This window comes from Diadema antillarum, unplaced genomic scaffold (genome assembly GCF_040938485.1).
Source record: "Diadema antillarum isolate AM-2024a unplaced genomic scaffold, OU_Dant_1.0 seq00000633_RagTag, whole genome shotgun sequence".
NCBI classification, from domain to species: Eukaryota; Metazoa; Echinodermata; class Echinoidea; order Diadematoida; family Diadematidae; genus Diadema; species Diadema antillarum.
Window position 1 is genome coordinate 1,056,872 of NW_027271550.1, and position 144,179 is coordinate 1,201,050.

The 144,179-nt window shown below is 38.0% G+C and overlaps 3 protein-coding genes across 4 annotated transcripts; 2 read left to right on the plus strand and 1 right to left on the minus strand.

Annotated features, from left to right (window-relative positions):
• Positions 1–9,154: 9,154 nt before the first annotated feature.
• LOC139736217 (copper chaperone for superoxide dismutase-like) lies at positions 9,155–20,041 on the minus strand. The gene is made up of 8 exons (XM_071646951.1): positions 19,920–20,041; positions 18,411–18,483; positions 16,990–17,127; positions 16,145–16,325; positions 14,381–14,441; positions 11,456–11,533; positions 10,794–10,876; positions 9,155–9,701 (listed from the first exon to the last, which is right to left on the minus strand). The coding sequence occupies exons 1-8, from the start codon at positions 19,938–19,940 to the stop codon at positions 9,545–9,547; spliced, it is 792 nt and encodes a 263-aa protein (XP_071503052.1). The 5' UTR covers positions 19,941–20,041; the 3' UTR covers positions 9,155–9,544.
• A 9,076-nt stretch (positions 20,042–29,117) lies between these two features.
• Positions 29,118–99,881, plus strand: LOC139736166 (synaptotagmin-14-like). 2 transcript variants are annotated; one of them, XM_071646895.1, is made up of 9 exons: positions 29,118–29,185; positions 36,935–37,066; positions 45,320–45,481; positions 46,368–46,511; positions 86,980–87,098; positions 91,728–92,138; positions 95,294–95,492; positions 96,096–96,211; positions 98,922–99,881. In XM_071646895.1, the coding sequence occupies exons 2-9, from the start codon at positions 37,048–37,050 to the stop codon at positions 99,117–99,119; spliced, it is 1,368 nt and encodes a 455-aa protein (XP_071502996.1). In that variant the 5' UTR covers positions 29,118–29,185; positions 36,935–37,047; the 3' UTR covers positions 99,120–99,881. The 2 variants fall into 2 exon arrangements, with proteins under 2 accessions (XP_071502996.1, XP_071502997.1); XM_071646896.1 differs by having other exon boundaries at positions 29,143–29,179.
• A 9,388-nt stretch (positions 99,882–109,269) lies between these two features.
• Positions 109,270–125,075, plus strand: LOC139736192 (ribosome biogenesis protein NOP53-like). The gene is made up of 13 exons (XM_071646926.1): positions 109,270–109,409; positions 112,499–112,569; positions 113,367–113,448; positions 114,118–114,347; positions 114,873–114,931; positions 115,524–115,619; positions 116,252–116,356; positions 117,631–117,804; positions 119,855–120,030; positions 120,683–120,749; positions 122,470–122,546; positions 123,698–123,751; positions 124,915–125,075. Exons 1-13 carry the CDS (start codon positions 109,270–109,272, stop codon positions 124,919–124,921), a joined length of 1,338 nt encoding a protein of 445 aa, XP_071503027.1. The 3' UTR covers positions 124,922–125,075.
• The last annotated feature ends 19,104 nt before the right edge of the window (positions 125,076–144,179 follow it).

Here is a 144,179-nt window from a genome sequence, read left to right on the forward strand (position 1 = left end):
CTGATGGGGACAGGATTCTGGCAGAGGTTCCCACCCCACCCCGGTATGCAGACGCAGTGCGGTCCGATGAAATCGTCCGAGCAGTAGCCGTTCCCGCTGCACGAGTCCGTCCGCTCCATCATCAGCGCGCACGATTCTCGCTTGACGCGACGGACTGCAAAATGATTGAGAACTTCATCGATTTATTGATTAATCCATACTTGTTTACTTCGGGTTTAATAAGTCAATAAAATATACACGACATTCTTCAAATTCATCCCCACAATATACATGTATTGATACAACAGTGAATTAAACTCACAATAATTACGCACTGACCATTCTGACAGCTGAGAATATGTCAATGACAGTAACGCAATAATGCATACTACATTACTTTGCATTCCTTTTTCTGTTTTAAAAATTAATTGGAATATGAATCGGTTTCATATCCGCCACCAACCAATTCCGATTCGAGCAGTAGGCTAATGTTATTTATTCTCCTCGTATTATTGCTTTAAAATCATTTCCTTTCCTTTCATAACGATTCGTCTTTTCCTGTAAATGCCTATTTCTGGACTTCCATCTGTTGTTTGCGTGTTTTCTTTGTCTTATATAAATTTCGTTGTTATTAACTGCTCGTAGAAAAAAAAAATCTTAATCTAGAGATCTTACGGTGAAATCTTGCAAAGCTACGTTGTATACCCATACAACTTTGGGTTATAAAACATAGTTCTTTGACATTGATGTCCAAACCTATGCTCTAATCACCTGAATTCCACATCCGAAAATAATCTTTATTGTACAAGACCATCACAAAAGAAAAGTGGGATATGCCATTTATGATTGTTTCAAAATGGCAATTTCTTTGATTCAATTGAACGATTTTCTGTTTGTTAATTACATGTATTTCATTTCGTACGAAAGCGAAAATCAAAATGTATCATCGGTACATTTCACATTGAATTTTTCATTTATTGGACAGCAAGGAAAATCCTGACTTAATATAGTTCTCAATTTTTTCTTCTGTTTTGTAAGTTGAAAAGAGAAGCAGGTCAATGGCTGAGAATTACCTCTCTTTTGGTGAGGTGAAGGTGTAGTTGTTCACGATAGGAATGTGAAAGTCATTAAAGCCGAAATAGGTACCATAATACTCCTGCTTTCTAGAACATCATGAAAAAATATTAATGGGCAAAGTGCTTTTTTTTTGTCTTCTGAATGACCTCGTTAATAGAACGGCTTACTATCGACATGATCGATCTTACATATCGTCAACCTTCACAGCATTCGATTCTGTACATTAACTTGTCATCTAAAATCAATGTGAACGCCATATCGCTTAAAAACGAATAAACACCAAGGGGATTGAATACAAGACAGTAATCGCTCACAGCTTGGCGGAAAGACAAATTATTTTTGTAGCGCCATTGACCATGTAAAATCGATGGTCTTCATAAGCACAAAATTTTCAATAAATTTCCTTTTCATGATGAAGAGTTGTCAGAGAAACTCACCTACAGACTCAGCACTCACTGACAGCGAGCAGACAGCGATAGCTGCAATAACGATTCCAACTTTGACAGCCATCTTCGTTTTTATCCAGTGATGCGCTCACTAAACCAAACCGGGTGTCAGAGATGGGCAAAGTATCCTAGTTCATCGGAGAAGAAACAGTTGTCACCCTATAACCGCAGCTTTTCCAGATGAAATAATGTGAAGAGATGGTTTGGGCGGCGCTGGTTCGTCGCTGGAATTATCTCTTTGTCTGAATTAAGGACCCTCGAATCCTATCTCAGCCAATGGGATAAGCCAATATTTAGTGAGCACATTCGCACACTTTCACTCAGAGGCGAATCTTTTCATTCGCTTCAGTCGGGAGAAGGGCACTAAACAAAATTCCGAACACGATCATCAAATGGGTACGGATGGAGGTCTTCTTTTATTTGCCTACCCTCTTCTTAAGACGGTCCTCTGGTGCCACTGCACTCCTGTTTCGGGTGACCATTGTGAACTTCTGTTCCAATTTTTGGCCCTTTTCTTTAAGGAAAAGGATTCTTCCTATGCCTATGTTTCATGCTAGATGCTCTCGTCTTACTTTTCTTCCATCTGTTGATTCCTCATCTACACTGATGTGTGTGTGTGTGTGTGTGTGTGTGTGTGTGTGTGTGTGTGTGTGTGTGTGTGTGTGTGTGTGTGTATGTGTTGTTGCTTTATTTATGCGCATGTTGGTTTGTGTGCGTAAAGTAGATTGAAGCGCTTTTAACATTCAAAATTTGTAACCTATACTATTAATCTATTTTTTTAATGAAAATGACCAACAGGGATGTGGTTTCAACTTCATAGGCGGTAGTTTACAACTTCATAAGGAGATGAGAATCTCGAAAAAAAGACACGTCGTCTCTCTCTCTCTCTCTTCATGTAGATGTGTTGATGCTCATGAACATAACGTAAGCACGTTAAGATTTAATCTGGGTGTTGTCCACAGATTTGTTTGGTGCAGAAAAAATCAACCCCTTTATTTCAAGGAAACAGGTAAAACTCGAGAAACAAAAGTGATGTGTGTAATCCATCAAACTTCATGAATTGCCACTGATTCTCATAATCAATATTATGTTATCATTTCTCTCGTGTTCTTTCAACACTCTATAGCATGGATTGGCACAACCCACTGCTAATATTACGTAATTCTATGATTGTTATGGAAATGACTTGAATGCCTCCTAGGCAGTTTATGAATTGATTTTAGTGATATGTTTGAAAGAAGTAGATGATTACAATAATAACGTTTCTTTCCTGCATTTAGATGCAAAAAGAGGTGACGGTGATGAACCGAAAACTAATAGCGGACGATTACAAAGAATCGGGTGAAAGGACGCAGAATGTACGCTTTCACTCAGGTGAAAATAGAGTAAACCTGACAGATAGATAAAGGGATGAGATTTAGGTGGAAGGTGACTACATGATAACAACGACATGTAGGTATAAAGGTGAACATCCGAGAGGCGAATCTCGAGGTCACAATAACATGTCCACCGGTTCTTTGTGTTTCCCCGTACGTGCCGGGCGAATGATATCTATCTTGACACCTTGTCGTCTGTATTGTCATCGAGGGCTTCTGCCATTCAAAGGATCTTTCTTTTGTTTACTTCTTCCATTGGCTGAAAGTAATATTCCGATGTATTTTTTTCTTTCTTTCTTTCTTGCATGGTCGTCTAAACAGCATCTGATTCATTGCTATAACTGCCTACTTTTGTTCATGCAGGCAGGGATGTGGAGCAATTGCAAAAATTTAATCAAAAATCAACAAGTGAAAAAGGATCGAGAAAGGGAAAGAAAGGACGAGAGAAAGCGAAATAATATGCATACATCGCAGAGGCAGACTTACAGAGAGATAAACAGAAAGATAGGTAGATAGAAAGATAGAAAGAAAGAAAAAAGAATGAAAGAAAGAGAGAAGATATATAGAAAGATAGATACTCAAGTAGATAGTTGGATAGACTTTTCGTCACTTTGACATTCTCATCTAAAAGCAATATTTCTAATGCCTTTTGTGGAGGGAAGGTTTTTTTTCTGAACACTGGATATCATACTCAAGGCTAATTCAACAATCTTCAAGTTTTGCAGATGCACAGTCCAAATTGATACAACATAAAAAGATATGACCATTCTAGGGAAACCTTTTATTTTTTGTCTCTGTTTTAGGGAGAATAAAATCGTTTACTGTTCGGGCATGGACTCAAGATAGCTTATCGCACCAGCAGATTCGTGCTCAGGATCATTGATTGTGGCATATGTTGACATATCTCTCCACACCACCTCTTTCAACTACTTCACTTGACGTAAGCAGAGCGCACACGGACATATATTATACAGCGTATACTGCCTAATAGAAACAGAAATCCTCCCAGTAGGAATTGTTATCGAGCGAATGGACAATTATACTTGCAAAGTAGCACTTGGAGCACTGTGCGTTACCATCAATTCGGCGTTCGTCAACAGACTATTCTATTCACGGTGGCGCCAGATTGATTGAAAGAAAAACAAAAGAGAACAAATTGATTATCATCGTGTTTCTTTACAAAAATAAACAGGTCTTTATAAATCTCTGGGCAGACCCTCTGCAGTTTTGTTTGCAGTGTACACTACTTGCGAAAAATTGAGAGAAGCAAAATATACTCTTTTCAGCAATGTGAATAAGTGTGTACTGTATTATGATACATCAGGGCTTGACGCTTCCTTTTATCCACTGGTGGCCCATTTTAGTCCAACACCCCCCCCCCCCCCACACACACACAGAAAAAAAGAAGGAAAGACATGGAGAGGCCAGAAATAAAATGAAATAGAAACACTCTCGTGATGTTATATATATATATATATATATGTGTGTGTATTTGTTTATGCTCATTGTGTGAACGCTTTTATGAACACCATCTCGAAGGAAGAGTATCAAGCTGCATTGGTTTGCTTTGTTTTGTTTGTGTTGCTTTTTGTAATAAAGCACATTTGCCTGGTCATAGGATAGAAGACGTAAACGAATCTTTTTAAATTGAACTTTTCTCTATCTTGAGGAAAATTACTAGGATCGTAGATAAAATCAACAGGCGTTTCTGCCAGAGCTGTGACAGTGGGTCCTCCATTGAACCACTATCAACGTTAGCTGTGAATTTACGTTGGAAAAATTGACTTCATGTCTCCCTCTACGACCATCTCGACGTCAAATTTGTACGTTTACCATGATATCGTTTCTTTGGAGTTAAAACCAATCTGTAATCCCACACAGCAGTTTTTACTTCTTCCCTCAAGAGTAGGGCTGGTAAACTGAATAGAAAAAAGTCATGTACACTTAAGCAAAGGTAGATATTGAAGGTTAAGTGTACATGATTTTTTTCTTTTCAGTTTACTAGCCCTGCTCTTGTCAAACATTTTGCTGTCATGTTTGTTTTTAATGAAATGATATCGCCACGGATAAGCTAGATTACAGGATCAAAATCCCAACATAGATACTATGAATCATAAGTAAAGAACAAAAATATTAATCCATCCATTAATCAATCCGTCAACCTATCTAACCATTCCTCTATCCAACTTTCATCTATCTTCCATAACCTATCCATCTATGACCTACCTATCTCTCTACAGTGTATCTTCTATTCATCACTGTTTCTTTCAACAAACCATTGACATAATACAATCAAATAACCACACATTACTTCACCCAAAATCAGCTTACCCAAATTTAATGTGATTTTTCATAATCCATCAGTTCTAGACAATGGTGCAGGTTCTTGCAACACTGTATCACAATAACCATAGTACTGATTTGTTTTCATGCATTTTTGCAAAGATGATACTAATTACTCTAAAAGTGGAAATTGTCAGTGTGCAATTTTTTTTTTTTGCGCAACAAGTAGCTAGTGCAAAAATAAAAGCACACAAATATTTTTGCATGCCATATGTCCGTAAATAAGGACCTGATTCTGCTGAATTAAAAACATGCATAATTCATCTTATCCAGTCAAGCGCAAGAAAAAAAAAAAAATTACTCACTCAAAAAATATCCACTTTTACAGTATTAGACAATATAGCTGCTTTAAAACAGTTATAATCAAGAACAGAATACAAGCCAAATATTTGTCAAATCACATCTGTATTCAAAGTCATAATCCAAAGGGTTTGTGATCTGTATTAAGACAATGCCAATGAATAGCAGACATACATGTACAGAACACAACTTGATGCTACACATACTACATGTACCTCAATCACACTCTTAAGTGTGAACTGTACAGCTATCACATACAGCAGCTTTAGTGTAGTAAATTGTCACACAAATTTTCAATGTCAAGAACTGAAACAAAATGAAACTTCAGTAAGCCAATGCCTGATACATATACAATGTACATTGACATCTGCATTGATAAAGATTCAAAATGTTTTTACCACAGCATCTATTGGCTGAATACAAAAATGCTCTAATGGAATGAACTTCAGCATCTACAACTGAACTGTAAATGAAAGCCGTTGGTACACCTACTGGGGCCAGTTGTGGTTAATCAAGCACAGCCTACCACCTATGTGGGATGGCAACATCATTGGCTGAAGGTATGACTCTGAAATCTAATTGAATGCTAGATCATTGTAGGCCATCTCAATGCTTCCAACTGGTTTCCCATCATGGAAACATCGACTGTAGGTGCACTAAGAGGATACCTGTTATAGACATCATGTGATACATGTACAGTTGAACCTCTCGTATCCGGACAAGTCGGGACCAGGGCTCATCCGGATAAGGGATTTGGCCGGATACGGGAGACTCAATGCTTTATACAGTGGAAACTCGATATAACGAGATGGTCGGGACCGAGTCATTTTCCTCGTTATAGCCGATATCTCGTTATATCAGTAGGCATAAAAGAAAGCATAACATAAAGACATTAATTTGCACATGTGGGACTACCCATCATCTTTCAATCAATACTGATAACTTGATAATGTGTGTGAGGGAATTACTCACCTTTATGGGTAAGAAGATGTTTTTTCGCCAATGAAATCCAATATCAAGAATGTGTTTCTTATTAATAGATGTTTGAATCTGTAAATTATATAGCTTGCGATTGTGTCAAGATCGTCTGTGGATTAGTATGTGGTTATGGTATGGGTGTGTGGAATATATGGTCTGCGCAATGCTGTGTGTGTATGTGACACATTCTGTATGTACATTATGACTGCGTGTGTGTGAAGATGGGGAATTCCCTACGTAGAAAGCCAATCACAGCATCAGATTGCCTCACACATGCTAATCGTCATGATGATGTCATGTATACATATGGACGCGTCCCACCACATTTTCTGCATGTATCAGGGTGTGCGCACACACACACATACACGTACAACATGCGGTGCTAGCTGGAGTGCACTGAAGAAAATATGTGTGTACAAGACAGTTTTTGGCGCATCGAGCTTTACAATCTCGGAAGGTGATACCACAGGCGAATAAAGCTTTAACCGAGGACATTTTGCTTTACCTCGCTATAACAGGTTTGATTGGCTATGTTTTTCTTTGTTTGGAAGTCACAAAATTTATCTCGTTATAGCAGTTATTTCGTTATAGCCGATCTCGCTATAAGAGTAGCATTTTACATAGACTTGTGTGGAAGGAAATTTGGGACCGGGAAAATTTCCTCGTAATAACCGATATCTCGTTATATCAGTGTTCGTTATACCGAGTTTCCCCTGTACATGTACATATACATACACATGTACTGATGTAGCCCATTGATTGTAGTACCACATGTAGTAATGTGTATACAGTGTACTGCAACCTTTTCATTGTTACACTCAGTAACAGACCCCAAAATAGAGGTTTGTGTTTGCAAGAATGAAATCATTTTCTTTCATAAAATTCTTGGGATGATTTACCTAAATAATTATTAAGAAATGTATCAAGTATTATGTAATTCATGTGTGTTTGTGTAGGAGTTCTCATGGAGTTGGGAATCCCCCTTTCCTCCCGTAATTATATAAAAAAAAAATCACGGCGAGATTGCGTCCGTATAATAGAGAGATCCGGATAAAGGGAGGCCGGATAATAGAGGTTCAACTGTATATCTGGGTCCCCAATCATATAGTAAGAGTTTTATATGTCACCCATCACATTGTATTCAATGTGACATCCTATTGACACAACTGACAATGAGGTCATCAATCTAAAATTGTCATTATCCTTTAACATGGGCTGAAAAAAGACCATGCCAACATATGAAAGTGGTAAATGAGACTGCTGAAACTCACAAGATTTCATAATCTCATCTAACTTACGTTAACTGTATGTAAAACGCCTATATAACGGAGCAAAATGTGGAACCACAATATGCACAGGCTATGATTCAGAGTCCAAGCACGACTCCAAGTGCATTTGAATGATAAATTGTATTACTGAAATGACACAATAATTGTAGGAAGAGACAGACAATGGGGTTATATCATTGCTAGAAATGTGTTCATGCCATAGAATTGGTTTGGAATGTTTACGACCTAAACAAATTTGCACAACTTACTTACTAGAAGCACATTTCTTCTTCTTCTTCTTCTTCTTCTTCTTCTTCTTCTTCTTCTTCCGCTTCTTCTTCTTCTTCTTCTTCTTTTTGCTGCACTACATCTCTACAGAAGAAAAACAAAGCATGTCTTAGTGACAACAGAATATGAATTTACACACACCATGTTGATGGTTTTATGAAGCATGGTAAAGTTTTGAAATAATGAACTATATCGCATCTTTATTCTACTGACATTGTCACATTATCTTACCTCACAACATGGAAGACTAGGATTCACAAGAGGAATTTGGGAAATTTCTATCTAGCCCCTTTTAAAATGCACTGAGCCAAAGTCAAAGCTGGTGAAACATTCTATATGAACAATCAGTCAAAGATAAAGTTTTTTTCATATCATCACGGCATGTATGGTAAAACACAATATTTTCACGAATTGGAGCCGACGGCCTTTTTCATGGCATGAAATTTTCGCAAATTGCCTCTAACATTCAATACATACAGTGTAGATGAGAACCTTCTCATGCATTTTTATTTCGCGAATCTTGGCTCTCGCGAAATTAAAATGCACGCTTAAATTCCTCATTTTACAGTAAGCTCAGAAAAAATAACAAAGCATATCAGATTCTTCTTGTCTGTAAGACAGCAAATTTAAAGAGATAATAACTTCACCTGTACATCTATATTGAGTTGTTACTGGTTAGCATACACCGATTTTCCATTTTGAGGTTATTATCATTATTCTTTTTTTCTGATTTGTGCTGATCATTGAGAGTCAAAATGCATAACCATCAGCACATTCTAAAACTCAGAACAAGTTACAGATAGTCTTTATGGAAATATTGCCACACTGCCATAAGTATCTGACAGATGTTGAACTGAATCTCTACTTAACCTAAAAAAGTAATATAGAAACACAAAAAAATCAAGGTTATTCTATTAATATGGGAAATCATTATGTAGATTAACTTAAAAAAGGAATATAGAAACATAAGAAAACAAGGTTATTTCATTAACATGGAACATCACAATGTAAATTTTATCTACTAAGGATGCTATATGCATACAAATTAGATCATACTCTGAATTCTTGTTACCTTTTTTAAGCATAATTACTGATCCCCAACTCCTGTATGAGAATGTCATAGTAGATTTTAGGACATTTCTACATTTTTTAAAACATTCTTTTCCACAGGATGTTTTTACCTTCTACGGCATCATAGAAAGCCTCACTTGGATTGAAAAAAAAAAAATTATCTAAAGACAACTTACGGCAACATTTATAGTCTGTTATCATAATCGTTCCATTCCAAACAGAAAGAATTTTTACATATCTCACAATGATAGCTGCAAGCTGAATATCCATGATTACACTACTCCATTGCAAGTTGGGAATGAGTGTTACCAACAATATAAAAAAATATACATATGCATATCAATATACCATTACAAAATGGGCGTACACGTTTTAATAGTAATCGTTATTGCAATCAACCCCATTACCACAGAAGAGATCACAGTGCACTGGCCTTAGCCTTCACAAATTCACTACGTGCTTTCCCGGCTACTGGCACGTTCCGCTCATCCCACAGGGTTATCCCATCACAAGCGCAGATCTTTTTTGTGTTCTCAAACAGTCCTGCAGACCTGGCAATGATCCCACAGGCAATCCTAAAACAAACAAACAAACAAGACAAATAAAACTCTCAGGGATAATAAAAATAGTGTCTTTTTCCCAGAGCAAACTGAGAAAAAAAAAATTGTTTCAAAGGCAGGAAAGTGAATTCAGCAAATCCTCTCAAAATCTATCCAGAGAGTAGAAGCCTGTATTCAATGTGCATGTGCACAATTTTTGCTTATAAAATCACTAAAAAAGAAAATAAACTAAAAAGTCCTACTAATGGTTTACCCATGGTATGCAGAGGTTTCTTGCTATCTCAACATCTACTCACGAAAGAAGCAATAAATCTCACACTAATATTTCTGAATGACTTGCACAGTATGGGGTCTTTTTATTGGCCAGGTGCTTTTTAAGCCCCTCCTCATCTCTCACCAGTCAATACCTTCGATCCAGCTTTCTTCTTCTCCTAACTTCTCTCTATGACATGATCTTTTTCCCTTCCATCTACTTTTTCATCATAACTTGCAGAGGAAATGGGAGGGATGGGGAGGGGGACGAGAAGTTATACAGATATCTAGGAACTGAGGAAGTGTGCAACTAAGGTCTGGTAGGGTATTTTTAGACAGCTTAAGTGTGTGTGCAGGTGTGTGAGTGAGTGTATGCGGGTATTCATGTGTGTGTGAGCAGGGAGATGACTCCTCCCTGGTGCGAGTGTGCACATGTGTATGTGTAACTTCGTGCGGGAGTTTGTGTATATATTCTTTTATATAAATTACAGAGATTTTTATTGAAATCATTCAAGACACTGTCCGTTCAATGCTTTTGTTTGTCTGTTTGTATACCACTATTATAATACGTGCAATATATGTTGTCTGCTCCTTTTCCTTTGTTATGCCAGTGGAAGACGAATTTCTGTATTTTTAACAGACAATAAAGTTCCTTGTATCCTTGTATCCTTGTAGTAGGGTGATACAGGCGAAAAATGGACTGAGCTACAATTGTGCAGTAAACAAACATTCATCAAACACTCAACATTCAAAGCACACACACACACACACACATATCTTGTTGCTCTTTTATTCTGACTCATATTTTGGCTCCAAACACCATCACTTCAGGGTGTAGGTATGAGATTTACTCACCCTACTCCAAATTTGGCACTGATTTGGGATGTGGCATCTGGCAGATCTCCTACAACCAGGGAACGACCGATGATATCCCACACCTGCAGCATGGTGGAACTATGATTATTTTCTGCTAGTCATCAGAAGCTACAATGAGCCTTTTAATGCTTTACATTCCTGTTGTTATTAGCAGCAAAGGCTGCTGGCATTAACATAAAAAAACAACACACATTAAAACTGTGAAACATTTCGATGCACCCTTTTGTCAGGGAAAGCAATGATGAAGACGATGAAATGAAAATGGAGATGGTGATGATGATGATCATAATAATGATAATAATGATGATCATCAATGTCATCATCATCATCATAACACTGCCACTACTACTCTCATTACAAGTACTAATAATGATGATAACGATAACAACAGTGACAAAAGCATGAATGAAAGTCCTAAAGTGTGTGCTTTTCCCATCTGCTTGATCATATAAAATGTAGCCCACGGTGCATAGGGCAGAGTAAAGGACAAACATGATAATTTGCATCTTCATCAGTAAAAGCAAATCAACTTGCAAATCAATGTGACACCACAAGATATTGTTGTTAGAGTGTTATATCACCATCAAATTCAGTGTTTCCTATCTAAAGGCATCAACAGAAGTTGTCTACAACGTGCCCACCTTGACCCGAGAGTTCTCCATCCTGAACAATGAACGACCGTTGCTTTCTGCGGTTATGACACCAAGGTCTCCAGTCAACTAATATGCAAGATAACAGGCATGATGACCATCAACAAAGAGTAGGAAAGCATTCCCTCTTAAACCAGCCATTATCAAACAGGTAAGCAGAGCATTACACTGAAGGTCAGATTCAAAATTTGCTCAGACAATCTACTTTGGCATGACATTTGCCAAAAGTTCAAAGAGCATAGCCATTTGTTGCGTTGTTAAGACAGGGAAGAAATTGGCATGGAGCTGTAAAGTTTTGTCCGAGTTCACATATGTGAATGTGTTTCATATCTGAAGGAATACAGCTGACATTCAAAATGGGTAGACAAAGTCAAAATATAGGGCCAAACCAATAACAGGCTTTCAAGCGGGATAATGTAAACAAGGAAAAGTAGAAATTACGCGGTGCGTAATATATGTCCCCGCCGGAAGTAGCATTTTGTAACAAAATGTGCAATATAGGTAAAAAATCAAGGTCAAAGGTCAAAGAAGTCAAAGGTCAAAATTCTGTGTAGAAGTTTTGAAGCCCTCACCTAGTGCCATCACATAAAGCAAATGGAATCGAAATTGGGTTAGAAATGGCGAAGGAGTAGCATTTTGTAGCCAATGTACAATATAGGTAAAAAATCAAGGTCAAAGGTCAAAGAAGACAAAGGTCAAAATTCTGTGTACAAGTTTTGAAGCCCTCACCTAGTGCTATCACATAAAGCAAACGGAATCGAAATCGGGTTAGAAATGGCGAAGGAGTAGCATTTTGTAGCAAAATGCACAATATAGGTCAAAAATCAAGGTCAAAGGTCAAAGAAGTCAAAGGTCAAAATTCTGTGTAGAAGTTTTGAAGCCCTCAACTAGTGCCATTATATAAAGCAAACGGAATCGAAATCGGGTTAGAAATGGCGAAGGAGTAGCATTTTGTAGCAAAATGTACAATATAGGTCAAAAATCAAGGTCAAAGGTCAAAGAAGTCAAAGGTCAAAATTCTGTGTAGAAGTTTTGAAGCCCTCACCTAGTGCCATCACATAAAGCAAACGGAATCGAAATCGGGTTAGAAATGGCGAAGGAGTAGCATTTTGTAGCAAAATGTACAATATAGGTCAAAGGTCAAGGTCAAAGGTCACAACTGAAATTCTGTGTAGAAGTTTTAAAGCTCCCATGTAGTGCTATCATATAAAGCAAAGAGAATCAAAATTGGCTCATAAATGACAGAGAAGTAGCAAATTGAACATTTTGATCACACACGGACGCACACATGGACGGACGCACGGACGGACGCACGGACACACGGACACACGGACGCACAGACACACACACGTACGGAGCCCGTTTCATAGTCCCCTGCTCGAACTCGTTCGGCGGGGACAAAAAGTAGGAATAAAGTAGGAACAAAATCTCTAAAAAAGTAGGAAAAAGTAGGACATGAGAGGGAAAAAGTAGGGCATTAAAGAAAAAAAAGTAGGAATAAATCAGGACATGTGCTGGCTTTTTGGAGTAGTTTTCGTTGATACTCACTAGAACTCTTTGATGCTACATGTAAATCTTAATTTGTACTCACAACCCTGCTGCCTCAGCCTCACTTTTGCTCCTTTGGAGAGCCTGGTAATTTTGAGCAATGATGAGAGCTGGATGAGCACTGCTCCAAGTCCTAGGCTGCAATATCAGTGGGATCAATCATATCTGCACAGGAGCAAAAGCTGAGGCTGGCAGCAGTCTTGTGGTTGATTGGTTTGGGTTATCCCTCTTTCATGCTGAAGAGGCTCTCCCCACCAGTAAGAATCTGCAACTAGAGTCTACTCATCATTTCTGAATATCAACTATTCAAGTAGCCTTGCACATTTTTTTTTTTTTTTGCGGGGTTTTTCACCAAAAAAGTAGGAAAAAGTAGGAAAAAGTAGGATTTTGAGCAAAAAAGTAGGAAAAGTAGGGACAGCAGTAAAAAAGTAGGAAAAAGTAGGAAAAGTAGGGCCACTTGAAAGCCTGCAATAATACCATTTTTATGAAACGTGACGCAATGATATGAGAAGCATAAATAATATGTTATTCTGTATTCCACGGGAGAGATCAAATCGTTTTAGTCATGTGAAACATTAACAGGGAAAGTCACACACCTTTACCCGAGGGCAACAGAAGAGAAACAGCAAACCTGTCACAATTTCCACAAAGAAGAAATGAGTAACAAATATCATCTTTGATAAGATTTGATAGGAGTTCCAATGGGCACCTCAAGTCAAGCAGTAATAATTTCCAGTCACAGGCATACACTTCATTTTTGTGCCAGAAACATCACTTATTATACAATCCCTTTTAATGATGTCATATCAATAGAAAGTGATTAAGCACACGTTGATGAATAGAAATGCTAGACAAATTTGGTCTTGGTTGATGTCACTTCCTCATAGCAGACATTGCTAGAACAACCTTGTCAAAGGTCTTCACACAGCAATACAAAAAATTAAGCATAAATCATGCAACACCCAGTTGAACCTCATACATAAAAACACAATCATTTAAAGGAACTGTCATGTTCTTTTGTCAGCAATCTCAATTTCTATGCAAGTGTAATCTGCATATCTTCTGAACATTTTTGCATGTTCAAGTACTATTCAGTCTTCACAGGATGGAGAAGTGGTAAACTTCCAGGAATTATGTTGCCCTACAATGATAAATTCAATACATTCAACAAACCTCACCACAATAATTTTGTTCGGTATTCCTTGTTGCTATAAGTATTACAGATAAGGAATAACACCTGTATCAGGCAACCGGTATCCCATCGTCTTGAAGGCCCCCTGGTAGCTTGCTCTGGTATTCTCAGAAGTCAATGATTTCACCACCTTCCAGATGGTCTTTACAACCTTGAACAAGTATGTTAAAGCTCACCTTTTCAGATGATGCTGACTGTCCATGGAGAAATCCCCTTGCATCAAACACATTTCCACAGCTGAAGGAATAAGTGTTTGTGATGAAAAACCATCATGACAGTATTACAAATTACATTGCAACCATTTTTAGAAGTACAGGCTCTTTTTACATAAAAGAAGTAGTGTCTCAATTGTTCAGCATTTCTGGGGAAAGTGCATAAGGTTGCAGATAGCTCTGCAACTGTGAGCATCATTCTAACTCTGATGATAATTTGAGAATATTGAAGGTGCCTTAAACATACATTGCTTATCAAGAGAATTATAAATAAACTTCAATTTGTATTCCTGCAATAAAGTTCTCGCTGAAAAAAAGGGGCAAGAATCAAAAGCACACTAGACTATCATTTTTGTCACACTGCATCCCCCTGAGAATCAAATTTTTTGCTTCATATAAAGTTCATCAGGCACTTCAACTTACAGGATTGCATATGAATCTAATGAATACGGTGGACTCGCACTATAACAAGGTCCTCAGGAAAGGCAGTTTTCTTTGGTTACATCGAAATTTCATTTTAACCAAACATATAAACAACTAGATATATCGCTACGGCTACTGATATGTCTCCGCCATAATGCATGGTTCTCCTAATAGGTCTATAGTACAATGTCTTGACAATGTGTGACGACAGTTTCACACAATTGGCAAAATATTAAAATGACAGGTTTGACACAAATGTGCTGAATGTTCACTTTCCTAGAACTAGGTTCAATTGGATGAATGATTAAAATGTCAGAGTGCAGGTATTTGGGGAACTGATGATTTTTACTTGACTTTTGACCCTTTTATAAGTTTATGCATTGAGTAATTTTCAAGGTATTGAGAAAAAGTATAATTTCTGTATCAAATGGGAAAATAGCATTATCTAAACCTGGCCTTTGACCTTTGACCTCACAGTTCCAAAGAGAATCACTGTTAGGTTGAACATGCATAAACATGTAAGTTTCATGATGATACCTTGAGTTACTTTCGAGATATGGAGGAAAAAGTGCAATTTATCACTTTCACTTGACCTTTTACCTTTTGACCTTTTGGCAAGAAACTTCCCCCAAAATATATATTGGGTAATACATGCCATACATCAAGTTTTTCAAAAAAAAAACCTTCAGGCATATTGCATTTTAAGGAAAGTAGTGATATTTTGAGGAGTTGATCTTGACCTTTGACCCCCTGACCTTTGACCCATGACCCCCAACTTCCCTAGATAATCACTGCCCATCGGTACAAGCATATATACTAAGTTCCATGAAGATACCTTGAACCATTTGCGAGATATGGAGAAAAGCATGAAATTTCAATTTTTTTCACAAAATAACCTGTGACCTTTGACCTTTGACCCTGTGACCCTAAAATCCACACAAAGTATTATCCCCCAAGGATATACCCTCATACCAAGTTTGATGTAAAACCACCACACGGTTCTTGAGATATCGACAAAAACAAAACGGGACGGACGGACGTACGGACGGACGGACGGACGGACGACCCGAAAACATAATGCCTCCGGCCACTTCGTTGCGGAGGCATAATAAAAACATAGAGAGGATAATGTTACCGGGTGAATTTTTATTTCATTGTAACCAGAATTTTGTTATAACCTAGTTTGTTATAACAGGAGTGCACTGCACTATATTGAGACGATGAGGTTTGTCTAAAACGATAGAAACTTCTCAAAGCCTCTGCCTTAAAGATCTTTACTGGTATCCCACAGAGAGACAACAGTACCTGGAACAGCCATCTGAAATGTCTCCAAATTCGTGAATTCTCAGGGAATGGTTGCCAGGTGACAGACCGTCAATTGTGCCCTCTACGATGCAGTTGTCTTCTGCCACTTGTAGCAATCTCACCACACCCCTCACTGGGTCTCCAGTCTCGATCATACAAACAGCTGCACCAAGATGATTGCCTTCAATATAATGAAACACAAACAAAACAGAATGTCTAAAAAGAGCCTGTGAAATATATTACTAGAAGTAAAAAATAATAACATCATTCTATATAATGCACAATCAAGAAGGCACTGAATGAAAAAAAGAAATGAATATACAAAAAGATACAAAGTATGAAATATTTCATTATTCACCTTTACATCATCGTTCATAATGCAGTAAAAAACACAAATGAAACTAACTCTGAGTTCAAAGGAATAAATATATAGAAAAAATGTTTTTCCTCAATTTTAAAAATCAGTGGACATAGCAAGCCCATTGTGCAGAAGCTATTTTTCATCCCTGTTTATCTGTGATACAATGTGTGCTATCATACAGAATATTACATCATTCATGCCTGGCAGTATGTATTAATTGACCTTGCAGTGTAATTACTTTCATTCTTGTCCAATAAAATTCTTCATACACTGCTCTGCTGTGCTGATGCAGAACTGTGCACTTTCTTAGAAACAAATAAAAAATGATATCTTGTATTTGCTAACATATTCCCGTGCTATGGGACATGAAAGCACTAAGGAACCATGAAGCGTCACTCTGTTACAAACATTACTGTAAACGTTTACACTAACATCCAAGACTAATATCAATGTCTTTTCTAGATAGCAACTTCCGTGAGCATACCTGTTATGTTTGACCCCTGACCTTTGAAGACAGCCTTGCGTCCAGTGGACTCGAGGATTTCTTTTACCTCTGCTGAAGGCAGGACTGTGGTAATGACAACCTGCTCCTGGGATAGGTTGATGTCAACTTCGTGGATGCCTTGAAGTCCATCACAGATTACAAAACAAAATCACAAAATCACATGAGATTCTAAAGTGAACCTCTGCAAAAAAAAAAAAAAAACAAGCTCTACACACTACATGACAAAATTGTCATAGTGGGATTTCCAGCAATATTTGCTTCATTGTTCTTATCCTTCTATGATCAAGTCCAAGGAAAATAATTTTAGTCTTTTCTCTTATACGTCCCCCCAAGAAATGACTTCCCTGCAGTTGTACTGACAAAGGCGAACATTATGCTACATTATTTTAATTGCACATGCGAACCTGTGTTAACATGTGTATGATGCCTTTTGAAAGAGCATAAACATACAAGAAGCCTGACCAGACACCATGCTTTGCACGGCATCAGACAATCAGTCCTGGCATCAACAGCGCTACACCCTCAACAAAACTACAAAGCTGATGAAAATCAATATATTCTACCAAAAATTCTACATTATACTCAAATAAGATATAATGCTCTCACTATAGTATGGTAAATCAGTCCACATCAAGCCCTCGCGCCACATCCATGGAGCAAAAATCTGCATATTTCTAATCCCAATCCCTGACCATGAATTCCATCATTGCACAATTCAAAATACCAACTTTGAACAATACAAATTGTGCATTATGCTACAAACATTTTCCATGCGTGCGCCAAATCCAAATAGAGTTCCACGGCATGCGCTGCTTGAGTATACCGGCGCACGATCGACAGTTCTGTGGCACGCGCTGCTTGAGTGTACCGGCGCACAAGCGACAGCATGACCTTTGAAAGTGCATCACGATGACAGTCCGGCTCTAGCAGTGACTTACTGTGCGGAGAAATGTAATCTACAGTGTGCACACAATGCAATAAATCTTCACTTTTGGTAAGTTGTAAATTGTATGTAGATGTGAATATATCAATTACATTGATAGCATGGAAATGATGATTAATTGATGAAGATTTTCATGATGGGTGTGAGGTAACAAACATGATGTCATGAATCCAAAATCAACCTCATTGTTGTGAGTCAGTTTGTGTTTCGGATCCCAGTTGTACAGCCCAGACACGACTTCCATACGGCCACAGGGATGTGTTTCCAACATATAAAATGTTATCTACAGAATTTTATGCCATCCTCTTGCTCATTATCAGTTACCAGGAAACTCAATTCAATTTTGATAATAATTTTCAGACATGTTGAATAAATGTGATATTCTAGTCTTACTTACAGTAATCCCATTATAATATGACCTGACTAAATGCAGAATCAAACTTGAGCACACACTTACCTTCTATGCCACTCAAGGAATTCTTTATGGAGTTCACACAGCTCTGGCATGTCATCTGCACAGCAAACTCCATCTGGAAATTGAAAAATGAACACAAAACACATGTAGCATCACCACAGGTGGAAAAAATGCTGCAAAAATACTTCACTCACATGAATAAAAACAAAACAGACTAGAAAAAAAGGATCCTTGAGTTTGTATTCACCACAGGGGAACAAAAAAACTGAGAATATAATCTAAAAGCAAACCTGCCAAGTGCTAATAATAAGATCTAGAAAACCTGCACAAAGATTCCACCTCCCATGCCAAAAGTTGACAACACACTAACATTAGGTTAGAGGATACAGTAGGTGTACCTGGTACAGTGTAGTCAAATCTTAGATGGCATTATGGTTGAATTACAGGCAGCATGCTTTACTTATATTCTTTTTTTTTTTCAAAAAAGAGATCATGACTTACAATGTATGTATATCCCTGGCCAGCATGGCCGGGAGCAGGAGGGCACCAGTGCACTCCCATCCTAGATCAGGAAATTGTGTGGAGTCCATCACGCACATCCAGGCCAGGCTAGGCCACATCCAGGCCTCCTCGTCTAGCTCTCTACACAGAGCTAGGACAGAAAGATCCGTCTGTCCGGAGGAGTCGTTTTTTGTTTTGTTGTTTTGTTTGTTTGTTTGTTTGTTTGTTTGTTTGTTTTTTTACATTATCACTCTTCTTCGGAGGGGATCCATGAAGCCAGACACATGTCGCTAGGCACAGTCTCCACAGAACATATCCCAGACGACCAGATACAGACCGATCTTTCGGTCAACACACAGCTGTGTTTCCCATCGGCCATGGTGTCTGGTCATCAGGCTATTCAATTTTCATATGACAGCAACTCTTGCTAGAAATATAGAATAGCAACTTCCAAAAGCAAGAGCAAATCAGCAAGCTGGATTCCGGCCATTCCAGCAAGAGTTGCTAGTAGTCTTCTTGGTCTTAGGTAGGCACTAGAGAGGCCCTGTCAATATTAAAGTTTATTTTCGACTGAAAATCCGAAAGACCAGTTTCTATCTTGTCATCGGCATCGCCATCGGGAATTTGTTCCACGGAGACTGCGTCTGGCTTCACGGAACTGTGGTGAACGTACAAAAAAAAATGGTTAAAAAAACAAAAACAAAACACACAACAAAACTCCTCTGGCTGGACAGACGTGAGCGTGAGGCTACACACATTGCACACAACATCATGCATGTGCATAACTAGGTATACACAGCCCAGTCGCTGTACAGCGTACTTACAGCCGCCTGGTCGGGCTAGCATGTGCAGAGCCCCTGAGCAGAGGTCGCTGGTGGTGCATGTACGACGACGGTGCAGCGTAAGCTAACATAACAAACACCGCAATAAGCATGTGGGACTACTGATAACCATATCATGCCGAGTGGCCCTGAGCTTGTTTTCTTCTAATGAGGACGATGAACCACCAGAAATCTGATTTAAACTTACTAAGCACACACAAAAACTTACGCGTGAGGGTGTAGAATCCATTTTGGCACAGTTGAAAACTGAATTGCACGTATTTACAGATCAAATGTTAAACACTCAATAGTAGCTCGTAACAGTGCAGTGCTCATAAACACGGTACAGCGCTCGCGATCGTCGTTACAGCGTCGAGATCGCATTCGCTTGCCCGCGATTTGACGGGTGTACAACATGTACAAAATGAGTGGCTTGTGCCTGTGTAAAATCCTTTCCGATTGATGTTAGCGATTCGATTCCTATTCAATCCGACTCGATCTCCTTTGAGTGCTCTGATGCGACTGACTGCACCAAGTGGGCATGGCACTGTGCACAATGAAGTTCAGTCTCGACGCAACGATGACTTGCAATATTGGAATTATGATCTGATAATCAAATTTGTTTTGGTTTGTTTGTTTTGATCAGATTTAGTAAACGGGGAAAGATTCATACGTAACAGTCGTATTCAAACCATGGTATTTGTTTCCCTATGTTTCATGAAAATGTTACCGATACAGTATAGGTCATCGTCTATACAGCAGCCCGTATTTCGTCTTAGCCTTTTTGTCACTGTTTAAAAATGAGAGTGGTTATTTCATTTCACTTCATTTTATTGTTTATGTATGATACAATGTAATCAATTATGATAACTCTCAGTAATAAACATACATGGTTCATAATAATTCATGGCTGATTTTGCACTTGACAGGTAAGCAAATCATTGTGACAAAGAACGGAGACATAATAATAAAAATAATAAATAAATAAAATCTAGGTACCATACAGGAGGATCCCCAGTAAGCCGGGCTTAACTTGGGCCTCATGAACAAAGAAGTAAACAGTTTCAGCCAACTATTGACTTACTTAACTACAACAAAAACAAACTATTTCACACAACAAAACATACACTGTCATGTACACAGGTGATGCTACGAAAGAAAAACAAAGAAATATATTACTGTTATAATTGACACGACCGTCATGAAAACTCAAAGAGAAGTTACAGTTACTGTAACTTCTCTTTGTTGTATTTCCTTAAAATGCGTGACTGTCGCATAACGGGCAACAAGTTGTATGATAAAAGTAGGCCTAATTGTATATAAATTATGCTTATCGTTGTTTGGATGTTGTTTATTCTTTGTCGCATACTACTAGCTATCGTTGTCACCGTTCCCATTGTCACCCATGATCATCGTTAATACAGTGGCGGATCCAGAGGGGGCGTATACCGGGCGCGCCCCTCTCTTTATTTGTTGTTAAAACAAAAGACATAGAGGGAAAAAAAATGAGATGAAACCCGGAAGTAGCACCGGAAATACTGTTTGCGCTCCCCGCCCCCCCCCCCCTCACCTTTACAGAACTCCTGGATCCGCCCCTGGTTAATATAATATCAGTGTTCTATCATTAGGAATAATATCCCATGGGTATAGCAAAAACAAAAACAAAAACAGAAACAGTATAGATAAGATAGACACAATATGGCCATACCCCATTTACAACGTTTACCTTCCAAATCTATCAAACTCTCCTCCTTCAAGGCCTACCTTAAATACCACTGTGTGTTGCAACCTTTTCCTGTAGGTCCTATGTATCCTATCATATTTCGTTTTGTATTTCATGTTCCTAACAATAATGTGTAGGCCTACATGATTATGTTTCACATTGGATATTCTCTCTTTCTTGGAGGGGGTGACCCAATGTTTGAGTTGCATTTTAATTGAATTGGAACACAGTCTGAGTGAGGTTCGGCCACTTCGCATTAAAATCTTTTTCTTTTCTTTTCTTTTTTTTTTGGGGGGGGGGGAAGTTTCGTAAACGCTTTAATCATAACTCCACTTCGTTTGTATCAAAATGTGTAGAAGGGCCTCTAATGTCAAAGAGCAGTTCAACTATGCGCATGAGCAGAAAAAAATGTCATTCGTATCACTAACGGGCATTTTGGTTTATAAATCCACTGGGATATATCTGTGATGTGATTATTCATGTCATCCTTATAAATGCTTCTTGCTAGCACATCCACCTGACAGCAAAAGTGATATTTGGAAATATCAATGGAAAAAATTGTTAATACCTTCAATGCAAAATAATGAAACGGATGTTTTTCCAAGTTTAATTGACGGATCATTCTGGCCACGTGGTATATACGCGAGTTCATTATCATTGTATTTGTTTGGACAGAATCCCATAACTTAAATCTTATGCGTTATGTCGCTCTGGAAACGAGTGATGTTTCCCCAAAAATACAGCTGAGAAGATTGAGTAACTGGTACCAAATGTGCCCATGAGTTAGCACCGAACTGGCTTGTAGATACCCTATTGAACTGCACTAAGTCAATTAATACGGGGGGGGGGTGGGGGAGACTGAGCAGGGGAAGAGGGTAGGAGGGGGTATTTTGCTCCCATGTGAGGTAGCTATTATATTTTTGAAATTAAAATGAAAAGAAAATTATTTTGTGCACATTTTCTGATGAGATGTTCGGTAAATTGTCGATTAAAAAAGGGACTTATAGATTAGAGGAAGATCTACCTTTGAGGAGGGTTTGGGGGAAAGGATATCCATCCATCCACCCCCACCTTCCCCTCTCCCCACACACACACACGCGAGGGTGTTTTTTTTTTTAGAATTAAAATGCATTGATCGGTTGCACTCCTTGGGTGAAATATTTGGATGATTATCTATCAAAACTACACCTATCATACAACTCTTAAAAAAAGAATTAAACCAACTCCCGAAAACCGGGTGAAGGGTGAGAGAGAGATGATTGTATATAGGGCCGGCGCCGCGTTTTTAAAAGTGTGCGTATAAACATGTGTGTGTGTTTGGGGGGGGGGGGCAGTTTAGATTGCTGGTGCCACTTCCGGGTCTAATCGGCTGGCAAGCAAAACAGGTTTTCCCGGTCAATTTCATACTTTTGTCATTCCAATTCATAAATGTGCATTCAAATTCACACAGCGCACGCACGCGAAAATATTCGGGCATTCAAATTCAAAATCGGAGCTATCAAGTTAATTCATTTGAGTTCTATTTCGTTTTCGTCAAATCAAATTCATGCTTGGGCGTTAAATTTCCAAATGCGAGCATTGCATTTCCTACTCGTGCATTCAAATTCACGCAATCATGGCAATAGTCATGTGGTAGTCCCGATGAGCTCGTTTGGAGCGTTTAATTTCATTTTCAGGCTATCTAGTTCCTACTTCGTGCAATCAATTTAACGAGGAAAATGGAGTAGACTTTCTGAAGGGGCATACACAACCAATGAAGGCTTGCATAACTAAGTGTTCTCTGTTCATGTATATTTTTGTTTTTTTATCTCAACAAATTTCAAATTGTAAGGACCAATCAGCAGTGCATCCAAACAACACAATGACAATCTAATCATATTTCTTGATGATACTGTATGCTGACAACGCCCAAACACTAATCACATAATGACACTGCATCAATGTAATATTTTTTTTTAATTGACACACAACTTGATGATCTCACAATATGGTCACAAAAGTAAACCAATAAGATACAATAAACAACAAACAAGACGTATACAATGTTCATGTGATCAGTTTCAATGTATTCGATTTTTTTTTCCGAAGGTGTCAACCAACCTTCTGTATTATGCTCGTCTGTAGGCCTATACAGTGCCTAATGTTTGTTTGTTTGTTTCATTTCCCATATGAGAAGATGGCTGGATAGCCCGTATTCAGCTGCAATATAGCTGATCTTCCATGGGGTCCAGTTGGATGTATGGTGGGATCACTTCACCGGGTTAAACACCCTGCTCTTTGAGATGAATAAAAATGAAGTGGGATCTTTTACGTGCATGATCTGTGACTCTCACAAAATAATGGGGCCTCCATTTTATGTCCTATCCGAGGGACATTTCCTTTCCGTGAAGCCCGAGTTCAAATTTTTCAATGAACAGGTGGACCTTTGTGTGTGTGTGTGTGTGTGTGTGTGTGTGTGTGCGCGCGCGTGTGTGCGTGTATTCGTTCTATGTTTGATATGTGTTATTGTACAATCATTTTGTCTTCACTTCTCTCCCGAATTTTCTGCCTTTTCCCTAACAGTGTTCTGGACAAATGAGTTCTCATTCTTCCTCATTCATACTTACCTAATTCACAACATTTTGGTGTATGCCAATACACAATATGAATTTTGATCATAACATATGCGACCAAAATGTTGTAAATCATTCGAGTGATCATCATACAATAGAAGAATTCGATGGTACATTTATTTCTATTCTTTACATGATCAGAGATATTCAGATATTTCAAACGATGCAAATAAATGATTGTTCGAATTGTTTGAGTTTAATCCACATAAATGCGAGAAGTCTTAATAGAAATTTTAATTCTGTAGAGTTATTGCTGTCACCCGTAAAAAATTTATCTTTTTCAATGATAGGAATAACAGAAACCTGGCTTTACGCAAATTCACCTCCTTTATTTAGCATTCCACATTATCAGTGTTTACGTTTGGATCGCCGTCACGGAAAGGGGGGGGGGCGGTGTTGCTCTTTACGTTCATTCTCAGTATGATTTTGAATTAAGAACAGATTTACAGATAGAGAACGGTGAATCCTTATTTATTGAAATACTACAAAAACATAAAAAGAATATTGTTCTAGGAATGATATATAAACCACCTGGTAATTCTGCAGATAATTTTTGGATAAATTTGAATTATGTTTAGATAATATAACACGTGAAAATAGGTATCATTTGATGGGCGATTATTGATTTTTCTGAAAGTGGATGCAAATACCTCACAAAAATTTGTTGGCATCCTTAATTCGTATGCTCTTTATTCCCACATCTCCAGAGCAACTCGCATTTCGACAACATCACAAACTCTCCTTGACAATATTATCATTTTCAAATAATTATACCTCATGACACTTGTTCCAATGGAATTTGGTATTATGTCATTTCAGACCATTTACCGATATTCACTATCATTGACTAGCTACATTTTACGCCGCCTATACCCTAGCTTAAGAAAATGCATAGGAAAGAAACTCTCATGAATATTGAATTATTGATTTCTGATTTGACAAATGAAGACTGGTCAGAGGTGTTTCATGAGTCCAATACTGACAGGGCCTATGATATATTCATATCTAGGTTAACGGATTTATATGAGAGAAATATGCCGTTAGCCCTCACAAAAACAAACAGAAAAAATAGAAAACCTTGGGTAACCAAAGGTACCATACAATCCATAAAAACCCGTAATAAATTATATGAATTAGCATTGAAGGGTAAATCAGAATCTCAATATTCAAAATATCGCTTCTATAGAAATAGACTTACCTCAGTGATACGACATTCCAGAAAGCTTTATTACTCACGGAAAATTGAATCACATAAAATTGATATAAATGCGCTTTGGAATACAGTAAATGTTTTATTGGGGAAAAATCTCATAACGACAAATGTAATTCATATGTTGATGATGAGCTGGTAAACGATCCACTCAAAATCGGAGAAGAATTAAAGGGGAAGGCTAGTAACTGATCAGTGGGAATCAGTGGAAATGCTGGGAGATGATCGTTCCAATCCTTATGGGATTCATTCAAGAGTTCATTGTATATCTATTGTTGTGTGAAAATGATTTGCTTCAGAACGGTCTCATATTCAAGTAATGTGCAGATTAATGCTCCGTCACTGACCAGGGACGCTAACCTGGAAGCATTAAACTGTACATTACTTGAATATGAGACCATTCTGAAGCAAATCATTTTCACACAACAATAGATATACAATGAACTCTTGAATGAATCCCATAAGGATTGGAACAATCATCTCCCAGCATTTCCACTGATTCCCACTGATCAGTTACTAGCCTTCCCCTTTAAATGCGTATTATGTTGAGATGGGTCCCCGTCTTGCCTCTACCATAGATTCGGGAAATGCTCATTTTACTCAATACTTACCGTCATCTCCCCAAAAATTCTTTATTTCTTACGCCAACAAGTCGTTATGAAATCATTAAAACAGTCAAGGAGCTTAAGACTAGCCATCCTAAAGGCTATGATGGGTTTAGTATTAACCTTGTTTAGCAGATAATAAACCACATAGCCGACCCATTATCTCGTATTTTTAATTTATCGCTTTCTTCTGGTCAATTCCCAAACTCATCAAAAATAGGCAAGGTTATACCGATTTACAAGAAAGATGACTCATCTCAAATGAAGAATTGTCATCCAATTTCTTTGCTTCCTGCCCTATCAAAAGTTTTAGAAAAGATTGTACATAAAAGACTTTATGGGTTTCTGAATGATAATGCATTATTAGTTTCTAATCAATTTGGTTTTAGAAAAAAAAACATTATACAGATTATGCAAATATTAAATTACATGATCAAATTATTGAATCGTTTATGAGACAAGAACATGTTATCGGGATTTTCATGGATCTGAGCAAGGCATTCGATACCATAGGTCATAATATCTTATTGTATATAAAATGCAGAAATACGGTATCCGCGGCCAAGCTTTATATTGGTTTAAAGATTACATGTATTTGCACAACAGAAAGCAGTATGTGTTTTACTAATCGACTTAGTCCAATAAACAAAACTTTCCCTGGTGTCCCACAAGGATCGATTTTAGGACCTTTGTTGTTTTTGATATATATATAAATGATTTAATGCATTGATCTTCGTTATTTAATTCTATTTTGTTCGCAGATGACACGAGCATCCTCTTTTCTCATAAAAACCTACATACACTCACTACAGTTGTCAATTCAGAATTATCAAAGGTTTCAACGTGGTTTACGTGCAATAAATTATCATTGAATATTGGAAAAACGAATTATGTTTTCCTTAGAAATAGCCATGCACCAATGGATGATGTCGTGTTATATATTGATGGCAAGCAATTGGATCAAAAGTCCTGTGTAAAATTTTGTGGGGTAACTATCGATTCACACCTAACGTGGTCCGATCATATACACCGAGTTTATTCAACAATATCAAAAAATATCGGGATCCTCTGGAAAGTAAGAGAATATCTTACCAAACATACCCTTCAAATTCTTTATAATACTCTCATATTACTCCATATCACCTATATACTGTAATATTGTGTGGGGGAATTGCGGTGTTAACAAAATAAAGTCGATATTGTTATTACGAAAACCTGCTGTAAGACTTATTACCGGTTCGCACTATTTTAGTACACACTGAATCTTTGTTTTATGATTTAAAGACTCTTCTTTCTGATCTACATTCATGGCAAACAACAATATCTATGTATAAATATTTATCAACAATCAGCTCCCTGTATTGTTTAAAGGTATGTATATTTCAAATTATAGTATTCATTCATATCATGCCCGTCATGCAACAGATTATCATTTGGAAAACCCTAAATTCATTATAGCTCAAAATTCCATAAGACATCATGGTCCAGATGTATAGAACTCATTGAATGATGACCTTAAACGCAGTTCTTAGTTCTCTACAATGATTTAAATCATCATAAAAACGTTCTTCTCGCAATGTACCACTCGAATTAGAAATTACGCTTTTGTTATAGTTCCCAACTCCTGGACATCGTTTGTCATCGCTTTTCTTCTCTTCTCTCTTTCCTCTACTCTTCCTATTCGGGTACCTTATTCTCGGGTTTTGTTTTGTTTTGTTCTTCTTTCGTCTGTATACATTCCACCTTGTGTTGTCCTTTTTGGTCAAATGACATTTTAAATAGTTTAAACATTTAAATTATTTGTTCTACGTGTGTATAATTGTTCCGTTCCTTCCTTTAGTTAAATAAAAAAAAAAAAAATTGCTACAAGGCATATCATGTTCAGAGGCCGTTGTCCAAGTCAATCGTTTTGCTTATTGATAACGGTCGCCTCCATCTGTACACTTAAAGATCTGTAATGATATTTATGAATTATTTCACATGATTATATATTTGTAATGGGAAATTTCGTTTAAACTCTCATGACTTGTGAATAATATGTTCTATATTGTTATACTTATTTTCTGTTATGTGCAAGTGGAGAAAAAAAACCTACTAACACTTAAACTCAAACCTCTACTGCAAAATAAATAATCTTCATCATAAATCCCAATATATTCAAAGCTAAATGAATAAAAAAAACACACACATACACGGCCCCAAACTAACTAAATTCAGGACTTCTTTTAGATTGAATGCAGTTATTTGGAACATGGTTGCCTATTCACGAATTTGAATAACGGACGAGATTCCGTCGCCAGCATGGTATGAATTTGAATGCTCATTCCTGAAATTCGTGCTCCTCTCTTAAATTTGAATGCTCCGATAGTGAATTTAAATGCTCCGACAATGAATTTGAATGCTCCGATAGTGAATTCGAATGACCGGATTTTGAATTTGATTGCTGATTCAGTGCTGCGAGCGTGGAATGCATGAAATCGAATGCTCGGAATAGGAACTTGAATGACAAAAGTATGAAATCGACCGGGAAAACCTATAATAAGAAAAAAAAAGTGTTTACAGTTTTTTTTTCCTTTTTTTTCTGTGATTCCACTTCCGGGGTAAAAAAAAAGAAAAAGAAAAAAGGTGTGTGTGTGTGTGTGTGTGTGCGGGGGAGGAGGGGGCACGGTGGCTAGACCCTATGTGTTCCTATGTATTTTGCAAAAAAAAAAAAAAAAAGAGAGAGAAAAAAAATGGGCTCCGGCCTCTCCCCCCTCCCCCTCCTTCCCTATTGTGCCGGTTACAGTTCATTATTCCGAACTTTACGTTTTTACGAAGGTATATTATATAGTCCGAAAATGAAAATTGATTTTTAACAATTCCGTAAATAGGCCCTATGATACCTGTTTTACAATTGGAGAAAATTATTACATTACACATTTTATGGCCAACAAATACTTTGATACCATTTCCTAATTAGTAGAAACACGCCATCAATAAGCTTCACGGATTTCTCTTATAGACTTTTACCTTCGTAACGTCCTTTTGGTATAAATTTTATCATATGATATTTAATTCTGCAGAGTTTATCGGTGAGTGGGGAAAGGCGAGGTAAAAGAACCCCTTGAATCATACCCAGGGAGCTATATAATAGGGCCTACTCCCTACACCAAAACGCACTTACAGCTCCCCCTCCCCCTCCCCCATCAGGGGCAACTTTTGAATGGCAGGCGAACCATCGTTCCCTAAATCCGGGATAACAGGTGTCCGAAGTCTTTCACTTCAATGTGTGGTACTGTTTACGCTCATATTCACAGTGTATATGATAATCGCGTGATGTCCGCCGCGACATAACCAGAGGTAAGGGTAAGTAAAGTACCTTTTCACTTCTTGTGTGAATGCAAACCATCAATTTTTATCTGCACATTTTATTCTCAGTGATGTTAGTTTTGGTGTTTAGGATATGAGGGAAAAGAAACGTATGGACCAGGTGAAGTTTCGTGAGCTTTCCATTCACTATATACAGCCCATGGTTGTAGATTAGTACGTATGCTTATTGGTAGAGGCCCCGAGATAATCGCTTCCAGTGAACACACAATGCTCGGCTGCCTCAATACTCTCCCGTGTATTTTTGGCGTCAGTGGTGTGATGAATATTGGGAATTCACAGCTCTGTCATTTCGTATGCTGTGTGCACTGCACACAGTGACGCCATGTATCTGAATGCTGTTGATGCTGTTCTGTGGTAAACTGATTGTCTCACTATTGAAAAGTACCATAAACTGGTGTGGCATAATTATTTTGAGTTATGATAAACAGTGATGTGTACTCCGTTGTCCTCTTAGTCACCATCTAAAAAAAAATATTCCCAAACTTTAGTAGCTTTCAATTTACATACAATATTGGAAAGAAAGTCCAAAAGTTCTGGATTTTGTTTTGTTTCAGAAGTTAATCTGAATTTATGGCATCTTTTACCGCTAACACTCAACAGTACCAGATCAAAAACACATAAGTTTTACAGCATCTCTGTTTTGGTGTATTCACAAATTGTTTACACACTGTACACCTGAAGAGTTTATAAATGGAGTTGGCCCTTTTTTTTACTGCAGGTGTTGGCTACTGAAATTAAGTGTTTGATTCTACAATTGAGTCAAATCAAGTAACTGCATATATGTGTGTGAATGTTTAAATGGACAAAACGAACTATCGTTTATGAAGCATGAACTTTTTTGTGCAATTGGACCAGGGGTGGATCCAGGAATTCCGTATAGGGGGTGGGGGGGGGGGGGGGGGGGCACACAAAATATTTCTGGTGCCACTTCCATGTTTAATCAGGTGACAAGCAAAGAGAAAAAAAAAAGATGGGGGGGGGGAGGGGGGGAGGAGCTCCTGTGCCATTTCTCAGACCAAATATTTCCGAGTTCATCGGCTGACAAAAAAAAAAAAAAAAGGATTCAGTGTAATGTTCTGGTGCCACTTCAATAAGAAATTAAAGATTTAATTAAAAATTTTATTTAAACCCATTCATTTTCTTTTCTTTTGTTTTAAGAAAATTGTGGGGGGGGGGGCATGTGCCTGTTGCGCCCCCTGGATCTGCCACTTGGGACAATAGTAACATTTGTAATTTATGAATTTTGCCATCGTACGTGTTTGTTTTTCATGTGATTGATGGTTAACATGGGCAAACTTTGCAGTACAGTACTTAGTGTGAATATAACAAGCACTGTTTTCACGCAACTTCAAGAAGTGGAATGATTTGATGGTTTGCCTACAGTTGAGAGAATGAAAATATGTGACTGCCTTTTGACATCATATTAAAAAAATAGTAAATATGTGATAACAAAGGGAGTTCATAGGCCTGCTGATTGTATAGCTGTTATTATAGAATATGTAAGTAAAATGGCTGTAGGGAAGATACCAGAATTACTGAATATGTCATTGCTAAGAAAATTGTTTTAACTGCAGTGCTGCCATAGAGCACACATTTTATTCGTAAAATAATAGCTGTACTGTCTACACAAATGGTACTTTTCCCTTGGAAACTAAAGATCCATAAATTATAGTGAACAAAATGAGGATAACATACAATGTAACTATGCTGTTATTCCATAAATTATTATCATGTGTTACACAGCCAATGATGGCCTGATATTGATGTCTTTCAAAGTACGTAATTTATCCGCATACATGGAGCTGCTGCAAAAGGTAGGCCTACAACCTGTAAGGGTACATGATATTTGTGTGACTGTAGTGTGCCAATCAGGAGCAGCTGTGATAGGTAATAAAGTTAAGATCAGTTAGTAGCTCAAAAGTTTCCATAATGCCCTTTGACTAAGAAAAATTATCTCAGAGAGAGAGAGTATTATAACTTCTTTTCTTAACTTTTTGCAAGGAACCAGATTTAAGAAATAGTTTCTCTTTGTTGAGCACTGTAACTCACAGTTGCTATAATTACAGGCCTCTTTACATCACATCTGAATCTCTGAATAAGTCTGATACAGAGTACAATGTATGTCCAGGGCTCCGTTGCTAGAAACTTTGCGTTTAAACGCAACTTGCAACTGATTGTCACTGGCCAATCAAAATCATTGTTGCATGCATGTCTTCTTAATAGGGCAGACCCTGAGCCAATCAGAATGGTTGTTTCAAAATTAGCAATTATTTGCAATTGATTGCAACTTTCTTGCAACGGGGCCCTGTTCACACTTGAAGTAAAAAAAAAAAAAGTATGTTAATGTGTTATTTGAATTATATACATGCGGTATTTGCCTTATATACATGCGGTATTTGAATTCAGAATTATGAGGAGAAACATCACGTATATGTATAGACCTTTTAGTTTTGGGTACTGTTTTTAATGCTAATGTTTATTTCAGCTGTAACTTGGGGGCTTCAGTATGTTTGACAATCGTTAATTTATGCACAAACAAAGCAATGCATGACTCAGTGCATAACCAATTAAACTCCTTTCCCTCTTATTTTGGAAGCCCACCACCCCCCCCCCCCCCCCCCCCCATTATGACAGACATATGTTACGGTGTTTTAAAACCAAATATGTAATACTAAAAACAATCAGGGATTTACACAGTGGACAAGAAAGAGAGAGCAATGTGTGTGTGTGTGTGTGGGGGGGGGGGGATGGGGGTTTGTCAGAAAGAGAGAAAAAAAGATGTGCAAAGAGGTTGTAGCTGAACAAACAGACAAGAAAACAGTCAGAAATGTCTATTGCTCCAGAATCAAAATCTATTAAATGCAGCCTTGTGCACACCCTATGTATAAATTTCAGTTTGTGTCGATACCGTCCATACACATCATTTGTATGGTGTACCTTTTCACTATGGGGGAAAAACACTTTCTACCACCATTTCTCAAGGTAGTCTCATGCTACTGGATTAGTGATATGCCCTTCAAAACTGTGATTTGATATCGCACAGTTGCTGGTTATTTTCCTGTAATGCCTAGAGGAGCTCAGAGCTGAAGCACATCAAAGTTATAAGACTTGATGGCAGGGGCACTAAATATTGTATTCCAAGGTAGATTAAGAAGTCGTAAAAGAATAAATCATAAAAGGCATTTATGGACATTGATTAAAAAGCAAGGTGTGATTTACTGAAGATAGAGATGGTATTAAAGAGGAAGGTTGTTTTTGTTTTTGTTTGTAAACTTTTTACCTTGAAGATATGCCACAAATGCAATGGTGCTATAATCTTTTTGTTGTTGTTGTTGCAAAATTAGACAAAATATTAACCATGTGGTGACCTTAAGTACAGAAACTCAGTTCATTTTGTTTGATTTTGATTATAATCTTCTAGTCTAAATTGCCATTCAATAAATAGAAAATAATCTTTATAGAATAAGAAAAAAAATGTTCTCCTTTAGGCTGCATTCACATAGAAGTATACTGTATTCGCTATTCGCTATTCGCTATGCGCCGTCGAGTCGACCCAGTACACCATCACCCGCACCATCAACTCCATACTTCTTCCTCCTACACAATCATCCCAGCAATAACAATTTCTAAACTGCACCAGAATGTCAGTCTACATGCTTATTTTTGCTAAAGGCCAAATCCAGACCAAAATTTTCATCATTTCATAAACGAAGGATGGTATACGCTGCTCGAAAATCGAACAAGCGCGATTCCCACAATGCTATACTATTCGCAGCTATTCGGTATTTTCAAATAGTGCCCTCTTACATTGTATATGAACCGATGTTAGGAAATCCTATCGTTCGAATCAAGCTATTTGCGTGCCCTCAAAAACGAGCACCAAATATCCGAATAGTATACTTCTATGTGAACGCAGCCTTATGGGTGAAGGTTTGGATGCATAGTCACCTGAAAGAAAAGGACAGTAAAATATAAATTCATAATTTTGTGACCTATCAAGTACATCAGTGTTTAGAAATGTAATTATAAGGAAATCATAGCTATGTTGATTTGTTGAAGAGGTGTTTATGCTGTATTAAGTAAAAGTACTGCCATATAGCTTAACTGAAGAGTGACTGTCTGCCTGTCATGTTATGACATATTTCATAATTACATTTTGAATTGTATTCAGGTACATGTACATATTATGTACATGCATTCTCAGAGTTTTTATCGAGTTTGAGCTAGTACAACCTCTGGCCAAATTCTATTATTCTAAAAGTAAGGCAGTATTAAAAAAAAAGTAATGTAGTAGTTCAGAGGCCCACTTTCAGATAACAATACGATAAGACTTGCAAATGACAAAGAATGGAAGATGGAATACTTGTTAGCAATATTCAGTGAACTTAGCAAATCCAGCAATCTTGAAATGCGATGCTGAAAATTGAGACTAGTCTCCGCACCATATGTGCACAAAGTGGCACCATAACGAAATATAGAATGAAAAGCAGCGAGTGTACATGTACAAGAGCGATTCGGAAGCAGCAGGATGTGGCCGACATTAGCATGCTGATATGTGCATGTATTTGTTTTCAAGCAATATTTCATCACAGATAAATATTGACAATCTCTTTCATTTTATACCAGCATTTGTCAAAAAATGTGTCATTGCCTTACAGTGATATGATGTGTATGTATGCATGCACTTGGTGGTGTAATGTGTAGGATACACTACAATGCATGCAGTATTTGACCAAACTGTAGAAATAAATGACAGTGTAGCACAGAATATAAAACAAGCTGTTTCATGCATATGTCTGATTAACCCATTTAACAATCCAGAAATTGGTTCTTTTAGTATGAAGAGTTTGTTCACAAAATTTGCGATTAAAGGTCAAGAAAAATTAGAGAATAATAAGAAAATTTTTGCTTCTTTTGACCATAACTTCAAAAATGTACCTTTATATGTAATGACCAATATATCATTTAAAAGGTATTATTTTGTACTTTATGACAAAGACCGTACTTCAAAATCTTCAAAAATGGACTTATTGGTTTTTGCGAACAAACTCTTCATATTTAACCCTAACAAGGCCGGAGGTTGAATCAACCCCCCCCCTCGACATTTTTTCGCGACTTTTCCGTCGCGCGAAATTTTTTCACCTAATTGCCATTCACTTACTTTTTTCTTTCAAATCTCGCGCATCTTTTGACACCATTTTCGCGAAAATCGTGCATACTGTTACGACGCAGCACAACCTTTTATACATGCCTGTCAGGCCGAAAACAGCTCAAAAACGTGATTTTGTGTATAAAGTCTATGCAAATGGAGTTTTCTCACCTTATTCATAAAGATATGAATATTTTCACTTTCATAGGCTGAAATCAATTAATTTTAGCATAATTATGCTTGGAAAAGGTTCTGTCATAAATTTTGCGAAAAAAAATGACAAAACAAAAGGTCGAAAAACAAAAAATACATAAGAAATTAATTAAACAATAAAATACATAAGAAACTAAGTTTGATACCGGATTTTTTTTTCAAGTACATTGTTGGGAATGCTACAAAGAATGTTATCACCAAAAATTAGGATTCTAGGAGCTTTCTGATTTAGAGCAAAATGTATTATTTTATGCATATATTAGCATAATTAATGAGTGTAATGAAAATTTCCATTTCTTTTTGTGTAATGTGGTAGATTACGCCACAGGTAATGCATGTGCCAATTTTTGTGGCGATTGTGCAATCGACGGCCGAGATCTCGGGGGGGGGTGGCCCCCCCCCCCCCCCCCCGGCCACAGAACACCCCAAAAGCCCGGCCTGGTTAGGGTTAAGAGTGTATATGAACAGAATTCAGAATTCTCATGAAACACTTGTATTACAAGAAAGATAAAGCTCCTAAAATAATAATTAAAAAATCACACCTTTTCGATACTTGACGATATCTATACCTACTGTATACAGTGCACTCCCGTTATAACGAACACGGTTATAACGAAATTCCGGTTACAACGAAGTAAAAATTTAGGCCTCAACATCATCCATTCTATGTATCTTTATTGTTGACTGTTGACTTGACTGTGCAAAGTTCTGCAGAATCATGTGCATAGATATCTTAACTAAACCTGAAATAAAAAACTTTTTCACATGAAGAGCTGCTGCTGTACCTTGTCATGTTCAAGACTGCACAGACGTGTCCATGATGAATGACTGCAGCAGTTCTGCTTCAGTGTTGTTAAAATTGTGTGGAGTCTTTCAGATTGGTCATGACGTGAGTAAAAAAAAAAAAGGTTAGAGCTGATAGAATGAAATGTTTGGAAGCTCATAAACTCAGTCAAAAGACAAAATTATTGAATAATGAAACATTTGTAGTTTCATTGCATTAGAATATTGGTTGTATGCTACAGCTGCAATGTTAGAAACAATGGTAATATAGAATATAAATCTGGAATCAAAGTGTGTACGGACAAGAAAGGTTTCTTCGTTTCCTCAGACTAGGTGTTTCAAGTGAGATGTTTGTGATTACATTGTAAGTTGTCCTAGTTTGTTATTTAAATATGTTATGTATATAATACGACCAGTATGAACTTAGAGGAAATGATAAAATTGTGTATTTTAACTAGGTGTCTACACGTACATTAAACAAATGGTAACATGCTGAGATATATACCTATGCTTCTTATTTCTGATTCAGGCATACTGATATTTTTAGGCATTAATTTGCTCTTGAAATGCAGACACTGTTTTGCATTCCTCATTTAGCCCACTGGTTACTTCGTCAGAGATATTTGTTCTCCTCCAGTTGGTAAATGCATCCAACTTTATGGCTGATTGCTTGTCATGCTTGGTTTCTCTCCCGACCTGCTTCTTCCCCCCCCCCCAAAAAAAAGAAGATAGCAATGAAAACACATTTAGAATGCACTCAGTGCCACTCCAAGGTTAGAATCTAAGATATTACAGATCTATTCATCACCGATTGTGTGACACAGTTAGTTTATCCTGATGAATCGTAATTCTTGGCACAGTGATATCTATACACATAATTTGTGTCCTATCTGCCAGGTAGCAGTGCACGGGTGCTTTTATTGTTGATGGATTACGTGTATAATGCAGAGGTGAGCATCCATGATTGACTGGGTTCCATATGTTTGTGTGTTGCTGTGTTGAGCGGTGTGTACAGAGTGTTAAGAGAGGATTGGTGGGACGGTCCAGAATTACAATTTTAGAGGCCATTGAACAGCTACAGTGTATGCATACTGGTAATTTTTGCTGTAGCATATAACTATAAAAACTTAAACAGCAGCGGCACTATTTAATTTCCATAACAATGAGTCAACAATGCAGTGCCGGTGCACAATGCAAGCTGCGTATTTGATGATATATGAAAAGCACAGAGTACTATATCTATATCAAAACTACAATAGTTTTGAAAATTTTCGTAGTAGTACACTTTGTAACTGCAGCATGTCGGGAAAAGAAACCTCAACTGTTAGCTCTGAAAATGCATTTCCATGGCAGAAAGCGTTGTGATATGAGTGCTGCTGCTGATAACATTCACACTATCTTGGGTTGTTCATACTAAAAGTTAGTTATGACACAAGTAAACCATCTCAGGGGAGAGAAAGGAATAAAAAGATACTTTCAAATCTACACCTGATGAGGGACTTCCTTATGTACCTGTTCTTCATGTTGGTCTCATTTTTTTTTATTGTTGCTTATTGTTTTGTTTGTTTGTCAATCAACAGGATCCTTAGATCCAAACAGGAGTGGCTCTGATTTTCTGGACTTGGTCTAGTCTCCCTACTTCTAGAAAAAGAATCTTCTTTGTACTGGGCGTCTGTGGTGGAACTTTGCCACAATGGCAGGCATTGACGGTCGTGAGTATCATTATCAATATGCAGTTTAATCTTTTCTTCAAACATCACAAAATTTTGCATCATTGAAGAATAATGCCTCCTCGTTTAATCTGGCAGTAATACACCACAGAGTTTGTTCTTGAAAAGGTACAAAAAACTTACCCCATGTCACTCGGAAAATTGGTTCTCTTTTTGTACCAAGAATAACTTTTTTTGTGAAGGGGGGCAATCTAGATAAATTTACTGAAAATCAATGATATTGTTTCCCCTTTCATCATGATGAAAAACTCTGAAAAAACTCTGAATTACGTACCTCGACATGTATACCAGCATATGAAAGGAATCCCAATTTTCAGGTTGCAAAAAAGGCCACACAAACTTTAAAGGCATCATCTAACATTTAAAGATGATACAAAAACCAAGCTTTAGAGCTTCAAAATAGTTCTAAAATGTGAGTTAGGGATAGACACAACCAATGTAAAAAACGAATCTGTATATTCAATGTTAAGTATTGTTGAATATAAAAATGTGAAGAGTAATAAAATATTTTTTTTTCTAGAGTTAACTGTAGACAGTTTTGGTTTATTTAGAAAAATAGTGATTCCTCCTTTTACTTTTGTCTTCATTGCAAAATTTTTGTATGGTAGGATATTTTGTGATACAACTGACCTACATGTACACATATGCATCAAATGTGATAACTCGAACATACTGCTCCCAATGATAAACAGTACCTTTATGTCTCGATGATGCTGGTTCTGAAGTGTGCTTTCCTCACCGTACTTTGTCTGTCAGATTCAAACATGACATCTGGCTTACATATCAAGTAAATGATTAATACTTGCTATGCATATAAAATGCTACTTTGCAAGCATGTTAAAAAACGGATGCTAGCTGTGAATGATAGTAGTGCTTTTTTGTCTTGAAAATTCTGAGGATATGCAAAGACAGAAATCTGGCAAAACATGTTTCTTGATTATGCATTAGTACTCTTCCTACAAATGTGACACTGCACCTCAAAACAAACAAAAAGTCGCTAGACATAGATTTTTAGTTAAGACCATATTCTGAAAGAGCAGACTTTAAGCTTTAAAATGATGTATAACTCAAATCAAATGGACTCTCCTAACCTATCTAAATATTGGAAAGAAAGCACAAACTCAGGAAAAGTGTGAACTGAGAAAAGAGGCTCTGAAGTGCAGTGTCTATTCAAGCGCTTAATCTTTACCAAACTGTGCTGGCTGTGCGATGAATGGGACAAAAACAGGAAGTAAGCCACCAGAGTAACAACAATGAAGGGATTATCAGATTAAACTGAAATTAATCATGCCTCATTAACACATCCTGTCCATAATTAATGCCAACTTTCAAAGCAGTAGCACCATCCTTTCAAAAGTTATTAGAGTTGAAAATGAAGAGTGTGGACAAGGTTTTTCAGAAATGAAAAAGGGATTCTAAAGACACGCATAATCACACTATTCTACCAAAAATGTTTGAGATAAATTGCTAAAAAACACACTTTCCTGCCCGTTCTATGATACCAAATTTTAGTATAATGTAAAAGAAGACCCGCTCTTTCAGATAATATGAAAAAGTCAAGTTCGGCTAGGTTGACCTATTTCACTTATTTTCAGTCCTCACGCAAAACCAGTGTGTGCGACTTTATATTCGTTTTGAGGTGCACAGTCACAAATTATAAAAATATGCATGATAGTGCCCTCTGTCAGTCAGAAAAGTAGAAGAGTTGGGGATTCACATGTGTACAGCCTATACTGTTTAGTGAAGTAGGCAAAATGATAGAGCAGGTCAGCATAGGTGCAAAGATTTGAAAATGGGATTTTAATGTAACTTGCACATTTTTTTCCTTTAAGATTTCACTTTTTTTGCATTTGTATTAGAGTTGTTGTCCAACATCCATTTTTAGCTCACCTGAGCCAAAGGCTCAAGTGAGCTATTGCGATCGCCCTTCGTCCGGCGTCCGTCGTGCGTCGTGCGTCGTCCGTCGTCCGTCGTCCGTCGTCCGTCGTCCGTCGTCCGTCGTCCGTCGTGCGTCGTGCGTAAACTTTTTACATTTTCATCTTCTTCTTGAAAACCCCATGACCGATTTTCATCAAACTTGGCAGGTAGCATCCCTAGGGGGTTAGGAACTCAATTTGTTAAAATGGGCACCATGCCCCACCCAGGGGGCCCCCAGGGGGGCCCAAACCCCCCAAAATTAAGGAATCTGTAAAAATCTTCTTCTCTAGAACCAGAAGTGATAGAGCGAAGTTAATACTATGAGTTAGTACATTGATGACTGTAGTTTCAAGTTTGTTCATGGCAGAATCAGGGGTGCCCCCCTTGGGACCCAGGGGAGGGGGGTGGGGAAGGGTTCTAATGGGGCCTAAATTGTACATTTTCATCTTCTTCTTGAGAACTCCATGACCCATTTTCACCAAACTTGGCAGGTAGCATCCCTAGGGGGTTAGGAACTCCATTTGTTAAAATGGGCACCATGACCCACCCAGGGGGCCCCCAGGGGGCCCAAACCCCCCAAAATTAAGGAATCCGCAAAAACCTTCTTCTCTAGAACCAGAAGTGATAGAGCTAGGTTAATACTATGAGTTAGCACATTGATGACTGTAGTTTCAAGTTTGTTCATGGCAGAATCAGGGGTGCCCCCCTTGGGACCCAGGGGGGGGGGGGGGGGGTGGGGGTGAGGAGGGGTCCTAATGAGGCCTAAATTGTACATTTTTATCTTCTTCTTGAGAACCCCATGACCCATTTTCACCAAACTTGGCAGGTAGCATTCCTAGGGGGTTAGGATCTCAATTTGTTAAAATGGGCACCATGCCCCGCCCAGGGGGCCCCCAGGGGGCCCAAACCCCCCAAATGAAGGAATCTTTAAAAATCTTCTCTAGAATCAGAAGTTATAGAGCTGAGATAATACTATGAGTGAGTACATCCCTAACAAAAAAGTCCTGTGGTACTCCCTGTGGTACTTGTCGGTACCACACAATGTACCACACACTTGTAATGTTACCACAGGAACTGTGTGGTACTGTACCACAGGCTTGTAGGGTACTCCCTGTAGTACTTGTCAGTACCACACAATGTACCACATAAATAAATGTTACCACAGGAACTGTGTGGTACTGTTTTACAGGCTCATGTGGTACTCCCTGTGGTACTGGTTGGTACCATACAATGTACCACACAAATATATGTTAACATAGGAACTGTGTGGTACTGTGTCACAGGCTCGTGTGGTACTCTGGGATATACCACAGGGCAGTACCACAGGACATTACCACAGGAAAGTACCACAGGACATTACCACAAGACAGTATACACACAAATTGTCCTGTGGTATTTTGGGACGTACCATAGGAGAGTACAACAGGAAAGTACCACAGGATAGTACCACAGGACAGTACCACACGACTTGTTCTGCGGTATTTTGGGACGTACCACAGGACAGTACCACAGGAAAGTACCACAGGATAGTACCACAGGACAGTACCACACGAATTGTCCTGTGGTATTTTGGGACATACCACACGACAGTACCACAGGACAGTACCACAGGAATTGTCCTGTGGTATTTTGGGACGTACCACACGACAGTACCACAGGACAGTACCACAGGAATTGTCCTGTGGTATTTTGGGACGTACCACAGGACAGTACCACAGGACAGTACCACAGGATAGTACCACAGGACAGTACCTCACGACTTGTCCTGTGGTATTTTGGGACATACCACAGGACAGTACCACAGGTTAATACCACAGGACAGTACCACACGACTTGTCCTGTGGTATTTTTGGGACGTACCACACGACTTGTCCTGTGGTATTTTGGGACATACCACAGGACAGTACCACAGGAATTGTCCTGTGGTATTTTGGGACGTATCACAGGACAGTACCACAGGGCAGTACCACAGGACAGTACCACAGGATAGTACCACAGGACAGTACCACACGACTTGTCGTGTGGTATTTTGGGACGTACCACAGGACAATACCACAGGGCAGTACCACAGGACAGTACCACAGGAAAGTACCACAGGATAGTACCACAGGACAGTACCACACGACTTGTCCTGTGGTATTTTGGGACGTACCGCAGGACAGTACCACACGAATTGTCCTGTAGAATTTTGGGACGTACCACAGGACAGTACGACAGGAATTCCTGTGGTAATTTTCGATGTATACCACAGGAGATCGTACCACAGGAACTGTCCAAAATCCCACAGGAAGATCATAATATGGTGCTATTCCACCAAGAAGTACCACACAGCAAATTAAATGCGTAAATACCACAGAAAAATGCTACAGGATATTCTTTTTTTTAACATTTTATACCAGAGGACTATCACATCAGGAGAATATCAAACTGCAGTACCACACAGGAGTACCACACAGGAAAATTGTAAGGCAGAATCAACTGAAATTTATTTTAAAAAATATAAACAAAAAAGCACATATTAATATTCCTCGATTAATTGATAGATGAGTTATGTTGTGAATTATAGGAACTGATTTGCCATTACTTATCCTGTCCTATACTCCTACAGTATTAACTATTTAGTGAAAGTGCTGATGTAAAGCATGAGAAATTTCATAAGGACTTCTGTGGTACTCCTGTGGTACTCCTGTGGTACTCCTGTGGTACAAATTTTTACATAGCTCATGAATATTCATAAAAAGCACTCTAGATTTTAGAAGATACATATATGACTTTAAAAATCAAAGTATTAATGATGGGACTTACTTTGAACTTTATGAAAGATTGTCTAATTATGTTATGTTATTCCCAATATCATAGATATTGTTATGAAAGTGTAATTTCATATCTTGATAATAAAGTATAATCGAGTTAGTAACCATGCCTTAATGCTTTACGGATAGACGGCCATATATATATGTACTGATACAGTCGATGGCTACCTAGGAATAGAATATGACTAGGGTCTATATAGATCTATTATAGGACTAGAATGGCACTTGGCTATTAGATTCTCGTTTGAGGTTATATGTTAGGAGTAGGACAGGTTATTAAGTACGGCCATGTTTGTCCTGAAATCTATCACTCACCTATCAGGAATATTCCTTGATATGTGGCTAAAATTCTCCCATATTTTTTTTTTATCTATCCTGTGTGGTACTCTCCTGTGGTACCATGGAAATGCTGTGTGGTACTGCCCTGTGGTAATGCTGTGTGGTAATGATCGACCTGTGGTACTGTCCTGTGGTACTGTCCCAAAATACCACAGGACAGTTCCTGTGGTACTGTTCTGTGATACTAGTCCTGTGGTACAGCCCTGTGGTATATCCCAAAATACCACAGGAATTCCTGTGGTACTGTCCTGTGGTACTGCTCTGTGGTACCGGTCCTGTGGTACTTTCCTGTGGTACTGCCCTGTGGTACGTTCCAAAATACCACAGGAATTCCTGTGGTACTGTCCTGTGGTATGTCCCAAAATACCACAGGACAATTCCTGTGGTACTGTCCTGTGGTACTGTCCTGTGGTACCGTCCTGTGGTAATTACCACAGGAGTACCACAGGACTTTTTCGTAAGGGATTAATGACTGTAGTTTCAAGTTTGTTCATAGGAGATCCAGGGGTGCCCCTCTTGGGGTAGGGGGGAGGGGGGTGGTTGGAAGGGTCCAAATGGGGGCCTGAATTGTACATTTTCATCTTCTTCCTGAAAACCTCATGATGGATTTTTGTCAAACTTGGCAGGTAGCATCCCTAGGTGGTCAGGATCTCAATTTATCAAACTGGGCACCATGCCCCACCCAGAGGGCCCCAGGGGGCCCCAATTCCCCCAAATTAAGGAATCTTGAAAAAATTGGGCCCTTATTGTACATTTTCATCTTCCACTTGAGAATGCCTCGTCAAATTTTGGTAGAGCTGTGAATAATTTAGATTAGTGACTGCGTGAAAGGTGAACTTGCGATACTCAGGTGAGCGCTAGACCCGCGGGTCTCTTGTTTTTTAAAGCTTTGAGGTATCAGCTATCATCAGAAGATAAACCACATGGCAAATGAGATCAGTCACAACATTTTTTTCTAGAACACTTGGAGTAAAAAATTCCCAAGTTATTTGTGCAGGTGTTGAAATACGAAAACAAAAAATAACATGAAAATGTGATACATTTTCTGATATGTGAAGATAACAGTTTTTGTATTAAGTTTTTTTATCAATTGAAGAGAGGTTTGTCTATGACAGAGTGAGAAATAAAATGACTTAATTTTTATGTCATGTGTAATGTTGCCATCCTTAGTATCATTTATCAAGTATATGTCTGTCTCTTACTGTATCACATATTATGCTGTCGTACAGCTAGCAAACCCTACAGTAAGTATTGAAGCAAACCACTGCTGACATTTGCTGTGCAAACAGAGATCTTTGAGTCTTTGAGCTCAGGGGTCACCCTTCCTTCACAGAAATGAATTCACAAACGTCAGTCTCTCTTTCTCTGCACCATTGCACTTAGTTTCAAAGAATGCAGACAAAGATATTTATTTGCCATTTCAATGCATATTACTGTCTACCTGACTTTGAAGAGCACCAAAACACATTGCACTGGACTTGGCGTTCCTGCAAAGTTAGCTTGAGTAGGTGATGCATGATATCTGTAGTGTTGAACATGCCAAAAACAAATCCTACACATCAATCACTAACCTTTGTTTTTTTTCCCCCATGAAGAATGTCATTTCTTAGCCTGATTCCCAGGCTACATACATGTATACGTTTTACAAGAAGTCTAACAAATTAAGTCTTGCAAGTCTTTCAAGAAGTGTGATCTTTCACAAGTTATTAAAGAGATGTCTCATTTTTTTTTTTGGCTGTTCTAAGAGAGACACAGATTGAGAAATATTGTCATAATTGAAAGGTTGAAGTACATTGCAACAAACTGGCTAGTGTGCTCTGCCCAAAAATGCAGAGTATGCCACAAAAATAATAACAATATTGATTGATGTTTGTGTGATATAAATTTCATTTGACATCAGTCAGTGATTGGAAAGCATTGACAAGTACAGTTCACACCCAAGGAAGTAATGTGTGTAATCAGTTGGGTTGATAATTAATTTTTGTATGGCTATGATTTAATCAAATTAAGCAAATAAAATTAAAGCTATTAAGATTGATGTTTGAGTTGTAGTGCATACTGACAAAATTTATAGTTCTAGATTCATTCATTTTGCATGAGAGGCTGTTTAGCAAGCAGCAGAGTGTCTTGAAAGGATCTAATGGTAAAATGCAGTCTCTGTGGTTATACAACCATTTTAATACTGATTTTAGCTTCTAACAAAGTTTGCATGATTTGAATGTGAAGTATTGTTCTCATGTCATTGCATGTTTACCCATTACTAACAGTATTAATATCCCACATCCTGATTTTGCTGTTTTTGCTGTGATGAAGTATTTACACACACCTATCTTTTGTTCTGTTTTAAGATATTGAAAACTTGTTTCTTTATACTGAAAAGATACCTTTCATGAGATTCCTAATGAATGTGATGCATGATTATTTGAACTTTGCCACTTTGTTTGAGCTTGATTGTAACAGCTCTTTTTCATTTAATTGTAAGTACTGTATCAAATATCTCCCAATATTCAAGTAATGTGCAGTTAAATGTTTCCAGGTTAGCGTGCCTGGTCAGTGACGGGGCATTAATCTGCACATTACTTGAATATGAGACCGTTCTGAAGCAAATAATTTTCACACAACAGTAGATATATAATGTACTCTTAAATGAATCCCACAAGGATTGGAACAATCATCCCCCAGCATTCCCACTGATTCCTACTGATCAGTTACTAGCCAGCCCCTTTAAGCTACACTGTATATAATATTTCTAGTAAGGTCCTAACAAAACTTCTGCCTGTATTGTGTGAAAGGGAATTTTGCCTGTTGTTTGGTCTTCTGAGTTAGTTACCACAATACTTTTGATATGGCAGGATATGTATGGTTGCATGCATGGTTTCAATAACATTTGAGGGACAGACATTGTTGTTTTTTCAAACAGCAATGCTACCTCTCTTTGAGTAACAATTGTGTACGATATCGTCAGAAAAAAAAAATTATATAATATGTTTTTAAGTGTCCAACAGTAGATGAAGGCTTTCCCTGTCCATACTGGTGTTATGTTTGGCTTTGATAAACTTAGTGATGATAAGATAATACTTGGCCAATATATTTCTCTTTTTTGTTCATTTGGTGATATTTCCTTGATTGTAAAGTGGTATGTCTTCTTTTCCCCCCTTTGTGATAGTTCCCTTGGCGGCGCTGATCTTCCTCGGTGTCATCTTCATTTTTCTTACTTTCCTGGTCCTGATGTTCATGTACCTCAACAAGATGGCCTGCTTCGCCAACTGTGGTGGCTGCCCCTGTCTGGAAGAAAGGAAGGCGAAAAAGGATAAGCAAGCTATACTTGGTTAGTCAGACAAGTTTGTAACATTAAGATTTTAAAAAAAGTGCACTTGTCCCAGTAATTGGTATTCATGGTGGTAGAAGCTTCCAAAGGTCAAACAAGATATTGGTGATAACAGTAATGATGGCGGTAGTAATATAATTGATGACAAATACAACAGATATGACAATGATAGCAAGTATATTTTTTGTCAGTGAAGGGTAATTTGTCGATCAGTTGCACTTTAAAACAAAAACTCGATGCAAGGGATCGTTCATTTTGATTTAATTTACAGTGTTGGTTATGCAATGCAATACATATTCGCCTAGAGGGTCCTGCCTTCATATTACTTCATCAACATGACTTTTTGTACAAGAACCATGCACAGCAAGCACATTATTTATTTTAGTATCTACACTCTTTTTTTAATACACCTATATGGTTTAAACAGTCTTCAGCCATTATCATGTCCAGGTAAATGCAAGACCTAATGAATTTCATGTTTACATAAGACAGATGTTTACAGTTGTTTGAAAATAACATCATCATTAATATAACATAAAATTAGAGTATTATCTCCTGTTTTAGGAAGGTCAAAATAGTTTTCATTTACTTGATATCTGCCACCTCTTCATTTTTGTTTTCTTTACACATTTCTTTCTCCTCTTCCTCCTCTCATTCTGTTCGTTCTTCATTTTCTTCTATCATCTCTTATCCTGCTTTATTCTTTCCTTTTATTTCTCCTCCTCTGACTCTTTCTTCTTGTACCTCACTGCTTTTCTTTCTATCTTCATCACCAAATTCTCCTTCTTTGTACTTTTTTACAAATTCGTATTTGTGTCATCCTCTTCAGTATGATTGTCTTGCATCACAATGTACTGCTCTTCTTTCTCCCACCTTCTGTCTAAAGGAGACAGCTTTGGTTACAAGGATGAGGAGTCATCTTCGGACAGCGAAGATGAGACCATCCTCCGATACCAGCAGTCTCTCCTGCCCCCAAATGGCAAGGAGCCTGTCATCAACAAAGCTCTGAAGAAGAGGACTAATGTTGAAGGTAAATACAGAGTCAGGGATTTCTATTGAAAGGATATGCATGTAGTAGATACAGTATATAAATACTGGTGCATTCCCTCCCCCCTTTATTTTTTGTTAAAACAAAAGAAATAGAAAAAATGGAGGGGGTGTGTGCACCTCCCTTTATTTTTATACCTCCCCCCCCCCCCCCCTTTACATAATTCCTGGATCCACCCCTGGCTTTATCGCAATTTTAGAGGTATTAAGTCACTGGTATCATGTTGTAGAGCTAGATCTCATCTACGTCATGGTGTCAATATTAAGTTATTTCCATTTTCAGTCAAATATGTAAAATTGAAACCACAAAGGCACCATTTTACCATATATTTGGAATAATTCTTAGAACTCTACCCACTTTTGATTATTGAATAAAACTTTCTATTTCATGAGACTTGATTGTTTCATTTTTATCTACATTCAATCTTAGAATGTGATACTGCCTTCCTGATTCTAAACTGACAATATATATATATATATATATATATATATATATATTTAGGAGGTAGTAGCTTGTCCTTGTAAAAGGGACAACATAAATGACAAATATCACAGCCATACCCAAGTGTATTTGTCATTTTGCAGTTATGAAAGTGACAATGTTAAGACACTTTCTTGGTAAGGCATGGTGAGCCTAATGCAATTGTACTTGTCTGAATTTTCTGCACATTATATTAAAACACACGTTAAGGGGAAATGGTGCCCCTGCGAGTGTTGCATTAATTACGAAGCGATTAAATCAAAGCAGTTTAAATAGAACATGATGTTTGAACATGCTCCTCATATTGTCCCATGTAGTAAATCACACTGTGGCAATTAATACCAGGGTTTCAGTATGGGAACCCAGTTTTTGCTGACCTTGGGGAAACAACCATCACCTTTACAATGTTCGTGGGTTTGGGTTTTTATTTTTGTCATTGAAATATAAGGGTAAAGAGTCAGTGTCAATATTCTTTTTTTTTTTTTGTAAAGGTCTTTCTGACATTTTCCTGCTGTGGCAGTTCTAAATGTCACATTGAAATTTTAGGATTAGAGTATGTGTTTGATGATTGGCAACACGTAAATTTCTCCATGGACATGGAGTGTTCATTACATAGACTTGGGTGTAATATTTTGTCACCATTCAAAAGTGTTTGAGTAGCGCCAAACCCTCATGTCCGTGTGCAGCTTTGTTTAAGGGGAATGAAGTTACCAAATACCAAATACATATGGGTGAAATGAATGTGGCGATAGTAGTAGAACACATCAGTGAAGTTTGGGGAAATGGGACAATCTGTTGAAAAGTTTTGGATTTTCAAAGTTTCAGAGCCACCATCGCTGAAAATAAAGACTACTACAGTTTTTGATGTCACATGTGGACAATGATAAAAAGAAATTCTACAAAATTTCATTCTTTAAAGAAAAACCCACATTCCCTTGACTTGTTACTAACATATGTGAAGGGTAATATGATTCCCCTACTTTTTGAAAGATGTGAGTCAAGTGCTGTTTTATGCATGCTACAAAAGTAAGAATGTATTGAATTTTCTGTCTATTTTTTTTTTATGTGTATCATTGTCCATATGTGATGTCACAAAATGTAGTCTTTTCATCCAGCAATTGCAGCACTGAAACTTATAAAAATCCTAACTTTTCAACAGATTGTCAAATATTTCTCAAAATTTGTTGATGTGTTCTAATATTGCTGTATTCCCTCAATCTACACATATATTTGGGTTTCATTCTCCCTGTTAATGATGAGTGAACGTGAAAGATCTGTATCACCATATCTATGTGTGTTCCTATGTGTGTGCATTGTCCTTGGCAGACTTATACCAAGATGATATCGAAATCTGTCTGAGACAGTGCAGTTATTTGAATGTAAATGGATGAATGAATGAATGCACAAATGAACAGTATGTACTTGAAGAAATGAAAGGGGAGAATGATATGTTCATCTGGCCACATTGTAAATCATAAAATGTGTTTCATGTATTTTATGTATCATAGAGTTGACATATTAACAGAAAAGAAATTAGTTCACATCATGTCAAGCAAAGGAAAACTAGTGTCTGAATTCAGTGTATCTATGAAATCAGCAATGATGAACTAAAATAAAAACCAAAGATGATTATTTACAAAATATCTGATAAAAAGAATAACACTTTTTGTAGGAAATTTGACCATAAAAATCAGTGTTCGTTCCGTTCAGTTCTTCTTTAAAGTACATGTCATGAGAGGTGCAAAGCTACATATGGCAATCTGTATTCATTAGTCATTAATAATAGGCTGTGTTTCACTGTCATAGCACTTCGCACATAACAAATGCATACATTTTGAATACGAAGTGAATCTCTGTATCATCGGCCTGCTGCCGATTCGGCCATCTTGTGTGAAAATAGTGCCCTCTTGTGCTCCGTTTTTAAAATGCTTCCATGTGGAAAGCAGGCCAAGACCTGTTGTACATCCATGATGTGGAGATCCATGAGTCTCCATCGTCATTTGCAGGGCGTGACGCTGGTGAAGACTCCGAGGGTAATATCTCAGAAGATGGGGAAAATATACGCCTCTTAGGTTTGTCCCATGCGTGCGATGTGGTGAAGCACCTGTGAGGCACTGTGGTCTTAACACACTAATAACAGAGATGCCAACTTTAAATTTTTTTTTGCAGTATTTAGTACTATTTTTTTAACCCAAAATACTGAAGGCTTCATTGAAAGTGCTGTTGTTTCCAAATTTCATTTCCACATATATGATGTGTATTGCAGGAGAGGTAAATAAACTGTTTTTCCACCAAAAACATATATATATTTTTTCAGCCCATCAGAATTTGGCAATGCAGATTACAAGGTTGGCATCTCTGTAATACTGCTTTTGTTTTTTGATGAGTGTGTGTTTCTATGTTGGGGTTGCACCTGATGCATATGTAGTTGGTTGGTCACAGAGTTACTTGCTATTATAACACTTAACCATAGCATTCGAATCGCTGTTGAATATGTGTTTGCCACTCGTTGGAAGGTATAGACAACTAAGATCTGACATTTTTGTTGTTGTTGTTGTTGCTACATTATACCTCCAAGAGCAATTTTCACATCTGCTTTAGATGAAACTTGAAATACTGTTCTGCCCAGGTTCATCTCAAGTAATTATGTTGCTTCTCAATGTGAAAAGACACATTTGGAAAATCATAATAATTATCAACTTTTGTGGAATGACATGTGTGAACTCCACCCGTGACGTGCATTTAAATGAAGTGAATTATGATGATGAACTGAATATAATGATGATCAAAGTCATTAACAAAGTTGGATATGTGGGTTTGATTAAAGATACTAAAATGAAACATGAAATGAGGTACGTAGCGCATCCAGCCACACAGGTTAAAATTAACCAAGGAGCTTAAGGTAAGCCTCAACCCATTTTCATGTCACTATGGTTAGCCAGTAGGGGACACTAAAGGTGGTAAAACCCTGTTTTTAACAGCACCGTGCACATGTTCACTAAACCAGTGGGCTCGAGTGGGTCGGAGTAGGGGTGATGGTAACTTGTGACTGCATGAGGGCGTGAGGCATAGCTAATTATGTGCCAGACCAATCGAGAGCCCACTGAATCGTGGCAGTTGTTACTGACAAATTAAATGAGCCATGGCACTCTTGGTTTTATGAGATGGGGTACACTAAATCAGACTCTACCATCGCTTATTCCGGTGCATGAACCTAAATTACAGGCAGGGACAAACTAGTATAAACTACATGTCATGTGGATGTGTGTGTGTATAGAGATAGAATTAACAAAGGGACCACTGATCCAGAAATCCGTACAGACATATGTATACACACACAGATGCACATATACACATAGACACACATACATACACAGACACACAGATACACACACGAACACACATAACACAAGTGTAATCAGTTTTCAGAAGAGGACTACAGCCAATGCAGATAACTTTCTGTTATTGGCTAATGAGGAAAAAATGTATCAGTATAGACTCGTAATCCATCTGAAGATAAACTCTTGCACCTGCACACACTACATATGAGGTTCAAATATTACATTTTGCTATTAAACATGAAATAAGCTAATCTGCACATTGAATGTGAACTAGCTTTGCACTTTGAAGTTATTTTCTCTCTCACCTCAGAAACTGGAGTTAAGAGTTGTGGTTTGATAAAGAATAATTTGGTGACATTTTTAGTTAAAAAGTAAAGCATGAAATCAGTTCTAATCTTATTGCATCACGATATTTGCTTTTTTTAAATGTAAAGTATGTGTGTTATATACACATATACAAATTGTACATATTCAAATGATATCATTTCTTTGTGAGTTTATGTGTTTGCATTTGATTGTGTTTTTCTTTTACTCACTTTTGATATGGCTGTTCTCAAGCTTTGGTAATGCCCAAGCTTCTTGTGGTTTTGTGTAACAGGCAAAGGAAATCCTTCTGACTCTGCAGCTGTATAATCTTTTTTACAGCTCTGTGAAACAGTTTTTGAACGCATCAAAGAAACAAGGATTTGAAAGATTCTACACTTCTCTCACATTGTCCAATATTCACATGGAAGTATGACAGCACACACACCCATCATTCTGAGCCTCATGTTTGCCATACTCTAGTATGTCCTTTACCTCTTTACGTGCCACGTTCACGTGCCCGACTCAGACCCCATTTACAGTGCAAGGCGAGGCCGCGGCCGAGCCCGCCTTCATTTCAATGTAAACGCACAAAAGGCCAAATGCGGGGCCAAAATTGGCCACGCATTTGGCCACGCTCTTGAGGTGGTCTCGCCGAGCTTGGCCTTTTCTCAGTGTAAATGCAAACTGGGCCAAATGCGCGGCCAATTTTAGTCTGGCTTCCAAACCCTCTGCCTGTATTATTTCCTTATGCAGGATATTAACCCCCTCAGCGTCGAAAACTAGTATAGTTTAAGGTGGTTTTGTCCTGCAAAGGATTTTTCCTTCGGCAAAGGCCTTTGCCCGAACGGCAACGGAATCCAGTTGGCAAAGGGTCTAAAAACCAGACTATACCAAATTGCGTTTGTTTACAAGCAGAGCGCCACTACGACAAAATATTGAAAGGTTTGAAATAAAAGCGCGGCCAAGCCCGGCAGTGTAAGCGAACAAACTTGCGGGGTTCGGCCCGGCAATTGAGGTTGGGCTCGGCCGCGGCTTGGCCCGGCCCTGCACTGTAAACGGGGTCTACGTCGACGGCATGCCAGCTTCGCATATTCCGCTCAAACACACAAGCCCGCCCAAATCGATTGATAAATCGCCAAATGCCATGTTATTGGTACGTTGGTGTCTCAGAATAATATGGCACACATGCAAGGGGTTTCCACTATGGCACATAAAATGTTAATGAATAAAGTCAAAACCTCTCCATGTTTGAGCTGACTTTGATATTAAGTAAAGTTAAACATATATATACAGAAGAGTAAGGTTGCATTTAAAAGTGAACAAGCTAATAAACAATATGAAATTCACGTTTCTACAGTGTATCAGGACAATTAACGCCAGAGGACAATTAACTCTGGGCTAAATACCACTTATATAGTGATGGGGTTAGAGTAAAGATTAGGGTTAGAGTTTCATTTAGGGTTAGAATTTGGGTTATGGTTAGGATTAGGTTCTGTTTTTGTTCTTGTTTTTTGTTTTGTTTTTGTTTGAGAGTATTCCAAGTTGATTTTGTTCTCACCAACAATTTTTGCTGCAATGTTTCCTCATTTCTCCTTCGTCTGTTCAAAGTTCAGGGAAACCTCTCTGCCTGCCCCCACCCCCACTCCAATACTTGCTAATTATAGTTACACGCAATGTAATCACTGCTGAAGTATGTAGCTATCTTTTACCACAGATGGCAAGTATTTAAGCGTGGGCATTCAGCAATTGACATTCTTCTCTCTTTGTCTATTTTTACATTATCATCCTCATTTCAGGGTGTTTTCGTTTCACATGATCACCAACATTTGTGAAATACACACAGTCTGCCAGCATTAAAAAATTCACTTGAAGTCTTTGTGTGTACGTATCATATGCAAATAACTTGCCAATCGGTAGTAGCTGTATGTGCTTACAAATGCTTGGTATATGAAGTGAGACTTTGATAGTGTAAGGCAGAAATTTTCCACCACCTGCCATGAACACTGAGTGAGCTCTGTGTATTAAAAGCTTGTGACCAGTCAGGCGTGGTCCTTGCCAAAGTGGTGCCATGCTAAATAATGCTTTCGGTCTCACAACATACAAGGCGCCCTCTTGTGTCAATACCGTTACATCTTTCTTCCCTTCTTAACCCGTTGAGGATGGTTTGATTTTGCTACAACACGCATTTCCCATAGACGCTTGCCCGAGTATACTCGGGACTCGTCCTCAATGGGTTAAGGGTAATTCAGCCAATGAGACTTTCAATAACTATGAAGCTATAACACAAGACTTCTGGCCATACACTCTTTATAGTGTCAGCAGATCAGTTACTTGTATGTACTCAAGATAATGTTACTCCAGACAATCATTGAGCTTTGCTCATGGATCAACAACAGCCAATGCATGTAACAGCGTGGATTTCAAGTGTATAAATTTATGTAGAAATAGCTTGGAGCAGGGATTTCTGAAGAATCCATTATTTGGTCCCTGAGGGAACAAGTAAGCATATAATGTACATTTGACTAAAATGATAAACTAATTGATTGTACGTTTTGGCAAGTAAAGATAATGTCATATAGCCATCCAGATGTTCTTGACTGTATGGTGACTTGCATATATGTCACTTAGGAGTAGAGATGAATTTTTAAGCATTTCCTGCAGCTGACGAGTTCAAAACAATTTTTAGATACAAAAGTAGGGCTCGACAGGGGTGGCCAGGGGCCACTGGAGATTCATTTCGGGCCACTGCATTTTATTTTTTAGGTGGCTCAATCGAGCAACTGAAATTCAAAATGAATTCTTGTTTTAATTCATTTTGGGCCATTTCATATCTTTCTGGGACACCAAAATTTCAGATGTAAATGAAGGTTTTAGTGGCCCAAACAGGTCACCAACCAAAAATTAGTACTGAACCCTGTATACGTACATATATAGTATACATTTATGATATATACCGATGCCCATTTTGAAATGTACAGAGCAAATTTTACGTCATAATTTACACTCCTCCTCCTCAACGACAACAACAACAACAACAACAAAAATAAAAATTTAAAGAAACCCAAACCCGAAGAGAAATGTGGATTGGGTGAAAGCAGCAACATTACTAGAACACATCAGTGAAAGTTTGAGGAAAATCTGACAATTAATGCAAAAGCCATGAATTTTTAATGTATGGTGTTGGAACTGCTGGATGAGGAGACTACTAGAGATTATGATGTATGTGTGGACAACAATATAAAGAAAATATGAAGGGAATTCCACAAAGGTTCATTTTTTTCATGAAAATCATACATTTCATTAATTTGATACAGACATAATATGTTAAGGGTAGCAATTATTCCCCCTGCTTTCTGAAAGCGGTTAGTCAAGTGCTCTTTCATTATGCTAGAAAAATAAGTTTTTGTGGAATTTTCTTTATATTTTCTTTATATTGTTGCCCACACATACGTCATAACCTCTAGTAGTCTCCCCATCCAGTGGTTCCAATACCAAAATTTTAAAACTGTTAAAAAGTCAGAACTTTTTGCATCAATTGTCCAATTTTCCTCAACCTTTTACTGATGTGTTCTACTAATGTTGCTACTTTTACTCAATCCACATTGCTCTTTGGATTTGGGTTTCCTTTAATTTTGCTCAGTGTGACAATAGGACGTGTATGTGTGTGGCACATGTATGGTTATTCTTTGTCATACATTGTATTATGAAAGTTTGCGGTCAGGTTTTTTCTACGATAGGTCACAATGCTTGTGATACATGAAATGTAGTAAACAGATATATTTGAGGTTGCGTGGGTATATTCAAATAAACCCAAGTATTCATGGTCTTCAACAATGTGGATTATGAATCATTTTATTGCTTTTTTTTTCTTCACTCAAGGCAAATCAAAATGAATATCACATTACCTTGTGATCAGTAACTGTAAAGATTTATTGTGCGTATACAAGGCGTGGGCTAATATGAACGCTGTCTAGTGATCGTGTATTTTAGTGCTTGTGTAATGACATTGTGGTGGTATCCTGTTTCTTTTTATGGGTTTTGATTCAGCTGATCATAGCTGTAATTTCGCAGCAGCTTTAAGTTACATGTACATGCATCTGCTTGTTGATTTCCTCGATCCTTCCCATCGTCTGTTGATGTTCTATTTAGATGATTGCGGTTCTTGAATAGAGTGATATGCTAATGTTTTCCCAAAGCACACAGTTGCCTATTTCTGTAACTCGTGTAGGCCACAACAGAAGTGTTTCAACCTAAAGGAGAAGTTCTCTTTAGCATTATTTTTTACACTTGCTGAAGAAGACTTGAAAGCAATATCTTTGAAATTCCACTACTTATGTCGTAGATGTATTTTGTGTGTTTGTGTGTGTGTGTGTGTATGTATGTTTTGGGTGTAAAGATTTCTGTGAAATTATTTATGAATTAAGGAAATGTGTGTTGTTTCGTTGTCTTTTGTGTTCCATTTTGAAATGTGTGTTCTATGTGTATATAATATGGATGTCACTGGATTCATGAAGATTTTCCATTCTATGGACAAAAAATAAATGAAATGAAATGATATGATATGATATGAAATGGAAATAACAAAAATGAAGATTTGTCACTGTCTCTCATGTTTGTGGCCAACAAAGTATCAATTTTAACTCCATATCATCACACCAGCCTATAGTAACACTTGCTCTATGTGTAGTAGTGAATCTAATGTATGTCATATCAAGCAGTATGGGTTATATATCTTGCATGATGATTACCACCTGGTGTATTCCCAGTATCATATTTTGTCAGTGTATTGCATGTGTGTATTAGTGAATATTTATAATATACATTTTATCATATATCCACTTGTTGCAAAGAGGAAAGCTGTATGAGGCAATTACTTCCACTAGGGACTAGTATTGATTTTATTCCTCTAGACAAGTACAAGGTATTGTTCTCGATGGCACCATTCTGAGAAGTCTCACCCAAACGTCCTCGTACCCAAATGTTGTTGTACAGGATGGGAGGTGTGTGCTGTAACCTTGTACACGGGGATCGAAAAACAGCAATGCTGAAAAAAATGGCAGAACAAAGGTCATTATCTCAATGAATGTTCTTTCCCTTGATATGCGTTTGAGAGAAATATCTGTAGTACCATGTAAGTGTCATTTGGAGATACATCACATTGTTGGAATATAAATTTGCAGCAAATAGCCAAAGATGTTGGTAGTTGCAGCTTTTTTTTTTTTTCTCAGGGAGCCAAAGAGCTGAAAGAAAGATTCCGATGATACAAGATGACTATATTGAGCAAAAAGAGTGAAAGTTTTATGTACCGACATTGATCCTGCATCCCTCAGTTGTCTTCCAGCCCATCCAAGGCATATTTCACGTGTAGCTAGTGCCTGCCTTAACTGTGCATCGGTATTGATTTTGTACCCCACTGCCTCGGAGCTCGTCAATTGTTGCCACATGATGGGTGGAGAAAAATTCAATACTTGGACACAGAGGCCTGTGTGCTGCTAATATTCAGCTACTTTGTTTAGTGTTCCTGCAAGAGGATATTAGTACGCAAGGAATTTTTCCACTTCATTGTAGTGGAAAGATAGAAAATTTGTGTCCATTTGGTGGTCTTTGAAGAACATTTCTGAGACAGGGACAACTTCAACTGTCTGATAAAATCATATTTCCCGGTGGCAAGAAGAAAGTTTGTACAAGTTTTGTTGCAAGACATGGCTCTCTCGTGGGCAAGTAAGCTGTTCTACCTCCTTGCATTATCAGCTGGTGTGCTAAAATCTGGAAATTCCATTGAGAGGAAAACTCAGTTGTGCCTACTTAAATGATGAAAATACATGAGATCACTTTGAAATCCCTTCTTGGGGTTCGGACATAGGAGAGGGACCGGAAGATATTGGCTTGCCAAGGGAGTACAACCCATGCAGAAAAACTCCATTTGGTGGTCTGCCACAGGAAACAAGTGACACTGATCAGTGTGAAAAATGGCGTTTGATGAATTCTCTCAATTTATCGGGAACTTCTTCAGTTCCATCCTCCCCGGAAAGGGGGAAACGAGCAGCGACCCTGCCGAAAAAGAGAGCATGCTCCAGGATGGAGGGAGGGATGGTGTCAGCAGTGAGGAGGGTGGTTCCGCCGACTCCGAGCAAAGACTGCCGGAGAAGGATTGCTTAGCCAGCATGCAGCATGGTCAGCCAGAGTACGATGGGAGTGATGGGGGAGGGGAGGAGGTTGATGGGGATCTTGAGACGATCACAGAGGGGCAGGTGCTGCGCGTCCCCGTCTCCCGTCTCTATGCGACGGACAGCGAGCACTGCCTGAGCGAGGGGACGTCAAACTCCGACCTCAGCGACATCACGAGCTCCAAAAGCCTGCCTGTGACGAGCCGGCTCAGGGTCAGGGATGACCAGCGGCAGCGGCTCCTGCCCAGAAGCGGTTCCGAGAATCTGCAGGTCCAAGTCCGGGAAAGAAATTACCAGAAGAAGATTGTTCTGACAAAACACTATAGCCCTCATCGCTACCATGGTAAGAGGTTCAGCATTAGAAAACCAAACAGTTGTATACACTGCAAATCAAAATGTCATAAAACCTTGTCATAAAATCTGGTACCGGTTAGGTATCACATTTACAGCTCTTTTGTGGAGTTACTGACCCTCCCTATTCTACCATTGTCATGTAGCTCGGCTCATCAGAACATATCAAACAGATTCTTTGGCCTCTTTTAGAGTTCTCGTGATCACAAAATGTGATATCAACCCTATTGCTGATTCATGTCTTGTCACCAAACGATGACAGCACTGTACATCATGTGGTGAGGCATTGAGAAAACTAGAGCAAAAGGCTAGCTGGAATACTCTATCTGTATCACAGAGGACATTTGGTTATACTCGTCTTGATATGTGTGTGGTCAGTAGAATTTCCCAGGAAAAGGCTCCATGTTATTCAGTCTTTGAGCGAGAAAATGACTTATCAGCTGATGGCCTGCATCTATAATAGAAAAGAAGTAACTGCAAACTCTTTGTTCCTGTCCCAAAGAGCTTCTGAACAAATTTTTGATAGCATGCTTTATGTTGTGGACAACCTACTTTTTTAGTTTGGAACTTTAAGTACACAAAGTTTCATCATATATGTCATGTATGTTTTGCTTTTTCCACTAATTTTGATTATGTCAAGAATATAGTTCTGCATGCTGTGTCTTGACACAAATGCATGAAAAGTGGATAAAATTTAGAAATATCTGATAGGGAGTACAAGGCCCACTTCTTAATTAAGCTTAGCCCCATTTTGATTATCACCCTCTTGTGATTACTACATTTCAAAGAGCTGTAATCTTCTTTATCCTTGCCAGGCATTAGCCATTTTTGCAATGATTCATGTAGATTGTTTGTAATCCTGACAGCAAAAGTAGCTTGATACCATGGTCATGGTTCTCATTTAACTTTCTTGAGACCATCACATCTTATAGTAACATAGATAGTACAGTATGCCGTGAGATATAGGTTATGAAACATTTAGGAAGAGTGTGGTCAAACTATATTAGAATAATGCTTCTTATTAGTAGGTAGAGAAAAACTGAAACTATACATTGCCCTTGAAAGTGGTAGAAATAGAATATGTCCAAACTGTAGATAGGATAGATGGATACATGTAGATATACATTGTAGATATACATTGTAGGTAGGTAGGTAGGTAGGTAGGTAGGTAGGTAGGTAGGTAGGTAGGTAGGTAGATAGATAGATAGATAGATAGATAGATAGATAGATAGATAGATAGATAGATAGTAGGTAGATAGATACATACATAGATTTTGATTTGATTTGATTTGATTATGGTTTATTGAAACAAACATGCAAAGATAGATAGATACCTGTAGATGTGGGTAGGTAGGTAGATTGAAATTAAGTGGGAAGAAAGAGGAGAGAGCTATGATTACTGTAAGCCAAAGAATGTTGAGGTTCATTTTAATTTCGCAAATTTTGCAAGCGCCAAGATTCGAAAAATTAAAATGCACGCAAAAGTTCTTGTCTACACTATATGCAATGAATGCCACCAGCAATTCGTGAAAATTTCATGCTACGAAAAAAGGTCGTCGGCTCCAATTTGCAAAAATTTCATGCCGCGAATATATCGTGTTTTACAGTATTTGTGTATATGTTTGTGAGTAAATGACAGGTACGTGTATATGACGATGGCTCTTAGGATATAATACAAGATATGATCAAACCTAGACAGCATTGTTGCTGTGGCGATGAAGTGGCATTAGCAGTCCATTGACCATGTCATCTGCTGCAAAGTAGATTTAGACATTGTATTCTTTTGTGATGTCATCAGAGAGAGAGAGAGAGAGAGAAAGAGAAAGAGAGAGAGAATGTGTGTGTGTGTGTGTATGTTGTCTCTCAGTCTCTCTGCACTCCTAGCTAGACTAGAGTCTGTGAATAAGATGGGAGAATGTGAGAGATGAATTGAATACTAGATAGACAGCAAAACAGATATACGAAGAGAGTTTATGAAAACAAAAGGGAAGACAGGGCTCAAAGTAAACTTTGATTTGGTGACTTGAAGCAGCTGAAGTTCTATATCATTATTTATTTGATTTAATTCATTTTCTGCATTCCTTTTTCATTCAACCATATAGCAAAGTCTGTCAAAGTTATCAAGTAATTTCTGAACAGTGGAAATACATGGAAACAGGTAAATGTTTGACTTACATGCTTCAAAAAGTAGAATGGATAAACTGAAATTAGATGTCACTCTAGTTCAAACTGAATTCAGTGAATAAAGTAGAACCCAATGAAAGATAAAATTGTACAAGCTTTGATTAACTTGGACACAAGAAATTAAATGAAATCAACTGAAAAGATTCACATGTCTTCAGGAGACATTGATATGGGTGACAACATCTAGACAAACTAGATGAAGTGGTGATGTCATATCTTACAAGTTTCTTGTGGACATTTACAAACAACTTCACAAAATAACGAACAAATTGTACCTTGTGCTTCAAAATCATTATTTGAGGTAATATGATATTTCAAACAAAAACTTGGTAGCCAATTAAATGTTGTTAAAAGTTTGTATAATAATGAGTTTTATCCCAGTCCTTGTGCTCTTAATGAGGGCAGAGAGAGTGCAGTGATTGAAGGAAAACTTCCTATGTATACTTTTCTCACAAGGAGATATCATAAGAGATAAACAGAGGAAGTATGTGATATAGGGAGGAAAGAGTGATAATTTAGGTGATATGCTGATATATATTCAGATCACTGTATTATACTCTTCCATTATTTGTCCTGCTGGCGAGTGCATAGCTGCTTTAATTATGTTTGCATAGATGCATCTTTTAGTAACTGCTAACTACCTAAAATCCAAGAGTACCTTGTACTTAATGGCCCCAAACCAGCACAGTCTTATACATTCCCAAACTTGAGCTCTACACCTAATTAAAAGAGTAAAAGAGATTGATATACCTCATTTAAGACATAGATAATAGGACCTGTATGCATAATAATAATAATAATAATAATAATAATAATAATAATATTAATAATAATAATAATAATAATAATAATAATAATAATAATAATAATGATAATAATAATAATAATAATAATAATAATAATAATAATAATAATAATAATAATAATAATAGTAATAATAACAAATAGTTAGTTTCATTGTTCCTCTTTTTGTTCATTGTTTGCCAGTTGGCAAGTTTGTATTTAGTCTATGGGCAAAATGTTAGATTGTATTGTATTTGACTATACAGTTTTAATCATATGCATCCAATAAAAATAGTCTGGGAAACCATAGAACACATAGTCCCAAGGCTTCTGGATGATGCAGCACCCCGTTCATGTGTTGTTATTCAAATGAAGAGACCCATGTAGGATTGTTTAGCTGAAGTGTAAACATGCCTTTCTGTGACTAAGAACGCATTGTGCTCACCCGATGCCCCGCCAATACATGTTGCCGATGCGGAACTCACTACCAAACACAGCCATGCCAGAAAACCCCAGACAATGGGGGAATAGACAGGTTATAATGTGAGGAGATCCCTATATCTGCAAGCAAGCTCAGTGTCTTTTGAAATAGATGTTTCTGCACCATTTGAATAAGATGAGACTGAAAATGCCATTAGGATAATTAAGGTGTGTTCCTTCTCCCCCTTATCTCTTTGCTCCTGTGTGCTAGTATTTGGAGATTAATCCACAGACAAAAATGTGATCCTTTGTGGATTGTGTGCATGGTGAAACTTCATGAATAGTCTCTGATACACAGGATTGATTTGTTCCAATGCACTTGCTATTCTGACGGATTCAGAAGAGGATATAAAGTAAGGAGACGTTTTGGTGCCTTTGACCTGTATACATGTATGCAGCCAGAATGGGCTTTTGCTGTTTTTGCTGTTGTGCTCACAAAGGAAGGGGCAAGTCAAAGGGTGGCAGGCGTGTGACGAGCAGCAGGCTCTTGGGGGTGAAGGCGTCGGGCGGCTACATTACTACCACCGACATCACCGACTCGGAGGGAGCTGCCCTCCTGGGCCATCAGAATCCTCGCTATGCAAAGAGGACTTCCAGGCCCGAGGGCCGTAATCAGAAGCGAGGACGGAGTGTGTCAACTCCTGTCCGACCCCACATGACGGCCATACGCATTTTGCCGCGCGACACCTATGACTCGACGGACAGCGACTTCTCGAGCGCCTCGAGCCACGCCACCCGTGGCAATCGGAGAAGATTCGCTATGAGAGGTAGTACCCTCGATGTTACAATGTAATGAGCTTCTTGTATGCTGCCTCAAACTCATCAATAAAAGTTGATGACAAGTTTTTGGAAAATGTTATTTCAAGTCATAGGCATTAACTCTATATTCGGTGTTTTATATAGAAATGTGCATGATTTACCCTTCTGCCCATCAGTTAAAGGACAAGTCCACCTTCATATACATACGGATTGAGAGAATGCAGCAATATTAGTAGAATACATCAGTGATAGTTTGAGGAAAATAGGATAATCCATTCAAAAGTTATGAATTTTCTAAGTATCTGCGCACTCACTGGCACTGGATGAGAAGACTACCACAATGTATGATGTCACATGCGTGCAACAATATACAGTGTAAGGAAAATAAAAGGAGAATTTCATAAAACTTTACTTTTTTAATGAAGTGCACATTTCTTCGACTTGTTACTGATGTATGATAAGGATAACATCATTCCCCCTGCCTTCTGAAAGAGAGAAGTTGAGTGTTCTTTTGTTATGCGAGAAAAATGGAAATATGTTGATTTTCTTAACTCTTTCTTTATATCGTTGTACACATGTGACATCACAAGCTACAGTAGTCTCTTCATCTAGCAGTGACTGAGCAGAAACTTTGAAAATTCATAACTTTTGAACGGAATGTCCGATTTTCCTCAAACTCTCACTGATGTGTTCTACTTATATTGCTGCATTCAATCAACCCACATGTCTATGAAGGTGAACTTGTCCTTTAAGCAATTTCAGATATATGCATGATTGCAGTGAAGAGCATTAGATGATTATGATTGAAGTTGAGGGAAATCAATCCATGACTCTGCACTTTTTACTTCATTGCTATATATAATTACACACATGCCTTCATTGATTTTCACAGTCCTGTTACCCCCTGATTTATATATATTTAAAAGTGAAAAGGTAAAAAAACAGAAGAATAGTGTTTGTGTCTAGAAAAAGCACTCCACGTTCATCAAATTGTATGTAGTTAATTCACATACCATTTTTCCTCTGTGATTGATGTTTCATGTTTTGTTTTTAAGCACTGGGTTTTGGGGCCTGAAATGCAGACCCAGTGCATGTGATCATACCATGGACCTACTGTAGGTCCATGCTCATATACTTATTTTGGGAGTTTTCTACTCTCACATTAGCTGTTGGCACTATAAGAAGTAAATGTCCAAATTTGGTCAGGCTGCAATTAACTGCTCCCCTCTTCACCCCTCACCTGAAGGGAGAATAGTAAATGAAAGTTAGGTGTCTTTATCTCTACCTTGCTTGATTTTCTTTTGCTTTCATAATCCCCCTCTTCCAATTGATAATGCAGGGGTATCAATGACTGCTTGACACGGGTATAAATGCCAACTTTTAAGGCTATAGATACACTGTGTAACATGTTTGGCTGTGCCTGTTGCCAAAGGCCATTTTATGGAATACCATACTTGTCTGTATGTCATTATTCTGTAGGATCGCTCCCTCCCTCTCTCTCTCTTTAGATTTTGGTAGAACTTTGCCCCCACATTTAAGAACTCAGTTGAAAGGCATTTCAGGGTACCATTATGTGCAGTGCCACCCTTGAGGGGTATTCATTGTGTGACACTGTGCAGTTGTAACCACATGCATTCAATGTATCTGTTACCAAAGGCCATATCGTTGTCTGTTCCCATAATCTCCTTGTTGTAGCCATCACTTAACCCATTGAGGACAGACTTATTTTGCTGTAACATGCATTTTCCATAGACACCTGCCCGAGTATTCTCGGGACTCGTTCTCAACGTGTTAAAGCACCACACCGTATTACAAAGTATTTCCTGTTGAGGAAAGCTTGGCCAGGGACTAGAGCCAGTCTCAATCTGCTCTTATTATACAAAACAAACTTGTTCCTCCAAAAACACATTCACCCATTGAGGATGGACTGATTTTGCTACAACACGCATTTCCCATAGACCTGTCCGAGTATAACTCGTTCTCAACGGGTTAAGGACTGTGCATGCACATTTGGGTAATACACAAACAATTATTCATCAGCCCAAAGTAAAGACAGGAGAAAAAAACTCAACAAGCCAAAAAAAAAAAGAATAAATAATAATCTGGAAAACTGTTTGGCCTCACTATAATCTTATATTAAAATGATAAAATCTCTCCAAATATTCTGCAGCATTACTGTTAAGATGGTTCATAGAAATGCTCACACTTATGCAAAAACCGATCAGTATCAATTTCCTATTAATTTCATAAGTCTAAATATGTAGAAGGCCCGGCTTGAATGGCTCACCAGCCTCACACCCTCAAACATGAGGTTCATGTACCTGTGCCTATATGACACAGCATTCTGGCACAATTGCATGCAAATTAGGTATATTGCCTCATATTCGCCTGGACTTCCTTTAAGGATTCTCGTATTAGTTCCAGACAAATTTTGCCAGCTGTAGGCCCCATGGGGGACCACATTCTGTATCACAATCTTCTCTGTGTCACTATTCTTTAATGCCTTGGATTCTTCTTTTTTTTTTTTTAGTAGTAGAACTTTGCCCTCACATTTTGTAGAACTCCGTTGAAATGGTACCAGATCAGCATCTTGAGAGCTCGATCACCACTGTTCTGTGGACTGAAATGTAGATTACCTGACTATCCTAATAAGCACCGATAGTGTGTTAAGATCTTGCTGCTTGAATAGCATTGTTCATAAGGATCAGAAGAAGGAGATCGAACTGATTGCATTAACCCAAGAAATCAGGCTGATTTTGCTGCAGATAGATAGAATATATTGCCATGACTTTTTTTAAACTGAGAACCTCTGAATTTCACTGCATGTCTCTCATTTAAGAAAGAGTAGATGAAACTGTTAAAATTCAATACATCAGCACAAAATTGCAAAGGAATTTCTAACAAATAAAAAGATAACTAAATAAATGAAATACCAGTGTCAGAGACAAACCAGACCTTGAATCCTTTACAGTATGTTGTCAATTTAGGAATCAGCTGTATCTTCAGCAGCTTTTCAGGCTTTTGAAAATTATGCAGCAGAAACATGAAGGACTCAAATGAAAAATTAAAGTAAATGAATTATTTTACTCGATCCTCAGGGCTTTGGTGGCACATACTATGGTAAAAGGTATAGAATATGCAAACATTCAGCGTACTTCTGTTTTTGTGCTGGTTTAATGTCTTGCAAAGTGCAGAAGTACCACACTGCCAAAATGTCCAATCTCCCAATATTCTACAGCTGCTTGGAATTGGTAGTTGGCAAGCTAGTGTGGCAATGCAGAGAACGAAAAATTTTCAGAAAAATGCATCGACAGGTTGCAAGCAGGCGAATTTCTGAGTCTGTGGAGTACATAATGCAGAGGATTTTCGACTGTAGCATGCAACCAGGGCACAAGCAGGGAGGTATTCAGGTGAATCATATTTCTGAGTGAATGATTCCCCCCTAATCTCTCTGCAACAAAGAGGACTTAAGAGAGCTGGATTGGAGAACTGGGGCGTGATGGGTGGTACATGTTAAGTACCATACCTCTCAGTCACTTTGTTCCTAGCCTTGATGTCTGCTTGCACGCAGTGGTCTGTGAAAGCCACGTACATCAGGTTCAAGCAATTAATTCTTGAGTGGGTGGTAGGCATGTTTTCGTGAAGAAATTGCATTTTCCAGAGGCCATCCTTTGTTAGTGGCATAGTTTGGTGCAGGCAGCACATGCATTCAAACTTTGTCTCTATAGCTGATTGCACTTGCAACCATTGGGTCGCAGAGCTTCCGGCATGACGAGACCATCTTATGTTTTCTGTTCTATCTGACAAATAGATAGAGGTTGATCTTGAAAGAATTTAGTACCTGGATTACGGATTGTTTGTTATGTGCTTAACAACGCAAGAATTCCTCATAGGAGCTAGCCAGTATGAAGCAAACTGATTGCATTCTTTGGTACTTGTACAGTATGGATGCCTATGTATGTACTACAAACATATAGATGATGAACTTCTGGGTCTCTGCTTGAATGGTGCATATAGGACCTATGATCACCATCTGCTTCCAAGAGATCATACAGAATCAAGAATTAGTCTGGCCACTTTCAAGTAAATTGAAAGGTGTGTTGACTTTTCTTATCATCTTTTTGGGACCCGCCGCAGAAAAGAGGAAATGCAGTACCTTATGTACATGGACTTCTGTGTGATTGTCGTGTACAGCAGTTAGGTAATGTCTGCAGCATGCTGACTTGATGATCAGGATCAGATCAGGATGAAGTGCTGTTGTTGTAGAGAAACTGATTCTGAGGAGGAACAGAGCCTTTGCCTGCCAAACGGGAATTATGTGAAAAATTACCAGGAGCTGCCCAACGGGAGGAGAGATGGTAATACTGATGCTGGACCAAAGAGATCCCACAGGGATGCCAAGAAGCTGGAGGAGATTATGCGGGCAAAGCACTCCCAGTCCTGGTCAAGTTCATCTTCTATAGGTGCCTATGGATGCTTGCAGAGTTTAAGTGCAAAAAGGGTTATTAATCACATTTTTTTTTTTTTTACACACTTTAACCTGTTGAGGATGAGTCCCGAGTGTACTCGGGCAGGGGTCTATGATAAATGTGTGTTATAGCAAAAGCATCCCGTCCTCAACAGGTTAAAGTGAAACCATGATCAGATAGTGCAAAATAAAGCTTTATAGTGATATCTCACAAGTTACACATGAAGGAATATTCTTGAAGTTACAAGTTAAAATATTCTGTGTTTTGGTATTATTTTCTGTGTTTTTTAAGCAACTTCTATTGCAAATATCTCAAATCAACACAAATGGAGTTAACTCCTTTTGCAGTCAAACTTTTCAAATACTCCAGATTACTAGCATCTGATAACTTCTGCTTATAGCTTCACAGCTATGGCCTCCTTATCCTGCTTCCTTGTTAAGAAATCTCCCTTTTTAAGTTTAAAAAGGTTGATTTACACAGTGACCGCATATTTGTTGGTCGGGGTACCATGCAAGTACATTGTGACACAGATTCCCTTATATTTATTGCTATATACTGTAAAAGTGGAAATTTTCGCGGTGTTGAAATTTTCGCGCATTTTGCGCAATCAATAACGAGCGCGAAAATAAAAGCACACAAATATTTTTGCTTGCCATATGTTTCTGTATTTGATGTCTTGATACCGCGGAATTAAAAACACGCGAAACTCTTCTTATCTGGCTGAGCGAGAAAAATTAGTTGTGCGAAAATATCCACTTTTACAGCATTCAATTTTTTTTTGTGTGATCATAAAAGCTTTATGTCTCTGTGAAATATGTGACCGTGCACCTCAAAACGAACATAAAGTCGCACACACTGATTTTGCGTGATGATTGAAAATAAGTAAAATGGGTCAACCTAACCGAACTTGACTTTTTCATATTTTCTGAAAGAGCGGGTCTTCTTTTACATTATGCTAAAATTTGGTATCTTATCTCGAACATTTTTGGTAGAATAGTGTGATTAGGTGTGTCTTTAGAATCCCTTTTTCATTTCTGAAAAACCTTGTCCACTCTCTTCACTTTCAACTCTAATAACTTTTGAAGGAATAGTGCTACTGCTTTGAAAGATAGCATTAATTATGGATAGAATGTGTTAATGAGGTATGTTTAATTTCAGTTTAATCTGATAATCCCTTCATTGTTGTTACTCTGGTGGTTTACTTCCTGTTTTTTGTCCCATTCATCGCACAGCCAGCACGGTTTGGTAAAGATTAAGCGCTTGAATAGACACTGTACAAGCTACTTCAGAGCCTCTTTTCTCAGTTCACACTTTTCCTGAGTTTGTGCATTCTTTTCAATATTTAGATAGGTTAGGAGAGTCCATTTGATTTGAGTCATACATCATATTAAAGGGGAAGGCTAGTAACTGATCAGTGGGAATCAGTGGAAATGCTGGGAGATGATTGTTCCAATCCTTATGGGATTCATTCAAGAGTTCATTGTATATCTATTGTTGTGTGAAAATGATTTGCTTCAGAATGGTCTCATATTCAAGTAATGTGCAGTTTAATGCTTCCAGGTTAGCGTCCCTGGTCAGTGACGGAGCATTAATCTGCACATTACTTGAATATGAGACCGTTCTGAAGCAAATCATTTTCACACAACAATAGATACACAATGAACTCTTGAATGAATCCCATAAGGATTGGAACAATCATCTCCCAGTATTTCCACTGATTCCCACTGATCAGTTACTAGCCTTCCCCTTTAAAGCTTAAGGTCTGCTCTTTCAGAATACGGTCTTAACTAAAAATTTATGTCTGGCGACTTTTTGTTCGTTTTGAGGTGCAGAGTCACATATGATATACAAATGATGCACAAGTCTGAGTGTGTCAGTCAGAGTTGTGTGGATAAGGTAACTATGGAATGCTTAATCCATGAGGTGAAGCCGAGTGGGTTCAGGCTAAATTCCATAGTTACTGCATGCTCACTATATTCCGACTGACGCACGAAAAGACATGTGCTGTTCAAAAGTTGACGTAATTCAATTTTGTTTTACGTGTGACTTTCCTTTCTATAGATACATCAGTGCATATATGTAAGATTGGATACAGTCTACTTGCCTATTTAGCCAGGCATGTGTGGTCTGAAAAGGCTTAGATACATTGTACTTTTTCCTCCAAAATGGAAGTGATATATCCTATTACTTTGTGCCCACAGGGAAACTGATATCATATTCTCCTTCTGAAACAAGAAGCACTATTAAGTGTATAGAGATCACGACATATCGTAGTCTCATTCAAATTAACTTAAATGTATGTTTTATGTGTGTGTGTTGGGGGTGCTTTTCTGCTTCATAATAGATAATGGTCCTCAGTCAGTCTGAAGGACTGTAAATTACTTTTAAAATGATATTGATTTCTGAGGTCTTCGTGAATTTTTTTTCTTCTTTCCTGCCCTTCCTCTGATCTGTTTCTATAACGTATGCTTCTATAGCCACATTTTGGTCCCCTGTAGATACGTATAAGCCCCAACTACATCAAATTTAGGCAGGGGGCATTAGGTTTCATTCTAACCAATTGTCTATCTGTTAAGCTGACAATTTATTTCTTACTGCCACAGGAACAATTTATGCAAACAAAAGCCTGGTGCCTCATGTACATTTGATCTTGCTTCTAGGAAAAGTGTTAAAAACACTAGAGCTGCTATATCTTCTATATATCATCAAATATCAGACTAGTTGTAGAAATCATGTTCTACAAGAAATGCAGGAGTGGTTCACAGGGAGCATCATCCTGAGTATCCTTCCCTCTTTTCAATCAAACAAATAAACAATGGTATTAGTTGTTCCATCATAATGTATACACAGCAAAGTGCAAATAAGATGACCCTGAAAATTGTGCAAACATAGATACAATGTATGTCCTCACAGCTGAGGGTTAAATATATCTCAAAGATTTTGATGAGAATGCTTTTGTTTTTCGTAGTCCAACCATATCAATTTGATCCTGCTTATTCCTCTGTCCTTTCTTGTCTGTACTGTTCTGAATTTCATTTATAGCCCCAATGTAATGCATCCCCTTTTATTACATTCAGCAACAAAGAGATATGATAACAAAATGTAATTGACATTGTCAAAACGTGCTATTTATGGATGCCATGAAATTACCTGGTTCTCAGCAATGATTGGAGTCAGGTGGGGGATGGGGGTGGGGGGGTGGGGGGGGGGAAGGAGTTCAGCTAGTGAGTAGAGCTGCTTGAATACACACAAAACATTGAAAAATGAAGAGTGAATGGCTGAGTGAGATTTCATTTCATTTCATTTCATTCATTTCCACATTAAAAACAACAATCATTACATTTCAAGTCATAGTAGAAACATATTCATTGTAGGGGAACAATTAAAGCCTTTCAGGCTTGTTGGGAATAGGCCCCAAAGTAAATACAAGACTTTCTCAACTTACAATATATAGGTACAAAATATGTAGAACGCAAATGGTGCACAATCAAAGCAGGATGAAGAAGGAAAAAAGAAAAGAGTAAAATACTGGCAGAATATACAAAACCATGTTGCTATTACATACGGAAAGTGCGTCTAAAATTGTTTCTGAACTGCTGTAATGATTTGCAGTTTTTCAGTTCCTTTGGTAAAGTATTCCACAAAATGGGACCTTGATAAAAAGAGATGTCTTCATATCTTGAAAATTTTCCTAATAGTTTACCAAATGTGTGCACCACATCATTGAATCATTTCTTTTCTAAAAATAAAAGAGCTCCCACATGGAAAGAGGATGGAGTTATCTATTCTTCCCCAGCATAGTCACTGCACTTAGATATGTGATTTTCAAATGATTTCATCAGTAATTAGTAATTTTCATCAGTAAATGAGAAAAAATTATAGAACAACTATAACATTAATTACTTTGCGAGGCACTTTTTCCTTACAAGTGTGAGTGTATGGCCAACATACTGTTATCTTGTATTTTTCATCAATAATTTTTCAAAATATTTCAACCACTGACATGTGCACCAAACTATTTCAATTCTAACAATGTAAAAGCTCCCTCGCGGGAAGTGAGGGTGTTGGAAGAGGAGTATCAGCTTATGCGGGGTGATATGATTTAAGTGATAGCTAGAATAGATACCCAGCCAGCCAGCACTTCAGACAAGAGCAGTCATACTATAAAATACATTGGACCTGCATTCATTTTTGTTGTCAATAGTAAACAATTGACCTGCATTCCAAAGCCAAAGCAGTTGATGCAAAGAGAATGTTAATAACAAAGATATTGCTCTGACATGGTCGGATGAAGAAGGGACGCACTGGGCGTCATGAGGGAAAATATCCTTCACGACTTCTGGCTTTTGTTGAATGGCTGACTCTCTATGAAAGTACCATGCACTTTGCGCAAATTCGCATAGGATTTAGGGGGGAAAAAAGAACAGGTACTTTCTAGCCCATTTTTCCTTTATTGAAAAACTGCAGCCACCTGATGCTATATATATAACACAATGGTCCAGAAGCAAGGATACTAAGTGCAGTGTTGAAATCAGCTTGTGACTGAGCCCTATATCTAGTGGAGCAGCAGTGGACATCAATACACTGACCATACAAGGGACAAGAAACAAAGTCTTCTCAGGCCCGGATGAACTTGAATAAAAGTGCAAGGAGGTCACAGAGTGACTATATACAAAGGGTAAAATTTGACCACTTTGTAGAAAGACACTGACCATTAGTGGAGGCATCAGCAGTCATTAATTGACCCGTACAGATCTCTTATGAGGCATTCCCTGTGCAATATTGTGTTGGAGCTATAGCCAGCTAGGAAGGGGATCCATGAGGATGCTGGTGTGCTGCTGTGATGGGGGAGTGTCGGACACCGAGGCATTGCTGCTGCACAACGGGGAAAAGCCGGCGACGTTTGATAACGGAAACTGTCATGTGGCGCGGGATGATGATGAGACAATCCAGGACCAAACATACTCTGCTACGTCTGCTGTTGCCCCCCTCCTGAAACCCTCCAAGTTGAAACATATCCGGAAGAAGAGGAAGGCCCACCTCCAGAGCAACCTGTCTTCTTCTTCTTCCTCTTCGAAATCATCAGGAGGGTTCCCTGCTGCACCTTGCCCTACCACTGGGGGTACCGGTACTTTGCATTTCTTGATCCTTATTTGCTTTGTTTGTACAATGCTCATACACCGTAGTCGAGACGAAGAAAGTGAAATGCAAAACACTTCTGATGATAGGCCTACTTCGCTTTATAGTTTTTACCACTATTTGCTTTGCTTTCAAACTGAACACTGTTAGGGTTTTTTTGGCATTTTTTTTTATCAGAGCAAATATAAGATGCTACTCCAATGATTTATGGGTCTCCTTGCAATGCTCATGATGAAAATAGAAATATGTGACTTTTGGAATATACTGAAATGTCAATCATAGCCTAGCTGTTAGATACACAGAAGCGGTAGTAGTATAATTATGGTAGTCATATACTATGCAGTTGTGCAGAACATGTCCACATATGACAGAGTTGACAGATTGGATATTTTTTCTGACCACAAACAGCATTAGTTGACCTGTGACCGAAAGAATCTGTGTTGGAATGACAAAGTGATCACTTTGAGAACTGCATGTATTTTGAACATACAAAATGATTTTTTTTTTCTGAACATTCATTAATCCAAAAATAAAATAATGTTGTTATTCTGAGGGTCCATTATTTATCATTATACCTAGATATTCTTTAATACAAACACTTGGGGCATTATTCCAAAGGTAGGCCTTACATTATCTTGAAGGTTTGGTAATCAGAAAATGAAATGAGATTTATTATTCCGAATGTCCATTAATCCGAAAATGAAGAATAAGGTGCACTATTCCCACGGTTTGTTGAAAATGAAATAATGTTTATTATTCTGAAGGTTTGTTACTCCGAAAATGAAATAAGGTTCATTGATCCAAAAATGAAAAGAAGGTCCATTCTCATAGGAACCTTTTGGAATTACAAATTCAATCTCAGTATTTCTTGTTCGAATCAACAAACCTTCAGAATAACAAACCTTTTTTGCATTTTGCAGTAATGGACATTAGGAGTAGCAAGCAGTATTTCATTCTTATATTCATGAACCTTTGGAATAACAAACCTTATCTTATTTTCGAATTAACAAACATTCGGAATAAAGAACCTTTTGAATAATGAACTGTAACCATGACCTTTCACCTGTCATTCTGCCTTGCCCCTTCCAAAAAAAGAAAGGCATTACAGAGCAACGTAATCTTCAATATGACATGTTTATTGTGCTTTGATTAGATGCTGTTTCAAAATGTTGGGCTTTATTATTTTTTTTCTTGGTAAAGCATCACTATTAAGCATTTTCCATATTTGGCACGGATTTGCCCAGTCTGAATAGGCTATGTTATACAATCTGTGACCAGATTTGGGAATCTGTCTTTTATTTGGAAAACAGTCTGCTTGTCGGGGTAGTAATACACAAGAAGAAAATACTGGAAGGAAATACCAGTTTGATATTGCACAATGTCATACTGTGTCTCACACAGTCATTGTCCTAGCCTCTGTAGGGTAGAATGAGCTTACAGATGACAATATTAGTTTTCAGGGTCATGTTCTTAATCAGGTCAGCTTAGTATTGTCTGAATTTACACATCCTTGTTGGTATATCACTGAAATGAATTAAAAGTGTCCGTTGCAGTGGTTGCCTATTTTCCATGGGTATATTCTCACCGGCAGATATTTTGGCAACATATGGAAATAAAGCTGCCCAACACCCATGTATATTGATAGAGGTATTGGCGGCCAGTTATTGCAGTTTCTCTTATTTGAGCCAAAGACAGTGAAGAATGACCACCGATTATTTTTAAGTTGAATTGCCATCTATTAATGTCCCCTGAGTTTGACCTGCATTTTTTAAAACCCTGCCGTAAGGATGGGTCAATCGATCAAGATTGGACTCTATACCTTGCAGATGCTGGTATATTTGGTGGTTTACACAACGTGGGATTTTGGATGTGGGATATATCAAATTTCAGACCAGCTTAAGTGAGGAAAAGGTGTGCTGTTGTCATTAGCCTGATAAAGAACTCTACCAGTAGGCAACACATTGCCAGCAAGTGTCTGAAATCTTAAGCTAATATTCATTTATTTCTATCGTATTAAAGTTTCCCCAATTGTTTTTATGATTGTATTTTAATGACAGTTCAGGCTCAGGCAGGTCTTTGAAATCATTCACTCTCCATTTTCTTTTTGTGGTTTTATTAAATTTCAGTCTGCGCTTTTACGTCTTGTCTGTTTCAGCAAATGCAGTGACAGACATCAATTAAACAATGCCTGCTGAAGTAAAAGACATTATTTTACAGGGAATAAGATATTTAGGTTCTTGAGTCTCTTTGCAACTCTGAAAATTAGATTTCTTTCATAAGTAAGCTGGTATGTTGTAGAGATAGGTCATACTTCCGACCTTTCCTCAGCATAATAAACTGAAGGCTTCTTTATGATGGAGGAGGAATAGGTACTATACATTTCCAGTGAATTTATTCAGACCCCAACAAAATTCCAATGTCATTCTAAATCTTGGTACAGAACAGGAATGCCTTCTTAGTGAGATGGTGATGGGGTTAGTTTTTTAATTTCATTTCTAAAAACTGAGGTACAGTGTATATTACCATTATATTTCATATGCAATGTTGGGGCACATCATTCTTTAACCATGCAAAATTTTGTGACGTTTGTAAAAGGGATATACAACATGTAAAGGTGCTGGGCCCATGTACAAAATCAAGAAAGCCAAATCTTGGTGAGATGGTGTGGAACCATGGTACCATAAGTCTGAATCTACATGTTGTAAGACCCCGTTTACAGTGCGGGGCTGGGCTGAGCCATGGCCGAGCCCAGCCTCAATTGCGGGGCCAAGCCCCGCAATTTTGTCTGTTTACACTGCCGGGCTCGGCCGCACTTTTAATTCAAACCTTCCAATATTTTGTTGTAGTGGCGCTCTGCTTGCTAAACAAACGCAATTTGGTATAGTCTGGTTTTCAGACCCTTTGCCAACTGGATTCCGTGGCGACAAAGTCGCCGTTCGGGCAAAGGCCTTTGCTAAAGGAAAAATACTTTGCAGGACGAAACCACCTTAAACTATACTAGTTTTCGACGTTGAGGGGGTTAATATCCTGAATAACGAAATAGTATGGGCAGAGGGTTTGGAAGCCAGACTAAAATTGGCCATGCATTTGGCCCAGTTTGGGTTTGCACCGAGAAAAGGTCGGGCTCGGGCCACGGCCGAGACCACCTCCAGAACGAGGCCTATTGCGGGGCCAATTTTGGCCCTGCATTTGGCCTTTTGCATGTTTACACTGAAGCGGGGCTGGGCCAAGCCGCGGCCGAGCCTCGCACTGTAAACGGGGTCCAGGTCTCCAGTATTCTGCTGGAGGCGCACTGCAAACGTTAACTGTCAAAACAAACTGGCAAAAGAACAAAGAGTCAAAGCCCTCTTGACTTGGGTATCGTTATTACCAATTGGGGTTCATATAACTTTGAATCTCCTTGATTACTGTGTGATATTGCTGTGTGATGTATGAATGCTGGTAGCCCTACTCATAGATTAAGAGTGATAGCTACATAGCCAGGGATGGTTCCATGATGGCCCTTTACTTGATCTATGTAAGGCTGAAAAAGAAAAAAAAAGTACATGTGTATTCAAAATTTGTCTTCCCTACATCAAGAGTGGTAATGCCGAGAGAAGGACAGAGACTGGATAATACTCGTGTGCATAGTGTACTTTGCCAGGATGGCCCAATTTAGCCTGAATTTTGTCAAATGTTTGAGAGCTATGCACCCTTGTGAATAAAGAAGTATGATTCTCATCATTGTATAGATATATGTACCATCTAGACTTCCAGCTCAGTATTCCTTGTGGGAGGCTATGAAGAACTTGTAATAGATACTGAGACCAAAAAGAGACTCAGCGTGTGACAATCTTACCCTCTGTCCCATATTTAAAAGAAAGAGAGTGAGAGAGAGAGAGAGAGAGAGAGAGAAGAAATTGTGTCATTTTTACTGTCATCTTCTCATCAGTAGATATCAAACTACTGTATTTTATCATACAAACTTTGTGACATGTAACTTTATGACAGTTGTACTGCCTAAGGATTTAGTTTGACACCCATCTGATACCACGCTTTGTGACATGTGACTTTATGACAATTGTACTGCCTGACAATTTAGTTTGACACCCATCTGATACCACGCTTTTTGACATGTGACTGTATGACAATTGTACTGCTTAACGATTTAGTTTGACATCCATCTGATACCACGCTTTGTGACATGTGACTTTATGACAATTGTACTGCCAAACGATTTAGTTTGACACCCATCTGCACGCTTTGTGACATGTGACTGTATGGGAATTGCACTACCTGACAATTTAGTTTGACACCCATCCCTGCAGCATCCATTTCTAGCTGTCCCTGGGGCTGTTTTAGTTTTTTTTTTCTTTGTAAAATACTGCAACTTTCTGATGGTAGGATAGCACATTACCCAATAATCCAAAATGACAATACGCCTTTATCTGATGACCCATGCAATTAATTTACCACTTCACATAGCGTGGATAAACAGGAAATCCTTGTTGTCCTTTTTATCCATCATTTTTGATTTTTTTTTTCCTTTCCTCATCATCATTGTACTAATATACCACCACCACTTTATTCTCTATTATCTGTATCTTCTTTTGCTTTTTCTTTTCCTGTTTTTTCACCGTATTCACCATTTCTGTTGTCTCTGTGACAAAAGATGCCCAGCTGCTGTCCTTGAGATTATGTCTTATGATTAAGAATTGAAAGCTTTTCCGGTACTGTCTTTGAGGATATGCCCTATGATTAAGAGTCTAAAGATTGTCAGGTACTGCCCCCTAAGAATACAATTGAGAGTCTTAAATGAAAAGAGTAAGATTGAAATGATATGATATCACTTCATGTCAGAAGAACAAATGACGTGCAAGCTATGAATGACTGTTTTGATTGCTGGTTTAGTCTTGTGACATCGGAAGCAGCATTGTGACATAATGGTCGTATCATGCATGCTTTTCTTACATAATATTTTCAAGAAACTGTGTCTGCATTGCACTTTTCATAGAATTGATATACTTCAAGGTTAAGAAATGTACAATCAGTCTAATGCATCATTTTGGGGAAAAGTTATCATTTTGTGATCATTGACATAACATGCAAATGTCTGTGCTGCTAAGTTTTTACTTGTCACCTTTATTTCACTCTCTTTTTGTTGAGAACCCCCTAACTAATTAGTGCTACAATATTTCAGTATGAAATCACCTCCATATCATTCCAGTGCCAGAGTAACAAAATTCAGTCTTAACCCGTTGGAGGATGGACTGATTTTGCTATATAGCATGCATTTCCCATAGACACCTGCCCGAGTATTCTCGGAACTCGTCCTCAATGGGTTAAGATACCTTTCATATCAACCCCCCCCATGATGTAATCGAAGCAAGTAAATAGGGAAAGGAGAACACAGAGATAATAGGGAGCTTTGGATTTTAGACGCGCGGACGTTCAAAGGAAAAAAACATGCTCTGAGCGTGCGCAGAAGCGTGCGTCAAGTCGATTTATTTTTAGCTTGCATCGCGTGAGTTTTTCGCTTCGCGTACTGGGCTTTTTTTACGTCGGCACAGTTTGCAAAGTAGAGAACTACTTCATATGCCGATCATATGGGGGCGCCATTTTATTTTTTATACACCTGTACGTTTCGTCCCAGCGTAATCTAAAGCTACTTTTCAACGCAACGCGGGGGAGAGGAGAACGTCCAGCGCACTCGTCGTCTCAAACGTACAGCGCACTCGTCGTCTCAAACGTCCAGCGCACCCGTCGTCTCAAACGTCCGCGCGTCAAAATCTAAAGCTCCCTAATACTATTGATGCCAACGATTAATGATAATCTTATTGCTCCATATTGGTATACCTACCTAGCATGTCCTATCTCAGTTTATTATCAATATTATCCATGCTTGTATTATTTTCCAGTGTACTGATGATATATCTAATACATGTACACTGTAAGTTGCCATCTTTGGTCTCTAAGAGTGTGCAAGCACTTTAGATCTCACCTTTCTTTTCCCCACACACTTTGATAAATAACCTGATCCACACTTGTTAAAGGACAAGTTCACCTTCATAAACACAAGGATTGAGAAAATGCAACAATATTAGTAGAACACATCAGTGAAAGTTTGAGGAAAATTGGACAATCGATGCAAAAGTTATGCATTTTTTAAATTTTTGTGTTGGAACCGCTGGATGAGGAGACTACTACAGCTTGTGAGTCATATGCGTACAACAGTATAAAGAAAATATAAAAGAAAATTCAACATATTTTCACTTTTTTCGCATAATAAAAGAGCAATTGACTTGCCTCTTTCTAAAGGCAGGGGGAATAATATTGCCCATAACATTTATCGGTAACGAGTCAGGGGAATGTGTACTTTTTTCAAAAGATGGAATTTTGTGAAATTCTCTTTATATTTTCCTTATATTGTTGTACGCATGTGACATCTAAGTTATTCATACACTGCAGTAGTCTTCTCATCCAGCGGGTACTGCACAAAAACTTCAAAAATTCATAACTTTTGAACGGATTGTCTGATTTTCCTCAAATTTTCAATGATGTGTTCTACTAATATTGCTACATTCTCTCAATCCTTATGTTTATGAAGGTGAACTTGTCCTTTAATGTTAGAAACTGCAAAAAAAAAAAAAAACCAAGGACAAAACTTCACTGCTTTGATCAATATCAGTTTTGAAAGTTTATAAAGTATCATGTTTCAGCACTTCAGACATATGTCTAGGAGTGATGAAGATGAATACCAAAATAAAAAGGGGGTGCTTCGCCTTGTAAAAGCTACAGGAGTATTCAAGAGGCATAAACTTTTCCACGTAAATGCTCTGAGAGTCTTGATTCATCACCTCAATATGGAAAGTACCATGCGACCATAATCTATGACCCTTCATGTTTATCATATTTGTGTTGGTACCACAACTCCTCATACCAGATTACATGCTCTCTGCACAGTGTTGCGGAAGTCCTCTATTCAGGAGCATATGTGCCCAGTGATTTTCTGATGTAGATCCGATATGCTTCTGTAGGGCACTAAGTAGTTTGACTCAACAATGCATGTTCCCTTTACTCTTTTTTTACTCATGTATGAATCTAGGTATTTGTTATTTTTCTACTTGATTGTATGTATTCATTTATTTATCAATTTATCAATACATCAAGAAGAGTCAAAATTTGTGGCCCATTATGAAATTTAAACTCTAACTGTAACATATTTTACTTATGTATGTGTGTTTAATGCCATTATCGATCGCATTATCACACACAAGCAAGCATGCAGGCAGCAAACTTTTCATTAATCTATTCATCGCAATGCCTGAATGGCAGGTAAATGCAGCAGTGATAATCATTGTCACAGGTTAAAATCTATATGGGATACAATATTGGTGGCTGTTGGCCACATAAAACAGGTGACTGCTCTACACAGGGTCTTTGACATGACTTTTCTTCGGGGGAGGAAGGATTTTTTTTTTTTGTGGCCATATATGGCAGGTAGGTGCTAGGGGAGGTTTGACTGTATTCGAAACGTGACATAAAGTTTGTGGAGAATGATTATAGAAGTACAGAAATAAATCAATCTCTCTGAGGTAATTTGTAGGGCCTCCCTAAGTCTCATGATACATTTGTACACTTTGTCCACTATCTTTTTGATTCAAAGAATGTCATAGAATATCAACTTGGGTTTTTTTAAGTTGCTACAAGTGCATTGTACTGAATTAGCTCCATAGTAGTGTTGATCTGAACAGTGTGGGCGTTCTGCTTGCAAACTACTATTGAGGCAGAGACAGAGTGCTTTATAAGGATATAAAAATTGAATCAAGCTAGAAGACAAATTATAGGTTGCTTTAATGTCGATGAATCACATCAGTAGACATTAATCTATTATATCCTTATAGTAATACCCTTTGGTAAATGACATGGCCACACACTGGGACCATGTTCACATAATCTCTCGCAAGAAATGCTCATTTTTTCTGACAATGCAACTCTGTTGTTGTTGTTGTGTTTTAAAGAAAGTAGAGAGAGAGAAAACTGTAACTTTGCAACACTATGAAAAGGAAGTGATGAAAAAGATGAGATAACTTTCATCCATATCTTCATTGAATAAACTTGGACCTGACCTTTCTCCAAGACTTTTTACTACCAAGATGTGAGAGACCAGGGAGTGGCTTGGAAGCAAGGCTAGCAACATTCACCACTGAGATTCACTGTGTCTGTCCTTCGGGTGCTTTAAAGGGAACGGGAGGGGGGGGGGGGGAATGAGAGCAGCTCTGTCCAGGCAAGTCTTTGTGTTGCAATTCTTATGAATTTGAAAGAGCAAGATGCCAGAATCTGATGTGAAATAGCTCCTTTTGTATGGGATTGAAGTGAAGCGTTCAGTCCACCTCAACTATCCATCCACCCATACAAAACTTCTCTCCACACTCTTCGCCCCTTTCACAGTGCCTTTGGAGATTGCTTAAATCCACAGCAGGGTCACTGAAGTGTGCAACTCTGGCAAGACTGCAGTCATTATTCTCGCCAGATTGCGCTCGCTCAACAGTGTCGCTCGCGCGTCCCTGGCCGAAGCGAGTGTTGAAGTTTGCAAAAGAATGGCATGTGATTCTTTCTTTCCTGCCCAATGAATGTGTTCGTACAAAGGCAAAAAAAGGAGAACCCACTGCAATGGAACTGTTGGTAAGAGAGACTACATGTATTGCCTACGGATAGGCCTGTATGAACCACTTGTGCCTTTCTACGTTTAGCAACAGTACTCTACAGTAAGGAGTTGGAGCCGTGTGATTTTGTTATTGCTTGTTGTTGTTCTTGATGGAGTCCTGTCTACCAGCAAATGTTCGACAAGAGCAGTTCTCATGTTTTCTCTCTACAGCGGAGAGTGGCTTCATTTGGGTCAGAGGTTTTGCAGCAAGTGGTCGTAGGTGAAACATGCACCACTTACTTGAGTTAACAGGTGTGCCTGTGTTGTCTTCCATAGAAACATTCTGAAGTGATCACCTCATACCCAGCCTTTTCAGCCACTGTGAATAAAGGATGGCATACCTGGTACTTGGACTATGCCCCCACTATTTGACTTTCCGTCTGGTGTTTAGCATGGACTGACAGCACTATTAGGACCGGCATATTCTTTGGAAATTTATTTCTCTGCATTGGAAGTGCATGTCATATGTGAATTGGAGTGTGTGTGATAGACCCCCTTCATCAATCGCTGCACTGTACATATCTGACAAGTGGTCACCTTGTGTCTTTGGCCATCGCCGAGGCTGTACAGGCGGTCGCGATGGGCTCTCTACTGTGCCTCAAACTTTGCCCGGGGTTTCTCCCTTTCTTTGGGTCAATGCCCCGGACAACCGACGCGGACGCCACCACCTCTGAGGATGGCAAAGAGAGCAACGGCAACGTCATCAAGGATGATGCCGTGGAGATGTGTGACTCCGGCGTGTCTGACAGCATCCAAAAGGCAGACAGCTTGCAGGGGAGCAAAAGTGATGTGAGATCGGTTGTTTCGGAGGCACGGAGTGGGGGTGGCTCCTTGGTGAATGGATCAGTAGCAGTGCAGCCTGTATTGGAAGAGTCCATGGAGTCAGCACCTTTGGAAAATGGCAAGTAATTTCCGGAGCATCCAAAGGCAATTATATTTTACCTTGATGAATAGTCTTAAAGGAATGCTACACCTGCTGCCATACATGCACTGAAACTCTCCAGGTCATGCTTGCCACCATTACTTCCCCACCCACCCTCCCCCCCCCCTCCACCCCCCCCCCAAAAAAAAGAAAGAGAGAGAGAGAGAGAATAAGAGATGAGAAAAGAAGGGGTTAATTTGTTCTCAGGCTCTATTCCAACTTTGCTACCATGCTGATCATTAAAAGATTTAATTTGAAGGAAAGATGTCTTCCCGTAGATGACAATTGTGTTTGTGTCAATTGTACCCATGTTAGGATGATGTCATGTTTTGTTTTTATTTTTGTTTTTGGGCTTTTTTTTACATTTGATTTGTTGGTTATTTGTTTTTAATTCAGATGACTGCAGTCTTGAAAAGGACATTCAGTGTTCTCTTTGCACCCAAAGTAGTTGTTTTGATTTTTAGGGTGTGTGCCATTCAGGTCTGAATGTCTAATGACTTAAGGAAAAAAACCTAATAGTCTATACCATCAAGGAAAATGCATTTATATCAATTTATTCATAATTACTATAGCAAGTATAAAGCATGTATTTCAAATGTAGGTTTTACAAGACTGGGATACATGTTTATTCAGTGAGATCCTTCAATGGTGTTCTACAATTGGTGATATTAATAGAGTGATCATGTCATCTTTGATAGAATTATAGTAACAGCAAATACAAGATGGTTGCATTTGGCCCATTTCCAGCTAATCCATACAAGTAACCAGTTTTTAAAAAAGAAACCTGAGATTCCAATTTGTTACATCAGTATATGAAGCCTTCCCTTCAAAGAACCATACATATGTGTCTCAAGTTTTATGGTGTGATATGCCTCACTGCACATTTCACCAAGGTTGTAGCATGAAAGTGTCCTCTTTGACAAGATTAAAATTAACACTAAAATGCAAGGTGATAGCATTTGACCCCTTTCCAGTTGAAGGTTCAGTACCGGTATCAAGTTTTACAGATACCTGTGACTCTAATTTATTACATCAGTGTATGAAGGCTTCCCTTCAAAGAACAATACATGTGTATCATGTTTTATGGTGTGGTTTTTTATTGTTGTTGTTGTTGTTGTTTTTGCCTCACTGCACATTTCACAAAGATGATGAATGAAAATATGAGGGATTGATGAATGAGATACGAATTAATGGACGTGAGCGGTATGTGGCCCAGTGCTACCATCTCGATAACCACTCTCTCTTTTGCATGGCACTTCAAAATGCACTTACTAACTCTTCTCTCATAAACAGCAAAAGATTGGAACATACTGCCAAGCAATATCAAACAGATCCGAAATTTTTACACATTTAAAGATGCGCTGTAGACAGTGTCCCTTCTGTTGTGATTAGCTACACATTACAGCCTTGAACCTTGAATGAGTAATCCCTGCAGCAGCTCAGGACTAGAAAGCTAAACTGGGATGGACTGAGCAATGGTGACACTGGCTGATGGTGCTTTTAAGTGCTTTCACTATTTACAATAAAATAAAATAGAACTGTGTGAGTGAAGATGGAAAGGTGTCTAGTATGTCCCAGTCCAAACCCTTTGGTGATACCTTAAAACCACCCTGTACATGTATGTGGCAACTGTGGTAAGAGTTCCTTTTGTACCCCTATCAGCAAATGACTTTTAAAAAAGAGAGAAGATAACATACATTGCAGGAAATTATTTTTCCAGCCATGGATATTTATTGCTTACCATGATGAAAAACTATAAAAAAAAATGGGATCTACATGTACTTGGGATTCCAGAATCCTATGACTAGGATGAGGCTTTGGGTTATTATGTGAGATAATATTTCTGTTATCATAATGTTCCTCTCTAAAATATCATTCCAGATTTTAACCCACTCCCCCCTCCTTGAAACTGTACAAAAGCCATCTTCCAGAATGTTGGAATAGAGCACAAAAACCCCACATACATAATATACATGTACACACACTTTTCTGGGGGTACAAAGGAAATGCTTTCATGCCAAGGGGACCAGAGAATGGACTGCTAAGCATGTTTTGGCTGTCTCTCCTTCGTCTTTTATATCGATCTCTTCCTGTCTGTATTGTTCACTTTTGAGAATCTGAAGGAGTGTAGTACGATTATGTTTGGTGACAGGACAGTTTGAGTCCATGGTTCATAAACTTAAGGAACTTTTCCTTTCACAGGAGGTACTCACCTAGATCGTTTTCCCTTTGCTGTTCTTCATTGTGTTCAATTTTCTTTTTAAGAGGGAGGAAAGGGGTATGGGATATGAAACAAGGTAGTGAGATGTTAAAGAGATTGAAATCAGAAAGAAGATCAAATAGATAAACAGAATAGAATGCTTGATAGAAGCATTTGTAGGAAAGAGACAGATTTGCACTTTTGAGAGGTACATGTACTGTATAAACCATTAAATTATAGAAAGAAAAAAAGAAACTGTGGCAGGTTGTTTCATGTAAAATAATTAGAGTTGGCATTGAATTTAAGCAAATTAAAGCTTCATAATGCTTTAACTGTCTGTGCACCTAGATGCATATTGCAGGTTAATGGTACATATTGTCGAACATGCTAATGAAAAAGTTTTTGGATACCCATACACAAAGAAGAGGGCCAGTGTAGTACAGTCAAATAGTCATAGGCTTGTTCTCTCTCCCTGCTGTGTGAGCTAGCTGTTGAATTGAATTGTCTGGTGAGTAGGGCATTTGTATTCTAGTATTCTTGTTTGTTTTGATCTGTCTAGCTCTTTTGCTTGTTCAGTGGTGATTGGGGTGGGGGGGGGGGTGGGGGTGGTAAGCGACATAATTTTGAAAGATGTGTGGGCATTAGTGGTACAGCAGTCAAGGTAGATGTCAAGGTTTTCTGTTTTTAGGGGCCTAGCCTTTGCAGTTTGGAAAACTAAAAGCAGTGGTAGTAGGCCTATTCCAAACAATCATACCAGAGTTGCATATCTGCTGGTTCACACACTTGTGGTTGGTGTTCAGGCATGACAAGTTCTGCATACTGGGTAGTGGTGATCACAACAAACAAATATGTAAAATAAGGCTGTTGTTTTGGTACATGGAAGAGTTAAAATTGTCAGCTAATTCAGCTATGGCACTGGGATTTAGATGTTTATAATGACATACCGATAACACAGGACCACTGTCATTTTATGCTCCATTCAGCCTTTAGCCTTTACTTCGAGTACCACTCAGAATTCAAAATTTTGAGAAAGAGAGCTACAAAGTTAGAAAACAAAAAGGACTCAAAAGAGATTTTTTAGCTCACAGACATGTAATCACAGAAGAAATACAATTTTGAAATATGAGCTGTTCCCCCGAACATGAAATGAATGAAGATATTTCAGTCACTGCATACAAATGTAATTGATGACACATTTATTGCAAATTCATTGCAACCTCATATGCCTCTACATACTGTATATCTTCATTGCATCTGTCGTGCACATTATGTTTGTTCTGAGAACCTATAAAAATCTTCCTTTCTATTTCGTATTCAAAAGTTAGTGAATGTTTGGTGTCATACACTATTAATGCATCAGAATTATTCATAAAGTGCCAATGAATTGTCAGCAGTATGTACATACAAGATAAGTACATATATGTATATGGATATATAACTGTACAGAGGAGCAAAACTGTTCATTGTATGTATCTGATGTCGTGACCTTAAGTTGATGCTCTTTCTTTTCAGAACTGATGGGACAATTTGCCCATTGAATATGACTGTAGGCCAAATATCAAAATGCCATGTTTCCATTGCTTGTATCAAAGAAGAAGAAAAAGAAAAAAAAAGAAATCCACCCACATGTAAAAGTAGGTCTGTATAGTCCTGCTGTGCAGCAGTATCCATTGTGTTGTTTATGTGTTGTGCAAATCCTATTTTGACTGATTACCTGAGTAGATGTATACACACAAGCACTTATTATGAAAAAAAAAACTAAAAGTATGCCTCACATGACAGCACATTCCTTTGATGAATGAACCTGATAAAGATTGTTGTCTATCATATTCAGACATTACATGCACCTCGACAGTTACAATACGTGCAATAGGTTACATGTTTCGTCAAGTTCCGCGGCATGCATTTCATAAGACTGAGTGATCACGCATAATGCATTTAACATGCAGATCTCAACTAATCTACATGTATGCTGAGCTATGCAGGTGCACTCAAAGCTTGTACAGTTCAGTTACACCACATTTGTGTCTGTTTCTAGAGTTTTCATTTGAACATACTCTTGTGATTATTTGAGGATGATAGGAGTGTGGTCCCGTGGTTGATTTTTGGGCACAGAAATATATACTTTTAGATGTGGGTTCAGCATTATTCCTTGCTAACCAGAATCAAAAGTTAATTACATCAATTGACCAATGAGGTTATGTTAGTTTAGGAGTATGATTGTCATTCAAAACTGTAGTATAGCCTACTCCCTTGTAGGGGATGTGTACCATACCATGCTTTTAAGTACATTGTAGGCTTTCCTCCATCTATGTGGATCTTTTAACAGGTATGATATTGTCATAGTGCTGAATGCTGGACTGATGCTACATGGAGAGATACATGGAGAGAAAGAGATAACACCTTTTATTGCCACACTGGAAGGCTGGTAGTCTAGAGCATCATTTTGCTCAATAGTTTCAAAGCCAGAAATGACATAACACAAGGGCAGATCCAGGAATTCCATAAAGGGGAGGCGCCTTTACAAAATTAAAGGGGGTGCATGTGCCCCCCATTTCTTTTTATTTCCCTTGTCTAAACAAAAATAAAGAGGGGGCCTGCGCCCGGTGCGCCACTGAAACATGTACAGCGTACAATATCTATGCACATTCACAAAGTAATAGTTTCACATCTTGGGAAGACGCATCCTTTTCCTCGAGGCAAGACAATAAAGCATCAATATTGTTGCCTCATTTATTCAACCCATTGATGATTTTGCTACAACACACATTTCCCATAGGCACCTGCCCGAGTATACTCGGGACTCGTCCTCAACGGGCTGAGGCATTTAGTGGATATTTATATGAATACATTTTTACCTTGAGTGGGGTGTCATTTTGACCTTAGATTCAAATATAGATCATTTCATGTGACATGCATTATGTGTGTAGAAATTGCATCAAAGTGTATACTGGTAGATGTGAATGTTACTAACCAACTTTTTATTAATTGTAAATCAATTAACCACATCTCATGACAATCTTCTCTTCTACCAGATTTTTTTTTAACTTCATTGGCATGCCGTAGGAGGTTTTTGTAATGTTAAATAATCTGGTGTAGGTTGCGTAGGTTGTGTTTCAAACGTGAAAGTTTTACTATTGGATGTACATGTACCGGTATGCATTGTTTCATTAGAATTGCACATGGTAAGTCTGCACTTCATAGCATTGCACACACACAGCGGTCATGTGAATTGTGATAATGGGTGCCTAATTGCAATGCTGGTTACTCTTGTATTTTATGGAGTGTGCAAGTAAAGGTGAGCGTTGAACCAAACTCTTTTTTAACAAAGACAGTGTGCTTCCGTTCAGTTATCATGTTGGCCATGCGTCGAAACCCTGCGGAATGTACTTGTATGCTTTGCTCAGTGACAACAGACATTGATTTGCGTCTACACTTGGTTTCATGCTTTGATATACAAGAGTTAGAGGAAAAAAGGAGTCATTGGAAGTTTATGTAAAACATTTGTCACATCACAGTGTTCACCATTGAGCATTGGACTGTTACAGTATCTACTCTGTAGGGCTAGTCAATTGTGCATAATATTGTGGAATTCTTGCAAATATCCGTGTCGAGAACAAACACACACACACACCACCACCACCACCAAAAAAAAAAAATGGTGATTAACTTTGTCACAGATGTAGTACTAATAAGTTACTTTTGCAGGAATTTTTGTTTTGATCTTGTATTCTTTTCACTTTTTTGGAGATGAAGATCTCGTATAGAAATCCACACATATCAATTAATCCAGAGAGGCTGCAAAAGTCTGACTGCTTGCCATAATTATGTGCAACAGCAAAATTGAGATTAATCTTTTTGTCCTATGGTGGAGGGTGCCCGGAGTGTTGAAGGAAATTCACGATAAAGCAATGAGCCAAGATTTGAATTTCACATTCACGAGAACCAATAGCCAACATCAAATCGAATTTAACTGAAAATCTACTAAAACTTGGAGAGCCTGCAAAAAAAAAGAGATGGTTTTTGACCTGTATTTCTTCAAAAGTTATATGTATGAGGAAGGTATATCAAACTTATTCATGGAATATCCACCTTTCACCTGGTTATTCAATCTCTATGCAGTGAATGCGTGATAGGTTTCTTGCAGCCATGTACAATTTTTTTCTGTATGTCTTCCCTCCAGGTATCAGGGCAGAGGATGGAGACGATCAGGGCTCCTACGACCTCGATGATGAGGGCCCAGTGCAATCAGAGATGTTGGACGACATGCCCCTCGTTGATGATGAGGAGGACATCGTAGAGGTGAGCGAGACTGACTATGGCCACGTACGCGAGCACTTAAAAGCAAACCAGGGCGAACCATGCCAGATTTGGAGCATTTGAGCATTCCATATAAGTGGAGAAAGGATACTGGTACCTCGAGTTATTTTTAGAGGGGGTCGCACATTTTGTAGCAACAGGGTCATGCACATGACACACTTACCCTATTCAATACAGGTGTTCTAAACAAAGAGAATCAACTCTTTGCATTAGGCATTTTCACATCAGCCTGATGTTTCGAAATAGCGCGCTATTTTCTGACTTTTGAAATTAACCCGATCACGAAATAGCCTGCTATTTGATAATGTGAACACATATTAGCGCGCTAAATGTATCGCTCTGATCGAGAAAATTTCTTGAATCCAACTCGGGAAATTTCTGAAAAAGCAGGATAATTTGCGAACTAGTGCGCTATTTGATAATGTTAAAATGCCTCAAGAAATTAGCGCGATGCATCCCATCATGCCTAGCGTGTGTGACCCGAAAGCGCACGCTCTACTGGTATACCCGACACTGTTTGCGCATGCTCACCTGTCGAATTAGCTCGAAAAAATTTTGGGCTAATTCTCTTCGGGCTGATGTGAGTAGGAAATGAAATATCGCGCTAATTTGCGATCGCGAAAAATATCTCGAGCTCGGATTTTTATCAGGCTGATGTGAAAACCCCTAGTATGACGTAGGTGCTTGTTATGCACATTTTTCTCATGCCAACTTCTGGTAGGGTTATAGTACGCTTTTGGGGCACATCAGGAAGTGGTACGTCTACTTTTGGCTTGGTATAATAATGGCTTGGTACAGTACACTTTATGAGTGTTTGAGGGCTCCTCTGGCACAGGTGCAGTATGATATAGTATGCTTAAGGAGATTGCTTAAATGCGCCTTTACTCATGGTCATAGATTCATGCTAGCCTGCCATCATTCATATCATGTGTCATCATGAAAAGTCTACCAGAGTACTCATGATCACCCCTTTGGGTACATGCATGCGTATTGGCCTCTCCTGAACAACATGCTACACCTCATTAAGTAATCTATGGACTGTGTAGATGTACTTTTTACCAAGCAGTACAGGTACACTGTAGGCCTACATATCTCCATGCACTGGCAAATATTGTTTTTACAGACATGGCCCATAAAAATTGCAAATAATGTGTAGCTCCTTTTATATGTATCGTCAGTGATATATCATAATTAACTCAGCTGAAGTGCCTTTGTAATAATGGTAATAGTAATGATAAAGATGATGATAATGATAATAATGATTATAATGATAATAATAGCAATAACAATAATAATGGTAATGATGATAATAATAATGATAGTAATAATGAAAAAAATATTTATAATAATGTAACAATAATAATAACAATATTAATAACAATAATAATAATAATAGTAATAATAATAATGATAATAATAATAATAATAATAATAATAATAATAATAATAATAATGGAGTCTTTTAATGCGTCATGTCTGTCACACAGTGACAGTTCTGGCACAGAAAGGTGAAACCTCCTTTTAAATTGCTTCATTTGGAAAGAGCCACAATTGAAAGAAAACTCAGTAACTGGAACAAAAAAGTTGTGAGGTCTTTCTTGTACAGTTGCCATCTTTCTTGTACACCACTGACAACTTAATATTCTCGTTATATTCTATTTTTTCTTTGTGTCTTATTTATATACCTCATTTGATGAATTTTCAATTCTGATTGGTCAGAAGTGCAGTCAATAGTTTTTGCTATGCTGCTCATCGGCAGTTGTCTAGTGCTCTTTCAAGATGTGCATAAGCGTATTTTTTTGGGGGACTACATTTGCACATTGGTGCTCATGTCACTTGTGTGCATATCTATATTTGCGCATTGTGAAATGATACTTTAGGTAATTCTTTCTTCTCAGATCATTAGCATGACACAATTTCATTTCACTGCCTTTATTTCAATATTGTATATGTCATAGAATTAAGTGGGATGTGGTATATAAAATAAATATTGACTAGCTGCTTTCTTTTGGGTCAAAGGGTTAAAACTATTTGCCCAGAGGTGATTTCTCAACAATGGTATACCCCAAGATGAAGTTGATGGACATAAAACTGTTGGGAAATCACCTCTGGGCAAATAGTGTTAACTATGTCCCTTCAAGTAGTCAATATTTGTATAATATTCTCTATACCTAAGCTATATAAACTGTTTTAAGATGTGACATATTCTCTCCCAGTGCTTTCTTGAATCTCTGATTTCTTACTTGAATAAAGGCACTCCCTGTACTGAATGTGTGTATTACCATGGCATGGGACATTTCTGGTTCAGACCAAGGAGGTGGGAAACCTCCCTGTTCAGACTGCTTTGATGACCCACAAAAGGGATCTTCACCAATGCCAAAAACCTGCCATGTAACATTAGATAGTGGCATTAGTATGTTTTGCTACAGAGTTACAAAAAGTTATTGCAGTTTGGGAATACCAAATGGTCACTGTTTTCTCAATACATCTGGTTGTATAACTGTCAGTGATCTATAGATTTATGCTGCAACAGCATATACCAGCAAATGTAAACTGACGTGGGCGCTTGACGTGACTGGATTAAGAGGATGGGGGGGGGGGGGCTTCGTTTACCCATGATTGCTTATCAAAAGATTGTGGGCTGTAGGGATTAATTCAGGGCGTGGGCAAATATTTGCCAGCAACACCATGATTTTTCTTTTTTATGTGTGTGTGCCGAGATTGCACCAAGTGTACACATGCATGGTGATTAATCATTTATTCAAAACAGACATTCTTTGGAGTACATGACATTCAAAAATCTAGATTTAGTGCAGTGGACGCATTCTATGTAAATTATGAATGATTATAGTTTATGATTATGAGTTATATATTTTTTTTTATTGTGCTAAATGAACAGGCTGCTAACACATGATGTATGAAAATATTAGTTCTTACTTGATTAATATGTTATTTAATATTTAGTTGCTTCTTTCTGTTCTGTATTTGTCCTACATACATGCCCACTTTAGTACATTAATTTTGTCCGATACTTACACCAAGCAAGTTCAAGGGAATGGAGTCACAACCGTCTTATTTCCTTTGCTAGATGTTTGATGCACAAATGCACCTGTGAAATTCTTTTGTACATCAATAGAAATCTGACAACTGTTTGAATAATTACAGCCAGTTGGAACTCCAACTCTTAAACCTCCTTGCTTACACTTTGTTTGCCAGAGTACAGCAGTAAACATGCATGTTATTGTTATGAAATATATTTCTTGTAGAGCACTTACACTGGCTGTAGTTGACAGCTGTTATCTGCACATAAAATGCATTGATATCATTGTTGCTGGCTGTTACATGAATGAGAGTGTATTTAGGAGGAAATCTTACTCTCTTCATGGCTCAACACTAACTTTTTATTTTGATGCACGACCAATTACTTTAATGGCCGACTATGAAACTTGGTGGCACATAAATAAAGGAAATATAGGGAAACATAAAAAATGATATACCATTAAAAAAACCCAGTAAATCTTGATAACTTATGAAAATATTGGTAGGTATGTTATGAAAAAGTGTGTCAAATACCATGCACTTTGACTAAGAAGAAAGAAGGAAAAACATAGGAAAATTGTAAAAAAAAAATCAAAACATTGAAATGATCATACACATTGATAATTGTGTGAAAATTGGAATTTGTATGATATCTTAAAGGGGATGGCTAGTAACCAATCAGTGGGAATCAGTGGGAATGCTGAGGGATGATTGTTCCAATCCTTGTGGGATTCATTTAAGAGTACATTATATATCTACTGTTGTGTGAAAATTATTTGCTTCAGAACGGTTTCATATTCAAGTAATGTGCAGATTAATGCCCCGTCACTGACCAGGCACGCTAACCTTGAAACATTAAACTGCACATTACTTGAATATGAGACCATTCTGAAGCAAATGATTTTCACACAACAATAGATATATAATGTACTCTTAAATGAATCCCACAAGGATTGTAACAATCATCCTCCAGCATTCCCACTGATTCCCACTGATCAGTTACTAGCCATCCCCTTTAAGGGATTTCAAATGCCATATACTGTAAATAAGTTTACTAATTTTAACACAATGGTACTTATTATTGAATTGAAGCACCAACATGATTATTCATGACACCACTTATTCATGACATGATTATATCCAACATATACACGTAGGTATATGCCTGTCTCTATTATTGGATAGATAAGATTAAGATGGAAAGTTTGGTCATAATTGGCAGTAAAATAGACTGAGTTCAGCCATGTAGACTATCTTGCAACCTTGCATGGTAGCTGAAATGCATGCAGTTTTGAAATCCTGAGCCGTAGGTTTAGTATTCTCTTATTCTTTTTCTACATAGGAAATCACATTAAAAAAAAACAATGTACACACACTCACACATTATTGGAACCCCAATCTGGCCGCCAAAACACTTTTTTAAGTGGTAGGTCAACATCCATTTCTAGTGACCGTGGGCCACCAATGATGTCAAACCTTGTCTCTTCCGCTGAATCAAAGATTCACCTTAATGATGATGATTATCATTCCCATTAACCATGCATCTCTCTTTGTGCTGAATTAACAACACAGACTATCCAGCCACAAGAAGCAGGACCCGCTGTGGGCGAGCTCGAGCTGGTCTTCCAGTACAACGGCGAGGCGCGCCGCATGAACGTCACCGTCATCAAATGCCACAACCTGCCATCCAAGGAGGAGGGCGGGGCCAGCAGCTACCGGCTCCGCCTGCTCCTGCTGCCCGCCAAGCGCCAGCGGGCCAAGACCCACATCAGGGAGTCGCAGGATCCGCTCTTCAAGGAGCTCTTCCGCTTCTCCCGCATCTTCCCACATGAGGTGGTGAGCACGGCACTGCGCTGCCGGCTGTACGGCTGCGAGCGCATGCGGAAGGAGAGGCTCATGGGCGAGAGCATCATCAAGTTCTCCTCCCTCAACGTCTCCTCCAAGCAGATCATCAAAGTACGGATTGAGCCCCGCAGCGAGACAGTGAGTGACACCTCATTTCTCTCTCTCTCAGAGTCTGATTGTGATGGATTTAATCGTCCAGGAGATAATGTTACACATATAGGATCTAGCTCAGGAGTTGGCAAGAGGGCCATTCTCAGATTAAGTGTTCAATTCCATGTGAGTAAAACCGAAAAATCAACCACAAAGTAATACATTCAAAGACGTGTTTTCGGAAACTTCAAAACCGGTCAAATACGAAACAAAAAGTGGAACATTCTAAATGATGGCCATTCATTGAGTAAAAATGAATGGAAATAGAGCATCATTTTTTATTTTTGATCACCAATCAGATACGTTACCACAAATTTACATGTTGTAATGGACTCCTAACTCTGAAGTAAATTTATTGTTTTGATCCAATTTCTGTTCAGGAAAAGACATCTGTCCCCCCTAAAGATATTGCGGTTTTTCAAGAGGTAAAGATGTTGTCATCCCTTGCTAATTGGTAGAAATTATTTCTGTGTGGTAGTTTGAAATATGCTTTTTGCTGAAAGGAAATGTAACCATAAGATTCACTTTGTATTTTTAGCAAATTTCGCTTACAAATAAAGTTTCGAATCCCACAAATCATGCAAAGGGAACGATCCGATCTGGAATTTCCACTGGAAACAAATATGAATTGCTTTCCTGGGGAAATAACTATTGAAAAACATCGAATCACCTTTGGTAACGTATCTGGTAAAAATATGAGTAATAATTTTAGTTGTGTATGAATTAATAAATATCACCTGTTTAATTATTGACCTCATGAATTGATGTAAAAATGAATGATGTAAGCCCAAATTAACAATTTTAAACATTGTACGTAATATTTAAACTATGAAATGTAGTGGAAAAGAGCCCTAAATGTGAAAGCTGAGTTCTTCATTCACAGAATATTCTCATCTTACGTCTGAATGTATTTATCCATCTGACTATAAATATTCATTAAGTTTTGATGGATAATGCAAACAAGGTTTAAAAATATATATTTTTTGCAGGCACTTAGAAAGAAGTAGGTACAGTCTCTATGAACTCGATTTGCTAAACAGTTGTTTGACCTATGGTAACGTATTTGGCTCATCCCTTTTAATGAAAATGAATAAATAATTGTTCAACTTATCAATGAATCTTGAGTAGTTCTTCATATGTTGAAAAACACTAGAATAAATATGCAACAGAACACTGAAACTTTTCTCGGAAGCGTTTCATAAACTACTTTTTACTCTTTCAAAGTTTGGTAACGTATCTGGCGTACCGTAAATGAATCTGTAGGTGAAGTTACAGAGCAATTTCTACTGAATATTCTTCATTTGAACATAACTTTAATTTTTTATGGAAGCGTCATTCTATGCAGAATTGTTTTATGAACACCTTGTTTTACATAACATTATTTGTCACCGCGGGTGCCCTGAATTATACGTAACGTATCTGCTAAATCTGAAAAGCAAAAAACTGATATGCTGAATCTTAGCTTCGTCTTGTAAAATAAACGTTCAAAGTTGTTGCATGGAATATGAAAGTGGCTGGGTTTTATAGAATAGAACTTTGGAGTTTATGAGCACACAACGATTTGTTTGTAAAAACATTTACAATTTCTTTTCAGCATTTTGATTATATGGTAACGTATCTGTCGGAAAACTTGACATTGAATTGTGAGACACTGACGCACAAAGAAAAATCATGTGGAAGTGTTGCTCTTTTTCACCTCTCTGTCCTTTTGGTGTAAGAATATAATCCTGAGGTCCAACAAAACGAAGCATGTAATGTGTAGGGATGAATTTTGACCAGATTTGATCCCCAGAAAGCACAAGACCAATGAGCAAAATTCGGTCACGTATCTGGGGTAACGTATCTGTGGTAACGTATATGGTCGATCATATTATTATGAGAGCGATATCTACCAAATATTTCTCACTTGTACTAAACTTTAATGTTGAATCGATGCGTCATTCCGAGGAGTAATGTATAATATACAATTTGTCTGACATTGCAATATCTGTCGCAGTGGGTGGTGTGAAAAGTATGTAACGTATCTGTCCAAATAAAAGTGTAGAAAACCGATATTTCAAACATTGTACCGTATTCTCAATAAAGAGCTGTTGCACAAAAAAATCTAAGTACTTGCAGTGTATGAAGTATATCCTCAGGGTTTCATATACACAGGGTCATTGTATAGTCTTGTTATTTTCGCAATGCTGTAACACTAAAGAAACTGGTAACGTATCTGGCGGTGAATTTGGCGACAGGTTTCAAAAGGCTATAAAAAAAGAAGTCAATAAAAATTTTGGAACTTTTTGAGTATTGTGATTAGCACATATGATATGCTCATCGTCCATGAAAATGATATTTGGAAAGTGTGTTTGTGGACGGAGAGGAGCAATAAAACATAATTCTGAAATAGCCGGCGACACTGCGTTTTGGGGGTCTTAACGAAGTTTAACAGCAAAATTTTATACAAAAAGGCAGACAACCGCATTTGATCGTGTTTATTTTTAACAAATAAAGTCCTCGTGATATATTATAAACATATAGATAGTATCTAATAGGTTTCAGGGAACCGCAAACTGTCATGGAATGTCGGCGACACCAAAATTCCGTATTTGAACGCTTTTACTGAGAATGGGCCAAGAATATGAATGAAGATTTCATGGAATGAGTGTTATACTGTAGCTACTGATATTTAAGTACATAGCCTGAATAATGTTTGACCTTCACAGCATTTCAGGACATTAATCGAAAATAATCTCAAAGAAACTGTATGAGACATTTATTTGTTTACATTCACTAGCAGTGTGGAACTTTAAATAAGAGCAGACAAAAAAATAGAATGCTTACCTGTAGCACCCTAGCTGTATCTCAAATATTACTTTTTATCATGTGTTATGACCCCACCCCACCCTGGGGCTTCAGAAGGAATTTGTGACAAGTTGAAGCTGAAGAATGATACCATGTGAAGAAAATGAATCATACATTCTTTTTTTTGAAAGCAAGAAAATATTATTTGCAGAGGGAAACAAATTGAAGAAAATTCACCCCTCTATACTTTCTTGTTTTGAAAGCGAGAGAATATTATTTGTAGAGGGAGACAACTTGAAGAAAATTCACACCACGACACCATGTACTTTCATGTCTATGTCATTCTTTATTTTCAGTCCAAGGGTGGATCATCCCCCTACTCCAGCACCTCAGACCTCTCGGACACAAACAGTACTTCCTCCCTGCAATCCCTGGGCCAGGGCAGCGTGCCGGAGCTCCTTGTCGGCCTCGCCTACAACGCCACCACGGGCCGCTTGGATGTGGAGATCATCAAGGGTAGTCACTTCAAGCAGAGAGCTGCTGGCAGGGCTCCTGGTACGTATGTGGGCAAATTTAGGATTGCATGTTTATTATTATTATTATTATTATTATTATTATTATTATTATTATTATTATTATCATTATTATTATTATTATTATTATTATTATTATTATTATTATTATTATTATTATCATTATTATTATTATTATTGTTATTATCATTATTATTAGTGTTGTTGTTGTTTATTATTGTTGTTTATTGTTATTGTTATTGCTATTATTATCATTATTGTTGTTGTTGTTGTTGTTAACAACATCGTCATCGTCGTCATCCTTGTATCACTATTATTATTATTATCATCATTATTATCATTATTATTGTTGTTGGGGAAGGGGGTCATTTCTTGAAGGGTTTTGTCAGCTATTTTGTCTGTCAAACTGTTTTAAGCTACTGAAATCCTTGCACCTGATTAACGGAAAGCAAATTGTCCAACAAATTTGTCTGACAAAATGCTTCATGAAATGCCTCCCCAGATGCACTCCAAACTTCTAGCTGTATCTACCAGTGGTGGTATAGTACATACCAAATGTGGCATTTTATGCAAAATGTGCCTCATTTGAAATCATTTTTCTGACATTCATTCTTCATTATACCAGACTCCTATGTGAAGGTGGCACTGATGTCATCAAGTGGTTTCGAAGTCTCCAAGAGTAAGACCTCTGTCAGACGAGGGCAGTCTAACCCGACGTTTAAGGAAACTTTCTTCTTCCAGGTTTGTGTGAAACAGAATTTATAGCTTAAAGGGGAATTCGGGTCAATTACAAGTTAGTCTGAGAGGAAAGAGTAAAATCTGACAAGCACGACAATGAAAATTTGGTCATTAGAGTAAGGAAGTTACACAATTTTGAAGATTCACTGTGTTTTGCTGAACAATTCTTGAAGATTTGATATGAATATGTAAATGAGTAAGGTGATGATATAATCACCTCACAGTTTCTACAGATTGTGTACAAAAAAAAATTTAAAACTAAATTTTTCTGCTATGAAAGTATAAGACATGTTGTTTTTTCTGATTGGATGATTTGAAGAAAAAAAAAACAGTCAGATATATTAGGATTTGAGACTGGGCATAATTGCATTTGAATAAAAACTGAAAATCTCAAAATTTTTTGTATGAAACCTGTATGACAAATTGTGAGGACAGGACATCATCAATTTAGTATTTGCATATTCATATTGACGGTTCGAGAACTGTTTCATGAAAATAAGCTAAAACTTCACAATTTCATAACTTCCTTGATGTTCATTCGATTTTGATCAAGTTTTCTTTGTTCTGCTCGGAAAACTTTACTCTTTCTTTTCTGATAACTTTCAATTGGACTGGAATTCTCCTTTAACATACAGATCTTAAATGATGAGGGACTTGAGTTAATATGAGGTGGTCCTGGCAGTATTTCTTGCATGTTGTCACTGTCTGGGTCATTAAAGAAAGAATATAGATGTTGTAATTTACAGTACTTTTTGAAGAAAAAAAAATTCTACTTGAGCTGGAAACTGCAAAAAAAACATTGTTTCATGTAGAGTGCAGAATCCCACAGACATTAGATGTGTGACCAGGCTTCATTTGGTAAATCAGTGCATAGATGGGGCAAGAGTTTGGTGATAGATTATTGCTATCCTAAATTAACATTGATGAATTTTTGTCAGAAACTTTGCAAGCAGGGAGATCGTGTTCATCATTGTTTTTGTTGGTTTTTTTTGACCAATTTTGCATGATGTAGGTAGAAGTTATGAATGTTTTTTCCATATGAGGATTCTTAAAATATTGTGTGTGATGTGGCATCCTGGTGCTTTTTCATCTTAGCAGCAATAGGTGTGCTGAAATTGTATTCCACTAACAAAAATGCGTCATAGAAATACAAGACAAATGAGTCTTCGGATGTTCATTTTTATACATTTATTCATTATTGTATGTTCTTACTGAGACCCCAGTGGCGGATCTACAGGGGGGGTTTAGGGGGTTTAAACCCCCCTCTTGGGCTGCCAAGTAAAAAAAAAAAAAGAACATACAAACAAACAACAACTAATTAGTCAATTATTTGAAGACCAAAATCAACAATAAAGGCACTTTTCTTGCGTAAAAGCTGTCAATTTTAAAACTGAATATGCAAAATTGTCGCCCCTAACGGGGCGAAAATTATAATACACTATCAATATACATTATCATATCTTTATACACTAATATTTACTTTATGAGTAAATTTAGTGTATAGATGGTAGCCTCGCGTCCTCGAGTGTGCCCCGTGGAACATACCTTTAGTAAAGCCTACTTTTTTTCTTTTCTTCTATGCTTTCTTGTAATACAAGAATAATTTTTATTGCTCAAACAATGCGATTACGTTTTAGCTTTTAATGAATACATTTCAGACGAATGGCAAAGTGAGAGTGGCTCGCTCGCTCTGTCCATACTTATAATAGAATGAATAGTTTGCATAATTTATGATCATAGTCCTTCGCGGGGATTTTTTTTACTGTGTTTAGTTCCCTAGGAATTTGATTTAAATGCTCTAGAAACGCGACTTTTATACTCTGTTTTTACAAAAAGTCCCTATGCGTGGGACATGGGAAGAGGTATATCCCCCTCCCACACCCTCCCCCGCTCTGTCGCTTCGCTCTCGCCGCGGATCTCACACCGTCTCATGAAATAATGTTATACCCCCGTATAATCATAGTCATTTGCAAATGATTCTATCCACTTTTTAATTTCCTAGAAATTTGCTTTTAAATGCTCTATAAACGCGACTTTTGTACTCCCCCTCCCCCCGCTCGGTCGCTTCGCTCCCTCGCCGAGGATCTCAAACCATCACGTCAATGTGCCCATCCCCGTCGAAATTTTGCCCTCCCCCCCCCCCCCAAACCAGACATGTTCCACTGCGCTTGGGGCGCGGGTGGGGCTGCACCAACCCCCCCCCCCCTCCCAAAAAAAAAAAATATATATATATATATATACATTGTATATATGTTTGGCAAAAAAAGAGAGAGAGAGAGAAAATAGAGCATGCAAAGTAATTAATATGCTTAAAATTGCAAGCTGGCAATCCTAAAAATTGAAAATCTCCCTACTGTGGGAGGGGGGATACCCCCCTCCCACACCCTCCCCCCCCCCCCCCCACTCGCTTTGCTCTCACTCACTTTGCAATACCCAGCTCAACCCTTAAACCCCCTCCTTGGAAAAAAGCTAGATCCGCCCCTGGACCCTCATACTCCTGATCTTTGGTTGATAGAGTTTCATAAAATCATACAATCTCACAGTATCCATGCATATGGGATGAAACATGAAAGTGAACAGCAGTTATGACACTAGCCACACATGTGATCATAATGCACTCCGTCATATCGAGTAAAAATAAGTCTTTGACTTGTGTATAACACTTCATCTCTCTCTCTCTCTCTCTGTTGTGTGTGTGTGTGCTTGTGTACAGGTGGCCCAATTCCAACTGCCGGAGATGACGCTTCTCTTCAGCGTCTTCAACAAGAAGGGGATGAAGCGCAAGGAGTCCATCGGCTGGTTCTCCATGGGCCTTAGCAACAGCAGCGAGGAGGAGATTGGCCACTGGAGTGAGATGCGGGAATCCAAGGGCCACCAGGTCTGCCGGTGGCATGCCCTCCTCGAATCGTAGAGGAAATTAATTGGCTGGCATATTCTCAAGTGGACTAACACTCGTACATTTCTTCAATCATTAATTGAGACTTGTTGCATGTCTATGTGAAATTCAGAAACTACTACAGTTTTTGCATGTAGGTGTAGCCTCATCCCAAACTGAGTAGTGTATCAGTTAATTTGCTTAGATATGACATGCCAAGTTGTAACCTGTGCGCCCCTAGTGATGGTGATACCAAATGATCAATAATATCAATAATAAACGACCTCGATATGATGGTTGTAGTTGACAGATTGTAGTGAGCTGTACAGCTATCCACTGCTTTGGGTAGTATAAATATTTTGATGGAACAGTGACCTTTGATTATTTCTCAGTCTGCTGTATGTGGCATGCCTCCCTCTCATTACAAAAAAAAAGTAAATAAACTATCTAGGCTGGGGGAAAGTTATATTGAAGAATTATTTGTAGACTTAAAAATTATGATGATGAATTATTGCAAGAAGAAATAACAGAAAAAGAAAAGATGGTAAATGAAATTACTAACTTGTTTATGCATGTAGTCAAATTTTGGATCATTATGTTGTGTCTGGATTTCTGCTCACAGCAAGAAGCCAGTGTCACATCAAGCAAACACAAACTGGGATTTGTAGGGTGCCCTGTTGCAGATGAGCATGTATATTGATTTGCAATCCCAAAACTGATGAATGACAGATATTCTGATGTAAGTCGGTAGCAGTACATAACATCTTCATTTCCTCTTCCTCACATGCATCATGTATCTGCTGTCAGGTTTTAGTACATGATGAAAAGAATGTGATAGGATCTTGCATGATTTTCTATAAGTGCTGCTCTTTCTGTGTTTGAGGGACACATTATGTATGTGTTCATTCCATTCTTTACTTTTTTAGAAATCAAAAAGTGCAAATGCTTCATGTTAGACTGGTTCTGATGGCAAATGTTTGTTTCTAGATACTGATATTTGCAGTACAGTTTTATTTACTTTTATAAGGAGCTTTCATGGAATGGATGATATATGACTGGACATTCCTATTGAAGTATAGAATAGACATAGAGGCTGTATACAAAACTCATAAAAGGTACAGGGTGAGTTTGTCATAGTATTGAGTTGTACCAGAGTTTCTCAACTCATTCTTATAGTCTTCATTAGGCAAGTGTATCCGTTTGGAGATTTAATACCACCACCAAATCTTTCTAGCTAACCTCACATTTTCTTTCATTTGATGAGTGAGGTCAAAGTTTGTGGTTTTTGTGGTCAATTGCCATTTAGTGTACTATCAGCTGTGCTGAAAACTCAATAGTCTCTAGTTATTGATGGCCAATGCAACAATTTTAATGATTACCTGTGTAACGTTAGCTGTAGCTCATTGTGCTTTATGATGGTTTCGGGTAACATAGAATGGATATGATATGCTCCTACTTGGCCCATGTTATAGCAGTGTATGTCATCTTCACTCCTCAGTTTGGCGAATGAATTGCCAAAATGATTGTTAGTTCAGACTAAATTTTGACACCAATGTGACTACTCCCTTCTATTATCAATTCTTTGCTACATGCCTCCCCCAGAAATGAAGTGAAATGAAATAAAAGTATTAAACAAAACCTATGCAAAGAATGTCTGTTAGTGCAACAAGTTCAATTGAGGTTATGATTATGATTGGTAATTTATCATAAAATATTGCCAATGATTGTGTGGGAGTAATGTCTCTATATCAATCCTCTTAATTCTGTATTTCACAATGTAAGTGATTGGAAACAGAATGTAAAAATGCAATGCAAAACTCAGTGTCTGATTTGTTGGTTCTCCACTTTGACAAGAATTCCAGGATAAATGGCCATCCTCTGAGTTTCTATCAAAAGTTTTAGAAGGTAGGAATGTACAATGTATTTTCTTGGTCATAATATTCAATCGATGTGTGACTTCTTGTTTTACAGGAAGACAACAGATATTTCATCATTAGTGGCATGTATGTCTATACTTCAGATGATAAAATAATATTTTTTCTTTATATGTCACAAACTTTTTTTAATCAGATAAGGGTTTGCAGATGTGTTATATTTAGCTTTAGCAAATGTCTAATGCAATACATTTTAAAAAGTGTTCTCTTGGGGTAACTAACTGTAGCTGAACAATTCTGTATCTTATGAATCTTACTTTTTTTGGAAGGACAGTGGCAACAGAAATAATCATTCATATTTATATATCTCATGTTTTGTCTGTAGTTTGAGGTGGTATGGGTTGAAAATGAATTCTTCCAGCTATTGTACTTCTGATCAGATAATGGAGTTAAGTATTACCTTCATTTTTCCTCTGTCTTCCTTTTCTTATAAGTCTTCCCACAGGGTACTATACTCACAGATAATCATTCCACTTTGCATGGGTACTATGTAGTGCATTAATGTTATATGCTGAATCTATACTATACATGACCGAGATGATGATCAGTATCTGTTTGATTGTCATGCTGTCCTAATGGAGGCATTTTGCATCCATGATGACTTCACCTCATTATGCAGACTTGTCACTTCTCCAGTCACTATGTTTTTTCCAAATCTTTTCTTAACATTGTTCTTCAGTATCTACAGTTTTTTTTTTTTTTGGAGTAAAGGAGCAGAAACAATGTATTTGAAATGACACAGAGAAAGACAGGTACCACCAGTCCTGTTGAGAATGCTTCCATTTTGGTATTTTAGCACATGGACAGGTTTATTATATAGCTTCTGGTATGAATCACTCATTTGATTGATATAACATCAAAATTGTGATAATTTTCATGGAGGAGTATTCTTCCAATGGAGAAGTCTGTGAGCAACACTTCCCATGATTTCTTCATCCATGTTACTAATATAATTAACAAAACACATTGTCCGGAAACATGTCCGCTATACTCTGCCTAGGGGAAGCTGCATTCCAGTGTCTTTTCTTAGCAATATTAATGCAGTAGCAGTGATTGACATAATGTCATTGACAGAATCTTGGTTTGGAAGGCTTTTTGTGGGCATATCCAAGTAATCTGAAGAAATCTAGTGGAAAAATGATTGTGAAATATATAGCACATGCTTAGATATTCTTTTGGCCACATAAATGATGATCAGGGTATTAAAAATCGGCACTCGCCAACATGCATTTTCATCGCTTAGGTTCTGTAAGGGTATAGCCTAATTTGCTTCTTAATGGGGCCAACTGAATTTCATTTGAAATAATACATTGTTGCAACACAAGGTTCAGCTGGTGAACTTCTACTGCACAGTGCCAAACTTTGCAAGGTGATTTAAGTTTGGGCTAAAAGCTATCCCAGTCTTCCAACATGTGCTGTTAAGCTGATGCCACCCCTATGTCAGGCAAGCCTTCATTTCGTCTTTTTTTTTTCTACTCACATATCTGTGCTTCCTCTCTCGGTATGGCTTCTCACCTTGTTTGTACAATACTCAAAATACACAGTAGGTAGCAGAAACTGTGGAATCCATGTAATATTTGTATGTTTACATCGCTGTAAAAAAGACAATATTTATTAATAAAGGAGCAATAACCTGTTTGAAAACTATTTGAAAGTGTGAAGATTATTAATTTGTTGTCTTGTAATGTTCGCTATTGTAGTCCTACTTGCCAGAAAGTTAAGTATAATTTTGCTGTGACTGTCAATGGATATTCAAGAGTTCACCAAAACAAGATAGTACAGTGTAATAAAAAGCATTAACACAATAATGAAAATAATAACAAGAATATGATAATGATGGTGATGCTACGACTTATTGTAATTGATAGTACAATGCACTCCTGCTATAATGAACACGGTTATAATGAAATTCTGGTTACAACAAATTAAAGATTAAGGCTGCAACATTATCCTACCTATGCCTTTTATTGTTTATTTGTTCAGTTATAGCGAAATTTCGATATAACAAAAGAAAACTACCAGTCCCAAGGATTTCGTAATAAGGGGAGTCCACTGTATCAACATTCTGATTATCATGATTGTAATTTATTGTGCCAATAATTGTGAAGTATATGGTCTAATGTACATAGGGTAGCCCTTTCAGCACAAATACTGTTTTCCAAAGGGTCCTGCCACTGCTTTCACACAAATATTTCCAGGTAACCATTACACCTGTGTAGGTCAATATTGGGAAACATCCCAGGATGAACTTGTTAGACTAGATTTATGCCCAAATCCCATGCTTAATCCATTGAGGATGGACTGATTTTATCTCCTATCACATGCATTTCCCATTTACTCCAGCCCAAGCATACTTTAGACTAGTCTACAATGGGTTTAGAAAATAAATACTCATCCATTTTAACCCAAGAAACGACAACAATGCTCTCAATGTGACACACTGGGGGTCATTGTACTTTTAAGAAAATCCATCCTCCCTGTTTTATTTTGTGCATAATTGTAATACCCAAACAAACCAACAACGAAACCAGTAGTCGTGATAAAACGTTATGTGACTCCTGTATGCTGGCGCTGTGTTTTTCTTTTTCTTTTTTTCTCTCTCTCTCCCTCTCATATTCAATTTTCACGTAAAAAACAGTTTGTTCATATTTAGTTCCTGATATCATCAAAGCATGCATGATTGACATTTTTTGAATAAAAAGCAGGTCACAGGTTCAAAAACTACATGGTCTTTGCACAAGTGTCTTCCAGGCGTGACAGTTATCTGCGCCGCTCCTCACCCCTTCCAGTGTTCTCATTAGTGTCTCTGTTAGATGAAACCAGTGGCGTATAGAGGCAAGAAAGTGTGCCAGGGAAGCAAAGATTGCCCACATCAAGTTTGCCATCACACACCTGACTTAAACGTGCGACCAACAACTCCTGTCTTTTATGCATGCAAGGAGATATAAAGATATGCTTGTATCAACCGTACAGAATTTCACTTGTCCAGCCCTGTTCACGTGCGCAAAAGAGTTCCTCTTTCAGAGGTGTTTTTTTTTTCCTTCCATGTGAAAACTTAAAATTCTAATTCTGAAGGAATGAAGAGGCTAAAACTCTCCGTCATGTGGTTGTTGCTGTTTTCATTATAGGCCTACAACATAATAATTATAAAGCACAAATAAGGCATTACCTGCGTAGAGAAAAACAACTCTTTACCACAATTTGCTGGAGAGCGCAATGCCTTTTCTATAAAAAAAAAGAAACGATGTCAACACATCCAATCACACAGATCTCGCTCGACATTACTCCATCAATCTGTCAACGTTTTAATGAAGGAGATGACCTTCCTGTTTTCGCCGTGACTGTGCGCATGAATGCTTGTGAACAGTAGAGGTGCGATGATAAAAGTCACATCCGTATTGAGGCAGACACTCGTGCCTATACTTTTATCAAAATAACAAAGAAACAGATGAACCACGACGGAGAAGGGAAAAGGAAAATTTCAAGTGAACCTTCTTCGTTGACCTAGTAATTATATGTGACACAAGTTTTGACCTCCGAAAGAGACAAATACATTCAGCTCGATTCCCACAGAATTATGGAAATTGTGAATAAAGTTTACAACTGTTTGAATGGTGGAGCTGACGTCCCTCTTGAAACTATAGGCGTCAATGGGAACGTTTCTTCACATTATATATGCGCCATCTTTGTTTGAACTAGGATTCTATCACCACTTGTAGTGTTGTTGTTGGGTTTTTTTTATTCAAATCTTAATTCTTGTTTTCTACGATATAAAATGGCAAATGCAATATTACTATGTCCATGACTTGCCAGGTACAGTACAGAGGCATTGTATCCAAGAGTGTCTTCCACAAGCTCGGGGAATATTCGGGGGATATTATGGAGACACTGATGGCTACTCTATACCACATACCCTATTATAGTGTTAATTTGCTATTACCAGTGGAACACCACGCACGGTAATCCTGCTCCTTCTCTGACAATTAATCGCTAGGTTTACATTTCCCTGGAAACAAACATGTCAGCCGCCGGGGTCTCATCAAGACTCGAAGGTGATCGAGGGAGAAAAGTAAAAAGACATCTTTATACAAACAAATTACAGTAGTTATGTTTTTATTTCTTCAAAAATTATGAAACTCTGTTATATTCGAACTGGGTTATACATAGATGCAAATCAGGTTCCTGCAACCTTAGTTAAAATTTCGGCAATTGTTTTTGATGATGATGATGATGATGATGATGATGATGATGATGATGATGATGAAGGCATTGTTACTAAGATGATGGCAATGATTGACGATGACTATTGTGAAGACGAAGACGATGATGATGACAGAACTAAAGATGAACGTGAAGAACAAAGGAAAAAGAAAAATAAACATTCAAAAAGGACGATTTTACTTATAAACGATCATAAGCGATTAAGAGAACTGAGATGCGAAATTAATGTATAATTACGTCATTTCATATCACACTGGTATGCAGTAGGGCAGATTGAAGGGCACTTTCACATAGCTACTCTTTTGGACATTGGTACCAGCATATATCAAGATATTTTTAAGTGCTTGGAAATAATGGGATTACCAAAGCTGTGTTCCGTATCAATGAGTGTACATCACCCCCACAGGAAACTGTTTTAGACCATTGTAAAGCTTTGCACATTATCGATGTATTCAGCTCTTCTATAGATTAAATGAATGGTACAGTTTTGGTTGAGATGGGGCTTCAGATTTTTTTTATTTATCTATCTTTTGTGAGATAATGAAAAACTACTTTGTATATATGAGAATGAAAGAGCGTGGTCTACGAGGAATTTAAAGTTTGTTCGATGAAAATTGTTTTCGAAATGGCTGAGATATCCAAAACAAAATGGTCCTGATAAAAGATGGAACCCATCTTTTATTTGGACCACTTTGTTTCAGGATATCTCAGCCATTTCAAAATCGGTATCCATCAAATAAACCATCTATAAAATATGGAAGAGTGCATAATTATAAGAGAAATCCAAAGTTTATTTAATGAAAATCGGTTTTGGAATGGCTGAGATATCAAAAGAAAATAACAAAGTAGTCCTAATAACAGGTTGGACCCACCTTTTACTTGAGTATTATAGGACCACAACCAAAACCTGTATGCCATATCTTTAAGATGAAATAGATTGATGCATCAACTTGCTACCAATCAAACGACCAATCATGATGTTGCAAGCGCTGTCAGGAATATAAGTGGTCATTCGTGCACTACCATCATCAACGAGTATGGTTTCTGAGCGATGATCTACCGTTTGATTAAGAACCAGTGCTATATTTAGCTATATATTCCATGGGAATACTGTAGTAGGCCTATAGTTACGTCACCCCCAGAGTTCACGATGGCCTTGTTTGATGAAAGGTCATGATTGGATGCTGTTTCATTGGTCATTCCGAGTACTAGTGTTTCATAGAAAATATAACAATAGACGTTGAAATAGGAAGATAGCGAAATGCGACACTCTGAGATTCGTTTTTGTAAAGGCTTGTATATTATAGAATTCCCCGTGAGGTGGGCAATGGTGGGTATATTATCATGGCACCAGCAAAATACAAAACTGACAGCCTGGAAACAATACCGGCCATCATGATTTTTATCCTCAGATTTCGCTTGATGGTAAAAGTCAAAGAAGTCGTTACTTCACCTGTATTTACAATTATTAGTCACCTACACTTGTCATAATGCGAACATAATACAAAACATATAGAATATATTATTTATGTATCTATATCTATCAATCAATCTCTCACTATCTAAGAAATGATAAACAATGATAGTGATCTATTATAATATAAAACCCAATACAATCTACCTACTTATGAAAATGTTTACACATATACAGATATGTATATGTAGGTATGTAATAGTAATCTAATACTGTAGACAAGACACATACGTACAAAAATACAAGTATATACAACAAATGCTCATTTTACAGGGTTAAAAAAAAAAGATGTCAGTTGTGGAGACAGTTCATAATACCTGGCACAGCAGTCTTATCAAATGTGATCTCGGCGAGCGTTTGGAATAGGCTAGCTACACGGTTGAGTACGCTGCCGAGGAAGGTATACTTCGTGGCGTCGCTAAATCTCGGAATGACCCGGGATCGCATCTCACGTCGATGTCGGTGATCAGCCCGAATGGCCCATCTGATCGCAACGGCAAAAAAGTTTGTAAGTTTGGCTTTTTTAAAAACTTTTTATATTTCCTCATTTGATGTCTCTCTGTTTTCACTCTCTCTCTCTCTTAGGTTATAGATACCAATTTTCCGAAAAATAAGACCTATCTAATAATGGATTGTAAAGCAAAATGATGCCAGCAGGGGCCGCGTTTGTGTGTGTATATAGGGGAGGGGGGAGGGGGGCATTGAATGAACGCAGTCTTATGATTATTGTTCGAGATTTTCATTCTGAAATCAACAGACTTTCATCTGTTAATGAATGCGGGCGAAATTATGGCAGCAAAGGAACAATAAGAGGCGGTAAATATTTTGGAATTTCGTTTTCATCGAATTGCATTCTACTGCACAATGCGATCATTCAATTTCGAACGAATCTGAGTGATCACCTAGATCAACAGTCAGAATTCTAACTACGTGTAGTTCATTCAACTGAATTTTATCAGTTTGGGATTTCACGATTTTCTCACAGAAACGTATATGTAAAAAGCGTGCTTAAAAAGTACCCGGTTATAAAAGTGTATATGTAAATTCGCACATGCACCGCCCTGATGAACGTCAAAGAATTAAAACTCACGAAATAACAAGTTGTTGTTTTTTTTTTAATTGAATAGCATCATCTTGACAGCTTTTTTTTTGGGGGGGGGGTTGATGCTGTGTTCTTCGAACTTCTCTTCATCTTAAAGTCTACAGGATCTCTATGATTATGATCGCTAGGAATAAATAGGTCTAGATACGGCTAAGATTGTGGCAACATAATAGTGAAGACACAGGGATGGTCCAGCAGCCACCAAGAGTTGGGGCTAAAACTAAAGGGGGGACGCCCCCTCCCATTTTTTTATTTCTTTTGTTTTAACCCCCCTCAAAAAAAAAAAAAAGATAAGGGGGACGCCCGGTGCGACCAGCCTGGATCCACCATTGCCACCATTTAATCGAGAATGGCGTATAAGGCGCGGTAATCACTCTTAAACAACTTCGACAAAACAGAGTCTTCAATATGCCCCGCTAATCATATACAACCTCCCTGACAAGCCTTTCATCATCTCAACAGTTGTAGCCAACAGGGCACTGAATGTGGCAATTCGAACGTTCAAAGTGCGGTAGTGTGGACCTATGAATGAAACTGAAATTGGTATTTGGGACGAAATTGATCGTCCATCTCCAGCAGCTATAATATGGTGAAAAATTGCATGACAACTTTGCGTGAATATCTCTGTCGCACGATACACTGAATAAAATTGAATTCTAAAGGAATTATATAAAACAAAAATGAATGCTCCAAGAATGAAAATGAACCATGACAGCAGTGAGTTGACCAAAGTCGTTAGACCTTGAGCGCCTGTTCATGAATTTGAATGCAAATCTGATGAAGTTGGGCGGGAAAACTTATACAGATAGATTGCAGTTTACAGAATAAAGCTATAGCATCTCTGCGTGATAGTACAGTTCGACTCATTGTAGTGTGTAACCTAGTGATGATTGTATTATGATGATCATGTTATAATTAACGCTGATACTCAGCTGGTATTTGATCGTCATGATTGTTATCATAATGTTATCCATCCTCATGACGATATAATTTTCTGTTATTATAATCATTAGCAGCGGTATTTTGTTTTTACTATTATTACTATTGATATATTATCATGATGTTACATTGCAAGTCATGAAAATTAGAGAAAAAAAAATCAATCATTGCAAAGTGAATTTACACAGAAGTAAAGATACAGGAGTTAATTGACGCGGGTGTGTGTTAAGGGAATGAAGATCATGCATGCCATGGGTTCAAGTACACATGTATCGGATCATCTGTTCTTAATTATTAATATAATATTATTTTAGATCTGTTTCTTTATACGTTTGCCGAAGGTTAACAAGCCAAAGTGCCCTGTAGATCTGTAGGAACACACCTCGGCCACCAGGGCTATATTAAGTACCGTGTTTTTGTTTTTGTTTTTTGGCTTTTGTTTTTCTGTTTTTTAGTTTACAAAAGTCTGTAGTTTTTACGCTACGACTGCTTGCAAGACTAGCAGAAACTTTAAAAATGGCGTCCGACACAGCGACCACGCAGCACGTGAAGAGAAAGAGGGTTGCGAAAAATAGGAAGAAAGCATGGAGGAAACATTCAAATATTAAAGATGTTGAAGAATTCATTGAAGATCAACGTATGCAGCTTAGGACTGGGTGAGTCATTGTGTTTTGTTACTTCACAAATCATTGTGAACTTTCTATGTCAGACAAAACAGATCGCAATCTGTTCAGTCCCACATATTGCGTTTGACGTAAGTCGCGTTTATCTTAAGAAAATCAGATGTATACTTGGGTGACCCGCACCTCGTCATAGTTAATGTTTGCGCACATTTGAATCACATTTCGCCACTGAAATTCTTTGAAATCCAACTCACATACAGGAAAAATGCTGAAAATTGCAATGGAATCACAAGTTCACTGATCGATATCGAAAATTTGCAGCTATCGTCGTCAAACGCGAACGATGCGAAAAAGTTGCGCGCTGAGGAAGGGGCCCGCAACTCGTCACCCGCGCTCCCATAGACAAAGCACGTAAAAGACGTGTGCGGGTGACCGTGATGCTCCCATAGACATACAGTTGAACCTCTCGTATCCGGACAAGTCGGGACCGGGGCTCATCCGGATAAGGGATTTGGCCGGATACTGGAGACTCAATGCTTTATACATGTACACATACATACACATGTACTGATGTAGCCCATTGTAGTACCACATGTAGTAATATGTATACTGCAACCTTTTCATTGTTACATTTGGGGATGTTTGGGGATGTTAAAATGTCTGAAGGTAAGCAATTTGGGAGGAAATTTGATGTAATGTATGTTAATCATGTTGGAAGTAATATGTAATTCATGTGTGTTTGTGTAGGAGTTCTCAAGGAGTTGGAAATCCCCCTTTACTCCCGTAATTATTTTTTAAAAAATCACGGCGAGATTGCGTCCGTATAATAGAGAGATCCGGATAAAGGGAGGCCGGATAAGAGAGGTTCAACTGTACACGTAAAAGATGCGTGCGGGGACAGTGGTGATACTTATAACACGTATTCCGATTAAATTTCAGATTTTCGCGAAAAACTATTCGGTTTTCACCACAATTTGCTTGGTTGTGGTAGCCCTGCCAAGTTTCAAGCGTACTGAACACAGTCCCGGGCATAAATTTTTGTTTAGTGCGCTTAAAACAATTTTAAGCGGGGTGACGGTATTCGGGCAATTATCCATAGATTGATACGTGATATAGACATGAACAGTGTTTAAATCAGTAGATTTTTTTGTTTTCTTGAAAAAATCTCGCATTTTGATAACTTTTCGCGTACCCGATTTTCCCATTAGTGGCGGCTTTGATTCGCCCATCACCATAAGTACAGCGTTAGAGTAAAAGCCCCAATTTTCGGACACTTAAGCTTTTTGGCAATATTTATTCAACTCAAATAATACTCCACAAAATTATATCTATAATAATGTATGTTAAATATATCAACCTAATTTTTCCCAATATTTATTTTGTTAAACAGATCATAAAATTTCACAAAATCCCCAAATATGACCTTGTCAATTCCCCAAAATTCGGACAGCGTCTCCAAAATTCAGACACGCGCGCAATGTCAATACGCATACAAGGCCACTGAAAAATCTGCACACGCCATACCTTGTTGGCGCAAGGTTGCATCGGGGATGTTGCGGCTCCCGTTCGTGTCCGAATTTTGGGGACTCTGTACTTGCATTCAGCCCCTGGGCCTGTACATTTATTTGTATTCACTGCATCAGCACGTACGGAGATTTTGTTTTTCTTTTGTGTTTTTGAGGATACCATCACACTCTGAGCTTGCAATAAACGAAAAATCTCGCAACAGAACGGCGTAATTTGTCAATTTTTAGCGCTTTTTCGGCGACCCTGATTCTTTACACGGGACCTAATTCGCGTACGCTTTGGAAAAGTTGCGGCGATTCCACATTTTTGACGCGAAAAATTTGGGATTTTACTGTAGATGGATTTTTGGAGGTGACTCGGGCACTTTCCTGTGGTGAACGAGTGTGCTAGTATGTGAAATGATGTGATATGCTTGTGTTGTGACAGTCCACTTTGCTGCCTTGTGATAAGTGGTAAGTGTCCGGATATTGGAGGCCGGCCAAAAATTGGGGTGCTTACTCTAAATAGAGAGCTCACTAGCGCTGAGCCGGCGTCCGCGGGCAGTCGTAAATCACACAACACCCATAGGGACTCCTGAGGCAGCAACCGCGAAACTCTTCTCGGGCTCTGATCAGGCAGCCAATTTTACAGAAACAGGCATTAATTGCAAGGTCCATTTTGTGTACTGATCTTGCCACATGCGCTAACATGAGTGCGATAAATTTTCCTTTCAAAAAATCAGAAAACATTTCAATTTTGAAAAAAGTGAAGTTTCAATATTGCCATATTTTGCCCAATGTGGATTAAGTACACAATACACCAAAGGTCACGACAAATAAGTGCAAAATTTGGACTTAGCCTGCTGGACAGATCATCCTCTTCGGGCTACTAGCGGTACCGGTAGGTAGAAGACGCAAACCCACGTACAGGAAGGCAAAAGTAGTTCAGGTTTGTGATTTGAGCATGTTGTTTGACATACGGCCGTATTACTTTTGAAAAGAATGATATCAATTCACCCCTGTCATACCTGCTACAGCTAGCGATCGTCGCTAATGGGCTCAGAAGTTGAGCACTATGTGTGTAGAAAATGATGTACAGTACATGCGTGACAGCGCCATCTAGTGCTGAATGAATGCAGGGCTGCCAACATTGGAAATTAGTTCAGAGTGAGACTCCCATAGGCCAATGCTATAATTTAAGAGTCAAAATGAGTGAGATCAATAGAAATGCATGCAAATGAAATAAAGTTTTAGAGTGAGAAAGGACCAAAATGAGTGAGTTTCACTCTCAATGAGTGAGAGTTGGCAGCCCTGATGAATGGTACTAACATTTAAGATAATCGGGATAATCAGCTCTGACTTGTCCTCTAACTGTTAGGTGTCTACTAGAAAATATCTCCTGTCAGATCGATCACATGTATTGAACTGTTCAAGCCAACTCGGATCGCATTGAGTTTTGATACTTGACATCATTGTTTGTCACCTCAAACTCATTAAAGTCAATCTTCATTAATGAGACTTCATAGATACATATAATTAGTATTGTGTGTTATCATACATAAATTTATATGCATATATCATGAAATGTATGAAACAATGACTTTTACTTCTCTACAGGGGCATAGTTGCAGAGAAACCAGATGAAAGCTTGTTCTTTGTGGATAAGAAACAGCCTTTACAAGACAAAGGTAAAGTTCAAAGTAGCAAGCTCTTCAGTGTACATTATATGACTAGCTTTCTCCAATTGCTCTATCCTGTTTCTTGAATTGTCATGATTGTTAAATCTTTATCAATGATTATCATTAATCTCATTGCTTAATCTGACATTGTTCTTCCAAGAGTACTTCATTATACAATGTATGGCACTAGTCAATTGATTGAGAAAAAAAAATGATCATTGATAAAATTTACCCATTCCAACCCATGGGTACAGTGTCACAATTGTGTGTTTACGCAGGTATGATATGGACCCCCCAAAAAACTACGAAAACATTTATTTCATATTTGTATTGTTGCTCCTTGTGTACAGTTTCCCATTTTGTGTGTGTGTATTTGGGATCAAGACTATGTGCAATAGGATTCACATTTTCACATTACAACGGTGTACTCAGTAAAACACAGGTCTTTATGATGTACAGTACAGTAGAAGAATTCTGTTGGTGAACCTTAATTATCTACAGATGTGATAGTGAGCGTAATGATTTGCTATTAAAATTCAGTTTATTTTCTTTCTTAGGTATGCTGGTTGAATATTCTATATGACAACATGGAAATGGGTTGGGCAGCATTTGCTTCATCGTCACAGTTATAATGATTGCTTTTGTCATATGATTTTCCATTTTTTCCCAGAATTATCCCACTTCTATTTTGTCTTTATATGTAGTCCAAATGAGGACAGCTTCTGTTGAGAAACTTGACACTAAGCACTGTCAATGTAACTTGATTGTGTCTCATATTCTGTTTTGTTTTCATTTGGGTTTTTTAGATTCCTCCAAAAAGAGCCTGCAGAAACCTCTCAAGTATGAGAGAAAGCTTCTACCAGATCCAACCATTCCTTTTGCAAGAAAGTAAGTTTGCTATATTGAAGCCTTATAGCCCCTCTGTAATTGCAGCACAACACTGACCAGTGACAAAATGCCGGGACGTACTTTCTCATATAGATACACATAAGTACAACAGTCTGTAAAGGGCATTGAAATTCTTAACAAGTCTGAAATACGGTATCTAGAAATTAGCTGTTGTTGTTGTAGTTGTTGTTGTATTTGTTTTTTTTTATTATTGTCATTATTATTATTATCATTATCATCATTATTATTATTATTATTATTATTATTATTATTATTATTGTTATTATTATTATTATTATTGTTATTATTATTATTATTATTATTATTATTATCATCATCATCATCATCATCATCATCATCATCATCATCATCACATATGTGTGATCCTGTGTTCAGCTGAAATATCTCTTCATATTATGAATTTATCGTAGTTTGTCTGCATCTCTTGCACAGCTACTGCATAGTTTTTGACAACTCTTCTGTATATTAAGTCAAACCTGTCATGTGATCAAGAAAACTGACATTATAAACCAGATTAAGGAGAGAGTCTGCTTTCTAATTTCTAAAATTTGGCTAGGCCTCTTTTCTGAGTATTACCCAATTTGTGTCAGTAAGAGTGTTTTGAATGAAAAGCTACACTTTGTGCTGTTGTGATGTTGCTGTATGCAGACCGAGGACACCCAGGTCAGTTCACCGGCCAGCGAGAAAGAGCAAGCTGCAGCAGAGGTTGGAGAGGGAAGACAAGCTTGGGCCCGCGACCAGCGCCAAGCGCAGGAAAGTGCTCAGTGCCAAGCAAGCCAGTGAAAGGTCAAACAAACTGAAAGACGATGAAGATCGGAGGAGAGAGATCGGGAGAGCGACCTATGACCTTTGGGATGCTGCCAGTAAGTCAATTTGTTGTGTGTTAACCACATGACAAGTACTGCCCCCCCCCCCCCTTTTTTTTTCATTTTTGGTTGAACCTACATAAAATTTCTGGCATTATTTGACTATGTATAAGTTATTTATTACTCATGCCTTTACAGAATATCATGTGAATGAAAACTTTTGCTCCAATGCCGCAAGCTTTGACTCACTAGAGGTGAATCGTTTTGCTACTTTCATAAGAGAATGTGTTTGTTTCCTTGAGGAGAAAGTTATATTGGCAGTGAATAGTACAGAAAGTGCATGTATCTTATTTTTGTTGGTATACATGTATATATGAGACATGCCATATGGTGTGCTCCCAAGGAGCATGTACCAAGCACATGTCAGAACGTGGAACCCAAAGGGAAGTAATACTGTACAGTCTTTGGAAGTAATACCCTTCTGCTGCGCAGCTGATAACTTTGTATATCCATGCCGTACGTTGACACAATTATCATTGCATTGATTGTGTCTTCCCCCAGCTCCAGTTGATGGAACAGAGTCGACCAGTATGAAAGCTCCTGAAGCAGAACCTAATGAACATTTTCTCAGGGTTACAAGAAAGACAAGAAAAAAGGTGAGTAGTGTTAGTGAGCTGTTACACAATTGTATGTATGCTGATGTATTTGTGTTATTCAGGGCTGCACACTAACCTATTGTTTCTACTAGTCCTACATTTTGTACCTGTCTGTCGGACAAGCAGGTACCCAGCTTTTCCGTTTTTTACTGGTCCATTTCTGAAAAAGACACTGGTCCGACAGTGATTTTTACTGGTCCTGGTTCTGTCGGACCAGTGCCAGTGTGCAGCGTTGTGTTATTATTCTTTTCTTTTTTTATCCCCATTTTAGAGCAAAACTTAGTCCTTTTACACAAACATGGTCTCCATCTCTTAGAAATTTGAATGAGTGTGGCTGTTGATTTCATTTTCAAGCTGTTCAATGATGAGACCTTTGAAAAGTCATGAACAATTGATTTGTTCGTAATTAAGCTTTTGTGTATTAGATTTCTTTCAAGTTTGAAACATAATTTTGCTCCTCCATTCATGCAAGGCTCAGTCAAGTGCCAGCAGTCAATGTGAATGTACTAATGGGCATCTCAATCAAGCCATATGAACATAATTCACATCGACTAAACTAACTATGTAATCTTTGTGTGTTCCATTCATGCAGCTGCCCAAAACTTACCACAATCGACCGTCTGAGTTTAACGCTGTAGAGGTTGTCCATCCAGGTGCTTCCTACAATCCTGCATTTGAGGATCACCAGGTAAGGCAGTCGAAGACAAACAGAGTATGGCAAGTCTTGTTATCAAATTCTGCTAAATTTGAACTAGATCTTGCAAGCCTATACTTCAGCTCACCTTGTGCAAATTGAGTGTAGTAGTAGGAATTTTTGCAGAAGGTAGTAGCAACTGATTAGTATGATGAATAATGGGCTGATTTTACAATGCACTAACACTTATAGCTTCTTCTCAAGAATGCCCAGTGATGAGCTGTTGCTGTTGTTATTTTGGTTCTTGGTCTATGTCAGGCAAGCCTACAAAAATTTGTTTCATGCTTTTACAACTTCTCATGGATTACTCTGAGTGGGAAATATCTATAAACTTTTGATTTGAATAAACTGTTGCGATGATGTCTACAGTGTATGTGCTAAAAATGGTAGGCATTATCTATTTGCAATATTGAAGCAGCTGTAGATGGCATATCACTACCAGTGCTTAGAATTTGTTCTCTCCATGACTTTACATACATCCCTTCATCTATTTCTTTGAGTGTAAACACTATTCATTTCTGTGCTGTATTAGACTTGCTTTTATTTTTCCGTATGTTTCCTTCTAACAAAAAAATTTTGATTTCCTGCTAATGTGTATAATCATTTATGTAATTTTGTAAATGCAGGAATTGATACAGAAGGCAATCAATGTTGAACTGGAGAGGCAGAAGAAGGAAGACAAGTTAGAAAGGTGGCATAAATTTAAGAAGATCAGCAAACAGGAAGCTGAGGTGAGTTCTTAATCGGTTTTATCGTTCTTGTAAATCTGTCACTCATTTCTTCAAAAAAAAGTTATACTGTATTATTCCCAGCTAACACAGGTTTCTCTGGCAGTTTTGAAATCACACAGAATGAAATTTTGATTTTGTTATGAAGTGCTTGAGGACTGTAAGTTAACCTGGCAAGGAAGGAAGAGATGAAGAAAAAATTGGCATGAACGTTTTGCTGCTCTTTGCCATATTTTCTGAAGTCCTTGTAATTTAATCATGAGAGAGTTTCCAGAGACATTTCTGTTGAATATTTAGGAATTAATTCTAAGGTGGTCTCCGTCATAGATAGGTAGTTCAAGGAGATTTCAAGAGTTATAGTGTTATCAAGTAGAGTGGTCACAGGGGCTCCTAACTATGCGTCAACTTGCTTGATCGGCCATCCTCATTAACCCTCGCTGTGCTTTGAGCGCTGATTGGTACATATGCTGGAGTGTTTTTGTTTGTCGATTGGTACAGATGTCTGTTGTCAGTTGTCAAAGAATACAGATTATCTAATCCCCCTAATCCCCCTTGTGCCACTGTGGTCTTCCTGTCAGATTGAGGCACACTGCTTTACCTGAGTGGGCTTGCTACCTTTACAGCTTAGGTTAAAGTGTACCAATACCCCAGAAATCAAATTTTTGTACAGCTAGAATACACAAAAAATAATCATAATTCATTGTGATAGCCCCTGAAAGTGCATCAGTATACATATTTCTATAAATCAGATCACATCTCCTTAACAACTTGGCACTTGCGCTCCACGCGTTTAAGTCCCGCTCAGTAAGCGCTGGCACAGATGTGTGCGCATTCTTGCTATATCAACTACGTTTTTACGAATGATGTCGCGAGATTCCATTTTGATCGGTTAGCTGATCACGAGCAAGCTTTGCATATACACTAAGTATCATTCAAGACATATTTAGAAAAAAATATTGTCAGCGCGATCATTCAATTGAAAGAATTTCAAGATCGATTAGTCTATTTCATGTCTGTTTTGCTTTTGTATACTCTTTAAAATTTACATTTAAACCCCAAATAAATCAAAATGGGAGTGACTAAAAATTCTAATATATTGCAGAGGGCATGTCCCAAGTATATTTTACATATATAGCAATCATTATTCTCAGAGTTTGGTACACTTTAAATTTGGAGTGATTACTGAAAGCTGATGAAAAAGTTTGAAAAGTTAAACTAAGTATCTTGGCAGATACAGGGTTAAATGACTGGAAGGGATGCTTCTCTTTCTCTCCTAGAACAACTTCATGAGTGAGATGTCTGCAGGCCTACTTGATGGAGTCAGCAGGGAGGAGAAGAGAGAAAGTGCCTCAGAGGAAGAAGGAGAGGGCGGTATGCCGAACCCTCCGGTGATGGCAGAGAGGCGCAAGACGAGGCGGCAGAGAAACAAGGAGAAAGAAATTAAAGCCCAGGTTCGTTGGACGGAGATGAAGAGTGTATTTTTCTTTTCTTCTTTTCTTCTCTTTGTCTCAGAATTATATAGGCATCTTTGTATTGAGTGAAGTTATATGATATGTCTGCATTCTTGTGGTGTTACCTTGCTAGGAAAAAAAAAAGCTTGCTCTTTACTATAGGCATGCACAATGAGAGGGGGAAAAAAAATAAAAACATTAACATAAAGTCAGTGCCCCTTCCACAAGTAAATGTTTCACTGAGTGTACTGAAAGGATTTTGCTGTCCTTTCTCAAATGTATTCTGGATAACTTTTTACCTTTTATGTTTTCGTAATGTTCAAGTGCAATTTTTTTTATTGTTTGAAGCATTTTAGAATTTTAATCAGGGTGCCTGATTTTGTGATATGATATCCTTTTTTTTTTTCCTGACAAGGTAAATGCAGTAAGCTTCAAGCAATTGGAAGCTGCCTGAAGTTTTAACACCCCCCCCCCCCCCCCCCACACACACACACATTTCAGGAATATGACTAATTCTGTAATTGAACAATTTATAGGTAGGTTAGTAGGTCAATAAGTAAGGAGAAAGATGGATGGGTTGAACAATTGATAGATTGATACATATGAAAGTAATACTGGGTTCTGTTGGTTTTGTTGTCCCCGCCGAACGAGTTCGAGCAGGGGACTATGAAACGGGCTCCGTACGTGTGTGTGTCCGTGTGTCCGTCCGTCCGTCCGTCCGTCCGTCCGTCCGTGTGTCCGTGTGTGATCAAAATCTTCAATTTGCTACTTCTCTGTCATTTATGAGCCAATTTTGATTCTGTTTGCTTTATATGATAGCACTACATGGGAGCTTTGAAACTTCTACACAGAATTTCAGTCGTGACCTTTGACCTTGACCTTTGACCTATATTGTACATTTTGCTACAAAATGCTAATCCTTCGCCATTTCTAACCCGATTTCGATTCTGTTTGCTTTATGTGATGGCACTAGGTGAGGGCTTCAAAACTTCTACACAGAATTTTGACCTTTGACTTCTTTGACCTTTGACCTTAATTTTTGACCTGTATTGTACATTTCGCTACAAAATGCTACTCCTTTGCCATTTCTAACCCGATTTCGATTCCGTTTGCTTTATATGATGGCACTAGGTGAGGGCTTCAAAACTTCTACACAGAATTTTGACCTTTGACTTCTTTGACCTTTGACCTTGATTTTTTGACCTATATTGTACATTTTGCTACAAAATGCTACTCCTTCGCCATTTCTAACCCGATTTCGATTCCGTTTGCTTTATATGATGGCACTAGGTGAGGGCTTCAAAACTTCTACACAGAATTTTGACCTTTGACTTCTTTGACCTTTGACCTTGATTTTTTGACCTATATTGTACATTTTGCTACAAAATGCTACTCCTTCGCCATTTCTAACCCAATTTCGATTCCGTTTGCTCTATGTGATGGCACTAGGTGAGGGCTTCAAAACTTCTACACAGAATTTTGACCTTTGACTTCTTTGACCTTTGACCTTGATTTTTGACCTGTATTGTTCATTTTGCTACAAAATGCTACTCCTTCGCCATTTCTAACCCGATTTCACTTCCGTTTGCTTTATGTGATGGCACTAGGTGAGGGCTTCAAAACTTCTACACAGAATTTTGACCTTTGACTTCTTTGACCTTTGACCTTGATTTTTGACCTATATTGTACATTGGCTACAAAATGCTACTCCTTCGCCATTTCTAACCCGATTTCGATTCTGTTTCCTTTATGTGATGGCACTAGGTGAGAGCTTCAAAACTTCTACACAGAATTTTGACCTTTGACTTCTTTGACCTTTGACCTTGATTTTTTACCTATATTGTACATTTTGCTACTAAATGCTACTTCCGGCGGGGACATATATTACGCACCGCGTAATTTCTACTTTTCCTTGTTTTGTTTGTTTTTTGTATATTTTGTTTTGTATATTTTGTTTTGTTTTGTGTTTTGTTCCTCTGTCTAATACACAAGTATGTATTCTCTGTTTATCTAACATCCGACCCTCTCCATGAATCATGATCTTTATCAGCTTAAGAGAGCCAAGGCAGAGAAGGCTGGTAAGATGAGGATGAATGCTGTGTACCGTCTGAGGGCGCTCAAGAAGGAGATAAAGGCCCGGGAGGCGAAGACCACCACCAAGATTGCTGCCAGGAAGGCCAAGGAGGCCCAGCAGAGGGGCAAGACAAAGAGGCTTGGCCGATACAAGTATCCTTTCGGGGTTTTTGTTTGGTTGTTTGGTTGTTTGCTTGCTTGTTTGTTTGTTTGTTTGTTTGTGTGTGTTTGTGTGTGTGTGTGTGTGTGTGTGTGTGTGTGTGCCTTTTTAGGAGTCTACTTAACTCGTGGGGCATGCATAACTTTGTCAGGTAAGGATGATGGTTGCTTCCTTGACAGTGGGATGGAAACCAACAGTCGCTCTTGAGTAACATGTAGCTGCAGTTATTATGAGAGGCAAGTTCTGTGCTCTCGTGAGGTATGACAAAATAATACATAATTTTGGTTTCTAGGTAGGGTTTTGGGGGGTGTGGTAGTTATGGAAGTATGTGTAGGAGATTTTTTCCTACTTCTGACTCAAGCAAGCTATGTTTTGTAATGGTCCACGTTTGCTGAGAAGAAAAAGAAATCTTGATATATATTGAACTACATCTGCATGATAGTTGTGTGCCTTGATATTTTCTGATGTGCCAGTGAGACACAATTTTTTTCATTTGTGTGTATTACTGATTCATCTTCGATGTTTCTCTGAGTCGAGTGTGTGCCAAAATAAATACATGAATCGTGTATGAGTTCTGTGTTTCCTTGGAATATTCTATAAGCCGTCATCAAGCACAATCCTTAACCACGGTTTTCCCTTCCCCAGATATGAAGAGCTCCCAATCCCTGTCAAACGCTCAACTCAACTGGTTGGGAGCCTGAAGGATCTCAGGGTAAACTACATTCATTTTTTCTTTGTTTGTTTTTGCTTCAAAACCACATATCTTGCTGATTTAATGACCGTAATTCCCTCCTTTGCAAACATTTATGTGCATTGACCACCGAGATGAGAGGTGGTCCTGAGTAAGTAACTTTTTATACATTCCTGGCATGTCATGATGCAGTGAATTGTGCTACCCAAATGACATTTGAATCTGACCTTCTTCCGGTCTCCAGGCTACTGAAAGATGCAATAAGCAATTGCAGAATTAAACAGAAAACAAAAAACAAGAGAATACAAAGAGTATCCTTGTCACTGTCATGTGAATGTGTACTGTGTGGCAAAAATGTAACACACATTCTATTATGAAACATGTAAACTTTTTACATTTTCATCTTCTTCTTGAAAACCCCAAGACCGATTTTCATCAAACTTGGCAGGTAGCATCCCTAGGGGGTTAGGAACTCAATTTGTTAAAATGGGCACCATGCCCCACCCAGGGGGCCCCCAGGGGGGCCCAAACCCCCCAAAATTAAGGAATCTGTAAAAATCTTCTTCTCTAGAACCAGAAGTGATAGAGCTAAGTTAATACTATGAGTTAGTACATTGATGACTGTAGTTTCAAGTTTGTTCATGGCAGAATCAGGGGTGCCCCCCTTGTGACCCAGGGGAGGGGGGTGGGGGAGGGATTTTAATGGGGCCTAAATTGTACATTTTCATCTTCTTCTTGAGAACCCCATGACCCATTTTCACCAAACTTGGCAGGTAGCATCCCTAGGGGGTTAGGAACTCAATTTGTTAAAATGGGCACCATGCCCCACCCAGGGGGCCCCAGGGGGCCCCAACCCCCCAAAATTAAGGAATCTGTAAAAATCTTCTTTTCTAGAACCAGAAGTGATAGAGCTAAGTTAATACTATGAGTTAGTACATTGATGACTGTAGTTTCAAGTTTGTTCATGGCAGAATCAGGGGTGCCCCCCTTGGGACCCAGGGGAGGGGGGGTGGGGAGGGGTTCTAATGGGGCCTAAATTGTACATTTTTATCTTCTTCTTGAGAACCCGATGACCCATTTTCACCAAACTTGGCAGGTAGCATCCCTAGGGGGTTAGGAACTCAATTTGTTAAAGTGGGCACCATGCCCCACCCAGGGGGCCCCCAGGGGGCCCAAACCCCCAAAATGAAGGGATCTTTAAAAATCTTCTTTAGAATCAGAAGTTATAGAGCTAAGATAAAAACTATGAGTGAGTACATTAATGACTGTAATTTCAAGTTTGTTCATAGGAGATCCAGGGGTGCCCCTCTTGGGGGCAGGGGGGGGGGGGGGGGGGTTGGTCGGGAAGGTCCAAATGGGGGCCTGAATTGTACATTTTCATCTTCTTCCTGAAAACCTCATGATGGATTTTCGTCAAACTTGGCAGGTAGCATCCCTAGGGGGTCAGGATCTCAATTTATCAAAATGGGCACCATGCCCCACCCAGAGGGCCCCATGGGGCCCCAATCCCCCCAAATTAAGGGATCTTAAAAAATTTGGGCCCTTATTGTACATTTTCATCTTCTACTTGAGAATGCCTGGTCAAATTTTGGTAGAGCTGTGAATAATTTAGATTAGTGACTGCGTGAAAGGTGAGCTTGCGATACTCAGGTGAGCACTAGACCCGCGGGTCTCTTGTTTTTTTGGTTTTTTTTGGGCGGTTTTTCTTATCAGCCCCCCTTTACCTCTTCTCCTTTCACAGCCTGATGGTAGTTTGATTGCAGACAGGTACAACAGCCTTGAGAAGAGGAACTTGGTAGCTCCAAGGATATGGAAGAAGTGAGTAGATTGTTCTCAAGTCACTCCTTCAGCATTTCATTCAAATAGTTTTCGGTCTTTCAAATCTGCACTGATGAATTTTGAACAATATTGCTTGAAACGAGGTAAATTTTACTTTAATATTTTGGGGCATTCATTAAGAAGAAAAGATTGCTGTTGTAGTTTTATCCCTTTGCCATCAGTTATGTACAATATGCTAGCTCTGTTTTTCTTTGCCATCATTGATATGTTTACTGATGTCTTTTGTTTTGTTTTTTATTTGGGTGGAAGGGATTCAGTTGTATGCTGCTGTGCTAACTACTATTGTGAAAAGATATATCAGTGAGACATGACCGACTTGTGTCTGTTGGTTGAGGGTGAAATAATATCTGTTGGAAATGTGAAACACAGTGAAATGTGGTTTGGTACTCGGGCAAAATTATCGATACTCAATGAACGGTAGTAATATAAACATTCTTGTGGACAGGCTATGATAGTCTTTTCTGCACACAAATTTTGCTTTCAGTTTGGCAGTGGTGTTACTGTCACTGTTGTGATGTTTTGTTGGAGTGTGCAGATCATCGTCTTCACACTGTGTACGATAACACCAAAGAAAGAGGGAGGCATGGGTCTTCCTCTAGTCCCCATAACTTTAAAGGGATAGTACAGTATTGGTGGAGATGAGAATTGGGTTTTAACTTTTTGCTGGATACCAAGAAAACACATGATATAGTATAGAGCATACCATTTTAAGAGGAATTCTAAGTTCATTTGATGAAAATCTGGTTTGGAATGACTGAAACATCCCAAAACTAGGTGAAACAAAGCGAACGTAATAGAGTGTGGGTCCCACACTTTATTAGAATCGCTCTTTTTTGGATATCTCAGCCATTTCAAAACCAATTTTCATCAAATAAACGTTGAATTCCTCATAGAATTGCATGCTCTTTCATATTTCATAAGAGGTTTCTCATTATCTCACCAAAAAATGTTAGAAACCTGAAATTAGGTCTCAACCAAAACTATACAATCCCTTTAATTCAAATCCTAAGTAGCATGAATAAGATGGTGAATCAAGTGCAGGAGAATAAGAATTGAATTGTTGTATTCATAGGTGTACTTGTAAGTTTTTTGCATTATTTATCCTTTCATTTGTTTATTTGTTTTTGCAGGGGAACAAAGAGAATCATGAGGGATTATGAGAAGAAGAGCTTCAAGGAAATAACGTAAGCTTCACTATGTCTGTTTCTCTCTCTCTCTCTCTCTCTCTCTCTCTCTCTCTCTCTCTCTATTAGTTATAAATGTGAGCGGAGTTTGTGTTATTGTTCATTTTGTTCATTTGGTTTATAATTATGATAATAATATATAATCTTTTCTACAACGCAATTCCAGTAAGCTGTTTAAAGGCATAGTTTACCATTTGCAGATAAAACAAAAATCCAGCATTAGTGCTTTGAATAGTTTTAAAATATGAATTAGGGATAGAAACAACCACTGTAAAAATTTGAATCAGTGTTATCAATGTTAAATATTTTTAACCCGTTCCTTCCACATTTCTCTTGAGTGCCTTTAATGCCCCCAAACGAGATTCTTTTTGCCCGTCGACAGAGAACGGACAGGTTGGTAATCCACCTGTGCGAAAGCAGTCAAGTGGTACATGCATCCCCCTGTCCATGGTCAACTACATATGCCATCAAACAATGAAAATATCGATCGGGTGCTAGGCATGAATAGAACGTGCGCTGATGGGCTCACAGACTCTTTTGTGAACAATGTGAACAGTAGTTATAATGAAAATGCTTCCAAACTAAACTGTTGACAGTTATGGTTATTAAGAAAAATATTGATATCTCCTTATATTCTAGGCTTTATTGCAGAGATTTCATATGTTAGGATGTTTTGTGATACAACAGACCTACACATATGCATCACATGTGATATCTTGAATTCTTTTAAATCACTGCTCCCAAAGGCAAACTGGACCTTTGATGTGCTTTACATCCAAATTCAAAGTCAAAAGAAAAATTCAAAAAAAATTGTCAAATTATTTTGAAATATTGAAACTGAGGGTGATAGGTGAAGTTCCTTTGGCAAGGTATTCCATGCCTTTGGCTCACAAAATGAGAAACTACGCTCACCAGCCTTAGTTTTAACACGTGGTATCTGGAGTATCGTAGTATCCATGGCAGAGCGCAATTTATAAGCTGAACAGTAGAGTGAGTGAAAAAGCTGTGATAAGTATTTAGGAGCAGAATTATGGAAGCAATGAAAAACTAACAAGCATATCTTATATGTTTGCTTGCTCTCTCTAGGAGAATGCCTGTTGTGTGTATGATATTCTAGCTCAAACTCATGTTGTGTATGTGTCATTGTGTTTATTCTTTCACAGGTCTTGAGAATGGAGAAGTCACTGCAGAAAGGAGTCAAAATGTCATCCCAAAATGATAAACAGTATATTTCATTCTCTGGGTTATTCATTTCGCCATCTTGAATTTGGTTCCACTATTCCCTAGACAACATGATCAATGAATATTCAGTGTGAAGGTGGAGCTGTAATATCATACAGTATTTGCCTCCATTTCTTTGGAACTGTGTGAAAGGCCTTGAACTTTTCCTCAATCTCCAAGCAGATGGTTGCTGAAGTACGACACTAATACTTTGCGAAATTTGCCTCATTGTTACAAGCTCTCCCTCATTGTGCAAAACTACATAGTGACAGCTTTGCTGAATGAGAATATGTCAAATATATCATGTACCAAACCCCTCAATTGCTATATATATGTCCCATATGTTTTGCGGGGTTTTATTTTTGCATCTTTCCTGAGTCAAATGCGATTTCTGAATTACACTGTAACAACATGCAAAATATCAACTCTAGTCCTGATATTGAACCACTTGCGTCATTGTCAGGAGGTCCCAAAATTGTGAAAAATTAGGCTTCCTAAATACACGACATCTACATTAACTATATTGTTTACGTAAGGAAGTGGATAAATATCTCATGCACTTATGCATTAGCTATGAATGGAGTCCAAGCTTTGAATGTTTTGTGCCATTAGCCATGACTTGGTCTGATTTCCATGTGAGACTCGTCCAGAATCCACATAATGTTTAAGAAATGAGTAACTGAGATTTAGTCTGAATATCATGTCAGCAGTGAGGGAAATGAGATGGATGTTCATTAGGCAAATTCAAGATTTGTTCAATCAAGAATAGCTGAAGTATACTTCTTGATGCATCAAAAAACTTGAGTTGATGATAATTATCCCTTGCTAATAAGTACATTTATATTTTTAAAGTCATCAAATAGTTATCTCAGTGAAATGAGAATGTTTTCTACTTCATACTCAACAAGTGAGAACATGAAAGACACCTTTGCCTATAAAATGAGTTCATTCTTATCAGTACAACATTGTATGAAGTTCAGATGGTCAGTTATTTATAAATTTACAGAAATCATCCAAAGAATTTTAGTGCACACATATGACATGTGTGCACACATGTAACATGTAGCAACTGTGAATTATTTTTTTAACTACGTGTATGTGTAAGGGACTCTTCAATCAAGGATTTAAACTTTGGTGTGGTTTCCAAACTCATACTGATCTTTACATGTACCTTTGAATGACTCCTACATCCTTCATGTGTTTTTACCATAAAAAATATTGAAATAAGTAAAGTGCAATGAGGTTAACTGAATGGAACATTGTTATAACAACCCAGACAGGCAGATGGTGTTTAAGTACTCCTGTTTTTATAGCGCCCTCTTGTGATGATTATGAATCTTTTTCGTTGAAAAGCTGTAGTCAATGGGATTTTTATGTATTATTCTGGATGAGACACATACTGTGATGGTAAACAGCACCTAACAAAGAGCTGGCACATTGCAATTCACCTATAGCTTTGTTTATCTCTTAATATCTCGTGTTGATTTGTAGTAGTGTTCATCACTGGAAGGCCATTTTTATAGTTTTGCTGCAGTTAGCCCTGTACCCATCGCATCCCCCTACAAATAATGTGCATGGTTAGGCCTACAGTTTTCTCTTTCGAATGTTATCAGGGGGGTGTTTCATCAATGTTTGTCAGCACTGACAAGTTGTCAGCGCTGACAATTTCAGCAAAATCCTTGGTTTTGATTGGATGAGATGCTCTGGTCACTGACTGTTACTATGGTGATTGTCAGCACTGACAACTTGTCAGCGCTGACAAACGTTGATGAAACACCCCCTGGTGGTGTTGGACACCATGTGCCCTTATAGACTGAAAGGTATTCTGAAAGAGTGACAGCAATTGCTGGTGATAGGCAGTGAAATGAAATGAATTGAGATGATCGGTTGCCATTTTATTAAACCATTGCCTACCTGAAGCTGGTAGGTCCCAAGCATAGCCCAGGGAGGTTGCAGTATCTCACGGGGAAATGGGTTGAAAGACCTATGCAGTGCAAATGCATTTTGATTTGTGTTGACTTATGATACCCTGCTCATCATTTATGTGGCTAAAATAATGTATAGATATGTCCCATACATCTTTATTTTTCTGCTGTTTTTCTTCAGATTGGTTGGATACAGCCCCCCCCCCCCAAAAAAAAAAGGAAATCTTCCAAACCAAGATTCTGTTAGTGACATTATCTGCTGCATTTATTAATTTGATAGACAAAAGACATCTGAATGTACCTATCCCTGAACTATGTGTAACTTCCATGTTTCCATACAATGTATTTTCCCACTCTCACTTGTAGTATGGAAGCATGCAAGTTATTTGCTGTATGCTTGAAATAATTAATTTTGCTTTTGAATAAGTTCTGAGAACTGTTTTCAATTTTATTTGTACCATATTTGATACCTGAGTCAGAGGCTAAATGACCATTTTTCTTGGTCATTTTTCCTCTGAATAAGATTTTGCTTGAATTGAAAGCTCAGGCCCCTTTCGACTTGATTTTACTCCACAGGCTCACTATCATTGGATAAGCAGTCTCGGGCAGCATTTTGTCCGCATGTTTTAATGCTGATACCTTTTACAATAAAGGGTAAAAATCTTTACATGTAAACATAACTCATGGTGTCAAATGTGTGAATACTTGTCCTTTTGTGTGTGTGTGGGGGGGGGGGGGGTTGGTGGTTGTGGGTTTGGGTGTGCTTTTGGTTTTGATGAATCGGGGGGTTGGTGGGATTGGGATTTTATTTGATGAAGGATAGTTATAAATTGTATGAAAGATATTGGTAGGATTAAATATTGAGGATAGATGAAGATTTGTCTTGGTTTGGAGGGGAAGTGCTGTTTGGTTTTTTATGAATGATTTCATTTGAGATTTGTATAATGTATTTTTTTTTAATGTACATGTATATGCTCTTGTGAGTGAGTATGAGTTATATGATTCAATATATTCAAGGGATATATGTTTGGCAAATGTCAATATTTTCTCATGAAGAAATTATAGTGGGATTGATTCATAAACCAGTTATGCATGTTGAAGAGAGATTTTTTCAGAAGAAATTGAAAAATGAATTTGTTTGTGTTTTGAATTGCTTTTTGTTCTTGTCACACCCAGAATAGGTTAATTAATGAAATCAATAAATATCAAGGAAAAACAAAGTATATATATATATATATATATATATATATATGTATATATATATATATATATGTATATATATATATATATGAAGAGTTTGTTTGCAAAAACCGATAAGTCCATATTTGCCAAATGGGAATATTTCCGATTAAAGGTCAAGAAAAATAAAGAATAATAAGAAAATATTTGTTCTTTTGACCATAACTTCAAAAATGTACCTTTATATGTAGTGACCAATTATATCATTTAAAAGGTCTTGTTTTGTACTTTATGACAGAGACCGTACTTCAAAATCTTCAAAAATGGACTTATCGGTTTTTGCGAACAAACTCTTCATATATATATATATATATATATATATATATATATATATACAATGTTTGTATATGTGTGTTTGTGTGTGTGAGAAACAATATATTTCTCTCTGAAATACATGGTGATGTTCTCTGTTTCTCCCTATATCTCTATATGTATATATGTATGTATGTGTTTATACATATATGTATATATGTATATACATATATATATATATACATATATATATACACATATATATATATATCATATATATATATACACACACACACATATATATATATATATATATATATATGTATATATTTATTTATGTGTGTGTACATGTGCATGAGATGCCAACTTCTGAACATGGAAACAAAGCTTCTAGAAGAAAATGTGTCCATACATATGATTATATTTCTGTAAGTGTGCATTATGATGTGATACTGCATTACACATAATGTATGGTGTGTGTTTTAACTCTTTTGGGATTACGTCACTGAGCTACGACAAGTTACGTCAAATTACACACAACTTATGATATATGTCACACATTAAACTGTCATAAAATATATCAACTGTATGGTCTACGTAAATACTGGTCCGGTGATTGTTATAAATGCAATCACGTGAATAATGCAGCAAGGATCGAAATTGTGAGATATCTATCAATCTATCTATTTACGTATAATATATAGGTATATACATGTACATATAGGCCTACATGAATTGAGGTAATGCAGCAATATTAGACCGCCTTAGCGAAGCTTGAGGTAAATTCGACAATTCATTCAACAGCTGTGAATTTTGAAAGTTTTGGTGCAGCCATCACTGGATTAGAAGACTAAAAACGGTTTGTGATGTCACGTAGGGACAAAATTTCCACTTTTCTAGCATAATGAAAGAGAACGTAACTTACCTCTTTCAGCATAATCTATGTCAGTAACAAGTCGTATCGAGGGAATGTGTGCTTTTCATACAATACATACGAACTTTTGTGGAATTCTCTTTCTATGTTTATATCGTACACACGTGACGTCACTAATTGTAGTAGTCTTCTCATCCAACGATGGCTGCACGGGTATACATATATAAGCACTTGTATATATATACGAATATATACTAAATACATATATATAGATATACAGTATATATATATATATATATATATATATATATATATATATATATATATATATACATACATACATACAATTTCTATAGCGCCGTTCTCCACTTTGATTATATGCTCAAGGCGCTTTACGATTGTACATCAAAGCAAACAGACTGAAGATACAAGTACATCACCGTAATAGAAGAAGATGAAGAAGGATATATATATATATATATATATATATATATAATATATACATATATTTGATATGCTGTAATGGGTTTTAATCTCCTTTAATGGACTCGGATCTTTCTCATAATATTGCGATATTTTTTATTAATTATAGCATCAGTAATTCTCTTCGGCCTAGTATGCACACACCAGAAAAGTTATGTGGTATTATCTGTATCTGGTCCCCGTGTCATGTCAAGTGTGGTTTCATCGTATTCTGTCACCAATCATTTACCGTTACACAAGACGAACGTTAATGAATTTTATTTTGTCGAGAGGAGCTGCTTATTTGAAGAGTTTTGTTGGTATCTGTCGTTTTTTCGTAGCAATATCAAATCCACGTCAGAGGTCAATGACCGCGAGAATTAACTCCACAACCTACAATTTGCCTACAATAACTTGAAAGTCTCTAAAAGAGATTTGGTGAATGTACGTGTGTTCGATAAGGTTCGCGCGGTAAGAAGGGAGATTTGGATTGACTGGAACCGCGATCACTGGCTCTGATGTTTTCGAATAAGTACTGTATATATTGTATCTGACTCATGATTATCACACTGATAGTGTTATAGTGTTGAGAACAACAACAATTGTATACATAGTGATGTCATCCCAGCTACCGTTATTGGTTGTGGGGATTATATGTACACTGTTTTACATCTCCTTGCCCGTTGCCATGACTACATGTTAATTCAGTTATCGTTTGAATCAATCGCCTTTTAGTTGTTTGATTTTTTGGGTAGGGTGCTACCGAATCGTACACGCATTAGGCTTTGTCGTCCTTGCATTCCCGAGGTTGAGTATTGTAATAAAATAGGCCTATGTTGTTCCGGAAAACTCAGCAGACACGCCCTGGCAGGCACGATGTGAAAATGAATACCAACACCAAAACGAGCATAATATGTGCTACGTCAAGTACATCTATATCAAAATAAGTGTTTGTTTGTGTGTGGTTGTTTTTTTTTTCAAGAAATCCCACCTCCGTGTTTTGTTTTGTTTTGTTTTTTAGTGATTTGATTTGATTCTTTTTTTGTGGAGCAACAGGGGGGAAAATCTATTTAACGTAATGTGGCTGATGTCTATTACTTTGTTTCCTTTGCGGATGATAGAGAGCTGAGGTATTACAGAGACATACGTTGCATGTTCTGCACGGCTTCGTTTATAAGAACCCATGCTAAGTTACGGAGAGTCTTATCATTGTGTATTTTGAGTATTATACATCCAGCTCGTATGGTTCCTGAATTATATATTTCAATATATTGAGAGAATGCCGTAACGTCCTGTGTTCCTTTTCAAAAGAGACAAGAAAGGGAAGAGAGACAGATAGAAAGATAGAAAGAAGAAGAGACCGAAGGATAGAATGAAATAAAAAGGTTTATCTTGATTCTAATCAGCTCTTTGTTTTTTCGTGAGGTAATTTGCAGGCTGCGAATGGACACGCGAAGTTGCCTTGTTTTCTCTTGATGTCATATTGATTAACGCATTACTGCCAGGCATTCAATCTTAATGACAACAGTACAGAAGAAAAGCGAGCCGATCAAAGTCTGATACAAGTTCTAACTAATGGATGTTTGGTTTGTCAGGGCTTATAACAGTCGCGTCCCGATATAGCTGTGTAGATCAAGGACTTCATAAGAAAAAAAGAATAACGTCTCTTCTGTTTTCGTCCTATCTTTATTTCCCCATTTTCAGGTGTACATCATCTTTGGGGATGATTAGAAAATTGCCCATGGAGGAATAGTAGATTAGTCGCGTGGTTAGACCTGGAGGCCAGATTGTCGGACAAGGGTGGAAGGAGGAGTGGGGTGGCTTTATATACGTGTTTGGGAGCGAGGGGGAGAAAACTATAGCATGCGGGATGTGGCGTAAAAAACAAACAGATGGAAAGTGTGTCCAGGATGCTGGCGTTGATGTCGGAGATAAGCGCGACGTAAGTGCAGAACGGTGGGGCATGGAGACGCGTGGAAGCAACCTGACATTTAGCAACGCGACTGAGAAGGGAGGAAAAATAATAATGGACGGATAGATGAATAGATGCAGTGAAGGATTGACAGACAGATGGATAGATGGATGATTGTAGGGATGAATAGACTGTTGACTTATTGATGATTTACCTTAGGTTTATCACAAGTGTATGTCACTAATAAAAGCGAATGTCCAGACAGACATTTGGATAATCAGCTTCTTCTTTTCGATGTGAGGAACTATTATAATCATCAAGGTTAGAATTTTTTTTTTTGTCATAAGATCATAGTAAACTGATTATATATCTTACACAGACTATCAATAAAAGGTCACATTAGTAATTAGCGCTTTTGCAAAGTTCAGTCGTAGATTTCTGTAATATTACCTAGATATGTTATAGCTGCAACTTTATTCCCTGTTTATAGTTCATGCAGGAATAGGCCTACGTAAAAAGCCAAAAAAAAAATCAATTCTTAGTTTGCAATAATCATGACAATGCACGCTTCCTCGTCAACACTAAAGCCGATTGTATCAATTAGGGAGAAGAGATTATCGATGTAATGCTAGTTTGATAAACAGATGTCCTGACGACAGCACAAGTTGATGCATAGTTTAAATATTCGATATCGTCGAATACTACTGGCACACTGGCATGGAGTATTTTACCCTTCAGTATGCCTTTAAATGATAAGGGAAGATAATATCATCTTATACGTGTTTTTCTATATGTGGATGAATGCCCAGGTTCGATGTTTCAGCGTATCATATTATTGTTACATAGCGAAATGTCTTGATTACACTTTGAAGCTTCGGAGGAGGTAGTAACTAGTCAAATGCCTCCAGACTATAAGAAGTCAATCACACATAAAGTTTAATTTGACAATGTGCCATCTCGCTGACCAAATCTTTCAACACGATGCGTCAACAGCTACCTAGTTTCCAATGCAAAGTAAAGGTTTCATGATTTTTTTTTCTTCTACGATACGATACAGAAATCAAAAATTAAAGTACCAAGAGTAACTGTTACCTCGCTCTGAAAAGGTCCATCAGCGCTGACGTGATAGGCGTCGCAGTTAGATTTGAATGTAGTGCTAATTTCTCTGCACAGCGAGCGACGTTTGGCTTGCGTTTATAAATCGACGAGAGAAAAAATGATTAAAACAAACAATGGACGTATTGTCGGCGGGAGTTGATAAAGCGCGGAAGCACTTACCTTTACGAGTGCACTGCATGGGGAAAACGCAAATAGACAGAACTAAGAAAACGCTCGTGTTCAGTATTGTTATACCGATAACAAGGCGCAAATGAAAAAAAAAAAACGAAGAGAGAAATAAAATATCCGATAAACTTTGGGGAGCAATCAAGGAAGAGGTGTAATCATATTCTCATTCCAAGCGAAGTATATATATTAAAAAAAGCAATCGAAGGGAGAAAAAAGCAATTGCTTTGGAGGGAATGGGAAGGGGCTCGTGAAAAATAGGAACCTTCTCATGTTGGGTAATTTTATCAATGAGCACTGCCTCTTTCTCTCTTTCAAACTCTCTCCTCGTGAGTAAGGGGCTCGCTGCTGGAAAATTGTTGCCGTTAGTATAAGCATCGGGAGATATATTGTGTAGGGGGTGGGGATATCATCCGCAGACTTCAGCCCTGCGCCGGCCAATATCACCAATATTTGCTTGAACACTCGCTGCCCAACTATCCCATGCGATGCGTTCACTCGACACAAAGCTTCATGCCGAATTATGAGATGGTCTGGCGGCCACCGAGAAGGAAAGAGTGAAGAAGAAGGAGGGGAGGGGGAAAAAAAGACTGCAGCAGTAAAATCAAATACAATTTTGTCAGTAGATTCAAGATTTATTGAATTTGGGATTTGCTTAAGCTAATTCCCAGGTTTTTCTTGAGAAGCGAGTTGTTGGCTCTTATCGAGTGCGCGACGGTCCATGTCAAATATCCCTCGGTGATGTTTGATGTAGAGGAAGTCAAGTCTCCCTCACAAGCCAACTTTGATTTTTCGCCTATTATCCTTTCCTTTTCCTCTTTCTTATATTTCATTGTCTGTTTTCCTATATCCTCTGCTTGGCCTATCCGTTTGGGTTCAATTCCGAACATTTCACTCTCATTATTAATTCTTTCACCGTGCTCGCTTGCTTGTTTTGTTTTGTCATTTCTTACTTCGCGTATTCCCGGTGAAAAATCCTGATTCTACCTGAGAAAGTTACTGTTTACTTCACCACCGATGAAGATTTCAATTTTGTTTTCACAAAGCATGTACCAGGAACACACACACACCAACAGGAACAGACAAGCACAAAACAAACATGTAAATAGGACCACGCCACAAACCATATGTAATTTATTTTCATTTAAGCAGTCTGCTTACACACTTGAAAAGGAAAATTGAAATTAGATGTACCTTACCAGAGAACTGATTTCAAGAAACGTAGTGTAACATATCGCGGTGCAAAACCATGGAATAATTTCTCAGATGTTGTTAAACAAAGTGTATCCTCTTTATAGTTAGAAATAAGATAGATAGATAATGAAATAGAAATCGTTTGCATTTAACTGTAACATTTGCATGTCAATCATGTTTGTTTATTTTTTTCAGTATCTTAATTCCTATTTCTTTTAGTTTGTAATACTATTATGTATGATTTCGAATGTATCGCTTTTGTGTGTTTGTATGTTTGCCTATTTTTTCTTTCGTTTCCTATACTGTATATAAAATGTTGTATCTTGTAATTGTATGATTTTTAACTATATACACGGACTCACAAAAGAACAGACATTGGCTGAAGTGAGTGACCCGTGGTGAAATAAAATAAACTCAAACTCAAACTCAACTCAAACAATTGTATGCAAAAGGAACCATTCAGTCAAAGAGGGATTTCTTGCCCTGGGTAAGAGTATATCCCTATTCATCTACATTTGCAAATTTGAAAGAGTTGGATGTAACTCTTTGTGTGTGTGTGTGTGTGTGTGTGTGTGTGTGTGTGTGTGTGTGTGTGTGTGTGTGTGTTTGTGTGTGTATGTGTGTGTGTTTGTAAGAGGGTGAGTACGTGTGTGTGTGAGTGTGTGTGTTGTGATCACAGTACGTTCTCCTATGTATGTTCATAAAATAATTAGAAATGATTTTAACTGACAATGCTCACGCTGTTAGCCATGAAAATAATTGCAGTCTCATTGAAATTTGAATTTTTGAAACATAGTATTGGCAGCCAGTGGAGTACCAAAGACGATATTATTAGCACGTGACTTCTCTTGTATTACAGGATGCCTGCTGCAAAATTTTAATTAAGGAGCATGTTAAGAGTTAAGAGTTAAGAGTTTTGCGCATCACAAGGATCAAATCGGTCTTGTGTCAGAATAAAATCTATATAGAACAGAAGTACAGGTTAGCACCTGGAGTATGCAATGGTCATGACATGTTGTTCGCTGAATGAAATAGAAGTTGTTCTTTGAGTCAGTATTCGTTTGATTCGATAAAATGTGTGTTCTCATATTTGAATATAGGAAAAGTGTATCCATGATGGATCGATAAAATGGTAACACCAGTGTAACTCTCCAAATTGACATTTATTTGTACGTATGCTTCCCAAATACATCTTGTGGTTTTTCTTTTCTTTTCTGCTATGAACTAAGCGTAAATGTGTCATATATTGTAGGCAAGAGCGAATATGATAGTGTTGTCTATTGCTGAATAATACCTGACTGACTACAGTAATCTCGTCAACGAGGGAAAATCTCCGCGGTGAAATAAACCACGGCGGAAGAATGCGACAAAGTCTCTTCGGTAAGATATTTTTCACGTAATCCAAGCACAGACTTCGTCACCCCGCAATATACAATGTCCTCTCGTCAATCGGAGTTTGCGATGGAAGAGTCAAAAGGAAATGCCTTCTTTGGTGTGATCTCGCCCAGTGTTATCTGTCGAGAAAAGGTTTACCTGTCGCCGCAAAGGTCCAAAGTGAGAACAAGAATAGAGGAAAGGGGAAAAAGAAGACCTTTCCGCCGGGAGCACATTGCACAATGCCTCAATTATTGGAATTTGATTTGGATTCGATAGAGATGGGCCGCCGCTTTTACAACCAGCTGGGTTTACTGATAATAGGAGACAGAGGAACGAGAGAGAAAGACAGAACATGAGCAAAAAGGGCCATGAATTTTGGAAAAAGAAGAAAAAAATGGAAGAAAAGAAACGTCTTGAAAGGAAACTGTTTCTCAATAGCCGCGGTTTACATGACATATCCATAGAATGGGTAGAGGCCTAAGTGGCGTGTGACCGGGATGACTTACACCGTATTCTGTGGCCCGGTTGATCGTAGCACAGCGGGCTGGTTTCCCGTGCGCATTGTTTAAGCTTCCCCAATGACAGTCGCCTAACCTGCGTGCTGATCGATCTTCTCCCTTGCGTCTTTCTCTCCCATTTGTCTAATTTTACATCCTATCTTTCTATCATTTCACTCATTTTTTTTTTCTTCTTCCCACCGCGCTGTAATTTGTCCGCATGGCTGGGCTCTATATCGTCTGGTAACCATTTTCCCCCTCGGCGCTCCGCGCGAATCCATATCCTCCGAATAAACCGATACATCACACCTGATTGCGTATGAAAGAGCATAGCGCGTGCCAACGAGTATTGCTTTCCTCTTCATTCTAACCCCTGCGTCACGAGAAAATTATCGATGGTATTAGTAATTGCAACCAGAACAACAGCATCATTTTGTTAAATGTCAAAACTATAGTCTCTCTCCCTCCTTTCCTCTCCCCCATTCTTTTCTCTCTTATCTTCTTTCAGCTCCTTACTGCCTCACCACACCGAAATGTCTGCTTATTGTCCATCCTCACCTGTATTGACAAGAGCTTGGTAAGGTCGGAGGAAAAGTTTTCTTGGACATAATCAATTACACCAGAGTCTCTCCGCCATGTAACGCTCCTCACAGAGCCGGACCTGACTGGGAGACCCCGGGTATCATCCCCGCAAAGCCTGTCACCGATTGTGCGAGGCACGCACAGAGCATCACACACTCCAATGCTCACCCCCTTCATTTTTTTCCTCTATAAGCGCGTCAACCATCAGATCAAAGACGCGGACGCAATGAAGCGAGAAGCTATCCAATCATCGATGCTACATTTCCAATCCTCCAACTCGTATTACTTCTTCCATTCTCAGCTTCCTAGCCCTGTCCGCATCAATAATGTACAGACATACACATTATCTTAGTCTAAACAAGTGCTAGAATTTGCTCACTTTCCCTCTATGCGATTTATGATTTTTTCCCCTTTTCCTTTTCCTTGTGCTTGACGTTACAAATTGCTATCAAACTGACAGTAATCTAATGAGCATTTCCTTGCCAAGTAATCTCGACAAGCAGTGAAGCTTGTTCATGTAGTTACTGGGTATATGATTCTATTAGCGTGCGCGCCAAGGGTGGGAGCCGGTCCTTTGGAGCACCTGTACGCTGATGTGCACGCCCCGCCAGCGCAGCGGCAGTTTTATTTCAGTTTATCACAACACTCTATCTCTTTAAACAAATAATACCATATTGAATAAAACCTGTCATACATCTTTTTTTTTTTTTTACTTGTCCCCCCCCCCCCCCCTTCTTTGGCATGCTGCTTTGAAGAAGAAAAGAATGAAAATTAAATTTTTATCATGCTATATTCGAACGCTGAATTACACAAATTTTGCGTTGATGAACGGGGGATGAAAAGGAGCAAAACATTCAATTGTTCGCCACAAGTCTACTCCCTATTGTCTGCGTACGTTTTGTAAATGTTTCCCTAGCTATAAGTGCTAAGAGAAATAAAAAGAAAGAAAAGTGTGTAGGCCGGCGTTTCTGTATGAGTTGATGGGAGATCTTTTGAAATTTCTGCCAGTAGTTCCTTATAAAAGCGGAAATACACCGTATCTGCATTAATCAGAGTAACTCTACTTTCAACTACTCCATTACAACTTTCTGCCTCAAAGAAAGGCTTATTTCAATCAACTCTGGCAATTCATTAATGGCAGGCCTACATTATTTGTTTAAAACTAAAGACGCATAATCTAGAATAGCTTGTAGCACACAGGTTACCCATCATTGACAAAATGGCCAGAGGTATCTATATAGAATGTACAAAATAATGATTACACCAATTTTTCACCTTCATAATAGTAACTACATAATTCTACATACACTGAAATAAGAAAAGAATTCATCTGAGATTACTATGCAGCTGTCCACCACAAGATATTCATGAAGATAATAAATAACTATCCTAATGCATTGAGCGGTTAGAGTTACAATAGAACGGTGACAACAACTAATGAAAGAGAGAGAAAGTTAGTGCGTGTGTGAGAGATGGAGAGAGAGAGGGAGAGGGAGATCGAAAGAAAGAGAGTTATCCACATTTATTTTGTATGTCAAGTTATCACTCAATTTGCTCTTGAATGAGAATAGACTTGGGGATTGTTTAGAAATAAATAATTAACAGGTGTAAAAACAATGTTCCTTGCATTAATCATTTGCCCAATGTGATCAGTTCCGTTGGAATTATGTGAGGTGATGACAGCTCCACCTTTTGCAATTTGAGTATAGTTGCCACCATTATACTCAATGGATTGAGCAAAAACATGGGAAACTTTCGCCTAAGTCAGAGTAACTTGTTTACACTGTAGGTCCAATTTTGATGAAATGATTTTACTCTAACCATTTAGATTAAGCCAACTTAAACACGGCTTGGGATTGCACTTTTACTTCACTTCAGTCTGTTTTTCGGTATATCCCTTCGTCGTCCGTGTATATCAGACACACTGTCTGATGGTCTGTTTTCTTCTACTATTTCAGTTATTCGAACCCATCTTGATATATCTTATCCAATATCTTTTTATCTTAACCTGTTTCCATGTATTTCATTGTTCAAATATTACTAACTTTGGTCATTTGGCTTCCTGTTATATGAAAAGGAAATGCAGAAAAATGAATGCAGAAGGAATGCAGAAATAGAATCAAGAAACGAAAAATAAACCAGTCTAACATGAAGCTTGCAACATTGTCAAGTATCGCATTACTAATTGTGCGTACCTCACAGCAAAATCAAAGAGACGCTTGATTGAATCTTTAGTGTAACATTATTCATGTGTAGGGTACTGTGTATATTTAATTTCATTCCATTTCATTTAATTTCCAACAACACAAAACATTTACATACACGTAGTATCACAAAATCAGTACAATGTTGTAACAATATGCTTAATATACCAAGGCCAATGATATACCAAAGCCTACGTTTTTGTTTCTGTTTTTGTGTGTGTATATAATTGTAATGCTATGCAAGCTATTTTTTTTTTTACTTCTACTTACAGGAAAAACACAAACGTGCTACTTTCCCCCTGTACATTACTGACAATTTCTCCATTTACTCTCCTCTTCATTTTTCAAATTCTTTGATTTTTATATGTTTTTTCGCCACTTCTTTCCTCCTATCTTCCTCTCTATATCCGTCTCTCTCTCCCTCTCTCTCCCTTTCTCTTTCTCTCTCCCTCCGTTTCTTCTGCTCTCTTATTCTCTTCTTATTTTTTTTTCAGCCTTGTCTCCTTCTTTTCACATTAAAATCACCCAAAAAATAAAGCAACAAGTGACTCTCATTTGTGTGTGTGTGTGTGTGTGCTTGCAAACATCCCCGTCCGCGCATCGGCTGCAAAGTGAAATCTAATCCCCGTCGGGGTCTCGGGGGTTATTAAACTGACGTGCCCTGTAGACAATGCTCTTCTTCACGAGCAACCACTGGTTCTTCCTCGTCGTTCTTCCCCTCTCCCCCTTTTGCTCAACCCGCCACAACGGTACGCCATCCAGGCAATGATTCTGGAACGACACCCACTCCGCCATTTACTGAGGATGTGTCAATTTTTCTTTAAATTGAGTAAATGTGAGAGGAGATCACACACACACACACACACACACACACACACACACACACACACACACACACACACACACACAAAGGCGTTGGTCGCAGATTCTGAATCGCTTGGTATGCGACGTATCAATGGCGTTCCCAAAATTTAATATAGATAAACTGGCGTGGGGGGGGGGGGGAGAGAATAACGGGGGATGGGGGAGGTGTAGCTGTTCCGTTATCTATATAGCAATAACGTAATGAATGACCACAATAAAATGTCAGTGTGTTGATAGCGGATGGCGCACATTGTTATTTCTATTTTTTACAAAGAGGAAAGAATAACGATAAGCAAAGGGTACTCTTCGGCTATTATTTGCGGGCGAAATGAGTAAAGAGAAAATTAGTCATGTCCAAATAAGTGATTTTTAAGAACCCAACGTGTGACTATGTTTTGTGTTTGAGAGAGTACTAGAGAGAGAGAGAGAGAGAGAGGGGGGGGGGGGTAGAGCAAGGAGAGGAAAAAAAAACATTATTTGCAATATCGATTTTGAATGATGCACAAGAACAAGTCGAGAACTATACTTGTTGTGATGATGGTAGCTTGATGAATGCCACATTAACACAATTTGTCATTTACTAGTATAGAGGATAGTACGTATAGCGTTCATAAAGAACTGTTAGGCGGTCCATAAAGCCGGACCTGCCCATCTATTTAAATCGAGTGATGATACTAATAAAATAACCCAACTTTGGGGGACGCTATCTTCTTTACAGCGTGTGTAAAGAAGGTTTCATCTGCCTTTAACTATAGAACTATGTTCACACAATCTATACTTACATTTGCTGGACCAAAATATTGGAACAACAGTTTGAGGACATCCCCAAGTTTAAGTTCTTTTAAGAGTAATCTGAAGAAAAATATTTTGAACAGTTATAAGAATTTATCTAAATATCATTATGAAAATTAATATTTTGAATATCAATTTTATTAAATTAAAAAATTGTGTTGATTTTTATTGGTTGCAAAGAAGTGTAAAATCCAACCTTATATTCTGTCGAAATCACAGCTAAGCGGCTCCATCCATCCACTACCTTTCGTCTTCTTCTATTTTTTTTGTCTTTTATCTTCTCTCCACGTAATAAGTTTATTTCTTTCTCTCTCTCTCTCTCTCTCCCACAACGCGCACACACACACACACACACACACACACACACACACACACACTCTATTTCTCTCTCCCTCTCTGTCTCTCCTCTCTCTTCCGGCATGACAGCGACATAGTGTAGGGATTTGTTAAGGGTTTTTGTTTCGGATTAGTTAGGTTAGTAATAAGTCTTTTTGTCTTAGTTTCTTTGTTTCATCCATTTTCAACGTATATCAGTCAATCGATCATATAATTTCTTGTATTACGTGAGGGGGGAATGCATCCTACAAGCCCAGCTTTTTAGCATTCCTCCCCGTTTCCAACATTTTCGTATACTTACAATTTTTCTGTAAACTTAATCTTTATTTTGTATTATGATGAAATTTATGTACTTGTATTCAATTTCTGTAATACATTTATATGTTTTTGTTGGAAATGAAAAATAAATGAATGAATGAATGAATGAATGAATGAATGAATGAATGAATGAATGAAAGTGTAAATCCAAAAGCATCACCAGACAGACAGGTGTGACAATAATCATTCGGCTTGAAAAAAAAAAGTCCATAGTATATGAGTGGACGAAAGTTAGCCGCCAAATATAACGCTTGGTTGAAGCGCTTGGTTGAAGCTCTATCTTTACGTGTGTGATGCTGGCATAACCGTTATCGATAATGCTCATGTTCACCTACTTTGAAATTAAAACAAATTTGTCATGTGAAGATGGAGACCAAAAGAACTGATTGCACAACATCGAGATAGACCTATCGTCAATACTTGCATTTTCCTTTCTGCCCATAATTTATTTTTTAGAGTCCTCTCTACTACAAGACTTTGAAGAGATGTTTAAGACGATGATACAGATTCACAATTATCAAGCCATTGTGATGTTCATTGTCAAAGTAGCAACAATGATGGTAGCAGTAAAGATCAGCAGAGCAAATAGTTTTACACCAATTATTGTAAGTTATAGTCAACATCAACATCAACATCAACATCCACTCAGGGGTCACTCGTAATGTAAGCAGGTTTTTCTCCGTCACTACTGAAATGGCAATCAACATTGCAGCTGAAAATGATTGGAGGATTCCAGAGGACAAAGAATTCATTCATTCATTCATTCATTCATTCATTCATTCATTCATTCATTCATTCATTCACTCATTCATATTTGCCATTTCCAACAGAAACATATGAATATTTTACAGAAATTGAATACATAAATTACATCAGAATACTTAACATAAGATAGTTTACAGAATAAAATGATAAGTCTACACAATAAAAGATAAGTCTATAGAATGTTCACAATGATTTGTAGATACATTGTAGTTTCTCAGTGGTCGTCTCTCTTTTTTTTGTATCACTGACCTGTCAACAAAGTCACATATTTGCAAAATTCTAACATTTGGACTTGCTACTGCGATTCTTAAAACAAAAACTTTCACCGTCGAACAGTCAAAGAGTGAAAACCACATTGCAGATGACATCACGACGTCATAGGAACCTCTTCCCATTTTATACCAGGAGAGGGATAAAGGTAGATGGATAGATAGAGAGACAGACAGACAGACCGACAGATAGAGAGGGAGAGAGAAAACGTGGGAGAGAAATGGGAAAAGCAAGGGAGAGGAGAAGAGGGAGATCGAGAATGGGAGAGAAATAGATGGGAGAGGGAGAGGGGCGGGGCGTCGTGGAGCAAATTGTCATCACCTTGCGGAGTCAATCACTAGCCGTTGCCATGGAAACGATACGCTTGCATCTCTCTCATATACACGAAGAGAAGAGTGGCATGGAAGAGCTCAGAAGTATTGGCACACATCCTAGAAGGAGAAAACAATATGGGAGAAAAATGAACCAACGCCTCCGCAATATGTATTGATATCAAACTTTTTTTTTCCTTTCCAAAGTGGCGTCTTTTATTCTCGTGTGTGTGTGCTCGTTCTACGACAGTTAGTTTGTAGGCTGCTAATCGACCAAGATCAAGGCCGGAGAATGCCGATAAAAGCGAGAAATAATTGATGACACCCTTCTCCGGCGAATCGCTGGCGCACGCAAACCACCGTCTGCTGGTCCTCGGCTCCGGGTAACTTCGCCGGCGAGATAGCTTGCGATCAGGAGTATCTTTCCGTCTAGCTCTTGTGGATAGCGAAGTGGCAGATATCCATGATGTGTCAGCCTCTGCAAACTTGATAAAATATTGCACCGATGCTATACGTGGTCACGCCGCCTTGACTTCAATGTTGACTTTTATGTTTGCCAACAACGGCAATATCATTAGCTCTAAAGAAAGCGAGTGATTCCAAGTTTTCCGATTCAGACTGCAAAGAGAATTTTAGGGTGTAAAAATCTTTGGTATGACAGGTGAATGAGTGAGTTAGCTTGAAGAATTTTGAAAGTGGATTAAGGACTTTCAAACTCAGAGAGACCTGGATCGGTGAAAGTTGACTTGGAGGAGAGGCATCAAAATGCACACATTGGAGTTGCCGTTGGACCTACCCTACCAGCCGTCGCTCTTCAAGGTATGTTCCTGGATTATCTACTCCTTCCCCTGCAATGTCATCTCGCCTTTCTCATAATAACAATGATAACATTTTGTAACAATGTACACTGTATAATAGACCGTTCAAATATGGTATTACAATGGAAGAATACAAATGAATTATCCATGTAATGATTCTAGTTCGTAACGACAATCAAAAAAATGATAATATCAATGATAATAACAATGGAGATGATTGTAACTATAGCAATAGTAAGGTGATTGAACATACGGTTTCTTCGGTCGGGGTACCCTCTTAAGTGACAATGCTCCGCTATAACCAGTATCCGATATCATTGCCAAACTCATTTATAGTTGGTTACGATGATAACTATAGACATTTCAGGTGCAATCTGACATAGCATTATTGAAAAAATTGAACGCCATGTTCTATGTTAGTAATATTTTATTGTATATCCTAGGTGGACGTTATGTATCATTCCATTTTGTTATGTTTCATGTATTTTTCATTGAGAATTATGAAAACAAATTCAAATTGAAATTGAAATCTATATACTCGGGCGAGGAGGGAAAATTTTGGCAAGATATCTCATCCAAGGATACATCCACCGGGCAGGATCGAATCTATTATCGCAAATCGAGGAACCCTTAACCTCTGTATCCCATTGTTCCCACTCTCAACTTATATTTCATGTTCATAACCTATTGAGTCGACGTATATATATTGGGTCGCACTTAATGTACATTATTCAAAATGATATCTGATTGAGTATCCTAAGAATTTTCCTCGTGTATAGATTGGAAGATTTAGGAAAGAAGAATTAAAATTTCTCTTGATGTTGCCATTCTGGACACTTCCCTTTTTCACTTGTCTTTTCCTATGAGAAGTTTATTTACACCGCGATTGTATTTGTGAAATGTGATCTCATTTAGCATCTGTGATGATTTT

What these genes read in the sequence shown, in the direction of transcription:
- LOC139736217 (XM_071646951.1), bottom strand. Translation starts at nt 19,940, where the DNA reads ATGGATTCTACACCCTCACGC. An exon ending in TGGATTCTACACCCTCACGC is followed by an intron (nt 18,484 to 19,919) that starts GTAAGTTTTTGT and finishes TTCAATTTCCAG; the next exon opens with ATGGAGTTTGCTGTGCAGAT. An exon ending in TCAGGGGTCAAACATAACAG is followed by an intron (nt 16,326 to 16,989) that starts GTATGCTCACGG and finishes ATTATATTGAAG; the next exon opens with GCAATCATCTTGGTGCAGCT.
- LOC139736166 (XM_071646895.1), top strand. An exon ending in ATGAGGAGGACATCGTAGAG is followed by an intron (nt 87,099 to 91,727) that starts GTGAGCGAGACT and finishes TTAACAACACAG; the next exon opens with ACTATCCAGCCACAAGAAGC. An exon ending in TTGAGCCCCGCAGCGAGACA is followed by an intron (nt 92,139 to 95,293) that starts GTGAGTGACACC and finishes CTTTATTTTCAG; the next exon opens with TCCAAGGGTGGATCATCCCC.
- LOC139736192 (XM_071646926.1), top strand. Translation starts at nt 109,270, where the DNA reads ATGGCGTCCGACACAGCGACCACGCAGCACGTGAAGAGAAAGAGGGTT. An exon ending in TCAGCAAACAGGAAGCTGAG is followed by an intron (nt 116,357 to 117,630) that starts GTGAGTTCTTAA and finishes TTTCTCTCCTAG; the next exon opens with AACAACTTCATGAGTGAGAT. An exon ending in GCTCCAAGGATATGGAAGAA is followed by an intron (nt 122,547 to 123,697) that starts GTGAGTAGATTG and finishes TTGTTTTTGCAG; the next exon opens with GGGAACAAAGAGAATCATGA.